The 137,829-nt window shown below is 41.4% G+C and overlaps 2 protein-coding genes and 62 non-coding genes across 65 annotated transcripts in view; all 64 read left to right on the top strand.

Moving 5' to 3' along the window:
- LOC142971987 (cryptochrome-2-like) overlaps nt 1-2,077 on the top strand; it is an 18,381-nt gene extending 16,304 nt beyond the window's left edge. The window contains exons 9-11 of the mRNA XM_076112742.1: nt 872-1,074; nt 1,307-1,387; nt 1,515-2,077. Of these exons, the coding sequence (XP_075968857.1) occupies nt 872-1,074; nt 1,307-1,387; nt 1,515-2,077 (847 nt within the window). The remainder of the gene's footprint in view (nt 1-871; nt 1,075-1,306; nt 1,388-1,514) is intronic.
- Nucleotides 2,078-20,127: 18,050 nt separating this feature from the next.
- LOC142972130 (uncharacterized) lies at nt 20,128-37,195 on the top strand. 2 transcript variants are annotated; one of them, XM_076112961.1, is made up of 2 exons: nt 20,128-20,574; nt 29,374-37,195. In XM_076112961.1, the coding sequence occupies exons 1-2, from the start codon at nt 20,382-20,384 to the stop codon at nt 30,561-30,563; spliced, it is 1,383 nt and encodes a 460-aa protein (XP_075969076.1). In that variant the 5' UTR covers nt 20,128-20,381; the 3' UTR covers nt 30,564-37,195. The 2 variants fall into 2 exon arrangements, with proteins under 2 accessions (XP_075969076.1, XP_075969082.1); XM_076112967.1 differs by having other exon boundaries at nt 20,436-20,570.
- Nucleotides 37,196-41,082: 3,887 nt separating this feature from the next.
- Nucleotides 41,083-41,154, top strand: trnag-ucc (transfer RNA glycine (anticodon UCC)). The gene has a single exon. It is a non-coding gene; the product is annotated as a tRNA-Gly (tRNA).
- A 517-nt stretch (nt 41,155-41,671) lies between these two features.
- trnag-ucc (transfer RNA glycine (anticodon UCC)) lies at nt 41,672-41,743 on the top strand. Its single transcript has one exon. It is a non-coding gene; the product is annotated as a tRNA-Gly (tRNA).
- Nucleotides 41,744-42,266: 523 nt separating this feature from the next.
- On the top strand, nt 42,267-42,338 carry trnag-ucc (transfer RNA glycine (anticodon UCC)). Its single transcript has one exon. It is a non-coding gene; the product is annotated as a tRNA-Gly (tRNA).
- A 523-nt stretch (nt 42,339-42,861) lies between these two features.
- On the top strand, nt 42,862-42,933 carry trnag-ucc (transfer RNA glycine (anticodon UCC)). The gene has a single exon. It is a non-coding gene; the product is annotated as a tRNA-Gly (tRNA).
- Nucleotides 42,934-43,454: 521 nt separating this feature from the next.
- On the top strand, nt 43,455-43,526 carry trnag-ucc (transfer RNA glycine (anticodon UCC)). Its single transcript has one exon. It is a non-coding gene; the product is annotated as a tRNA-Gly (tRNA).
- A 523-nt stretch (nt 43,527-44,049) lies between these two features.
- On the top strand, nt 44,050-44,121 carry trnag-ucc (transfer RNA glycine (anticodon UCC)). Its single transcript has one exon. It is a non-coding gene; the product is annotated as a tRNA-Gly (tRNA).
- Nucleotides 44,122-45,231: 1,110 nt separating this feature from the next.
- On the top strand, nt 45,232-45,303 carry trnag-ucc (transfer RNA glycine (anticodon UCC)). Its single transcript has one exon. It is a non-coding gene; the product is annotated as a tRNA-Gly (tRNA).
- A 523-nt stretch (nt 45,304-45,826) lies between these two features.
- Nucleotides 45,827-45,898, top strand: trnag-ucc (transfer RNA glycine (anticodon UCC)). The gene has a single exon. It is a non-coding gene; the product is annotated as a tRNA-Gly (tRNA).
- Nucleotides 45,899-46,421: 523 nt separating this feature from the next.
- trnag-ucc (transfer RNA glycine (anticodon UCC)) lies at nt 46,422-46,493 on the top strand. Its single transcript has one exon. It is a non-coding gene; the product is annotated as a tRNA-Gly (tRNA).
- Nucleotides 46,494-47,014: 521 nt separating this feature from the next.
- On the top strand, nt 47,015-47,086 carry trnag-ucc (transfer RNA glycine (anticodon UCC)). Its single transcript has one exon. It is a non-coding gene; the product is annotated as a tRNA-Gly (tRNA).
- Nucleotides 47,087-47,609: 523 nt separating this feature from the next.
- On the top strand, nt 47,610-47,681 carry trnag-ucc (transfer RNA glycine (anticodon UCC)). The gene has a single exon. It is a non-coding gene; the product is annotated as a tRNA-Gly (tRNA).
- Nucleotides 47,682-48,204: 523 nt separating this feature from the next.
- trnag-ucc (transfer RNA glycine (anticodon UCC)) lies at nt 48,205-48,276 on the top strand. Its single transcript has one exon. It is a non-coding gene; the product is annotated as a tRNA-Gly (tRNA).
- A 1,110-nt stretch (nt 48,277-49,386) lies between these two features.
- On the top strand, nt 49,387-49,458 carry trnag-ucc (transfer RNA glycine (anticodon UCC)). Its single transcript has one exon. It is a non-coding gene; the product is annotated as a tRNA-Gly (tRNA).
- Nucleotides 49,459-49,981: 523 nt separating this feature from the next.
- trnag-ucc (transfer RNA glycine (anticodon UCC)) lies at nt 49,982-50,053 on the top strand. Its single transcript has one exon. It is a non-coding gene; the product is annotated as a tRNA-Gly (tRNA).
- Nucleotides 50,054-51,166: 1,113 nt separating this feature from the next.
- On the top strand, nt 51,167-51,238 carry trnag-ucc (transfer RNA glycine (anticodon UCC)). The gene has a single exon. It is a non-coding gene; the product is annotated as a tRNA-Gly (tRNA).
- Nucleotides 51,239-51,761: 523 nt separating this feature from the next.
- Nucleotides 51,762-51,833, top strand: trnag-ucc (transfer RNA glycine (anticodon UCC)). Its single transcript has one exon. It is a non-coding gene; the product is annotated as a tRNA-Gly (tRNA).
- A 1,112-nt stretch (nt 51,834-52,945) lies between these two features.
- On the top strand, nt 52,946-53,017 carry trnag-ucc (transfer RNA glycine (anticodon UCC)). Its single transcript has one exon. It is a non-coding gene; the product is annotated as a tRNA-Gly (tRNA).
- A 517-nt stretch (nt 53,018-53,534) lies between these two features.
- On the top strand, nt 53,535-53,606 carry trnag-ucc (transfer RNA glycine (anticodon UCC)). Its single transcript has one exon. It is a non-coding gene; the product is annotated as a tRNA-Gly (tRNA).
- Nucleotides 53,607-54,129: 523 nt separating this feature from the next.
- On the top strand, nt 54,130-54,201 carry trnag-ucc (transfer RNA glycine (anticodon UCC)). Its single transcript has one exon. It is a non-coding gene; the product is annotated as a tRNA-Gly (tRNA).
- Nucleotides 54,202-55,311: 1,110 nt separating this feature from the next.
- On the top strand, nt 55,312-55,383 carry trnag-ucc (transfer RNA glycine (anticodon UCC)). The gene has a single exon. It is a non-coding gene; the product is annotated as a tRNA-Gly (tRNA).
- Nucleotides 55,384-55,906: 523 nt separating this feature from the next.
- Nucleotides 55,907-55,978, top strand: trnag-ucc (transfer RNA glycine (anticodon UCC)). The gene has a single exon. It is a non-coding gene; the product is annotated as a tRNA-Gly (tRNA).
- A 523-nt stretch (nt 55,979-56,501) lies between these two features.
- Nucleotides 56,502-56,573, top strand: trnag-ucc (transfer RNA glycine (anticodon UCC)). Its single transcript has one exon. It is a non-coding gene; the product is annotated as a tRNA-Gly (tRNA).
- A 1,110-nt stretch (nt 56,574-57,683) lies between these two features.
- Nucleotides 57,684-57,755, top strand: trnag-ucc (transfer RNA glycine (anticodon UCC)). Its single transcript has one exon. It is a non-coding gene; the product is annotated as a tRNA-Gly (tRNA).
- A 1,707-nt stretch (nt 57,756-59,462) lies between these two features.
- Nucleotides 59,463-59,534, top strand: trnag-ucc (transfer RNA glycine (anticodon UCC)). The gene has a single exon. It is a non-coding gene; the product is annotated as a tRNA-Gly (tRNA).
- Nucleotides 59,535-60,057: 523 nt separating this feature from the next.
- On the top strand, nt 60,058-60,129 carry trnag-ucc (transfer RNA glycine (anticodon UCC)). The gene has a single exon. It is a non-coding gene; the product is annotated as a tRNA-Gly (tRNA).
- A 1,126-nt stretch (nt 60,130-61,255) lies between these two features.
- trnag-ucc (transfer RNA glycine (anticodon UCC)) lies at nt 61,256-61,327 on the top strand. The gene has a single exon. It is a non-coding gene; the product is annotated as a tRNA-Gly (tRNA).
- A 1,118-nt stretch (nt 61,328-62,445) lies between these two features.
- trnag-ucc (transfer RNA glycine (anticodon UCC)) lies at nt 62,446-62,517 on the top strand. Its single transcript has one exon. It is a non-coding gene; the product is annotated as a tRNA-Gly (tRNA).
- A 515-nt stretch (nt 62,518-63,032) lies between these two features.
- trnag-ucc (transfer RNA glycine (anticodon UCC)) lies at nt 63,033-63,104 on the top strand. The gene has a single exon. It is a non-coding gene; the product is annotated as a tRNA-Gly (tRNA).
- Nucleotides 63,105-64,222: 1,118 nt separating this feature from the next.
- On the top strand, nt 64,223-64,294 carry trnag-ucc (transfer RNA glycine (anticodon UCC)). Its single transcript has one exon. It is a non-coding gene; the product is annotated as a tRNA-Gly (tRNA).
- A 517-nt stretch (nt 64,295-64,811) lies between these two features.
- Nucleotides 64,812-64,883, top strand: trnag-ucc (transfer RNA glycine (anticodon UCC)). The gene has a single exon. It is a non-coding gene; the product is annotated as a tRNA-Gly (tRNA).
- Nucleotides 64,884-65,414: 531 nt separating this feature from the next.
- On the top strand, nt 65,415-65,486 carry trnag-ucc (transfer RNA glycine (anticodon UCC)). Its single transcript has one exon. It is a non-coding gene; the product is annotated as a tRNA-Gly (tRNA).
- A 522-nt stretch (nt 65,487-66,008) lies between these two features.
- On the top strand, nt 66,009-66,080 carry trnag-ucc (transfer RNA glycine (anticodon UCC)). Its single transcript has one exon. It is a non-coding gene; the product is annotated as a tRNA-Gly (tRNA).
- A 523-nt stretch (nt 66,081-66,603) lies between these two features.
- On the top strand, nt 66,604-66,675 carry trnag-ucc (transfer RNA glycine (anticodon UCC)). The gene has a single exon. It is a non-coding gene; the product is annotated as a tRNA-Gly (tRNA).
- Nucleotides 66,676-67,206: 531 nt separating this feature from the next.
- On the top strand, nt 67,207-67,278 carry trnag-ucc (transfer RNA glycine (anticodon UCC)). The gene has a single exon. It is a non-coding gene; the product is annotated as a tRNA-Gly (tRNA).
- Nucleotides 67,279-67,801: 523 nt separating this feature from the next.
- Nucleotides 67,802-67,873, top strand: trnag-ucc (transfer RNA glycine (anticodon UCC)). The gene has a single exon. It is a non-coding gene; the product is annotated as a tRNA-Gly (tRNA).
- Nucleotides 67,874-68,390: 517 nt separating this feature from the next.
- On the top strand, nt 68,391-68,462 carry trnag-ucc (transfer RNA glycine (anticodon UCC)). Its single transcript has one exon. It is a non-coding gene; the product is annotated as a tRNA-Gly (tRNA).
- A 531-nt stretch (nt 68,463-68,993) lies between these two features.
- On the top strand, nt 68,994-69,065 carry trnag-ucc (transfer RNA glycine (anticodon UCC)). Its single transcript has one exon. It is a non-coding gene; the product is annotated as a tRNA-Gly (tRNA).
- A 517-nt stretch (nt 69,066-69,582) lies between these two features.
- trnag-ucc (transfer RNA glycine (anticodon UCC)) lies at nt 69,583-69,654 on the top strand. The gene has a single exon. It is a non-coding gene; the product is annotated as a tRNA-Gly (tRNA).
- Nucleotides 69,655-70,177: 523 nt separating this feature from the next.
- trnag-ucc (transfer RNA glycine (anticodon UCC)) lies at nt 70,178-70,249 on the top strand. Its single transcript has one exon. It is a non-coding gene; the product is annotated as a tRNA-Gly (tRNA).
- Nucleotides 70,250-70,766: 517 nt separating this feature from the next.
- On the top strand, nt 70,767-70,838 carry trnag-ucc (transfer RNA glycine (anticodon UCC)). The gene has a single exon. It is a non-coding gene; the product is annotated as a tRNA-Gly (tRNA).
- Nucleotides 70,839-71,369: 531 nt separating this feature from the next.
- Nucleotides 71,370-71,441, top strand: trnag-ucc (transfer RNA glycine (anticodon UCC)). Its single transcript has one exon. It is a non-coding gene; the product is annotated as a tRNA-Gly (tRNA).
- A 527-nt stretch (nt 71,442-71,968) lies between these two features.
- On the top strand, nt 71,969-72,040 carry trnag-ucc (transfer RNA glycine (anticodon UCC)). Its single transcript has one exon. It is a non-coding gene; the product is annotated as a tRNA-Gly (tRNA).
- A 525-nt stretch (nt 72,041-72,565) lies between these two features.
- Nucleotides 72,566-72,637, top strand: trnag-ucc (transfer RNA glycine (anticodon UCC)). The gene has a single exon. It is a non-coding gene; the product is annotated as a tRNA-Gly (tRNA).
- A 531-nt stretch (nt 72,638-73,168) lies between these two features.
- Nucleotides 73,169-73,240, top strand: trnag-ucc (transfer RNA glycine (anticodon UCC)). Its single transcript has one exon. It is a non-coding gene; the product is annotated as a tRNA-Gly (tRNA).
- Nucleotides 73,241-73,757: 517 nt separating this feature from the next.
- Nucleotides 73,758-73,829, top strand: trnag-ucc (transfer RNA glycine (anticodon UCC)). The gene has a single exon. It is a non-coding gene; the product is annotated as a tRNA-Gly (tRNA).
- A 525-nt stretch (nt 73,830-74,354) lies between these two features.
- trnag-ucc (transfer RNA glycine (anticodon UCC)) lies at nt 74,355-74,426 on the top strand. The gene has a single exon. It is a non-coding gene; the product is annotated as a tRNA-Gly (tRNA).
- A 523-nt stretch (nt 74,427-74,949) lies between these two features.
- trnag-ucc (transfer RNA glycine (anticodon UCC)) lies at nt 74,950-75,021 on the top strand. The gene has a single exon. It is a non-coding gene; the product is annotated as a tRNA-Gly (tRNA).
- Nucleotides 75,022-75,546: 525 nt separating this feature from the next.
- On the top strand, nt 75,547-75,618 carry trnag-ucc (transfer RNA glycine (anticodon UCC)). Its single transcript has one exon. It is a non-coding gene; the product is annotated as a tRNA-Gly (tRNA).
- A 529-nt stretch (nt 75,619-76,147) lies between these two features.
- trnag-ucc (transfer RNA glycine (anticodon UCC)) lies at nt 76,148-76,219 on the top strand. The gene has a single exon. It is a non-coding gene; the product is annotated as a tRNA-Gly (tRNA).
- Nucleotides 76,220-77,331: 1,112 nt separating this feature from the next.
- trnag-ucc (transfer RNA glycine (anticodon UCC)) lies at nt 77,332-77,403 on the top strand. Its single transcript has one exon. It is a non-coding gene; the product is annotated as a tRNA-Gly (tRNA).
- Nucleotides 77,404-77,932: 529 nt separating this feature from the next.
- Nucleotides 77,933-78,004, top strand: trnag-ucc (transfer RNA glycine (anticodon UCC)). The gene has a single exon. It is a non-coding gene; the product is annotated as a tRNA-Gly (tRNA).
- A 521-nt stretch (nt 78,005-78,525) lies between these two features.
- Nucleotides 78,526-78,597, top strand: trnag-ucc (transfer RNA glycine (anticodon UCC)). The gene has a single exon. It is a non-coding gene; the product is annotated as a tRNA-Gly (tRNA).
- Nucleotides 78,598-79,122: 525 nt separating this feature from the next.
- Nucleotides 79,123-79,194, top strand: trnag-ucc (transfer RNA glycine (anticodon UCC)). The gene has a single exon. It is a non-coding gene; the product is annotated as a tRNA-Gly (tRNA).
- A 517-nt stretch (nt 79,195-79,711) lies between these two features.
- On the top strand, nt 79,712-79,783 carry trnag-ucc (transfer RNA glycine (anticodon UCC)). Its single transcript has one exon. It is a non-coding gene; the product is annotated as a tRNA-Gly (tRNA).
- Nucleotides 79,784-80,308: 525 nt separating this feature from the next.
- On the top strand, nt 80,309-80,380 carry trnag-ucc (transfer RNA glycine (anticodon UCC)). The gene has a single exon. It is a non-coding gene; the product is annotated as a tRNA-Gly (tRNA).
- A 525-nt stretch (nt 80,381-80,905) lies between these two features.
- Nucleotides 80,906-80,977, top strand: trnag-ucc (transfer RNA glycine (anticodon UCC)). The gene has a single exon. It is a non-coding gene; the product is annotated as a tRNA-Gly (tRNA).
- A 529-nt stretch (nt 80,978-81,506) lies between these two features.
- Nucleotides 81,507-81,578, top strand: trnag-ucc (transfer RNA glycine (anticodon UCC)). Its single transcript has one exon. It is a non-coding gene; the product is annotated as a tRNA-Gly (tRNA).
- Nucleotides 81,579-82,694: 1,116 nt separating this feature from the next.
- Nucleotides 82,695-82,766, top strand: trnag-ucc (transfer RNA glycine (anticodon UCC)). Its single transcript has one exon. It is a non-coding gene; the product is annotated as a tRNA-Gly (tRNA).
- A 529-nt stretch (nt 82,767-83,295) lies between these two features.
- trnag-ucc (transfer RNA glycine (anticodon UCC)) lies at nt 83,296-83,367 on the top strand. Its single transcript has one exon. It is a non-coding gene; the product is annotated as a tRNA-Gly (tRNA).
- A 1,116-nt stretch (nt 83,368-84,483) lies between these two features.
- trnag-ucc (transfer RNA glycine (anticodon UCC)) lies at nt 84,484-84,555 on the top strand. Its single transcript has one exon. It is a non-coding gene; the product is annotated as a tRNA-Gly (tRNA).
- Nucleotides 84,556-85,072: 517 nt separating this feature from the next.
- Nucleotides 85,073-85,144, top strand: trnag-ucc (transfer RNA glycine (anticodon UCC)). Its single transcript has one exon. It is a non-coding gene; the product is annotated as a tRNA-Gly (tRNA).
- Nucleotides 85,145-85,667: 523 nt separating this feature from the next.
- trnag-ucc (transfer RNA glycine (anticodon UCC)) lies at nt 85,668-85,739 on the top strand. Its single transcript has one exon. It is a non-coding gene; the product is annotated as a tRNA-Gly (tRNA).
- Nucleotides 85,740-137,829: the final 52,090 nt, after the last annotated feature.

Here is a 137,829-nt window from a genome sequence, read left to right as displayed (position 1 = left end):
GTTTGTTTTGTTCCGGGTACGGGTCACGTGATAGCGAGTGTGACGAATCAAGGAAGGAGACGTCATGGCTGCTAAGAACCAATCAAGTAGCAAACACGGGTGTGGGCGTAATTTTTTCTAAACACATCCGTTTCCGACCATCCACACGCAAACGCAACCCCGGAGTTTTCAAACTCCTCCAACCTCGGGGGTGTTTTCAAACTCCTTCGCTTAGGGTGCTCCAAAACTCCGGCGTAGTGTGGCCGCTCAGTGTAAACGTAGCAAAACATATGTGTTTCCAAACATAAGCAGAGTAGTGTGTTTCACCCCCAAATCTCTGCCATTCCATGCGATTCAATTCGCAAGTAAGGAGGCAAGGACACAACATTGCTGTTTTTAAAAGAAAAGCCTAGGTAACAGTTTTAGATTTACTGGACCAAACAAGACTGTTTGTTTTGTTCTTGTTTCGTATCCTGGAAAAGGAAGCGGACAATTTGCCTGCAGAAGTGAAGAAAACAGATTCTTCAGTGAAAGAGAAGGACACTTCTCTTTCCAATCAAGTCGACAATGCCGGCCAAAGGCCTACTGAATATAAAATTCAGTTTATGAACTTACACTTATATTTTATTGAATATTCATTAAATAACTATTTTTGAAGGATTTTTGAATGGATGCTAATTTTAAATATATATTTTTTAAATCTCACATACCCTCTGGAGTGCCTTCACGTACCCCCATTTGAGAACCACTGTGGTAGCCCATGCCATCAGTGTATGAATGGGTGTGAATGGGTGAATGACATGTAGTGTTGAAGCGCTTTGAGTGGTCGGAAGACTAGAAAAGCGCTATACAAATACAGTCCATTTACCATTTACCATGAAATTTCCTGCAGGCGTTACATCCCCATCTTGAAGGACTATCCCAACCGGTACATCTATGAGCCGTGGAATGCCCCGGAGTCGGTTCAGAAGGCAGCCAACTGTGTGGTGGGAGTTGATTACCCAAAACCAATGATCAACCATGCAGAGGGCAGCAGGCTCAACATTGAGAGGATGAAACAAGTTTACCAGCAACTCTCACATTACAGAGGACTTAGTATGTCAACTAACCTAAGATTTATATATATATTATATATATATACACGGAGATATTTATTCTTTGGTCCATTTTGTGTGTGTGTGTGAGACACTCTCACTCACACACTCTCTCTCTCTCTCACAATCTCTCTCTCACACTCACACTCTCTCACACAATCTCACTCTCACACACTTTCACTCTCACACTGTCTCACACTGTCTCACACTCTCACTCTCACTCTCACACTCAGGTCTTCTAGCATCAGTACCAACGATCCAAGAGGAGGCGGAGCCACCAATGACCAATGAATCCCAGACCAGCAGTGGCCCTGGTAGGAGTAAACACAAAAGCAATATTCTCATTTTCTTTGGAGGATATATACAAATGTTATTATAACTATTACTCAGGTACATATTTCACTGTCAAACTGTGTTAATTATTATCTCTTGTTATCTTAGACTCTCCTCCCAAAGGTCCTGCTGATTATGAAGCAGTTGGCTGCTCTATAGCTCCTGATTTGTCCACAGTCTATGCATCCTCCACCTTTGCCCCATACCCAGACCTGGAGGGTGCAGCAAACAGTCACCCATCCCAGACACCCTGTGGCTCCTCAGGATCACACATACCGCCCTCTGTAGCCGCCGCAACGTCTACATGTGCCTGCCATCCACTGTCCACAGTGGCTGCTCCCTCCTCAACATCAACTCTGAGCAGTCTTTCATTGTCCAAATCCTCTTCCCCTTCATGTCCCATCATGTCCCCATCCCCCAGTCCAGCCATGACAACGACTCAGCCCTCCTCTCTAGGGCAGAGGAGTAAAGGCCTTGCTCGCAAGTTGCGGCGCAACCAGAGGCAGCAAGGGCCACACAGCTGCACTCCAGCAGCCAGGGAGGGAGAGAGGAGAGCAGAGGAGGAGAGAGAGGAAGCAGGAGGGGAGGAGAGGATGGAGGAGGACGTTGAACAGGAGGATGAGAGAATGGAGGAAGGTACTCCTGAAGAGATTGCTGAACATCAGCAGTGATTCTAGGTGAGCATCTAGAAAAATACGTTAAAGAGTAAAAAAGTTGAAGAGAATGAATGTAATATATAAAACATTTTCTTTCATTGTTGACAATGGCAACATTGCCTTGGTGTTTGGATTTTACTGCTAATATAAATAGCATAGCCTCAGCCGTCCGCTCACTAATTAACACCTAATTAGGTACATTTGGTACATTTCCTACAGAAAAGGAAATGTACTGCTGTTGGGATCTGACCCTGCTCTCCTGGCTGGCTGAGACCTTCACACGTGCTTTTCAAACAAAGGAGCAGCCATGTTCCTTCCTTTCACCAAAACGCCTGACCTGGAGTCTGCAAGAAACCTCATGCCGGATGACCACACCCCCCAGCTCCAGCAGAAACCTGATGCTGGTCCCTCATTGGCCAAGAAAGGGCCCCCCACTGGTTGTGCCACCTGGTTTATAAGCCTGAGCACAGCTAGAATTATTCCTCTTCCGTCCAGACACCGCTGGTGTAAGGAGATCCACAAGGCTCTCTTCACTCCGGACATGCGCTGGTGTCAGGAGGTCCACAAGGCCTCTTCACTCCGGACTCGTCCAGGCAACAAGAACATTCACGAGGAACCGCGGCCTCATCAAATCCTATCAGGTCACATGTAACATTTGCTGGTCGAACAGACTGTGTTTTATTTTGAGTTTTGGATCCTGTAGTGCGAGAACGGATAACTCCTATGCCCCGTTCTCCCACCCTTTTTGTGTACACCCCGCCGGCAGAAGGTAACAATCTTTCCTCGCCGAAGATTTCCGGGAAGGACGACCCAAACCTCGTCCCTCAGCCGAAGTTAAAAAGCCCCTCTCTGCAGCGAGGAGGCCGAGTCTGCGCCAGCCAGCCCCGAGGCCGCGCCATCGAGAGCCAGCGGCTACTCGAGGACCGAGTGATCCCTACCACTGGAAACAGACCCTACCGAACGAAGCTTCTCAAAGTAAGAGTTACTGGTATCTGGGCCTAGCTTAGTTTAGCATTAGCTTAATTTAGCCTATTCGTTATGTCGTTGTTATTCCTGTATCTTGTTACGTTAAGTTACTGTCGTGTTATAACGTGTTATTGCGCAAGCATCGCGGACCACGGAGTCCCGTTATATTGTGTATTTCCTGCTGTAACTGTTTGCATTAGATCCTTCGCTGCGAGTGGATGTGGAGGTTGTGATTTTATCACTTCAAAGACCTAAACCACGGTGGCGGAGCCTCGTCTCGCCGACCGAGTTTTGGGGTGATAAGAGAGCAATACTCGCATCTCACCGCAGTGATAAAGATCTGTTTTGTTTTGGGGATTATTTTATTTTGTTTGGTTTTATTATCTCTTCTTTAAATCGGCTCTGTGAGTGAGATTGAGAACCGCAACTATCACCGTACAAGCGTGACCGGTCGGTTCAGAATCCGACCACAGAGTTTACGAGTGTTCAGCTGTTTCTCACATTCTCGCTGCAGCGCCGAGCACCGCGCTCAGAGCTCTCGCTCTCTCTCTCTCTCTTTCCCTCTCTTCCTACTAACCCGCACACACATAGTTAGATTCACTGATTTTGGGTGAACCTCTCAGACACGTGGTCGCGTAATCTATTGTCCCAACCCACATTGTGCGCCGTCCCACGTGGTTACACGTAGCCACCTCTCAGCTATCTTGTCGCGGGTCCCTAGACTCCGCCATCTTTGCTTGTAGGCTCACACGCCCCTTTTTAGGTTACGTACCATCACTGTTTGATTAGCCCCCCCCCCTCGTTTCCACACACACACACACACACACACACACGTGTATATATGTCTATATACATATCCGTACCCCACTTTATTCATTTGACTTTAGGTATTAGACATATAATTGTATGATAGTGTTTGTTGATTTTGATATTACTTGAGTTGATCATTTATTATTTTATTTAATAAACTCTGTTATATTTTAAAGAGCAGTTGTCTGTGATTACTCGTGCATATGTGTGTAATAATAACTGGATGTAGTGGCCTGTGCTCGAACTCAAACCTTCACTCTCACTCCAAACGTGTAATAGAATTCAGACTGTTAATATCGTGAGTGAACACTAATTATGAGACTTAGTTTATAGTTTGGTTATTGGTCCCTGTCCGCAGGGTGGTGCCCCGTTATTATTAATAATCATTAATAATTGTTACTGACATTAATAATTCTATTGATGTCGAGAATTTAGTTTCTTAGATGCTGATAACCCAAACACGCTCCTTTACGTTCCCAATACTGCTAAGTTAACAATTTGCATTAAGCAATTTCACAACAGAACAAACTTGAGGACTAACTCAGAGAAACAAAGATACTGTCGGCTAATCAAGAAGTTATAGCTTATGGGTTGACATACAACTTACCACATAAACACTAGTGATGCTTTCACACCCAACAGGTTTGGTTTAGTTGAAACAAACTCAGGTCCGTTTTCCTGGTTAGTACGTCATTTGGGCTGTTGTTTTCAAATTGAGACAGTTTGAAAAGGTGGGTCTCAGTACGTTTCCAGGTGGATTCTGGTGCGTTTTCTTTTTTTTTAGTGTGGAAGCAAACGAATGAACCAGGATTGTGATGACAGGATTGTGATGACGAACAGCGATAGAGAAATATTGAGAAAGGAAAAATGCAGACTCTGAACTGGGCCCTAGACAAAATTCTAACCCAGATGAAAAGCCTGGATCAAGTAAGGATCAACAAATTGAGAGACTTGTCAATAAATTGTCAGCATATATCAGATATGTCAAACTCGAGGCCAAATCCGGCCCTCGGTACAATTATATCCGAGCCGCGAGAAAATATCATATGTCTCATAACTAGCCTGCCACACCACAGAGCTCCGGGACGAAAAGTGGCGATGTGAGCTGGCCATTTTGTGCGACATAACGAAGCATCTCACTGCGCTAAACCTCCAGCTTCTGGGATGGGCACGTGTGATCACAGACATGTATGATCACAGACATGTATGATGCAGCAAGAGCTTTCCAAGCCAAGCTGCGCCTGTGGGAGACTCGGATGCAGCAAGGAAACTTGGGTCACTTTCCGTGTTGCCAAACCGTGTCTCCACCCCTGTGTGCCCGACTGCACATTTTGCTGATAAACTGGGTGCACTTGGCACAGAGTTCACTCTGCGATTTGCCGACTTTGCGGCTCAGAAATTTTAATTTTAACTGCTCAGCAATCCGTTTGCAGTTGACGTGGAAAGAGTACCTGTGCACATCCAAATGGAGCTGATAGACCTCCAGTGTAATGACACACTCAAGGCAAAATATGACTCTTACTGTCTCTACCTGTTACCTGTAGTAATGAGTACTAGACAGTAATGTCAATCACATGAATTGATTTCCCCATGTGAGTTCTCATGATGCAGGATGACAATCAGAAAAACTGTCCAATCAGCGAGTTTCTTGTCTGTGTGAACTCCTCTAAAACATAATGCAACAAAGTTTATGTTTTTTCCCTCGGACCGGACCAGACGGCAACCTCCTGTTCTGCCGAGTGAAGCCAATGCGGAAGTGTCTTAAAACTTGCATTCTCTCTACTGACCAGCAGGGGTTGACTCCTCTGGTTGCAAAAAGAAGTCTGACTGTATGGAAGTCTATATGAGAAAATTACTCTTCTTCTAATTTTATTCATTCCCTCAGTAAACATTGTAAACTTTTTTCTGGTTTCTCTTTCAGGTGGAGATCAAAAGAACAATCTTCAAACATCTTTCCCAGACAACTGGACTCAAGAAGACACACAAGGAAAAGTGTTGTGGATATGCGGACAGCATTAATATATACAAGCATGCATACAACACAAGTGTAAGCAGTACAAAAGCATTTTAGTCATATTTTCTACATCGGGGAAATTTTATTAAATTACCCATTTTAACATTTTTTAACAGAACCAGTCCAGAATGACTGTAATGATTCAAAAATACTGTTTATTTTCAGGAATGGAGGTCATAAACCCAAACAGTATTTAAGATTAATAGTAATTAATCTTCTCTTGTACAGTTACATCTCTTGACACGCACCGTTAATAAGGAGCAACATAATGTACTGCAACTCTTCCACAACATATCCACATTGAAACCCCAGTCTTCTTGTCCTCTAAATGTCCTTACCTTAGAAACAAGGTAGTGCAGGAGCATGAATGTCACCTGCCTAAACACACTGTCCCGTCCTGCTTACACTACACTTTCTATGCTCTGTTGTTCTGGGGGGGAAAAAAGCAACTCAAAGTCATTCAATGAAGGAGTGCATTTTTACATTGTACAGTAGTGAATTTACATTACTGATGAGAGATTAGTACAGGGGACAACAGAGTCCCAGAGTGAGGGTATAAACCAGTGTTTTCGGGGTCCTGGCCAGGCCAAAAACTGACTGTTCTTAATTAGAGGCATGCAGGAACACTGCTAGAGGTTCAGAGAGATTTACTAACCTGCAGTGAAATGCATTTAAGTTAATGTGATTGCTCTCTTCAATGTACAGGAGTGTGCTCATTTTTTTTTTCAAGCCACTTCTCGCCCCAGGAAGGTCTTTCTGTTTATTGGCCCTGATGGCTTTGTTAATTACGTTCTCCTGATTTTACAACGTAAATACAAAAAGAAACACTTCGGAACACGATTGAAACTCTACATGTGAATATGTAAATGCCAGAATATTTTGGAAATTACCTGATATTTTTGCTAGCAACAGTGACTGTTAATTAGTGAAGGGTATCATAATATTTTAATGTCCTTCCTAAGCCATGAATTCCCTTTCTGTTTTGGAGGTAGACCAAATTAAGAAAGCCAAGTGAAAACCTTCTATACGACCAGCCTTTATCTCTATGGCAATTGAAAAAATGCTGCTGGTATGGAATGAATGTAGAGAAAGAACTGGTGTGTTGTTCTCCTTATACATTTTTCAGAGATTGTATATAGAATATGTAAAAGCACAACCTGTCTGCTTTACTAATGGTTTGATAAAGGGGGTTTCACAAAGGCTTGTACCTTGTTTTGCCTGGATGTTTCTTACCAGATTCCTCTAGACCCGGGGTGGGCAATTATTTTTCCCAAGGGGCCACATGAGAAACAAGGACTGTTGTGGAGGGCCGGACCAATAGACTGAACTCAATCCTGCTCAATATTATTCCCTCTTTATAAAAAGCAGTACATTGTATGGTTTTGATAAGCTGTGAGTGGTAAGAGTAAATGTTATGACCAGTGGTGGAATATAACTAGTATATTTGCTTAAGTACTGTACTTATGTACAAATTCAAGGTACTTTACTTGGGTATTTCCATGTTATTTAACTTTGTACTTCCACTCCACTACATCGCAGAGGGAAATATTGTACTTTTTACTCCACTACATTTGCAGCTTTAGTTACTTTGCACATTATAATTTTTCAAACCCTTCCTAACTACCCAAACTGAACAACAGAGTATAAAGTTGTTAAAATGAGTTCCACCTTAAACATCTGCAGCAGGAATATGTAATATCCATATATATTAGTAAAACACTGACAGGGATCGTGTTTCTGCAAAATTTGTACTTGTATTACTATCGTTTGTAGTCCAATTATATAATTTTCAGTTTTTTCAGTTCAGTGAGAGAACTCTAGTCTGTGTTTGGCTTCAACAAGTGCACTGAAGTCAGGTTGAATGTCTGAGGGGGATCGTCAGTGAGAGAGGATCTGGATTCGTTAAACTTCATCACGGAGAATGTTTGTTCACATATGAAGGTAGATCCAAAGAGAACCAACATCTTCTGAGCATGTTGCTTTAGCAGCTTAACTAGCAAAGCCTCAGATGTCCGTGCCGCTTTGCATCAACTCATTGCAGTGATGCTGCTGCTCGCACATATTCACAAACATACTAACAAATGTAAATTGACAAGAAAAAAAAACAGCAAAAAGTCGGCTTCAAAATATAAGCAATGCAGATGTATTCCGTGCATGATGTACACTTATTTACGTTTTATTCCTAATTTCCCATTGTAGTCCCGTGGGCCAGTCGGCGAAAGCCAAAAGGCCGGGTATGGCCCGGGGGTCGTACAATGCCCAGGTCTAGAGGGTAGTTGATGCACATGGTCAGTGAACTGTTGTAAATTTCCGTTGTAAATTTAATAGGGCAGCCACTTAAGATTATTTTCGGAAATTAAATCTGTTTATTATCGTTTCAAAATGTCTTTAAATGCCCTGTTTAGTTTCAAAAAATAGATTCAGTTTACTGTCATATAAGACAGAAGTAGTAAATCCTTCCATCTTAAAAGCTAGAACCAACAACTTTTTTGGCATTTTTGTTTGATGAATTGATTATCGATATCAAAATAGTTGCAGATTAGTTTTTATGACAATCAACTAGTTGAATAATTGACAAATGTTTCAGCAATAATATGTTATATGCCAGTGTTTTTCAACCTTTACTGAGCCTCGGCACATTTTTTACATTAAAAAGATCCCGCGGCACACCAACAACCAAAAACGTTACAAAATGACACCTTTTAGCATAATACAGCATATATGCCAGGGGGGGGCAAACTCAGTGGCGGGCCGTGCATTTTATACCTGGGCCTTCACTGCTGTCCTGCAGCTGAAATACCACCTTATATAACCACTTTGTGGCGCCACAGCTATTATTCATTTTTAATGCTGTAACGATGTACATTAGTGATGTGTGGGTCGCGAACGAAACCGGCCGGCTCTTTGACGTGAACGACGGGAGTCTCTCTCTCTCTCTCTCTCTCTCTCTCTCTCTCTCAAGCCGCATTTGATTGGTCAATATGTGTGGCTTCGTGTCTGTGCTTGCGCTGAGCAGAGGGGGGAGGGGCGGGAGTTACACACACAGCACAGCACACAGCAAGCACACGAACAGGAGGGAGGGAAACGAGTCACGAGAGAGAAAGAGAGCAACGGACTGGAAAGGTAAAAAAAAAAAAGTTGAGAAAATGAGTGTCAACAGGAAACGCAGCAAAATCTGGACACATTTCAATTACATTGACCTACATGAGACTAAAATCTCATATCGAGCTGGCTCCACAAACAACCTGCACAGGCACATGACATAATTTATATTTTGTTGTGTGATTCTGTAAGCTTCTGCATGTTGTTTCACTTAAAATTTGTTAAGTATTAAAAAGCTAAAAGTTTAAAATAGTTAAAAGTTAGTTAAGTTCATTTGTAAATAGTTAAACGTTTGTTTTGCACGTTCTAATTTTTTTTTTTTATCACTCTGTAGAGTGTATAAATAAAAGTGTATTTATATAATAAACATTTGATATAGTGCATGTTTTTTTCACATTAGTAATTCATATTGCGCATAATTTTACATTATTGTTGGTAATAAATTAATTTAAGCACCAAAAAATCTGAAGAGCCATTCGGGAGCCGAAAGAGCCGGCTCTTTTTAGTGAGCCGAGCCAAAAGAGCCGGTTCTCTAAAAAGAGCCGGAATTCCCATCACTAATGTACATCTTCGTATTAAACCGTTCGGTACAAGTCATTTGAATAATGCTAGAGCATTTAGAAAATGCAAAAGCCTAAATTCAGGAAAATATAATGTTCTCAGCTGGTCTGGCTGTGGTATCCACCATCATTCCTTAATGACAAGCCACGACCCAAAGAGATTATCAGAGGATTTTACTTTCACAACTTGAATGCTGAACGTACTGCTCTGCAATGTCTTTCCTCGTCTCAGCACCCTGTGTCATGGTGCATCTCACTCAGTCAGAATGCCCATATTTGATTGGCTGAGCTGCATCACGTGATGTAATTCACTACCCATCAGCCTCTGCTGGCTGTTAAGTTTCGTTTCACGATAGTCACGTGCTCACCCACTGACCAATCACAGCACACTCTGCACCTCGCGGGAAAGCTACACATGGACACTGAGCGGCATGTAATGCTGACGTCATTATAGGCCGGCACGCAGGCTCTGATAGTCAAAGAATACGCCCAACATGTCAAACTAAAGATCTGATTGGTTGACTATGACAATCAACAATATCGTCCCCATTTTCTTTAATCTGCACTGGCTGCAGGTGAGAGTCTGCAGGCCTCTGGCCTCTCTTCTAGAGACACAGAGGTGAAATCTGATTGGATAAAAGCTCTACTTAAAACAAGCTGCACTGGAAGCAGAGCAACAGAAGAAGACAGTAGCTGTGCAATGAGAAAATAAGATAATGGGAAAAATATTTTTATAAATTATAATACATGTAGTGTATTTAAGAAAAATTATTAAATTATAAAATAGATATAACTTTGTGATTCTGTTTAGGCCAGCAGAGAAGGCCTTGCAGGCCCTGACGGCCCACCACTGGTCAAACTCGATCTCAGGGAGGGACACAATTAAAAATTGGGACTATGTTGAGGGCCAAATAGAGTCACCATTTAATAAACAGGATAGAAGGGATATTGGACAAAGTGCAAAAAGAATACATGTTTAGGTAGGCTACATTATTTTATGCATATGTACCAGAGCCAGATGTTTGGCATCTTTTCTTGGCTGCCAGTTCATTAATATCTGGGCTTAGGTTCTGTGGAAACCCTCAAGATGGAGTAAAGGTGTGCATCAGTGAGACGATTCCTGTGTGGGTTTTTGTTCATCTTCATCACAGAGAAAAGCTGCTCACACAGTATGTGCTTCCAAACATGCAGAGCGTTTGAGCAGCATGTAGTTAAGGCATCATTTCGGGAGTGAAGCTTGGAAACTGTGCAGCGCCCTCAGAGTCATACTTTGCCTTGAGTGTCATTACACCAGCCATGCATTTTATATCTGGGCTCACTGCTGTCCTGCAGCTGAAATACCACCTTATAACCTCATGATGGCGCCACAGCTATTATCCGTTTCTAGGACTGTAACTATATACGTATTCGTATTAAACCGTTCAGTACGAGTCTTACTAACCGAACAATACGTTTGGATAATACTAGTGCATTACGAAGATGCAGAAGCATAAATAGACGGAAATATAATGTTTTCAGCGCTCAGGTAGGACAGTGTTTCTCAACATGTCAAACTAAATATCTGATTGGTTGAAGACTATGACAATCAACAATATCGTCCCCATTCACTTAAACTGCAAAGGGATTCACTTGTGAGTCTGCAGGCCTCGGGCCTCTCTTCTTACCTAGAGACACAGAGGTGAAATCTGATTGGATAAAAGCTCTACTTAAAACAAGCTGCACTGGATGCAGAGCACCTGAGGAAGACAGTAGCTGTGTAAGATAATGGGAAAAATATTTTTATAAATTACAATACATGTAGTGTATTTAAGAAAAAATATTAAATTGTAGGAGCGTGGAAAGAAACAAGGAGGCGAGTATTCCCTTTGGCTGCACCTTGTGGCCGTTTATTTCCATCCATACAAACATGTCTTCACATTCACTTCCTGCCACCCTTTAACCCCCCCTGTCACCAGGGTTACGCCCCTTTCCTTAAAGGGGCCCCGTGAATTCGGTCGTCCCCTACATGCCTCCCCCCAGAATTCACCAACTCCTGAGATTAGTCCCAACCATTAAGTGTCTCGGGGCCCGGATCAACCGACCAGCCCGACTCCGTGTCTCTGGGGCCGGAAGCAGGACCACCGTTGAAGGCCCCCTCCGGGTCCTGTCGTGCTGAGGTGGGAGGGTACGAGGCCGCCCCCGCCGTGGGGGTTCCGCCAACCGTACCGGTTGGTCCAGGTCTAGATGTGCTGGTTTAAGGCGGTCAACCGCTACGTACTCCAGCTTGCCGCCCATGTCGACCTTGCAGGTTTTGTCTCCGATCTCCAGCACCCGAAACGGCCCAACGTAGGGGGGTTGAAAGGGTCCACGGTGGCCGTCCTGGCGAATGAACACATACTCCGCTGACCTGAGGCTGGACGGGACGTATGATTGCGGAAGGCCGTGCTGCGACGTGGGCACTGGTTTGAACAGCCTGGCTTTTTCCAGGAGCGTTTCCCGCTGCTGGGTTGCAGACCAAGGGTCTGTGACTTTGGGGATAAACTCCCCCGCAGTGGCTGTCCATAAACCAGCTCTGCCGATGAAGCTTGCAGATCGTCTTTGGGGGCTGTCCTAAGCCCCAACATGACCCACGGAAGCCTGTCCACCCAAGCCTTTGAGGCTGGCCCGGAGAGCAGCTTTCATCGACCGGTGGAACCGCTTGCATAACCCATTAGCCTGCGGGTGGTAGGCGGTAGTGCGGTGGAGCTTCACCCCTAGGCTTTCTGGAACTGCATTCCAAAGCTCTGATGTAAACTGTGGGCCTCGGTCCGAGGAAACGTCAGCTGGGGCTCCGAACCTGGTGACCCAAGCCTGAATAAACGCCCGAGCCACCTCATCCGCCGTTGTTGATGACAACGGGACAGCTTCTGGCCAACGAGTGGTTCGGTCTACCATCGTGAGGAGATGTGTGAAACCACGGGATGGGGGCAAAGGTCCTACCATATATACTACGTATATACTTTTTCAGCCCGTGCCAGATGAACTTTGCTGAGACCAACTTCTGAGACGCCCTCTTGCCAGGGTGTGACAGTCCATGAATAGCATTGAAAACCTGTTGTCTCCATTCGTCGTGAACAACCGGCCGTGGCTGGCCTGTGGAGATGTTACACAGGAGCGTAACACCAGTTTCGCCAAACGGGACCTCCTCCAACTGCAGTCCCGTAACTGCCGTCCTCAACTCCTGGACGCCCGGGTCTGTAACTTGATCCTCTGCCATCTTGTTATAGTCCAATCCTAACTGGACAGCCCCGGTGACAGCCCTGGAGAGACAGTCTGCGACCAGGTTTTCCTTGTCCGCTACATGCTGTAGATCCGTGGTAAACTCTGATATGAAGGAGAGCTGGCGCTGCTGGCGTGCAGTCCATGGTTCGGCGCTCTTACTCATGGCAAACGTCAGTGGTTTGTGATCCACAAACGCAGTGAACGGCCGAGCCTCCAGCAGGAACCGGAAATGCCGAATGGCCAGAAAGAGGCAGAGGAGCTCCCGATCGAAAGTGATGTATTTCCGCTCATTAGGCCGCAACTGTCGACTGAAGAAAGCAAGCGGTTGCCACGCCCCTTTCACCCACTGCTCGTGCACCGCGCCCACCGCGTAGTCCGAAGCGTCCATGGTGATGGCAATCGGAGCCTTAGGTGACGGGTGTGCCAGCATTGTTGCGTTTGCCAGAGCCGTTTTCACATCAACAAACGCAAGTTCCCTCTCTTCAGTCCAGTCCACAGCCTGCTTGATGGCCTTGCCTTTCAGGGCTTCGTACAGGGGCCGCATCACTTGCGCTGCTCAGGGAATAAAGCGATGGTAAAAGTTCACCATGCCTAAAAACTCCTGCAGGGCCCTCACCGTGAGTGGGCATGTAAAGTTAGTCACTGCCTCCACCTTTGCCGGAAGGGGAACCGCCCCGTCCTTTGTGATGCGGTGACCCAGAAAGTCAATGGTGGTCAACCCAAACTGGCACTTAGCACGGGTTGATGATCAACCCGTGCTGGCTGAGTTGCATTTTTTAGGCCAAACGGCATCCTCAAGAACTCAAACAGGCCGAACGGAGTGATCAGCGCAGTCTTGGGAATGTCCAGCGGGTGAACGGGCACTTGATGGTAACCTCGTACCAGGTCCACTTTCGAAAACACCACGCTATCCGACAAGTGGGTAGAAAAGTCTTGAATATGTGGAACCGGATAGCGGTCTGGGATTGTTGCCTCGTTGAGCCGGCGATAATCTCCACACGGGCGCCACCCGCCCCCAGGCGTCGGGGCCATGTGCAGGGGTGAAGCCCACGGACTGTCGGAGCGGCGAATAATGCCCAGGCGCTCCATGTTTTCAAACTCTGTCTTGGCGATGGTGAGCTTTGCTGGATCTAGGCGCCGGGCCCCGGCATGTACCGGTGGGCCGGTGGTAGAGATGTGATGCTCCACCCCATGCTTGACCGTGGAGGAGGAGAATGTGGGCTGCAAGAGGTCTGGGAACTCGGCCAGCAGACGCAGAAACTCATCAGCCGCTGCAAGCATGCTAGTCAACCTGGTAGAGCCCGCTCCACTTAATGTACATGGGTAAGAACAAAAAGTCACAGCATTTATCAGGCGGCGGCCCTTGACGTCCACCAATAGTCCATAAGCGCATAGGAAATCCGCGCCAAGCAGGGGAATGGCAATTTTGGCAGTAACAAAGTCCCAGCTGAAACGCTGCCCCATAAAACACAGCTCCAGGCACCGTGTCCCAAAAGTGCGTATGGGGGTACCGTTCGCGGCTTCCAGAGGGGGGCCCTGCCCGTTTGTCAGCATGTCCACCCGCGTTATTTTGCCCAGGGCCCAGTTCAGAGTCTGCATTTTTCCTTTTCAAATATTTCGCCATCGCTGTTCGTCTTGTCACCGCAACCTCTCCCGCGCGTCATTTCATTCTACTGTCCAAAATTAACAAGGTCATTATTGCGCTACCTACTGCCACCCACTGGCATGGAAGAGTATTTATTACTTAGCCAGCCACTATATTGCAGCTCAGACGCTCAACAATGGCAAAGTATTTGCAACAACTCAATAATATTTTTTGGGACTCATTAAGTGAAATTGGACATTTTCCAACGGCACACCTGATGATCGCTCACGTCACACTGGTGTGCCGCGACACAGCGGTTGAAAATCACTTATATCATCATCCATCCTCCCTATGGCATTTGCCACTTGATTGACATACAGGGCAGCGAGTCTGAGATCACGTCTTTTCTAACCACACATGCGCGGTCAACCGCACAAGCTACTGCAAAACTCCGGCGAGCTAATTAGTTAGCCTTCCAATTTATTTCTACTGAAGAAAGGGTATAAAAATTAGTGGGGTAGCTGGCCCAAGTAAGAAACCAAAAACTTACCACTTCCATGCGGAATGGGAGGAGGACACCGACTTCCCGCCGAAAAGCGAGCTGAGAAATAGGTGAAGGAACTAAAATCACAGTTGTCCGGACAGCAGTCATTTTTCTCACAGCTGACTTCAAAATCGAAGGCTGCCACCGAAGCATCGTTCCGGGTGAGTCACTCCATCGTTAAGCACAAGAGGTCCTTCCAAGATGGAGAGATGATAAAAGAGGCATTCGTTGAAGCAGCTGACCCGTTGTTTCGGGACTTTAAAAACAAACCGGAAATATTATCATCAATCAAAGCTCTCCAGCTATCAAGAAGTACAGTTACACGGCGCTGTGAAGTCCGAGGATTTGACACCGCAGCTTTGGAAGGACACCGCGGACTGCGAGTGTTTCTCCCTGCAATTGGACGAGTCTACGGACGTAAGTGATACAGCCCAGTTGTGCATTTTTATTCGGATGGTGTTTACAGATATGACTGCAAAATAAGTCAAACATCTTGTTAAACATGCAGAATACAACCAACTAAATGACAATCAGTGGCTGCTAGACTGCATTTTAACCGATCTGACCAACATGTTGAATTAGCTTAATTTAGAGCTGCAAGGAAAAGACATAACCGTGGTCAATATGATCAGCTCAGTTAATGCTTTCAAACGAAAAATGCAACATCAGCAGTGTTGCCAACTTGGCGACTTTCTCGCTAAATCTGGTGACTTTCCAAACCCTCATGGCGACTTTTTTTGTCAAAAGCTACTAGCGACAAATCTAGCTACTTTTTCTGGTGTTGTTGGAGACTTTTCTGGTGTTTTGACTCCAACGTGAAAGCATGTACCGTTCGGCACGCGGGAGCTGCCGTGAACGAGCAGCGGGAGCTGCCGTGAGCCCCTCCGCCGTCTCAAAGCACTCAAAGGCGGTTAGTCTCACAGTAGCCCCACACACAGAGAGTAGACCCACACTCTCTGTGTCCAGACTGCAAATGAATCGCGCATGTGCAAAGCCGCCACTGTTCCCGCCTCTCTCCTACAGCGCTCATTACAATTATGCAAATTAGGCGATGACGTAATTTAGCGTAGTTATAAAGTAGTTCAAGTACTTACAGAGTATGTCGTTAGCGTGAAGCCTCGTTTATTCCGTCAGCTCGTTCACTTCGCTCATCAACTCAGTAAACAATGTAAACAATGTTCTTCATATAAAACCATAATCTCCTTTTCCTTCTTTAAATGTCGTTTTCAAAGCCACACAGGAGCCAGTTTCATGAGATCTGCCATATTTTCAACGTGGAGATCTGTAAATAAAGTATCAGAAAAACATATTCACTTTTAGACCAGTTTTGAACCTCTTTTCACCGGAGACCATACTGTAGAAGTCTTCTAAACGTGTTTTCAATGGAACGATGCTGACCTGGATATTACACAGTATATTGTTTATATTGTCTGTATATTGCCATAAGCCAAACAATATTTTGACCATGTTCTTACATTACTTTGTTTTACTCACGTCCTCCCACATTTAAACTGTGTACAGCCCCACTCGCTGTCCGCCGTGTATTTTACATGTGAAATGTTCTAAATACTCTATTTTATAACGTTGGGCTACAGGGACAGTCCACAAAGAAAGTGTCTCCAACATTAACTAACACACATGTCTATGTTTAGCTCCTGTTCGTAAAATGCTAACGCTACATGCTAACACTACAAGCTAGCAGCCTCGCCCGCATGGTGAGCATAACATGATATGATAGTGGTATGGTAATGATATTTCGGTTTGCAATATTGGAATAAAGTAGTTCAAGTACTTATAGAGTATGTCGTTAGCGTAAAGCCTCATTTATTCCGTCAGCTCGTTCACTTCGCTCATCAACTCAGTAAGAGCTAACTAGCTCAAACCGTGCCGTCTTTCCAGCCGTATCGTCTCTAACTTAGAAAAATGCACAGAGTCCGTGCGCATGCGTGTTCCAGCAGTAAACACAGAGTTGTATTTTATGTGAACATACAGACAGAATGTGCTCTACTCTCATTATGATGTCCTGGGAGCTTCTTGTTGACAGCACAGAGTCTATAGTTCCATATTTACGACGTTTTATATGAAACATTAAATGCGTTGAAATCACGTCTTCGTGTAGACCACATATCAACGGCCAACGTAATATGATTTGAGAAATACGTTTAAAGTAACCAAAATCGTGTCTCTTTCAACCTACAACTGAACAAACCATCAATATTTTAAAACAAATTGGTGTTTTGTGACACGTTGATATTGTAACCGTAATTTAGCCGGTTGAAAATACGATGAAAATACATCTAAGACGTTCAGACCCCATTTCAACGCGTTTTCAACCAGAAATCAACGTTGAAATCCGGGATAGTGCTCACTGGGAAGTGTCTGTCAGAGTTTGACAAACGCTTTCAAGACTTTGCTTTACTCGAGCCAGTTGCTACATTTATGTGCTACCCATTTCAGGAAGATATTGAGGTTGATTCACTCGCATCAAAAATTGCAACGCTGTTTCACCTGAACTCGTCTGGAGTGGAGGATGAGATTCTGACACTACGGGCTCATGGACAGTTTTGGAACTTACTCACAGAGGAAAAGTACCCAAACATGAGGAAATGTGCTACCTTCCTGACTGGATTATTCGGCTCTACATATTTATGTGAGTCAGCCTTTTCCCACATGAAGAACATGAAAGAACACACAGTATATATGATTTTTCGGCAGGAGATATACTCAAATATGGACAGTCAAGATATTCAAGAACTGACTATATCAAGATATATATATCACAACATAATTTTAAAAGGGGTGTTGTGAGGAATTTAAGTTTTAAAGCGCTCCTAGCGATGGATATTATGTGTTACAATATGTTTACTTGTAGAAGGTTTAAACTAAAGGGAGAGTTACTGAATTTGTTGTGCACTGTGAGAGAACCAGAGAATTTATGACACTGCCATAAAGTCAGAGAGGGGGATGTTGCTGAAGAGTTTCTGAGCACAGCCTTCAAGAAGGGGGGGGGTGAATTGGTCAAGGAAGTGGCTGACTGAAGTCCGAAGGGTTCAGCCAATCACTGAGCTGATCGATGGGCTAAGGAATGTGTAATATGAGGGGGGGGGGGGGGGGGCTGCCTCTTCTCTTCTGCATGCTTCTGCATGCTTCTTCTCCTCTGAACAAGGAGGGGGGCTTTTTCCTTTACCTTTTGTTTGAGAAATTTTGAACATAACAGTGTCACGATTCTCCAAATCCATGATTCGATTTGACTTTAGATTTTAACATTTTTCTTTCAAGTCGTGATTTGCAAACCTCAACAGATCATTAATTTTGTGCCTTGACAACAGTCATTTAAATTTTCTAATTCTTAAGCTATATGATATTAAGTGTGATATGACTGCCTTATTTTTTTATAATAATGCCTAATATATTTAAACTGTAATAACAAGAACTTATTTCACCAGACAAGTGTGAACAAACTGTTAAACAACAAGAAGAAGAGCCACTATGGCAGAAGGTTACTTAATTTAACTGCTTGTTTTCAGAATTGATGAGGTGCATCTGAATGCACCATGAAGTCCCACTCGGCACTGGGGATCACACACCTTACCACAAAATGTGATGTACAAGCGCTATCAATAAGTGGAAATAGAGCGACCAAATTCAAAGTGTAGATGGTGTGACTGCAGTTGCCAAAAAGTTTCTAAATCTTGTGCAGCCAACAAACTGCAGTTTTTCTGCCAACGATGTATTTGTTATTCACATAACGCGCGGGGAAAGGCAAAATGTTGCCACTCAGGTGACTTCAGGGAAGCAGGAGGATTGTTGCTGTTTCTCTGCCATTATGGTGTTTAAAAAGGGCAGCTGTAGGTTACGGACAGGTAAGCTCCACTGTGTCGTCTTCGGAAGAGCCTAAGTAGGCCTGGGTGGAGAAAACAAAACCTACCGGGAGAAATTAGAATCACCGATCCTGCTAATTATTTATTTGGTATTAAAGTGACACCCCTAATATCATTACATTATCATTACATTTGTTCTGTTCATAGAGAGGATGCTCTTAAGCTCAAATTCATCTTGAACATTGACATTTCTGTTCAGGGGCGGAATGACCATCAGGAAGTTAGGAAAGACTCCCAAATGGCCGATCCATTCAGAGCGGAACACTGCCTGTCAGACTGGGCCAACCTAATACTGTCAATATTGAGGGGGGATATGAGCGTGTTTCAGATCACCCACGCTTGTTTGGCCGGTGTTATTATGATTCAGTGCAGTAGTGACTTGCTAATACCAACTCAGGAGGCAGGTGTCATTAAGACATCCTTCAGAATCATCACATTCTCTCCATACCACAAAAAACTGTGCTAGTGTTCAACACAAGGCAGGCAAAATGCGTCCTTGTTTCTGTTAATGGGCTGGGTAATAAATCAGTGGTAAATGTGAAGCAGTTTGACAAAATTATCTCGGCTCAAGGATCCTTTTACTAGCATTTTCCCTTATATCTAACATTTTACTCTGTCTCACAAAGCAAACTGCACCTGCCGATGAAGATGTCCAGTGTGGTTTAGAGCTCCAGAAAAAGCTAGCATTTAACACAGATTTAAGATTATTATTTTTTTTACTATATATTATGTTGATCTGAGATAAATTGGCATTGATACATTTGAAATATTTATTTCGGTAATTTCTATAAGAATGTTTTTATTCATAAGATGACTGTCAGTTGTTGATGCGCTTTAAAATGGTCTAGTTTTTTTTGTAATCTGGAAAGCATCTGAAAGAGTTGTTGACACATATGGTGTCAGAATCTGCTTTATTGGCCGAGTATGTGCACATACAAGGAATTTTTTGTACTTGCTAGAAAAATGTCTACTATGTCTGCTACTGTTGCTATTATAAGTAGTCATAATTTTTCCATCATTATACATCTCAGCTACTTTAAATCAAGATTGAAGACTTTTCTGTTTGCTGCTGCCTTTAATTGAACCAGATTAAAGGATATTAATCAATTTCCTGCATTTCACTACTGTATTTTATTTCTTACACTACTTTTTAGTGTTTTAATGCCTGTTTTTAATGTTTCAATGAATGTTCTTCATATTTTTTTAATTTCCTTTTCTTTTAGCTTATGTTTTGATGCTTTTAATGGTTTTATGTGAAGCACTTAGAATTACCTTGTTGTTGAAATGTGCTATACAAATAAACTTGCCTTGAAACAGGTCAGGAGACAAATAATTAGTCATATATTATTTATAATTACAAATGGTTTTGAAATAACTTCAGTATTCAGCGTTTACGTTAAAAGTTACATCTTAAATGAATGATTCAAAAATATTTGAAAAACAATGTTCACTTGTGCAGACTTAAACGTTTCGAGCCAGGTAATGTTAACGGGGATGTGGATTTATTCTGAAAGACTTGGGCCGGAAGTCGCCCCGTCGCTACTGCTCAAAAAACACGGAAGTGGTTTAAACTTCTAAGTTCTAACTGTACAGCGCTGTCCAGTCGACAGTTTAAATATGTCTAAAGTTGAAATGTTGAGAGTAGTGGTGACTGAGCGTCTCACCGCGGCTGCCGAGGAGATATTTGGACTTTTTGAAAGAACCTTAGCGGAGTACGAAGAGGAACTTTGTCGTTCGAAGCGAGATAACGAGTGTCAACGCAAACTACTGGACGCTGTTTTGAAGCCTGAAGTTCGGTTACACAGAGTAGGTTAGTAGCATATAAACGTCATTTAGCTACACGTTATTTCAGTCCTGCCACTCATTTTATGCTCAGAACGGGCCGAATGCCCTGTGGCGTAGCTGCTTTTATCTTAAGAGCCGCTCAAACAAACTCAGTAGGAGCTGGCTCAAATCGTGGCAACGGTCGGAAGCTAGTCGAGGCACTTCCTGTTGCAAACTTACCTGCTGTCCTTGAAGGTATGACTGTTGGTAGTTGTAATTAGTTTAGTAAAAAAAAATGCTGAATTGTAATAGTATGGCTACTCGTTTTTATTAAACTAAGCTAATATAGGCTAACATCAGTTGGCACTTGTTGCCATGGCAACGATAAACACTTTCATGCAGCGGACTGAATGAATGCAAATTGTAAATATGGATGAGATGCATTGTACTGTTTAGAATGATGACAACCCATATAATCTATTGACTTGGATATACGTATATAGTATGTGCCAATGTTTGTGGCAGCTGCCACAACTTCTCGCGGCATTTTTTTACTAAACCAATTACAACTACCAACAGTCATACCTTCAAGGACCTTAATGCATTGTCACATATTGTCAAATAATCTCAACAAATGACTTCACACTCAACACACTGCACTTCCTCGTGACCTTTCCTTGTGGTATGGAAAACACTAGGGACAGACTTTACCGGTGTTAATCCCCAACTAGTTTTCAAATGTATCGTTGTGGTCTTTTAAACAGTGACCGTGGGACTAAATATTTGCTAACACTGAGCCACCGGAAGAAAGAAAACAAGCAATGTTCTAGCCGATACTGAAGACATGGACTTAATAATAGTCATGATGTTTGGCTTTACAGTGACATAGTGGAGGAGGGAGTCTCCTTCCACGGGTTCTACTGGTTTGAATAAGAACACTTTCCTCAAAGAGACCAGGGCTCTCATTTATAACCGTTGCGGTCTGAAAGAGGCGCCACTTCCCACGCAAACGTTGTGATCTATAAAAACAAACTTGACCTGTGCTCACCTGTACAGCAAGGCCGAGATCCTCCTTGTGGCACTGGCACCGCAGTGGCTAGTCTGTGGCAAGCGTCAGTCAGGTGTTACAACAGTGGCAAGCGAGCGGCACCCGTCAAGAGGCTGCCGAGCTGAATGGGCGGAGCCACATTTTCTGAGAACACCCATTGTTATATTATACGATAGGTCAGCTGCCGTAAATCTGTTTTATTATCATAGCATGGATTTTAGTTGAGTCACCTGAGCCACCCATCCATCCATCCATTTTCCACCGCTTATCCGGGGTCGGGTCGCGGTGGCAGCAGGCCAAGCAGGCCGACCCAGACCTCCCTCTCACCGGCAACATGTTCCAGCTCATTCTGGGGGATCCCGAGGCGTTCCCAGGCCAGCTGGGAGATGTAATCTGTCCAGCGTGTTCTGGGTCTTCCCCGGGGTCTCTTCCCAGTTGGACGTGCCTGGAAAACCTCCAGTGGGAGGCGTCCAGGAGGCATCCTAATTAGATGCCCGAACCACCTCAGCTGACTCCTTTCGACGCGAAGGAGTAGCGGCTCGACTCCAAGCTCCCTCCTGATGACCGAGCTCCTTACCCTATCTCTAAGGCTGAGCCCGGCCACCCTACGGAGGAAACTCATTTCGGCCGCTTGTAGCCGCGACCTTGTCCTTTCGGTCACGACCCAGAGTTCGTGACCATAGGTGAGGGTAGGAACGTAGACCGAGTGGTAAATTGAGAGCTTTGCCTTCCGGCTCAGCTCCCTCTTCACCAAGACGGTCCGGTGCAGCGCCTGCTTTACTGCTGCAGCTGCACCGATCCGTCTGTCGATCTCCCGCTCCATCTTACCCTCACTCGTGAACAAGACCCCGAGATACTTGAACTCCTTCGCTTGAGGTAGGCACTCCGTCCCCACCTGGAGGGAGCAATCCACCGGTTTCCGGCACCTGAGCCACCCGTTCTCTGTATACATCCTTAGAGTAACCACGTTGTGCTTTTTTGTTTCTCATTCCTTTTATTTAAGTATGGTTTTGCTGGTTTTGAAACAAAAGGGAACATAATACACTCTTTCCAAATTATTACTTTTACAGTCACTTTTATAGTCATTTACAACAATCGGCTAAAACAATGAAAATAAATCATCCGTTTTATTATCATTTATAAGTGTATATAAAAAGGTTTTAAAAATAAAACTCATAAAAAGTCCAATCCAAAAATACATGTCTGAAAATATCTTCACTCTTCCTCTGCTTATATGTAGTAGGTGCCCCCCGGTCCGTGTCTGTTTCATGGTTTATTCGTTTTTTCTTTTGAAGAGCGACGCAAAGCAAGACAGGTAGTCCGGAAGTAAGAAAATGTCAATATCATTTTAGTCTATGATGCAACCAGTGGTGGGCCGTCAGGGCCAGCAAGGCCTTCTCTGCTGGCCTAAACAGAATCACAAAGTTATAGCTATTTTATAATTTAATAATTTTTCTTAAATACACTACATGTATCATAATTTATAAAAATCTGATTTCACCTCTGTGTCTCTAGGTAAGAAGAGAGGCCCCAGGCCTTCAGACTCACAAGTGAATCCCTTTGCAGTTTAAGTGAATGGGGACAATATTGTTGATTGTCATGGTGTTCAACCAATCAGATCTTTAGTTTGACATGTTGGGTGTATTCTTTGACATGCCAGAGCCTTCTAGCTGGCCTACAACTACGTCAGCATTAACGTGCAGCTGGCTCAGCATTAACGTGCGCTGTGATTGGTCAGTGGGCTAGCGTGACTGTTTTGAAGCTGAAGCAGCTTGCAGAAGTTAGTATTAGCAGTAACAGTTCAAGTTGAAAGATATGTAAGAAGTTATGACATTGACATGACATTTTTAGCGTTTTGCTTAGTGTAGATTCTTTTTTTTTTTTTACCTAGCTTTGTTTTTTAAAGGATTTGTACGAACGGTATTTCAGCATCGGAGAAGCTTCGTACATTTTATGGCTGGGAATGCGTTTTATTTGCAACTGAGCATCTTGGTGTTTGGAGCTACGCTACGCTAACCAAGGCAGCACAACGACACCATAGCACGACAGGACACTCACAAACTACGGTCAGGGTTCGTACTGTCATGGAAAACCTGGAAAAGTCATGGAATCTTAAAATGGTTATTTCCAGGCCTGGAAAAGTCATGGAAAAAATAAAATCCCAAAAGTTTTGGAAAAGTCATGGAAATTTGTGTTATTCATATTTTTATATCGTTCATTTACGCTGAGTTGCCAGCCAGCGTTTCTCAGATTGGAGTGAGACGAGGAGAAAATGTGATGTGATCTTCGCAATAGAACATCTTTGATGTGTCGAGTCTTGGCCAATCAGCGTTCAGATGTCTACAGCGTCTTCATTTCCCTCCGTTAAAGTTTGAGTTAGGTTATGTACCGTTACCATTCAGACTTGCTAAAGTCAGCACGGTGAACAGCATGCGGAACTTTGTCGACTGTTAACGTTCGTCATTATCGCGATTTAGAAGGAAAAAACGTAGCGTGACGAAACATGCACCCCCCCGTGTTCCGGTTCAGTTCACGCGGTCACTCATTAACGTTAAACCGGAACACTGGCGCATCTGGTTGCAGGTTGTTTTGTTTAAGGAGATGAACTACAGCAACAAGGGCTCACATGTCCTCTCATCACACTGCCAGACACTGTTCACTGTAATGACCACAGCCAGTGTACCAACAGTCCCACGTGCAGTTGCTCTCAAGAACCCTGAAGTAATGAGAGGGTTAAGGTGCCTGTACCTTCATTTCAGCGGGTTGCTAATGCAGAGGTGTGTATAGATCACAGCTATTATTTTACTCTTGATAAGTTACCTTAGCCAGAGTAGATTATCATTTTCATTTAAATAATTGAACTGGATTGAATGCATATTAATTTCAAATAGAAGATAGGCCACAATTCTAACGGCTGTACTGTAACTGTGGAAGTTAATATTAAGCCATACAGTAACAGGGTTCAATGAAAAATTTGCACTACAAAAGGGAAAGCAATATGTGCACTAGCTGGATGCTGCTACCTACTAAAGCTCTTATTGATGTGTCAGTGTCAACCAGAGTATATTTATAAATGTTTATTCTTTTAATCAAACTATTGTCTCTCATTCGTTTGTGTCATTTAACGTATACTGTATGCTTTGGAATTCTCATTGTTAGTTTAAATGCTACATTTTCTCACTTTTTCATGTATACACTGAGATTTCACAAAATGTTTGGTCATGGAAATTTGGTTTAAAGTCATGGAAATCAATTGGTCAAAATGTGTATGAACCCTGTACGGTGCTTTTGAAAACTTTTGGAGTGATCCGAGTGGATCTACAGCTCAACGAACACGTTCGCAGGAGGACCTCTGACTGGAACGGAACTGAACCGATGTTCTGTACAACCGCGGTATTAAACTCTCCATTAACAAAGAAAGGAGGATATACTTTGTCTTTAAGTGAACAGCATCTGTGGTAAGTGAAGTGCTTTTGTGTTTTTACATCTGCAGTAGCGGATGTACTGTGTTAATTTGTCTATCGGGTCGATTTTATTGTACGATTGATGTTGTTCCCTCTGATGTGAATAATATTTGAATGGCTCGTGTTCTTTAGTGTGTGGTGGAATACTGTTTTAGCGCTGCAGTGTTGCTGGATTGATGTGTCATGCTTTGTTGTCATATAAATATATGTGACTGGTTCTTGTGCGTTTGTTCTTGTCATTGTTAATTACATTGATTCTGACTTGTCCGTTAATGACGGTCAAGTCATTAACGGATTTCAGACATTTGATTCTATATTTGGGGTTTTGTTTTGTTTTACAAAGCAAGAATGATGGTCTGGAGAAATGGGGACTATGTGGCGATTGCTTTAGCCCTGTTTGAATCAGTAGAGAACAGCTAAACGCTGTGGGGAGAGTGTAGCGTGTTTGCTGCTATTCTTTTCCTCTAAACTAGTTAAGCGTCGCGTGTAGAATGTTTTTCTTCCGGGGTCGGAGTGTCAGACAACCCAGTGAGCACTAACCCGGATTTCAACGTTGATTTCTGGTTGAAAAAGCGTTGATTTGGGGTCTGAACGTCTTAGACGTATTTGAACCGTCTTTTGAACCGGCTAAATTACGGTTACAATATCAACGTGTCACAAAACACCAATTTGTTTTAAAATATTGATGGTTTAAGTTGTAGGTTGAAAGAGACGCGATTTTGGTTACTTTAAACGTGTTTCTCCAAAATCATATTACGCTGGCCGTTGATATCTGGTCTACACGAAGACGTTATTTCAACGCATTCAATGTCTCATATAAAACGTCGTAAATATGGCTTATAGACTGTGCTGTCAACAAGAAGGTCCCAGGACATCATAATGAGAGCAGAGCACATTCTGTCTGTATGTTCACGTAAAATACAACTCTTGGGTTTACTGCTGGAACATGCATGCGCACGGACTCTGTGCATTTTTCTAAGTTAGAGACGGTAGAAACACGGCAGGATTTGAGCTAGCTAGCTCTTACTGAGTGATGAGTGAAGTGAACGAGCTGACGGAATAAACGAGGCTTCACGCTAACGACATACTTTGTAAGTACTTGAACTACTTTATTCCAATATTGCAAACCGAAATATCATTACCATACCACTGATATCATGTTATGCTCACCATGCGGGCGAGGCTGCTAGCTTGTAGTGTTAGCATGTTACGAACAGTAAACATAGACATGTGTGTTAGTTAATATTGGAGACACTTTCTTTGTGGACTGTCCCAGTTGCCCAACATAATAAAATAGAGTATTTAGGACATTTCACATGTAAAATACACGGCGGACAGCGAGTGGGGCTGTACACAGTTTAAATGAGGAGGACGTGACTAACGTACTGTACTGTACTAATACGATCATGGTCAAAACATTGTTGTTTGGGTTATGGCAATATACAAACAATATAAACAATATACTGTGTAATATCCAGGTCAGCATCGTTCCGTTGAAGACACGTTTAAAATACGTCTATGGTCTCCGGTGAAGAGACCTTCAAAACTGGTCTAAAAGTCAATATGTTTTTCTAATACTTGTTTTATTTACAGATGTCCAGCTTGAAAATATGGCAGATCTCCTGAAACCGGCTCCTGTGTGGCTTTGAAAACGACAGAAGGAAAAGGAGATTATGGTTTTATATAAAGAACATTGTTTATATTCATATTGTGCTTTAATAAATACAAATGAACTGTTGCCTGTGTCACTTGGTCTTTTGTCCTGTAAGTGGAAACTGTTGATGTGTTACTAACATTAAGTATTTAGTTGCTACATATTGATCTGACAGCATTTTGACGGTTAAAACACGGTGACGTTGAATCTGGTCTAAGCGTGAACGTTGAATCAACGTCTACAAATAGTCGGCGAAAAAACTTTCACTTTTCAACCAATTCTGAACGTCTTTTCAACGTTGGGCGTAGACGTCTTGGGTCTATTCAACGGAAAAATGCTCACTGGGAACTGTCTGTTACGTCATGTGGATTGCCAGTTTGAGCAAACTCCACCGAAAACATTATATTTCCCACAATTTTAAGCTTCTGCATTTTCCAAATGCACTAGTATTATTCAAACGTATTGTTCGGTTCGTAAGCCTCGTACCGAACGGTTTAATACAAATACGTTTATTATTACACCCCTAGAAACAAATAATAACCGTAGCTGGGGCGTAATAATAAGATTATTAGGAGATGGAACTGTAGTCGGACAGCACTGAAGGCCCAGGTATAAAATGTACGGCCCAGCACAGGATGCAACCACATACCAGGGTAACATTAGAAGAAAAATAAATAAACGTAGGCCGATGGGAGTATGTTAGCAACAATATTTGACTACATGCGATTTAATATTCATTTATCCATGTACACAGCAAGAATCAAGTTTTCGATTAATCTGTGGATTGTTTGATTCAATATAGTTCGTAATATAGTTTAATCAGTCATTTTTGTGTGTGCAGAAAATCCTATCGTAACAACAATGGGTGTTCTCAGGAAATGTGGCTTCGCCCGTTCAGCTCGGCAGCTTCGTGACCGGTGCCGAACGAGTGCCGCTCGCTTGCCGCTGTTGTGACACCTGACTGACGCTTGGCATAAACTTGCCACACGCTTGCCACTGTCAGTAGTCTCACTAGCTGTCTCTCCACCTGTATGGAAACTCTGACCTATGTGAAGCCAGACCGTAGAAATTAAATAAAATTTAATTTAATTTCACTTCATATGACACGTTACTTTGCACTTGTATATTCTCTTTGTCATTAACAGTCAAACCACCAGTGTTATTTGTGCTTGAAATTTGATTTGAGGTTTGAGTTGGTTTATATCTTTAGCAACTAATTCTATGCATCAACATTCCTAAGGTGCTTTGCATTGACCGTTTATGGTTGAATGTGGAAGTGTAGAGGGCAGAATGCACATTGTATTCTCACTGTCACTGAACACTCTTTTACTAAAATGCACTTGCCACAACTTCATTTGAAATTAAAATACATACTGTATTTAGGGTTAGGGTTTTAAACATAGATTTCTCACACCACTCTTAACTTACATGTAGATGCCATAGATGTCATATGAAATAAAGTGCATTAAATACAGTTATCTGGCACGATACCTGGGTCCTTTCCATTTATGCCCCATTCCTCCAGGTTCAGTGGTGATGTTACTGCCTGTACAGCTCTCGTGATGTGGTGTGACGTAATCATAATATTCACCTCGGTGTTCTAATCGTCTAACATCGTCTACAAAAATGTATCGATAGTAGTCAAGGACATAGCGATGCACTATTGATAAAAAATATATCGTGAAAGTAAGCTATATCGATATTTTTGCACAGCCTTAATGCAGTGAAGAACTTTACTGGCCTCCCTGATCACACACGTTCCTTTATGTCAGCCACAATAACAAGATTTTGGACGAGAGAGCATGTAGGAAACCCCTCCAATAACAAATGTTCTACGCAGTGACAAATTGGTAATGTGGAAACAGGCCAGCCCTTTTCACCTATTATTTCATTCTATTTTTTGTAATAATATCTGTATATAGAATGTCTCTTCCCTCCCTGACTGAAGCCGTCCAGAGTTCTGGCCTGATCATCTCCAGAACAACATAGATTAAGTTGACGTTTTAACTTCAATGCCACTTGTGCTTTTTAATCCGACCCGTCATTGCACAAAAACAGACCCCAAAAGCCAATGTAGTGAGAACACTGAATCCATCCAAAGTCTAACTAAAACTGAGAGTGTCTGTTCTCTCTGTCAGCCCACCAACACACACACACACATGCTGTAAGAAGTGTAAGTGGTATTTTAATTTGTTTAAAATAGTTTGTGTGTCACTGTCTCGATGTCACATTTCATAAGAGCCATATTTTGGAATTCCACAATTATTGTGTACAAATCAATACATTTAAGAATACATCAAGAATCTGAATCTCAGGCCTAATAATAATATCTGATTCTCTTTCACTTGGTTTTGTATTTTGTTGTCAATAAGAAAGCAAGATAAAACAATGTCATTTCTCACATTATTTTACTAGCCTTTTCTCTCTGTCTCTCTTAAGGTTAGATAATGACTGGTCATGGTCAATTATAAATATACTGTAAATGCAAATTTCCAGTCTGAGATGACGTCTCCATACTGGATGTCAGGCTGGTGGTACTGTGATGCCCAGTAGTGTCCCCTCTTCTCACACACACTTCGCTTCTGTAATGCTGTGTTTAAACTCCACAGTGGAAACTGTGTTGAACGTATAATCAAATTTTTCCTAACTTGTCTGCATTCATTTGTTTTGTTATTTCAGTGTTATCTGCAGATGTTCAGCAGGACCCAGAGCCCCCACATATTAAAGAGCAACAGGAGCAATGCTGGAGCAGTCAGGAGGAAGAGCAGCTTCAAGGACCATTTCCTGTAAAGAGTGAAGATGATGAAGCTCAGTCCTCACAGCTTCATCAAATGCAAGAAGAGAACAGTGAGGCAGAGCCTCCAGCTAGCAGCTCAGCTCAACAGAGGGATATGGAGAGTGATAGAGAGGACCATGGAGCATCAGAACCAACCAGGAGCTTAGATCCAGATAGTTATTCACAACCAGCTAATGATGAGACTCTAGAGTCTTCTGAACAAGTGGACACTGTGAAATCAAAGCGGACCCACATGGGTGTTTCTGTCAGTCAACCAGCTAGGGACGACGGGACTTCAGACTCTTGTGAGCCTGAGACTGAAGACAGTGATGGGCACTGGGAGGAGACAAAGAAACTTCAGTCAAATTTAAAAACACTGACAAACAATGGCGTTGCTGAAGGTGATAAAGACCATAACACCAGCAAGAAGTCTCTGAGCTGCTCCAAGTGTGGTAAAACATTTAAACCCAACGGAAAAAGTGCCCCGGGAATGGAACCATCAGCTTGCTCAGTTTGTGTTCAAAGATCCACACAAAGTCCACGATTAATCACAAATAAGAGAACTCATTCAGGGGAAAACATCTTCAGATGTTCAGTTTGTAAGAGACAATTTAGCTACAAAGGAGATGCTGTGAGACACATACGAATTCACACCGGAGAGAAACCCTTTAGCTGCTCAGTGTGCAGTAAACGATTCACGCAGAGCACAGGCTTGAGCTCCCACATGAGAACCCACACAGGAGAGAAACCATTCAGCTGCTCGCTCTGTCCTAAACGGTTCATCCGGAGTGGAGTTCTGGACCGACACATGAGAGTTCACACAGGAGAAAAGCCTTACAGCTGCTCAGAGTGCAATGCAAGTTTTAGTCTAAGTCAGTCACTGTTAAAACACATGAGGATCCATACAGGAGAGAAACCATTCAGCTGCTCAGTTTGCGATAAAAATTTCACTCAGAAAGGACATCTGACACAACACATGACGCTCCACACAGGGGAGAAGTCATTCAGTTGCCGTGTCTGTGGTAGAAAATTCACCAGACAGTCTCGTGTGAAAAATCATAAGTGTCTTTCTGAGAGCAGCAGCAGTAAATGAAACTCTGATGAATTTCACACTTTGAATGTCTTACTATCCGCCCAATATGGATTAAGTGGTTATGGTAGGAACAGCATGAATGTATTTGAAATATGTACGCAATTGGGCTAATTCTTTTGTAAAAGATCTAATTTGAATTAGAACTAGAACTAACGCATCATTTTTTAATTACGATTCTGCAAACCAATGATCGACTAATTATTAGCTGCAATATTCAGCATATTTAAGATAATAGGAATCTTTATTATTTTATCCAATTGCAGATATAATAGATACATTTAAGAAATGTGCCACTTAGCCTCTGATGCAGCTGCTCCAGTATGTGAGCGGTAGCCGAAATTCATGTTGTTGGACGATATATTGTCCCAGAAATAATTGCAATAAACATCATTGTAATTTTTACTGATAAATTCCTAATATATTAGTTTAACAATGCAAGTACACCGTTTTAAAAGAGCAATGAACGTTTTATTACGAAAGCACTTCAGTTAATGCAAATTGAATGTGACTACAGATGAAAAATAGCGTTATGGCTAACTCTGGCACATTTGCAGAAATGTTTTTATTAATGTGCACTGTCCCGTTCAAATAAACCAATAAATAAAATAAAAATATATATATATATCTTAGATAAATAGGACATTAATAGAATAAAACAACGCAACCAAAACAATAAATATAATGATCTCTCAGGCTCTGTTAATAAAAATGTGCAATGTCTGCACAATGCCCAAGTCCTCTTGGTAGGGACAACTCTGAAATTTGTTCTGGCATCATGTCGGCAAGTGTTCGTGACATTCTTATGTTAACATACACGCATGTAAACAACAACACAGAGGTAGGCGAAAACGCTAGATGTCATGTCCATATATTGTACGATAAGTCAATAATGTAATTATTATTGAGATCTATCCAAATATTGTTCAATAAAACAATAATGTAAAAATGATTAGGGTCATGTCCATATATCATACGGACTCCTTCAACTCCTTCACTTCACACACACATTCGTTTATTTTGTTTTCTTTTTGTGTCTGAGCTTGTCTACTATGTGAAAACGATTAAGGTCATGTCCATATATGGAATGATAAGTTGATAACTTAAAAATTTGTGAGATCATACCATATATCATGCAAGCAGATATAGTTGAACGTACAACCGCAGATATGAATCATAACCAGATTATCATTGTGAATAAGATTGCAGCGCAGTGATTATAAAGACAATATTCATACACTATACGTATATTACGCGGACCTACCGATGCACATTCGACCTACGTTGGACGTTATGAGTCAACCATCAATTTTTGTCTCACTCAGTAGAAACTTCAGTCTGCAGTGTAGTTCATATGCCTCACTGTTACACCTTAGAAGTGTACAATAAAATGATCAAAGAAAGCTTTCTCTCTCCCTGGATGCACAAAGAAGGTCTAAAAATGCAGTGTGGGAGTGTTTCACTTAACCAACACCACGGAATGCAAAGAAGGTATCTTCCCAAGGCATGGGAAGAGCAGTGACTTTTTAAATTAAGTTAATGTTGAAAAGTTATCTTTTACAGCATTTAATTAAACATATGCTTTAAAGGCATTTAAACAAAGTTTTGTGATGGAGTTTGTGTTATTCCTGAGTTTTATACAAAGGTTTTCTTTTTACTGCAAACATTCTTTTCAAATATTGGTATTGGCCTCTTTGATCAGTAATAATAGATATCTGCCCTGGAAGAAATATAATGGTGGACCCACCTGCACAGAGTAAGAAGTTAACCTAGATTTAAGAAGATTTATAATATGAAATACATTTCTCTTCATCAGACGGACAGACAGACAGACAGTAGATGATGGAGAGGTTAGCAGTGCACAGGACCACACTGCATGAACTGTATCGGAAAAGTGTGCTTGTGCGTGTGAGAAAGGAAACCCTTTCGATATAAGTTTCAGGCTGGGAACAGGCCAAAAGTGGATTTTGTGAAAGTAAACATAGTTTCAAAGAATCTGTGTGTAAGCATCAGATTCTAATGAAAACATCATGAAACTGTGAGATCAACTGTCCCGAGCCACTTTCATGAAGAAAATCTTTGAAACTATGTTTACTTTCACAAAATCCACTTTTGGCCTCTTCCAGGCCTTGTAGGAAATTTAGGTTTAGAAGTGTGTTTTAGGATTTGTAATTAGAAGTGTTTCTAGTAGGATTTATAGCACCCTTAGAGGTGGTTAGTAAAATGTTAGCAAGTATTAGGGTTATACCAAATATGCTTGTAAAGCTTGTCAAGGTCTTTGCCAAAGTTGCAAATTCTTATCGAATGTATAGTATGTTTACCATAGAAGTGTTAAGCCACTCAATATGTTTATATTGAATGTATAGAACTGTGAAGAATAGTCAAGGGACAGACAGGGATTTTAGACAGGCATTCCAGGGACGCGCAGAAGGATCATCACAACCGTGCCAAGGGTCCTCCAGCTGGCTGATGCGAGAAGGAGGAGCTAGCTGGATTTAACCAATTGTAGCAAAGACGGACATTTTGAGAACTTTTACGAACTATATAAGGAAATTCAGATAGAGAATTCGGCCTGTTCATCTCATTTCATCCAGGCAGGTAACCAGCTTCCTGGCTGTGGTGTGTATGGCTGCTTTTCCGCGTGGATCATATTTCTATATCGATACTGTAAATATTTCTATACATTCTGTAAATAGTGTACTTCACTTTGCAATTGTTTTAGCTTCTGTAGTATTAAATACTTTTGATTATAATTTGAGCCGACTGACTTTTTGGCACGGTTCCACAACTTGCGGTTCTCCCACAGTTTAGAGAGGTTATCGAACCTAACAGCCTGAAACGTCTTTTAAGAGCATAAAAGGCTGAGAATGTACCTTAAACCTGTAAAGGTGTGTAAGCATCAGATTCTAATGAAAACATCATGAAACAGTGAAATCAACTGTCCTGAGCCACTTTTTTGAAGAAAACCTTTGAAACTGTTTACTTTCACAAAATCAACTTTTTTCAAGAAAATCTTTGAAACTATGTTTACTGTCACAAAATCCACTTTTTTGAAGAAAATCTTTGAAACTATGTTTACTTTCACAAAATCCACTTTTGGCCTCTTCCAGGCCTGAAATGTCTGTTAAGAGCATAAAAAGTGAAAATGCATCTCTAGGCAGTAAAGTGCTGAAAGCTTCAGATATTCATGAAAATGACATCAGACTGTGAAATCAACTGTCCTTTGTTGAAGAAAATCTTTGGAACTGTTTCCTTTCACAAAATCAACTTTTGGCCTCCTCTCCCTCCTCTCTGCCTGAAACGTCTTTTAAGAGCATAAAAAGTGAAAATGCATCTCTAGGCAGTAAAGTGCTGAAAGCTTCAGATATTCATGAAAATGACATCAGACTGTGAAATCAACTGTCCTTTGTTGAAGAAAATCTTTGGAACTGTTTCCTTTCACAAAATCAACTTTTGGCCTCCTCTCCCTCCTCTCTGCCTGAAACGTCTTTTAAGAGCATAAAAAGTGAAAATGCATCTCTAGCCAGTAAAGTGCTGAAAGCTGCAGATATTCATGAAAATGATATCAGACTGTGAAATCAACTGTCCTGAGGCACTTCTTTGAAGAAAATCTTTGAAACTATGTTTACTTTCACAAAATCCACTTTTTTGAAGAAAACATTTGAAATTATGTTTTTCACAAAATCCACTTTTTGAAGGAAATCTTTGAAACTGTTTATTTTCACAAAATCCACTTTTTTGAAGAAAATCCTTGAAACTATGTTTACCGTCATAAAATCAACTTCTGGCCTCCTCTCTGCCTGAAACGTCTTTTAAGAGCATAAAAAGTGAAAATGCATCTTTAGCCAGTAAAGTGCTGAAAGCTGCAGATATTCATGAAAGTGACATCAAACTGTGAAATCAACTGTCCTGAGGCACTTCTTTGAAGAAAATCTTTGAAACTATGTTTACTGTCACAAAATCAACTTCTGGCCTCCTCTCTGCCTGAAACGTCTTTTAAGAGCATAAAAAGTGAAAATGCATCTCTAGCCAGTAAAGTGCTGAAAGCTGCAGATATGCATGAAAATGACATCAAACTGTGAAATCAACTGTCCTGAGGCACTTCTTTGAAGAAAATCCTTGAAACTATGTTTACTTTCACAAAATCAACTTCTGGCCTCCTCTCTGCCTGAAACGTCTTTTAAGAGCATAAAAAGTGAAAATGCATCTCTAGCCAGTAAAGTGCTGAAAGCTGCAGATATTCATGAAAATGACATCAAACTGTGAAATCAACTGTCCTGAAGCACTTCTTTGAAGAAAATCTTTGAAACTATGTTTACTGTCACAAAATCAACTTCTGGCCTCCTCTCTGCCTGAAACGTCTTTTAAGAGCATAAAAAGTGAAAATGCATCTCTAGCCAGTAAAGTGCTGAAAGCTGCAGATATGCATGAAAATGACATCAAACTGTGAAATCAACTGTCCTGAGGCACTTCTTTGAAGAAAATCCTTGAAACTATGTTTACCGTCATAAAATCAACTTCTGGCCTCCTCTCTGCCTGAAACGTCTTTTAAGAGCATAAAAAGTGAAAATGCATCTCTAGCCAGTAAAGTGCTGAAAGCTGCAGATATTCATGAAAGTGACATCAAACTGTGAAATCAACTGTCCTGAGGCACTTCTTTGAAGAAAATCTTTGAAACTATGTTTACTGTCACAAAATCAACTCCTGGCCTCCTCTCTGCCTGAAACGTCTTTTAAGAGCATAAAAAGTGAAAATGCATCTCTAGCCAGTAAAGTGCTGAAAGCTGCAGATATTCATGAAAGTGACATCAAACTGTGAAATCAACTGTCCTGAGGCACTTCTTTGAAGAAAATCTTTGAAACTATGTTTACTGTCACAAAATCAACTTCTGGCCTCCTCTCTGCCTGAAACGTCTTGTTGGGATCTGACCCTGCTGTCCTGGCTGGCTGAGACCTTCACACGTGCTTTTCAAATAAAGGAGCAGCCATGTTCCTTCCTTTCACCAAAACGCCTGATCTGGGATCTGCAAGAAACCTCATGCCGGAGGACCACACCCCCCAGCTCCAGCAGAAACCTGATGCTGGTCCCTCATTGGCCAAGAAAGGGCCCCCCACTGGTTGTGCCACCTGGTTTATAAGCCTGAGCACAGCTAGAATTATTTCTCTTCCGTCCAGACACCGCTGGTGTAAGGAGATCCACAAGGCTCTCTTCACCCCGGACACGCGCTGGTGTCAGGAGGTCCACAAGGCCTCTTCACTCCGGACTCGTCCAGCGGACAAGAAGATCCACGAGGAACCGCGGCCTCATCAAATCCTATCAGGTCACATGTAACATTCGCTGGTCGAACAGACTGTGTTTTATCTTGAGTTTTGGATCCTGTAGTGCGAGAACGGATAACTCCTATGCCCCGTTCTCCCACCCTTTTTGTGTACACACCGCCGGCAGAAGGTAACAATCTTTCCTCGCCGAAGATTTCCGGGAAGGACGACCCAAACCTCGTCCCTCAGCCGAAGTTAAAAAGCCCCTCTCTGCAGCGAGGAGGCCGAGTCTGCGCCAGCCAGCCCCGAGGCCGCGCCACCGAGAGCCAGCGGCTACTCGAGGACCGACTGATCCCCACCACGGGAAACGTACCCCACCGAACAAAGCTTCTACAAGTAAGAGTTACTGGTATCTGGGCCTAGCTTAGCTTAGCATAGCATTAGCTTAATTTAGCCTATTCGTTATATCGTTGTTATTCCTGTATCTTGTTACATTAAGTTACTGTCGTGTTATAACGTGTTATTGTGCAAGCATCGCGGACCACGGAGTCCCGTTATATTGTGTATTTCCTGCTGTAACTGTTTGCATTAGATCCGTCGCTGCTAGTGGATGTGGAGGTTGTGATTTTATCACTTCAAAGACCAAAACCACAGTGGCGTAGCCTCGTCTCGCCACCAGATCGACCGAGTTTCGGGGTGATACGAGAGCAATACTCGCATCTCACCGCAGTGATAAACATGTGTTTTGTTTTGGGGATTATTTTATTTTGTTTGGTTTTATTCTCTCTTTAAATCGGCTCTGTGAGTGAGATCTAGAACCGCAACTATCACCGTACAAGCGTGACCGGTCGGTTCAGAATCCGACCGCAGAGTTTACGAGTGATCAGCTGTTCCTCACATTCTCACTGCAGCGACGAGCACCGCGCTCAGAGCTCCTCTCTCCCTCTCTCTCTCTCTCTTTCTACTAACCCGCACACACATAGTTAGATTCACTGATTTTGGGTGAACCTCTCAGACACGTGGTCGCGTAATCTATTGTCTCAACCCACATTGTGCGCCGTCCCACGTGGTTACACGTAGCCACCTCTCAGCTATCTTGTCGCGGGTCAATAGACTCCGCCATCTTTGCTTGTAGGCTCACACGCCCCTTTTTAGGTTACGTACCATCACTGTTTGAGTAGGCCCCCCCCCCCCCCCTTTTGTTTCCACACACTCACACTCACACATGTACATATATCTATATACATATCCTTACCCCACTTTATTCATTTGACTTTAGGTATTAGACATATAATTGTATGATAGTGTTTGTTGATTTTGATATTACTTGATTTGATCATTTATTATTTTATTTAATAAACTCTGTTATATTTTAAAGAGCAGTCGTCTGTGATTACTTGTGCATATGTGTGTAATAATAACTGGATGTAGTGGCCTGTGCTCGAACTTAAACCTTCACTTTCACTCTGAATGTGTAATAGTACTCAGACTATTGACATTATGAGTGAACGCTAATTATGAGACTTAGTTTTATTGTTTGGTTATTGGTCCCTGTTCACAGGGTGGTGCCCCGTTATTATTAATAATCATTAATAATTGTTACTGACATTAATAATTCTATTGATGTCAAGAATTTAGTTTCTTAGATGCTGATAACCAAACACGCTCCTCTACGTTCCCAACAGTCTTTTAAGAGCATAAAAAGTGAAAATGCATCTCTAGCCAGTAAAGTGCTGAAAGCTGCAGATATTCATGAAAGCGACATCAAACTGTGAAATCAACTGTCCTGAGGCACTTCTTTGAAGAAAATCCTTGAAACTATGTTTACTGTCACAAAATCAACTCCTGGCCTCCTCTCTGCCTGAAACGTCTTTTAAGAGCATAAAAAGTGAAAATGCATCTCTAAAGTGCTGAAAGCTGCAGATATTCATGACATAAAAAAAAAGACATAACACTGTGAAATCAACTCTCCTGAGGCACACACTGCACATCCAGCAGTGCCCGGCCAAACTCTTCGCCCCGTGCTGCAGCGCTCGGAGCTCCCCGCCCACTTGCTGGCTGATGGGCGGGGAGCTCCGGGCGCTGCGGTAAGGAGCGAACGTCTGCACACACTGTGGATGACACAGAGCTGGTTGGATATTGGCAAAGATTAATTTAACCCTCCTGTTGTGTTCGGATCAAATCTGACTGATTTACAACTTTAATCAATCATAAATATTGTGTTTTACATCTGATTGCCTCAAGGCCTCATATCCTCCACACTAGGCATTTGAACATAGGCCTATCATTGAATTTTTAGTGGTTTAGTCAACTTTGCAACACCCATGGTGTTCCCGGTTTCCATAGGAAATGAATGGGGAGCACTAGATTATGTCCATTCATCAAATGGAAAACAGCCCCATACACACCCACAACCACCCCCCCTCCCATACAAACACACACACCCACACCTGTTCAAAGCCCCATATATAAAGTTGTACACTTTTCAAACTTCAAACAAAAAATCTGGTGTTTGTTATGGGAACCCATCTCTATACCGCGTGTATGTGCCCATCCCCCCACGTGAACCACACCTTCCAGACTAAACAATGTTTCATATCTTCTCACTTTCCCCCATATAAACCTATATACTATATACGATATATACGATATACGATATGCAACATCTCGTGTGGAAGACATCAAGTCCAGCTTCCAACTCTTTTTACCAGAGTCCATACCAGGGTATTATACTGGACATGACAAACCTGGAGGGGAGGCGTGTGTTTGTGGACACGTGGAGAGCATTGGACCAGACCTCCAAGCCTACATGGGTCTGTTGATTCTAGCAGGAGTATATCGGTCAAACAATGAGGCTAGAAAAAGTCTGTGGAATGCGGAGTCCGGGAGGCCTATATTCCTGTCAACAATGTCCTTGCAACAGTTTCATTTAATTTAGCGATACATTTTCAGTGTCTATTCTTTGTATATACAGTTGTTCATATAAACCACTTGTCTGAGACATTGTTTACAGCTTAAAAAGGTGTTAAATAAAATGTGGGGATGATTAATGGTTTTTGTGTAAGAGCAGTTAAAACAGACCGGTCTAATTAGACCGGGAACACTAAAGTAAGGGCCCAGTGAGCACTAACCCGGATTTCAACGTTGATTTCTGGTTGAAAAAGCGTTGATTTGGTGTCTGAACATCTTAGACGTATTTTAACCGTCTTTTGAACCGGCTAAATTACGGTTACAATATCAACGTGTCACAAAACACCAATTTGTTTTAAAATATTGATGGTTTGTTAAGTTGTAGGTTGAAAGAGACGCGATTTTGGTTACTTTAAACGTATCTCTCCAAAATCATATTACGCTGGCCGGTGAAATGTGGTCTACACGAAGACGTTATTTCAATGCATTCAATGTCTCATATTAAATGTCGTAAATATGGAACTATAGACTGTGTGCTGTTAACAAGAAGGTCCCAGGACATCATAATGAGAGCAGAGCACATTATGTCTGTATGTTGACGTAAAATACAACCTCTGTGTTTACTGCTGGAATACGCATGGCCACAGACTCTGTGCATTTTTCTAAGGTAGAGGCGATGGCTGGAAAGACGGCACTATTTGAGCTAGCTAGCTAGCGCTTACTGAGTTGATGAGCGAATTGAACGAGCTGACGGAATAAACGAGGCTTCACGCTAACGACACACTCTGTAAGTACTTGAACTACTTTATTCCAATATTGCAAACCGAAATATCATTACCAAACCATTAATATCATGTTATGCTCACCATGGTGGCGAGGCTGCTAGCAATTGTAGCGTTAGCATGTCAGCTTGTAGTGTTAGCATGTTAGGAAAGTAAACAGATTAATGTTAGTTAATATTGGAGACACTTTCTTTGCGGACTGTCCCTGTAGCCCAACGTTATAAAATAGAGTATTTAGGACATTTCATATGTAAAATACATGTGTATTTTCCGTATTTTTCTTACTGTCCGTAGTACGGACAGCGAGTGGGGCTGTACACAGTTTAAATACTTGTTTTATTTACAGATGTCCAGCTTGAAAATATGGCAGATCTCCTGAAACCGGCTCCTGTGTGGCTTTGCAAACGACATTTAAAGAAGGAGAAGGAGATTATGGTTTTATATAAAGAACATTGTTTATATTTATATTGTGCTTTAATAAATACAAATGAACTGTTGCCTGTCACTTGGTCTTTTGTACTGTAAGTGGAAACTGTTGATGTGTTTAATGACTAACATTAAGTATTTAGTTGCTACATATTGATCTGAGAGCATTTTGACGGTTAAAACACGGTGACGTTGAAATCACGGTTAAATCACGTTGAAAAGTGACAGTTTTAGTTGTTCAGTTGTAGGTTGAAAGAGACGCGATTTTGGTTACTTTAAACGTATTTCTCCAAAATCATATTACGCTGGCCGGATAAGTGACGAAGACGTGATTTCAACGCATTTAATGTTTCATATAAAATGTCGTAAATATGGATAGACTGTGTGCTGTCAACAAGAAGCTCCCAGGACATGGGAATGAGAGCAGAGCACATTCTGTCTGTATATTCACGTAAAATACGACTGTGTTTACTGCTGGAACACGCATGCGCACGGACTCTGTGCATTTTTCTAAGTTAGAGACGGCTGGAAACACGGCACGATTTGAGCTAGCTAGCTCTTACTGAGTGATGAGTGAAGTGAACGAGCTGACGGAATAAACGAGGCTTCACGCTCTGTAAGTACTTGAACTACTTGATTCCAATATTGCAAACCAAAATATCATTACCATACCACTAATATCATGTTATGCTCAGTCACCATGCGGGCAAGGCTGCTAGCTTGTAGTCTTCGCATGTTAGCTTTAGCTCTTTACGAACATTACGAACTTGTTTTATTTACAGATGTCTGTTAAGTAGACTTGGTGACTTCTATGGACGTCAAAGTTTTTGGACGACAGGAGTTGCATTGTCTGACTTTTCTCCTTATCACATTTGATTTCTATTCAAGCTTGGGAACAATGTGGCGGGTATTTTAATTCTTAATTTAAGAATTTTGAAGCGTGCACCCCTTAATTGACAAGGTTCCACCGAGACTTGGACTTGGAACGCTGGTTTCAGAGTCCAGAGTGCTGACCATTACACCATGGAACCCAAAGACCAGGCCTGTTGGTTAAGGTCGAAAGTAAATGTGTCATTACTCAATCGCATCTGCCAAATCACGTTTCGGTTTGCTCGACTTTGTGTCATTATGAACAGACCTACTTGTGCATTGGTGGTATAGTGGCTAGCATAGCTGCCTTCCAAGCAGTTGACTTGGGTTCGATTCCCAGCCAATGCAGTCGTTGAAGCTAGTTGTCATGTGTCAATTGATGGGATAGACAAGGTGGCTGATCTTTTTCAACATTTTGGGGTTAATGTCTTTAATAACAAAGTGGTTGGAGATTGGCATGTGGCTGTGCTTGCGCGGCCAAAAATGTCTGGTGGATGATTGAATTTGTGTCTTGTTAAGTAGACTTGGTGACTTCTATGGACGTCAAAGTTTGTGGACGACAGGAGTTGCATTGTCTGACTTTTCTCCTTATCACATTTGATTTCTATTCAAGCTTGGGAACAATGTGGTGTGTATTTTAATTCTTAATTAAAGAATTTTGAAGCGTGCACCTCTTAGTTGACAAGGTTCCACCGAGACTTGGAACACTGGTTTCAGAGTCCAGAGTGCTGACCATTACACCATGGAACCCAGAGACCAGGCCTGTTGGTTAAGGTCGAAAGTAAATGTGTCATCACTCAATCGCATCTGCCAAATCACGTTTCGGTTTGCTCGACTTTGTGTCATTATGAACAGACCTATTTGTGCATTGGTGGTATAGTGGCTAGCATAGCCGCCTTCCAAGCAGTTGACCTGGGTTCGATTCCCAGCCAATGCAGTCATTGAAGCTAGTTGGCATGTGTCAATTGATGGGATAGACAAGGTGGCTGATCTATTTCAACATTTTGGGGTTAATGTCTTTAATAATAAAGTGGTTGGAGATTGGCATGTGGCTGTGCTTGCGCGGCCAAAAATGTCTGGTGGATGATTGAATTTGTGTCTTGTTAAGTAGACTTGGTGACTTCTATGGACGTCAAAGTTTGTGGACGACAGGAGTTGCATTGTCTGACTTTTCTCCTTATCACATTTGATTTCTATTCAAGCTTGGGAACAATGTGGCAGGTATTTTAATTCTTAATTTAACAATTTTGAAGCGTGCACCCCTTAATTGACAAGGTTCCACCGAGACTTAGACTTGTAACGCTGGTTTCAGAGTCCAGAGTGCTGACCATTACACCATGGAACCCAGAGACCAGGCCTGTTGGTTAAGGTCGAAAGTAAATGTGTCATCACTCAATCGCATCTGCCAAATCATGTTTCGGTTTGCTCGACTTTGTGTCATTATGAACAGACCTATTTGTGCATTGGTGGTATAGTGGCTAGCATAGCTGCCTTCCAAGCAGTTGACCTGGGTTCGATTCCCAGCCAATGCAGTCGTTGAAGCTAGTTGTCATGTGTCAATTGATGGGATAGACAAGGTGGCTGATCTTTTTCAACATTTTGGGGTTAATGTCTTTAATAATAAAGTGGTTGGAGATTGGCATGTGGCTGTGCTTGTGCGGCCAAAAATGTCTGGTGGATGATTGAATTTGTGTCTTGTTAAGTAGACTTGGTGACTTCTATGGACGTCAAAGTTTGTGGACGACAGGAGTTGCATTGTCTGACTTTTCTCCTTATCACATTTGATTTCTATTCAAGCTTGGGAACAATGTGGCAGGTATTTTAATTCTTAATTTAACAATTTTGAAGCGTGCACCCCTTAATTGACAAGGTTCCACCGAGACTTAGACTTGTAACGCTGGTTTCAGAGTCCAGAGTGCTGACCATTACACCATGGAACCCAGAGACCAGGCCTGTTGGTTAAGGTCGAAAGTAAATGTGTCATCACTCAATCGCATCTGCCAAATCATGTTTCGGTTTGCTCGACTTTGTGTCATTATGAACAGACCTATTTGTGCATTGGTGGTATAGTGGCTAGCATAGCTGCCTTCCAAGCAGTTGACCTGGGTTCGATTCCCAGCCAATGCAGTCATTGAAGCTAGTTGTCATGTGTCAATTGATGGGATAGACAAGGTGGCTGATCTATTTCAACATTTTGGGGTTAATGTCTTTAATAATAAAGTGGTTGGAGATTGGCATGTGGCTGTGCTTGCTCATCCAAAAATGTCTTGTGGATGATTGAATTTGTGTCTTGTTAAGTAGACACTTCTGGTGACTTCTATGGACGTCAAAGTTTGTGGATGACAGGAGTTGCATTGTCTGACTTTTCTCCTTATCACATTTGATTTCTATTCAATCTTGGGAACAATGTGGCGGGTATTTTAATTCTTAATTTAAGAATTTTGAAGCGTGCACCTCTTAGTTGACAAGGTTCCACCGAGACTTGGAACACTGGTTTCAGAGTCCAGAGTGCTGACCATTACACCATGGAACCCAGAGACCAGGCCTGTTGGTTAAGGTCGAAAGTAAATGTGTCATCACTCAATCGCATCTGCCAAATCATGTTTCGGTTTGCTCGACTTTGTGTCATTATGAACAGACCTATTTGTGCATTGGTGGTATAGTGGCTAGCATAGCTGCCTTCCAAGCAGTTGACCTGGGTTCGATTCCCAGCCAATGCAGTCGTTGAAGCTAGTTGTCATGTGTCAATTGATGGGATAGACAAGGTGGCTGATCTTTTTCAACATTTTGGGGTTAATGTCTTTAATAATAAAGTGGTTGGAGATTGGCATGTGGCTGTGCTTGTGCGGCCAAAAATGTCTGGTGGATGATTGAATTTGTGTCTTGTTAAGTAGACTTGGTGACTTCTATGGACGTCAAAGTTTGTGGACGACAGGAGTTGCATTGTCTGACTTTTCTCCTTATCACATTTGATTTCTATTCAAGCTTGGGAACAATGTGGCAGGTATTTTAATTCTTAATTTAACAATTTTGAAGCGTGCACCCCTTAATTGACAAGGTTCCACCGAGACTTAGACTTGTAACGCTGGTTTCAGAGTCCAGAGTGCTGACCATTACACCATGGAACCCAGAGACCAGGCCTGTTGGTTAAGGTCGAAAGTAAATGTGTCATCACTCAATCGCATCTGCCAAATCATGTTTCGGTTTGCTCGACTTTGTGTCATTATGAACAGACCTATTTGTGCATTGGTGGTATAGTGGCTAGCATAGCTGCCTTCCAAGCAGTTGACCTGGGTTCGATTCCCAGCCAATGCAGTCATTGAAGCTAGTTGTCATGTGTCAATTGATGGGATAGACAAGGTGGCTGATCTATTTCAACATTTTGGGGTTAATGTCTTTAATAATAAAGTGGTTGGAGATTGGCATGTGGCTGTGCTTGCTCATCCAAAAATGTCTTGTGGATGATTGAATTTGTGTCTTGTTAAGTAGACACTTCTGGTGACTTCTATGGACGTCAAAGTTTGTGGACGACAGGAGTTGCATTGTCTGACTTTTCTCCTTATCACATTTGATTTCTATTCAATCTTGGGAACAATGTGGCGGGTATTTTAATTCTTAATTTAAGAATTTTGAAGCGTGCACCTCTTAGTTGACAAGGTTCCACCGAGACTTGGAACACTGGTTTCAGAGTCCAGAGTGCTGACCATTACACCATGGAACCCAGAGACCAGGCCTGTTGGTTAAGGTCGAAAGTAAATGTGTCATCACTCAATCGCATCTGCCAAATCACGTTTCGGTTTGCTCGACTTTGTGTCATTATGAACAGACCTATTTGTGCATTGGTGGTATAGTGGCTAGCATAGCTTCCTTCCAAGCAGTTGACCTGGGTTCGATTCCCAGCCAATGAATTCGTTGAAGCTAGTTGTCATGTGTCAATTGATGGGATAGACATGGTGGCTGATCTTTTTCAACATTTTGGGGTTAATGTCTTTAATAACAAAGTGGTTGGAGATTGGCATGTGGCTGTGCTTGCGCGGCCAAAAATGTCTGGTGGATGATTGAATTTGTGTCTTGTTAAGTAGACTTGGTGACTTCTATGGACGTCAAAGTTTGTGGACGACAGGAGTTGCATTGTCTGACTTTTCTCCTTATCACATTTGATTTCTATTCAAGCTTGGGAACAATGTGGTGTGTATTTTAATTCTTAATTTAAGAATTTTGAAGCGTGCACCTCTTAGTTGACAAGGTTCCACCGAGACTTTGAACACTGGTTTCAGAGTCCAGAGTGCTGACCATTACACCATGGAACCCAGAGACCAGGCCTGTTGGTTAAGGTCGAAAGTAAATGTGTCATCACTCAATCGCATCTGCCAAATCACGTTTCGGTTTGCTCGACTTTGTGTCATTATGAATAGACCTATTTGTGCATTGGTGGTATAGTGGCTAGCATAGCTGCCTTCCAAGCAGTTGACCTGGGTTCGATTCCCAGCCAATGCAGTCGTTGAAGCTAGTTGTCATGTGTCAATTGATGGGATAGAGAAGGTGGCTGACCTTTTTCAACATTTTGGGGTTAATGTCTTTAATAACAAAGTGGTTGGAGATTGGCATGTGGCTGTGCTTGCGCGGCCAAAAATGTCTGGTGGATGATTGAATTTGTGTCTTGTTAAGTAGACTTGGTGACTTCTATGGACGTCAAAGTTTGTGGACGACAGGAGTTGCATTGTCTGACTTTTCTCCTTATCACATTTGATTTCTATTCAATCTTGGGAACAATGTGGAGGGTATTTTAATTCTTAATTTAAGAATTTTGAAGCGTGCACCCCTTAATTGACAAGGTTCCACTGAGACTTGGACTTGGAACGCTGGTTTCAGAGTCCTGAGTGCTGACCATTACACCATGGAACCCAGAGACCAGGCCTGTTGGTTAAGGTCGAAAGTAAATGTGTCATCACTCAATTGCATCTGCCAAATCACGTTTCGGTTTGCTCGACTTTGTGTCATTATGAACAGACCTATTTGTGCATTTGTGGTATAGTGGCTAGCATAGCTGCCTTCCAAGCAGTTGACCTGGGTTCGATTCCCAGCCAATGCAGTCATTGAAGCTAGTTGTCATGTGTCAATTGATGGGATAGACAAGGTGGCTGATCTTTTTCAACATTTTGGGGTTAATGTCTTTAATAACAAAGTGGTTGGAGATTGGCATGTGGCTGTGCTTGTGCGGCCAAAAATGTCTGGTGGATGATTGAATTTGTGTCTTGTTAAGTAGACTTAGTGACTTCTATGGACGTCAAAGTTTTTGGACGACAGGAGTTGCATTGTCTGACTTTTCTCCTTATCACATTTGATTTCTATTCAAGCTTGGGAACAATGTGGCGGGTCTTTTAATTCTTAATTTAAGAATTTTGAAGCGTGCACCCCTTAATTGACAAGGTTCCACCGAGACTTAGACTTGTAACGCTGGTTTCAGAGTCCAGAGTGCTGACCATTACACCATGGAACCCAGAGACCAGGCCTGTTGGTTAAGGTCGAAAGTAAATGTGTCATCACTCAATCGCATCTGCCAAATCATGTTTCGGTTTGCTCGACTTTGTGTCATTATGAACAGACCTATTTGTGCATTGGTGGTATAGTGGCTAGCATAGCTGCCTTCCAAGCAGTTGACCTGGGTTCGATTCCCAGCCAATGCAGTCATTGAAGCTAGTTGTCATGTGTCAATTGATGGGATAGGCAAGGTGGCTGATCTATTTCAACATTTTGGGGTTAATGTCTTTAATAATAAAGTGGTTGGAGATTGGCATGTGGCTGTGCTTGCTCATCCAAAAATGTCTTGTGGATGATTGAATTTGTGTCTTGTTAAGTAGACACTTCTGGTGACTTCTATGGACGTCAAAGTTTGTGGACGACAGGAGTTGCATTGTCTGACTTTTCTCCTTATCACATTTGATTTCTATTCAAGCTTGGGAACAATGTGGTGTGTATTTTAATTCTTAATTTAAGAATTTTGAAGCGTGCACCTCTTAGTTGACAAGGTTCCACCGAGACTTTGAACACTGGTTTCAGAGTCCAGAGTGCTGACCATTACACCATGGAACCCAGAGACCAGGCCTGTTGGTTAAGGTCGAAAGTAAATGTGTCATCACTCAATCGCATCTGCCAAATCACGTTTCGGTTTGCTCGACTTTGTGTCATTATGAATAGACCTATTTGTGCATTGGTGGTATAGTGGCTAGCATAGCTGCCTTCCAAGCAGTTGACCTGGGTTCGATTCCCAGCCAATGCAGTCGTTGAAGCTAGTTGTCATGTGTCAATTGATGGGATAGAGAAGGTGGCTGACCTTTTTCAACATTTTGGGGTTAATGTCTTTAATAACAAAGTGGTTGGAGATTGGCATGTGGCTGTGCTTGCGCGGCCAAAAATGTCTGGTGGATGATTGAATTTGTGTCTTGTTAAGTAGACTTGGTGACTTCTATGGACGTCAAAGTTTGTGGACGACAGGAGTTGCATTGTCTGACTTTTCTCCTTATCACATTTGATTTCTATTCAATCTTGGGAACAATGTGGAGGGTATTTTAATTCTTAATTTAAGAATTTTGAAGCGTGCACCCCTTAATTGACAAGGTTCCACTGAGACTTGGACTTGGAACGCTGGTTTCAGAGTCCTGAGTGCTGACCATTACACCATGGAACCCAGAGACCAGGCCTGTTGGTTAAGGTCGAAAGTAAATGTGTCATCACTCAATTGCATCTGCCAAATCACGTTTCGGTTTGCTCGACTTTGTGTCATTATGAACAGACCTATTTGTGCATTTGTGGTATAGTGGCTAGCATAGCTGCCTTCCAAGCAGTTGACCTGGGTTCGATTCCCAGCCAATGCAGTCATTGAAGCTAGTTGTCATGTGTCAATTGATGGGATAGACAAGGTGGCTGATCTTTTTCAACATTTTGGGGTTAATGTCTTTAATAACAAAGTGGTTGGAGATTGGCATGTGGCTGTGCTTGTGCGGCCAAAAATGTCTGGTGGATGATTGAATTTGTGTCTTGTTAAGTAGACTTAGTGACTTCTATGGACGTCAAAGTTTTTGGACGACAGGAGTTGCATTGTCTGACTTTTCTCCTTATCACATTTGATTTCTATTCAAGCTTGGGAACAATGTGGCGGGTCTTTTAATTCTTAATTTAAGAATTTTGAAGCGTGCACCCCTTAATTGACAAGGTTCCACCGAGACTTAGACTTGTAACGCTGGTTTCAGAGTCCAGAGTGCTGACCATTACACCATGGAACCCAGAGACCAGGCCTGTTGGTTAAGGTCGAAAGTAAATGTGTCATCACTCAATCGCATCTGCCAAATCATGTTTCGGTTTGCTCGACTTTGTGTCATTATGAACAGACCTATTTGTGCATTGGTGGTATAGTGGCTAGCATAGCTGCCTTCCAAGCAGTTGACCTGGGTTCGATTCCCAGCCAATGCAGTCATTGAAGCTAGTTGTCATGTGTCAATTGATGGGATAGGCAAGGTGGCTGATCTATTTCAACATTTTGGGGTTAATGTCTTTAATAATAAAGTGGTTGGAGATTGGCATGTGGCTGTGCTTGCTCATCCAAAAATGTCTTGTGGATGATTGAATTTGTGTCTTGTTAAGTAGACACTTCTGGTGACTTCTATGGACGTCAAAGTTTGTGGACGACAGGAGTTGCATTGTCTGACTTTTCTCCTTATCACATTTGATTTCTATTCAATCTTGGGAACAATGTGGCGGGTATTTTAATTCTTAATTTAAGAATTTTGAAGCGTGCACCTCTTAGTTGACAAGGTTCCACCGAGACTTGGAACACTGGTTTCAGAGTCCAGAGTGCTGACCATTACACCATGGAACCCAGAGACCAGGCCTGTTGGTTAAGGTCGAAAGTAAATGTGTCATCACTCAATCGCATCTGCCAAATCACGTTTCGGTTTGCTCGACTTTGTGTCATTATGAACAGACCTATTTGTGCATTGGTGGTATAGTGGCTAGCATAGCTTCCTTCCAAGCAGTTGACCTGGGTTCGATTCCCAGCCAATGAATTCATTGAAGCTAGTTGTCATGTGTCAATTGATGGGATAGACATGGTGGCTGATCTTTTTCAACATTTTGGGGTTAATGTCTTTAATAACAAAGTGGTTGGAGATTGGCATGTGGCTGTGCTTGCGCGGCCAAAAATGTCTGGTGGATGATTGAATTTGTGTCTTGTTAAGTAGACTTGGTGACTTCTATGGACGTCAAAGTTTGTGGACGACAGGAGTTGCATTGTCTGACTTTTCTCCTTATCACATTTGATTTCTATTCAAGCTTGGGAACAATGTGGTGTGTATTTTAATTCTTAATTTAAGAATTTTGAAGCGTGCACCTCTTAGTTGACAAGGTTCCACCGAGACTTTGAACACTGGTTTCAGAGTCCAGAGTGCTGACCATTACACCATGGAACCCAGAGACCAGGCCTGTTGGTTAAGGTCGAAAGTAAATGTGTCATCACTCAATCGCATCTGCCAAATCACGTTTCGGTTTGCTCGACTTTGTGTCATTATGAACAGACCTATTTGTGCATTGGTGGTATAGTGGCTAGCATAGCTGCCTTCCAAGCAGTTGACCTGGGTTCGATTCCCAGCCAATGCAGTCGTTGAAGCTAGTTGTCATGTGTCAATTGATGGGATAGAGAAGGTGGCTGATCTTTTTCAACATTTTGGGGTTAATGTCTTTAATAACAAAGTGGTTGGAGATTGGCATGTGGCTGTGCTTGCGCGGCCAAAAATGTCTGGTGGATGATTGAATTTGTGTCTTGTTAAGTAGACTTGGTGACTTCTATGGACGTCAAAGTTTGTGGACGACAGGAGTTGCATTGTCTGACTTTTCTCCTTATCACATTTGATTTCTATTCAATCTTGGGAACAATGTGGAGGGTATTTTAATTCTTAATTTAAGAATTTTGAAGCGTGCACCCCTTAATTGACAAGGTTCCACTGAGACTTGGACTTGGAACGCTGGTTTCAGAGTCCTGAGTGCTGACCATTACACCATGGAACCCAGAGACCAGGCCTGTTGGTTAAGGTCGAAAGTAAATGTGTCATCACTCAATTGCATCTGCCAAATCACGTTTCGGTTTGCTCGACTTTGTGTCATTATGAACAGACCTATTTGTGCATTTGTGGTATAGTGGCTAGCATAGCTGCCTTCCAAGCAGTTGACCTGGGTTCGATTCCCAGCCAATGCAGTCATTGAAGCTAGTTGTCATGTGTCAATTGATGGGATAGACAAGGTGGGTTGATCTTTTTCAACATTTTGGGGTTAATGTCTTTAATAACAAAGTGGTTGGAGATTGGCATGTGGCTGTGCTTGTGCGGCCAAAAATGTCTGGTGGATGATTGAATTTGTGTCTTGTTAAGTAGACTTAGTGACTTCTATGGACGTCAAAGTTTTTGGACGACAGGAGTTGCATTGTCTGACTTTTCTCCTTATCACATTTGATTTCTATTCAAGCTTGGGAACAATGTGGCGGGTCTTTTAATTCTTAATTTAAGAATTTTGAAGCGTGCACCCCTTAATTGACAAGGTTCCACCGAGACTTGGACTTGGAACGCTGGTTTCAGAGTCCAGAGTGCTGACCATTACACCATGGAACCCAGAGACCAGGCCTGTTGGTTAAGGTCGAAAGTAAATGTGTCATCACTCAATCGCATCTGCCAAATCACGTTTCGGTTTGCTCGACTTTGTGTCATTATGAACAGACCTATTTGTGCATTGGTGGTATAGTGGCTAGCATAGCTTCCTTCCAAGCAGTTGACCTGGGTTCGATTCCCAGCCAATGAATTCGTTGAAGCTAGTTGTCATGTGTCAATTGATGGGATAGACATGGTGGCTGATCTTTTTCAACATTTTGGGGTTAATGTCTTTAATAACAAAGTGGTTGGAGATTGGCATGTGGCTGTGCTTGCGCGGCCAAAAATGTCTGGTGGATGATTGAATTTGTGTCTTGTTAAGTAGACTTGGTGACTTCTATGGACGTCAAAGTTTGTGGACGACAGGAGTTGCATTGTCTGACTTTTCTCCTTATCACATTTGATTTCTATTCAAGCTTGGGAACAATGTGGTGTGTATTTTAATTCTTAATTTAAGAATTTTGAAGCGTGCACCTCTTCGTTGACAAGGTTCCACCGAGACTTTGAACACTGGTTTCAGAGTCCAGAGTGCTGACCATTACACCATGGAACCCAGAGACCAGGCCTGTTGGTTAAGGTCGAAAGTAAATGTGTCATCACTCAATCGCATCTGCCAAATCACGTTTCGGTTTGCTCAACTTTGTGTCATTATGAACAGATCTATTTGTGCATTGGTGGTATAGTGGCTAGCATAGCTGCCTTCCAAGCAGTTGACCTGGGTTCGATTCCCAGCCAATGCAGTCGTTGAAGCTAGTTGTCATGTGTCAATTGATGGGATAGAGAAGGTGGCTGATCTTTTTCAACATTTTGGGGTTAATGTCTTTAATAACAAAGTGGTTGGAGATTGGCATGTGGCTGTGCTTGCGCGGCCAAAAATGTCTGGTGGATGATTGAATTTGTGTCTTGTTAAGTAGACTTGGTGACTTCTATGGACGTCAAAGTTTGTGGACGACAGGAGTTGCATTGTCTGACTTTTCTCCTTATCACATTTGATTTCTATTCAATCTTGGGAACAATGTGGAGGGTATTTTAATTCTTAATTTAAGAATTTTGAAGCGTGCACCCCTTAATTGACAAGGTTCCACTGAGACTTGGACTTGGAACGCTGGTTTCAGAGTCCTGAGTGCTGACCATTACACCATGGAACCCAGAGACCAGGCCTGTTGGTTAAGGTCGAAAGTAAATGTGTCATCACTCAATTGCATCTGCCAAATCACGTTTCGGTTTGCTCGACTTTGTGTCATTATGAACAGACCTATTTGTGCATTTGTGGTATAGTGGCTAGCATAGCTGCCTTCCAAGCAGTTGACCTGGGTTCGATTCCCAGCCAATGCAGTCATTGAAGCTAGTTGTCATGTGTCAATTGATGGGATAGACAAGGTGGCTGATCTTTTTCAACATTTTGGGGTTAATGTCTTTAATAACAAAGTGGTTGGAGATTGGCATGTGGCTGTGCTTGTGCGGCCAAAAATGTCTGGTGGATGATTGAATTTGTGTCTTGTTAAGTAGACTTAGTGACTTCTATGGACGTCAAAGTTTTTGGACGACAGGAGTTGCATTGTCTGACTTTTCTCCTTATCACATTTGATTTCTATTCAAGCTTGGGAACAATGTGGCGGGTCTTTTAATTCTTAATTTAAGAATTTTGAAGCGTGCACCCCTTAATTGACAAGGTTCCACCGAGACTTGGACTTGGAACGCTGGTTTCAGAGTCCAGAGTGCTGACCATTACACCATGGAACCCAGAGACCAGGCCTGTTGGTTAAGGTCGAAAGTAAATGTGTCATCACTCAATCGCATCTGCCAAATCACGTTTCGGTTTGCTCGACTTTGTGTCATTATGAACAGACCTATTTGTGCATTGGTGGTATAGTGGCTAGCATAGCTTCCTTCCAAGCAGTTGACCTGGGTTCGATTCCCAGCCAATGAATTCGTTGAAGCTAGTTGTCATGTGTCAATTGATGGGATAGACATGGTGGCTGATCTTTTTCAACATTTTGGGGTTAATGTCTTTAATAACAAAGTGGTTGGAGATTGGCATGTGGCTGTGCTTGCGCGGCCAAAAATGTCTGGTGGATGATTGAATTTGTGTCTTGTTAAGTAGACTTGGTGACTTCTATGGACGTCAAAGTTTGTGGACGACAGGAGTTGCATTGTCTGACTTTTCTCCTTATCACATTTGATTTCTATTCAAGCTTGGGAACAATGTGGTGTGTATTTTAATTCTTAATTTAAGAATTTTGAAGCGTGCACCTCTTCGTTGACAAGGTTCCACCGAGACTTTGAACACTGGTTTCAGAGTCCAGAGTGCTGACCATTACACCATGGAACCCAGAGACCAGGCCTGTTGGTTAAGGTCGAAAGTAAATGTGTCATCACTCAATCGCATCTGCCAAATCACGTTTCGGTTTGCTCGACTTTGTGTCATTATGAACAGACCTATTTGTGCATTGGTGGTATAGTGGCTAGCATAGCTGCCTTCCAAGCAGTTGACCTGGGTTCGATTCCCAGCCAATGCAGTCGTTGAAGCTAGTTGTCATGTGTCAATTGATGGGATAGAGAAGGTGGCTGATCTTTTTCAACATTTTGGGGTTAATGTCTTTAATAACAAAGTGGTTGGAGATTGGCATGTGGCTGTGCTTGCGCGGCCAAAAATGTCTGGTGGATGATTGAATTTGTGTCTTGTTAAGTAGACTTGGTGACTTCTATGGACGTCAAAGTTTGTGGACGACAGGAGTTGCATTGTCTGACTTTTCTCCTTATCACATTTGATTTCTATTCAATCTTGGGAACAATGTGGCGGGTATTTTAATTCTTAATTTAAGAATTTTGAAGCGTGCACCTCTTAGTTGACAAGGTTCCACCGAGACTTGGAACACTGGTTTCAGAGTCCAGAGTGCTGACCATTACACCATGGAACCCAGAGACCAGGCCTGTTGGTTAAGGTCGAAAGTAAATGTGTCATCACTCAATCGCATCTGCCAAATCATGTTTCGGTTTGCTCGACTTTGTGTCATTATGAACAGACCTATTTGTGCATTGGTGGTATAGTGGCTAGCATAGCTGCCTTCCAAGCAGTTGACCTGGGTTCGATTCCCAGCCAATGCAGTCGTTGAAGCTAGTTGTCATGTGTCAATTGATGGGATAGACAAGGTGGCTGATCTTTTTCAACATTTTGGGGTTAATGTCTTTAATAATAAAGTGGTTGGAGATTGGCATGTGGCTGTGCTTGTGCGGCCAAAAATGTCTGGTGGATGATTGAATTTGTGTCTTGTTAAGTAGACTTGGTGACTTCTATGGACGTCAAAGTTTGTGGACGACAGGAGTTGCATTGTCTGACTTTTCTCCTTATCACATTTGATTTCTATTCAAGCTTGGGAACAATGTGGCAGGTATTTTAATTCTTAATTTAACAATTTTGAAGCGTGCACCCCTTAATTGACAAGGTTCCACCGAGACTTAGACTTGTAACGCTGGTTTCAGAGTCCAGAGTGCTGACCATTACACCATGGAACCCAGAGACCAGGCCTGTTGGTTAAGGTCGAAAGTAAATGTGTCATCACTCAATCGCATCTGCCAAATCATGTTTCGGTTTGCTCGACTTTGTGTCATTATGAACAGACCTATTTGTGCATTGGTGGTATAGTGGCTAGCATAGCTGCCTTCCAAGCAGTTGACCTGGGTTCGATTCCCAGCCAATGCAGTCATTGAAGCTAGTTGTCATGTGTCAATTGATGGGATAGACAAGGTGGCTGATCTATTTCAACATTTTGGGGTTAATGTCTTTAATAATAAAGTGGTTGGAGATTGGCATGTGGCTGTGCTTGCTCATCCAAAAATGTCTTGTGGATGATTGAATTTGTGTCTTGTTAAGTAGACACTTCTGGTGACTTCTATGGACGTCAAAGTTTGTGGACGACAGGAGTTGCATTGTCTGACTTTTCTCCTTATCACATTTGATTTCTATTCAATCTTGGGAACAATGTGGCGGGTATTTTAATTCTTAATTTAAGAATTTTGAAGCGTGCACCTCTTAGTTGACAAGGTTCCACCGAGACTTGGAACACTGGTTTCAGAGTCCAGAGTGCTGACCATTACACCATGGAACCCAGAGACCAGGCCTGTTGGTTAAGGTCGAAAGTAAATGTGTCATCACTCAATCGCATCTGCCAAATCACGTTTCGGTTTGCTCGACTTTGTGTCATTATGAACAGACCTATTTGTGCATTGGTGGTATAGTGGCTAGCATAGCTTCCTTCCAAGCAGTTGACCTGGGTTCGATTCCCAGCCAATGAATTCGTTGAAGCTAGTTGTCATGTGTCAATTGATGGGATAGACATGGTGGCTGATCTTTTTCAACATTTTGGGGTTAATGTCTTTAATAACAAAGTGGTTGGAGATTGGCATGTGGCTGTGCTTGCGCGGCCAAAAATGTCTGGTGGATGATTGAATTTGTGTCTTGTTAAGTAGACTTGGTGACTTCTATGGACGTCAAAGTTTGTGGACGACAGGAGTTGCATTGTCTGACTTTTCTCCTTATCACATTTGATTTCTATTCAAGCTTGGGAACAATGTGGTGTGTATTTTAATTCTTAATTTAAGAATTTTGAAGTGTGCACCTCTTAGTTGACAAGGTTCCACCGAGACTTTGAACACTGGTTTCAGAGTCCAGAGTGCTGACCATTACACCATGGAACCCAGAGACCAGGCCTGTTGGTTAAGGTCGAAAGTAAATGTGTCATCACTCAATCGCATCTGCCAAATCACGTTTCGGTTTGCTCGACTTTGTGTCATTATGAACAGACCTATTTGTGCATTGGTGGTATAGTGGCTAGCATAGCTGCCTTCCAAGCAGTTGACCTGGGTTCGATTCCCAGCCAATGCAGTCGTTGAAGCTAGTTGTCATGTGTCAATTGATGGGATAGAGAAGGTGGCTGATCTTTTTCAACATTTTGGGGTTAATGTCTTTAATAACAAAGTGGTTGGAGATTGGCATGTGGCTGTGCTTGCGCGGCCAAAAATGTCTGGTGGATGATTGAATTTGTGTCTTGTTAAGTAGACTTGGTGACTTCTATGGACGTCAAAGTTTGTGGACGACAGGAGTTGCATTGTCTGACTTTTCTCCTTATCACATTTGATTTCTATTCAATCTTGGGAACAATGTGGAGGGTATTTTAATTCTTAATTTAAGAATTTTGAAGCGTGCACCCCTTAATTGACAAGGTTCCACTGAGACTTGGACTTGGAACGCTGGTTTCAGAGTCCTGAGTGCTGACCATTACACCATGGAACCCAGAGACCAGGCCTGTTGGTTAAGGTCGAAAGTAAATGTGTCATCACTCAATTGCATCTGCCAAATCACGTTTCGGTTTGCTCGACTTTGTGTCATTATGAACAGACCTATTTGTGCATTTGTGGTATAGTGGCTAGCATAGCTGCCTTCCAAGCAGTTGACCTGGGTTCGATTCCCAGCCAATGCAGTCATTGAAGCTAGTTGTCATGTGTCAATTGATGGGATAGACAAGGTGGCTGATCTTTTTCAACATTTTGGGGTTAATGTCTTTAATAACAAAGTGGTTGGAGATTGGCATGTGGCTGTGCTTGTGCGGCCAAAAATGTCTGGTGGATGATTGAATTTGTGTCTTGTTAAGTAGACTTAGTGACTTCTATGGACGTCAAAGTTTTTGGACGACAGGAGTTGCATTGTCTGACTTTTCTCCTTATCACATTTGATTTCTATTCAAGCTTGGGAACAATGTGGCGGGTCTTTTAATTCTTAATTTAAGAATTTTGAAGCGTGCACCCCTTAATTGACAAGGTTCCACCGAGAGTTAGACTTGTAACGCTGGTTTCAGAGTCCAGAGTGCTGACCATTACACCATGGAACCCAGAGACCAGGCCTGTTGGTTAAGGTCGAAAGTAAATGTGTCATCACTCAATCGCATCTGCCAAATCATGTTTCGGTTTGCTCGACTTTGTGTCATTATGAACAGACCTATTTGTGCATTGGTGGTATAGTGGCTAGCATAGCTGCCTTCCAAGCAGTTGACCTGGGTTCGATTCCCAGCCAATGCAGTCATTGAAGCTAGTTGTCATGTGTCAATTGATGGGATAGACAAGGTGGCTGATCTATTTCAACATTTTGGGGTTAATGTCTTTAATAATAAAGTGGTTGGAGATTGGCATGTGGCTGTGCTTGCTCATCCAAAAATGTCTTGTGGATGATTGAATTTGTGTCTTGTTAAGTAGACACTTCTGGTGACTTCTATGGACGTCAAAGTTTGTGGACGACAGGAGTTGCATTGTCTGACTTTTCTCCTTATCACATTTGATTTCTATTCAATCTTGGAAACAATGTGGCGGGTATTTTAATTCTTAATTTAAGAATTTTGAAGCGTGCACCTCTTAGTTGACAAGGTTCCACCGAGACTTGGAACACTGGTTTCAGAGTCCAGAGTGCTGACCATTACACCATGGAACCCAGAGACCAGGCCTGTTGGTTAAGGTCGAAAGTAAATGTGTCATCACTCAATCGCATCTGCCAAATCACGTTTCGGTTTGCTCGACTTTGTGTCATTATGAACAGACCTATTTGTGCATTGGTGGTATAGTGGCTAGCATAGCTTCCTTCCAAGCAGTTGACCTGGGTTCGATTCCCAGCCAATGAATTCGTTGAAGCTAGTTGTCATGTGTCAATTGATGGGATAGACATGGTGGCTGATCTTTTTCAACATTTTGGGGTTAATGTCTTTAATAACAAAGTGGTTGGAGATTGGCATGTGGCTGTGCTTGCGCGGCCAAAAATGTCTGGTGGATGATTGAATTTGTGTCTTGTTAAGTAGACTTGGTGACTTCTATGGACGTCAAAGTTTGTGGACGACAGGAGTTGCATTGTCTGACTTTTCTCCTTATCACATTTGATTTCTATTCAAGCTTGGGAACAATGTGGTGTGTATTTTAATTCTTAATTTAAGAATTTTGAAGCGTGCACCTCTTAGTTGACAAGGTTCCACCGAGACTTTGAACACTGGTTTCAGAGTCCAGAGTGCTGACCATTACACCATGGAACCCAGAGACCAGGCCTGTTGGTTAAGGTCGAAAGTAAATGTGTCATCACTCAATCGCATCTGCCAAATCACGTTTCGGTTTGCTCGACTTTGTGTCATTATGAACAGACCTATTTGTGCATTGGTGGTATAGTGGCTAGCATAGCTGCCTTCCAAGCAGTTGACCTGGGTTCGATTCCCAGCCAATGCAGTCGTTGAAGCTAGTTGTCATGTGTCAATTGATGGGATAGAGAAGGTGGCTGATCTTTTTCAACATTTTGGGGTTAATGTCTTTAATAACAAAGTGGTTGGAGATTGGCATGTGGCTGTGCTTGCGCGGCCAAAAATGTCTGGTGGATGATTGAATTTGTGTCTTGTTAAGTAGACTTGGTGACTTCTATGGACGTCAAAGTTTGTGGACGACAGGAGTTGCATTGTCTGACTTTTCTCCTTATCACATTTGATTTCTATTCAATCTTGGGAACAATGTGGAGGGTATTTTAATTCTTAATTTAAGAATTTTGAAGCGTGCACCCCTTAATTGACAAGGTTCCACTGAGACTTGGACTTGGAACGCTGGTTTCAGAGTCCTGAGTGCTGACCATTACACCATGGAACCCAGAGACCAGGCCTGTTGGTTAAGGTCGAAAGTAAATGTGTCATCACTCAATTGCATCTGCCAAATCACGTTTCGGTTTGCTCGACTTTGTGTCATTATGAACAGACCTATTTGTGTATTTGTGGTATAGTGGCTAGCATAGCTGCCTTCCAAGCAGTTGACCTGGGTTCGATTCCCAGCCAATGCAGTCATTGAAGCTAGTTGTCATGTGTCAATTGATGGGATAGACAAGGTGGCTGATCTTTTTCAACATTTTGGGGTTAATGTCTTTAATAACAAAGTGGTTGGAGATTGGCATGTGGCTGTGCTTGTGCGGCCAAAAATGTCTGGTGGATGATTGAATTTGTGTCTTGTTAAGTAGACTTAGTGACTTCTATGGACGTCAAAGTTTTTGGACGACAGGAGTTGCATTGTCTGACTTTTCTCCTTATCACATTTGATTTCTATTCAAGCTTGGGAACAATGTGGCGGGTCTTTTAATTCTTAATTTAAGAATTTTGAAGCGTGCACCCCTTAATTGACAAGGTTCCACCGAGACTTGGACTTGGAACGCTGGTTTCAGAGTCCAGAGTGCTGACCATTACACCATGGAACCCAGAGACCAGGCCTGTTGGTTAAGGTCGAAAGTAAATGTGTCATCACTCAATCGCATCTGCCAAATCACGTTTCGGTTTGCTCGACTTTGTGTCATTATGAACAGACCTATTTGTGCATTGGTGGTATAGTGGCTAGCATAGCTTCCTTCCAAGCAGTTGACCTGGGTTCGATTCCCAGCCAATGAATTCGTTGAAGCTAGTTGTCATGTGTCAATTGATGGGATAGACATGGTGGCTGATCTTTTTCAACATTTTGGGGTTAATGTCTTTAATAACAAAGTGGTTGGAGATTGGCATGTGGCTGTGCTTGCGCGGCCAAAAATGTCTGGTGGATGATTGAATTTGTGTCTTGTTAAGTAGACTTGGTGACTTCTATGGACGTCAAAGTTTGTGGACGACAGGAGTTGCATTGTCTGACTTTTCTCCTTATCACATTTGATTTCTATTCAAGCTTGGGAACAATGTGGTGTGTATTTTAATTCTTAATTTAAGAATTTTGAAGCGTGCACCTCTTCGTTGACAAGGTTCCACCGAGACTTTGAACACTGGTTTCAGAGTCCAGAGTGCTGACCATTACACCATGGAACCCAGAGACCAGGCCTGTTGGTTAAGGTCGAAAGTAAATGTGTCATCACTCAATCGCATCTGCCAAATCACGTTTCGGTTTGCTCGACTTTGTGTCATTATGAACAGACCTATTTGTGCATTGGTGGTATAGTGGCTAGCATAGCTGCCTTCCAAGCAGTTGACCTGGGTTCGATTCCCAGCCAATGCAGTCGTTGAAGCTAGTTGTCATGTGTCAATTGATGGGATAGAGAAGGTGGCTGATCTTTTTCAACATTTTGGGGTTAATGTCTTTAATAACAAAGTGGTTGGAGATTGGCATGTGGCTGTGCTTGCGCGGCCAAAAATGTCTGGTGGATGATTGAATTTGTGTCTTGTTAAGTAGACTTGGTGACTTCTATGGACGTCAAAGTTTGTGGACGACAGGAGTTGCATTGTCTGACTTTTCTCCTTATCACATTTGATTTCTATTCAATCTTGGGAACAATGTGGAGGGTATTTTAATTCTTAATTTAAGAATTTTGAAGCGTGCACCCCTTAATTGACAAGGTTCCACTGAGACTTGGACTTGGAACGCTGGTTTCAGAGTCCTGAGTGCTGACCATTACACCATGGAACCCAGAGACCAGGCCTGTTGGTTAAGGTCGAAAGTAAATGTGTCATCACTCAATTGCATCTGCCAAATCACGTTTCGGTTTGCTCGACTTTGTGTCATTATGAACAGACCTATTTGTGCATTTGTGGTATAGTGGCTAGCATAGCTGCCTTCCAAGCAGTTGACCTGGGTTCGATTCCCAGCCAATGCAGTCATTGAAGCTAGTTGTCATGTGTCAATTGATGGGATAGACAAGGTGGCTGATCTTTTTCAACATTTTGGGGTTAATGTCTTTAATAACAAAGTGGTTGGAGATTGGCATGTGGCTGTGCTTGTGCGGCCAAAAATGTCTGGTGGATGATTGAATTTGTGTCTTGTTAAGTAGACTTGGTGACTTCTATGGACGTCAAAGTTTTTGGACGACAGGAGTTGCATTGTCTGACTTTTCTCCTTATCACATTTGATTTCTATTCAAGCTTGGGAACAATGTGGCGGGTCTTTTAATTCTTAATTTAAGAATTTTGAAGCGTGCACCCCTTAATTGACAAGGTTCCACCGAGACTTGGACTTGGAACGCTGGTTTCAGAGTCCAGAGTGCTGACCATTACACCATGGAACCCAGAGACCAGGCCTGTTGGTTAAGGTCGAAAGTAAATGTGTCATCACTCAATCGCATCTGCCAAATCACGTTTCGGTTTGCTCGACTTTGTGTCATTATGAACAGACCTATTTGTGCATTGGTGGTATAGTGGCTAGCATAGCTACCTTCCAAGCAGTAGACCTCGGTTCGATTCCCAGCCAATGCAGTCGTTGAAGCTAGTTGTCATGTGTCAATTGATGGGATAGACAAGGTGGCTGATCTTTTTCAACATTTTGGGGTTAATGTCTTTAATAACAAAGTGGTTGGAGATTGGCATGTGGCTGTGCTTGCGCGGCCAAAAATGTCTGGTGGATGATTGAATTTGTGTCTTGTTAAGTAGACTTGGTGACTTCTATGGACGTCAAAGTTTGTGGACGACAGGAGTTGCATTGTCTGACTTTTCTCCTTATCACATTTGATTTCTATTCAATCTTGGGAACAATGTGGCGGGTATTTTAATTCTTAATTTAAGAATTTTGAAGCGTGCACCCCTTAATTGACAAGGTTCCACTGAGACTTGGACTTGGAACGCTGGTTTCAGAGTCCTGAGTGCTGACCATTACACCATGGAACCCAGAGACCAGGCCTGTTGGTTAAGGTCGAAAGTAAATGTGTCATCACTCAATTGCATCTGCCAAATCACGTTTCGGTTTGCTCGACTTTGTGTCATTATGAACAGACCTATTTGTGCATTTGTGCATTGGTGGTATAGTGGCTAGCATAGCTGCCTTCCAAGCAGTTGACCTGGGTTCGATTCCCAGCCAATGCAGTCATTGAAGCTAGTTGTCATGTGTCAATTGATGGGATAGACAAGGTGGCTGATCTTTTTCAACATTTTGGGGTTAATGTCTTTAATAACAAAGTGGTTGGAGATTGGCATGTGGCTGTGCTTGTGCGGCCAAAAATGTCTGGTGGATGATTGAATTTGTGTCTTGTTAAGTAGACTTGGTGACTTCTATGGACGTCAAAGTTTTTGGACGACAGGAGTTGCATTGTCTGACTTTTCTCCTTATCACATTTGATTTCTATTCAAGCTTGGGAACAATGTGGCGGGTCTTTTAATTCTTAATTTAAGAATTTTGAAGCGTGCACCCCTTAATTGACAAGGTTCCACCGAGACTTGGACTTGGAACGCTGGTTTCAGAGTCCAGAGTGCTGACCATTACACCATGGAACCCAGAGACCAGGCCTGTTGGTTAAGGTCGAAAGTAAATGTGTCATCACTCAATCGCATCTGCCAAATCACGTTTCGGTTTGCTCGACTTTGTGTCATTATGAACAGACCTATTTGTGCATTGGTGGTATAGTGGCTAGCATAGCTGCCTTCCAAGCAGTAGACTTCGGTTCGATTCCCAGCCAATGCAGTCGTTGAAGCTAGTTGTCATGTGTCAATTGATGGGATAGACAAGGTGGCTGATCATTTTCAACATTTTGGGGTTAATGTCTTTAATAACAAAGTGGTTGGAGATTGGCATGTGGCTGTGCTTGCGCGGCCAAAAATGTCTGGTGGATGATTGAATTTGTGTCTTGTTAAGGAGACTTGGTGACTTCTATGGACGTCAAAGTTTGTGGACGACAGGAGTTGCATTGTCTGACTTTTCTCCTTATCACATTTGATTTCTATTCAAGCTTGGGAACAATGTGGCGGGTCTTTTAATTCTTAATTTAAGAATTTTGAAGCGTGCACCCCTTAATTGACAAGGTTCCACCGAGACTTGGACTTGGAACGCTGGTTTCAGAGTCCAGAGTGCTGACCATTACACCATGGAACCCAGAGACCAGGCCTGTTGGTTAAGGTCGAAAGTAAATGTGTCATCACTCAATCGCATCTGCCAAATCACGTTTCGGTTTGCTCGACTTTGTGTCATTATGAACAGACCTATTTGTGCATTGGTGGTATAGTGGCTAGCATAGTTGCCTTCCAAGCAGTAGACCTCGGTTCGATTCCCAGCCAATGCAGTCGTTGAAGCTAGTTGTCATGTGTCAATTGATGGGATAGACAAGGTGGCTGATCATTTTCAACATTTTGGGGTTAATGTCTTTAATAACAAAGTGGTTGGAGATTGGCATGTGGCTGTGCTTGCGCGGCCAAAAATGTCTGGTGGATGATTGAATTTGTGTCTTGTTAAGGAGACTTGGTGACTTCTAAGTTTGTGGACGACAGGAGTTGCATTGTCTGACTTTTCTCCTTATCACATTTGATTTCTATTCAAGCTTGGGAACAATGTGGTGTGTATTTTAATTCTTAATTTAAGAATTTTGAAGCGTGCACCTCTTAGTTGACAAGGTTCCACCGAGACTTGGAACACTGGTTTCAGAGTCCAGAGTGCTGACCATTACACCATGGAACCCAGAGACCAGGCCTGTTGGTTAAGGTCGAAAGTAAATGTGTCATCACTCAATCGCATCTGCCAAATCACGTTTCGGTTTGCTCGACTTTGTGTCATTATGAACAGACCTATTTGTGCATTTGTGCATTGGTGGTATAGTGGCTAGCATAGCTGACTTCCAAGCAGTTGACCTGGGTTCGATTCCCAGCCAATGCAGTCATTGAAGCTAGTTGTCATGTGTCAATTGATGGGATAGACAAGGTGGCTGATCTTTTTCAACATTTTGGGGTTAATGTCTTTAATAACAAAGTGGTTGGAGATTGGCATGTGGCTGTGCTTGTGCGGCCAAAAATGTCTGGTGGATGATTGAATTTGTGTCTTGTTAAGTAGACTTGGTGACTTCTATGGACGTCAAAGTTTTTGGACGACAGGAGTTGCATTGTCTGACTTTTCTCCTTATCACATTTGATTTCTATTCAAGCTTGGGAACAATGTGGCGGGTCTTTTAATTCTTAATTTAAGAATTTTGAAGCGTGCACCCCTTAATTGACAAGGTTCCACCGAGACTTGTACTTGGAACGCTGGTTTCAGAGTCCAGAGTGCTGACCATTACACCATGGAACCCAGAGACCAGGCCTGTTGGTTAAGGTCGAAAGTAAATGTGTCATCACTCAATCGCATCTGCCAAATCACGTTTCGGTTTGCTCGACTTTGTGTCATTATGAACAGACCTATTTGTGCATTGGTGGTATAGTGGCTAGCATAGCTGCCTTCCAAGCAGTAGACTTCGGTTCGATTCCCAGCCAATGCAGTCGTTGAAGCTAGTTGTCATGTGTCAATTGATGGGATAGACAAGGTGGCTGATCATTTTCAACATTTTGGGGTTAATGTCTTTAATAACAAAGTGGTTGGAGATTGGCATGTGGCTGTGCTTGCGCGGCCAAAAATGTCTGGTGGATGATTGAATTTGTGTCTTGTTAAGGAGACTTGGTGACTTCTATGGACGTCAAAGTTTGTGGACGACAGGAGTTGCATTGTCTGACTTTTCTCCTTATCACATTTGATTTCTATTCAAGCTTGGGAACAATGTGGCGGGTCTTTTAATTCTTAATTTAAGAATTTTGAAGCGTGCACCCCTTAATTGACAAGGTTCCACCGAGACTTGGACTTGGAACGCTGGTTTCAGAGTCCAGAGTGCTGACCATTACACCATGGAACCCAGAGACCAGGCCTGTTGGTTAAGGTCGAAAGTAAATGTGTCATCACTCAATCGCATCTGCCAAATCACGTTTCGGTTTGCTCGACTTTGTGTCATTATGAACAGACCTATTTGTGCATTGGTGGTATAGTGGCTAGCATAGTTGCCTTCCAAGCAATAGACCTCGGTTCGATTCCCAGCCAATGCAGTCGTTGAAGCTAGTTGTCATGTGTCAATTGATGGGATAGACAAGGTGGCTGATCATTTTCAACATTTTGGGGTTAATGTCTTTAATAACAAAGTGGTTGGAGATTGGCATGTGGCTGTGCTTGCGCGGCCAAAAATGTCTGGTGGATGATTGAATTTGTGTCTTGTTAAGGAGACTTGGTGACTTCTATGGACGTCAAAGTTTGTGGACGACAGGAGTTGCATTGTCTGACTTTTCTCCTTATCACATTTGATTTCTATTCAAGCTTGGGAACAATGTGGTGTGTATTTTAATTCTTAATTTAAGAATTTTGAAGCGTGCACCTCTTAGTTGACAAGGTTCCACCGAGACTTGGAACACTGGTTTCAGAGTCCAGAGTGCTGACCATTACACCATGGAACCCAGAGACCAGGCCTGTTGGTTAAGGTCGAAAGTAAATGTGTCATCACTCAATCGCATCTGCCAAATCACGTTTCGGTTTGCTCGACTTTGTGTCATTATGAACAGACCTATTTGTGCATTGGTGGTATAGTGGCTAGCATAGCTGCCTTCCAAGCAGTTGACCTGGGTTCGATTCCCAGCCAATGCAGTCGTTGAAGCTAGTTGTCATGTGTCAATTGATGGGATAGAGAAGGTGGCTGATCTTTTTCAACATTTTGGGGTTAATGTCTTTAATAACAAAGTGGTTGGAGATTGGCATGTGGCTGTGCTTGCGCGGCCAAAAATGTCTGGTGGATGATTGAATTTGTGTCTTGTTAAGTAGACTTGGTGACTTCTATGGACGTCAAAGTTTGTGGACGACAGGAGTTGCATTGTCTGACTTTTCTCCTTATCACATTTGATTTCTATTCAATCTTGGGAACAATGTGGCGGGTATTTTAATTCTTAATTTAAGAATTTTGAAGCGTGCACCCCTTAATTGACAAGGTTCCACTGAGACTTGGACTTGGAACGCTGGTTTCAGAGTCCTGAGTGCTGACCATTACACCATGGAACCCAGAGACCAGGCCTGTTGGTTAAGGTCGAAAGTAAATGTGTCATCACTCAATTGCATCTGCCAAATCACGTTTCGGTTTGCTCGACTTTGTGTCATTATGAACAGACCTATTTGTGCATTTGTGCATTGGTGGTATAGTGGCTAGCATAGCTGCCTTCCAAGCAGTTGACCTGGGTTCGATTCCCAGCCAATGCAGTCATTGAAGCTAGTTGTCATGTGTCAATTGATGGGATAGACAAGGTGGCTGATCTTTTTCAACATTTTGGGGTTAATGTCTTTAATAACAAAGTGGTTGGAGATTGGCATGTGGCTGTGCTTGTGCGGCCAAAAATGTCTGGTGGATGATTGAATTTGTGTCTTGTTAAGTAGACTTGGTGACTTCTATGGACGTCAAAGTTTTTGGACGACAGGAGTTGCATTGTCTGACTTTTCTCCTTATCACATTTGATTTCTATTCAAGCTTGGGAACAATGTGGGGGTCTTTTAATTCTTAATTTAAGAATTTTGAAGCGTGCACCCCTTAATTGACAAGGTTCCACCGAGACTTGGACTTGGAACGCTGGTTTCAGAGTCCAGAGTGCTGACCATTACACCATGGAACCCAGAGACCAGGCCTGTTGGTTAAGGTCGAAAGTAAATGTGTCATCACTCAATCGCATCTGCCAAATCACGTTTCGGTTTGCTCGACTTTGTGTCATTATGAACAGACCTATTTGTGCATTGGTGGTATAGTGGCTAGCATAGCTGCCTTCCAAGCAGTAGACCTCGGTTCGATTCCCAGCCAATGCAGTCGTTGAAGCTAGTTGTCATGTGTCAATTGATGGGATAGACAAGGTGGCTGATCATTTTCAACATTTTGGGGTTAATGTCTTTAATAACAAAGTGGTTGGAGATTGGCATGTGGCTGTGCTTGCGCGGCCAAAAATGTCTGGTGGATGATTGAATTTGTGTCTTGTTAAGGAGACTTGGTGACTTCTATGGACGTCAAAGTTTGTGGACGACAGGAGTTGCATTGTCTGACTTTTCTCCTTATCACATTTGATTTCTATTCAAGCTTGGGAACAATGTGGCGGGTCTTTTAATTCTTAATTTAAGAATTTTGAAGCGTGCACCCCTTAATTGACAAGGTTCCACCGAGACTTGGACTTGGAACGCTGGTTTCAGAGTCCAGAGTGCTGACCATTACACCATGGAACCCAGAGACCAGGCCTGTTGGTTAAGGTCGAAAGTAAATGTGTCATCACTCAATCGCATCTGCCAAATCACGTTTCGGTTTGCTCGACTTTGTGTCATTATGAACAGACCTATTTGTGCATTGGTGGTATAGAGGCTAGCATAGCTGCCTTCCAAGCAGTTGACCTGGGTTCGATTCCCAGCCAATGCAGTCGTTGAAGCTAGTTGTCATGTGTCAATTGATGGGATAGAGAAGGTGGCTGATCTTTTTCAACATTTTGGGGTTAATGTCTTTAATAACAAAGTGGTTGGAGATTGGCATGTGGCTGTGCTTGCGCGGCCAAAAATGTCTGGTGGATGATTGAATTTGTGTCTTGTTAAGTAGACTTGGTGACTTCTATGGACGTCAAAGTTTGTGGACGACAGGAGTTGCATTGTCTGACTTTTCTCCTTATCACATTTGATTTCTATTCAATCTTGGGAACAATGTGGCGGGTATTTTAATTCTTAATTTAAGAATTTTGAAGCGTGCACCCCTTAATTGACAAGGTTCCACTGAGACTTGGACTTGGAACGCTGGTTTCAGAGTCCTGAGTGCTGACCATTACACCATGGAACCCAGAGACCAGGCCTGTTGGTTAAGGTCGAAAGTAAATGTGTCATCACTCAATTGCATCTGCCAAATCACGTTTCGGTTTGCTCGACTTTGTGTCATTATGAACAGACCTATTTGTGCATTTGTGCATTGGTGGTATAGTGGCTAGCATAGCTGCCTTCCAAGCAGTTGACCTGGGTTCGATTCCCAGCCAATGCAGTCATTGAAGCTAGTTGTCATGTGTCAATTGATGGGATAGACAAGGTGGCTGATCTTTTTCAACATTTTGGGGTTAATGTCTTTAATAACAAAGTGGTTGGAGATTGGCATGTGGCTGTGCTTGTGCGGCCAAAAATGTCTGGTGGATGATTGAATTTGTGTCTTGTTAAGTAGACTTGGTGACTTCTATGGACGTCAAAGTTTTTGGACGACAGGAGTTGCATTGTCTGACTTTTCTCCTTATCACATTTGATTTCTATTCAAGCTTGGGAACAATGTGGCGGGTCTTTTAATTCTTAATTTAAGAATTTTGAAGCGTGCACCCCTTAATTGACAAGGTTCCACCGAGACTTGGACTTGGAACGCTGGTTTCAGAGTCCAGAGTGCTGACCATTACACCATGGAACCCAGAGACCAGGCCTGTTGGTTAAGGTCGAAAGTAAATGTGTCATCACTCAATCGCATCTGCCAAATCACGTTTCGGTTTGCTCGACTTTGTGTCATTATGAACAGACCTATTTGTGCATTGGTGGTATAGTGGCTAGCATAGCTGCCTTCCAAGCAGTTGACCTGGGTTCGATTCCCAGCCAATGCAGTCGTTGAAGCTAGTTGTCATGTGTCAATTGATGGGATAGACAAGGTGGCTGATCTTTTTCAACATTTTGGGGTTAATGTCTTTAATAACAAAGTGGTTGGAGATTGTCATGTGGCTGTGCTTGTGCGGCCAAAAATGTCTGGTGGATGATTCAATTTGTGTCTTGTTAAGGAGACTTGGTGACTTCTATGGACGTCAAAGTTTGTGGACGACAGGAGTTGCATTGTCTGACTTTTCTCCTTATCACATTTGATTTCTATTCAAGCTTGGGAACAATGTGGTGTGTATTTTAATTCATAGTTTAAGAATTTTGAAGCTTGCACCTCTTAGTTGACAAGGTTCCACCGAGACTTGGAACACTGGTTTCAGAGTCCAGAGTGCTGACCATTACACCATGGAACCCAGAGACCAGGCCTGTTGGTTAAGGTCGAAAGTAAATGTGTCATCACTCAATCGCATCTGCCAAATCACGTTTCGGTTTGCTCGACTTTGTGTCATTATGAACAGACCTATTTGTGCATTGGTGGTATAGTGGCTAGCATAGCTGCCTTCCAAGCAGTTGACCTGGGTTCGATTCCCAGCCAATGCAGTCGTTGAAGCTAGTTGTCATGTGTCAATTGATGGGATAGAGAAGGTGGCTGATCTTTTTCAACATTTTGGGGTTAATGTCTTTAATAACAAAGTGGTTGGAGATTGGCATGTGGCTGTGCTTGCGCGGCCAAAAATGTCTGGTGGATGATTGAATTTGTGTCTTGTTAAGTAGACTTGGTGACTTCTATGGACGTCAAAGTTTGTGGACGACAGGAGTTGCATTGTCTGACTTTTCTCCTTATCACATTTGATTTCTATTCAAGCTTGGGAACAATGTGGCGGGTATTTTAATTCTTAATTTAAGAATTTTGAAGCGTGCACCCCTTAATTGACAAGGTTCCACCGAGACTTGGACTTGGAACGCTGGTTTCAGAGTCCAGAGTGCTGACCATTACACCATGGAACCCAGAGACCAGGCCTGTTGGTTAAGGTCGAAAGTAAATGTGTCATCACTCAATCGCATCTGCCAAATCACGTTTCGGTTTGCTCGACTTTGTGTCATTATGAACAGACCTATTTGTGCATTTGTGCATTGGTGGTATAGTGGCTAGCATAGCTGCCTTCCAAGCAGTTGACCTGGGTTCGATTCCCAGCCAATGCATTCGTTGAAGCTAGTTGTCATGTGTCAATTGATGGGACAGACAAGGTGGCTGATCTTTTTCAACATTTTGGGGTTAATGTCTTTAATAACAAAGTGGTTGGAGATTGGCATGTGGCTGTGCTTGCGCGGCCAAAAATGTCTGGTGGATGATTGAATTTGTGTCTTGTTAAGTAGACTTGGTGACTTCTATGGACGTCAAAGTTTGTGGACGACAGGAGTTGCATTGTCTGACTTTTCTCCTTATCACATTTGATTTCTATTCAATCTTGGGAACAATGTGGCGGGTATTTTAATTCTTAATTTAAGAATTTTGAAGCGTGCACCTCTTAGTTGACAAGGTTCCACCGAGACTTGGAACACTGGTTTCAGAGTCCAGAGTGCTGACCATTACACCATGGAACCCAGAGACCAGGCCTGTTGGTTAAGGTCGAAAGTAAATGTGTCATCACTCAATCGCATCTGCCAAATCACGTTTCGGTTTGCTCGACTTTGTGTCATTATGAACAGACCTATTTGTGCATTGGTGGTATAGTGGCTAGCATAGCTGCCTTCCAAGCAGTTGACCTGGGTTCGATTCCCAGCCAATGCATTCGTTGAAGCTAGTTGTCATGTGTCAATTGATGGGATAGACAAGGTGGCTGATCTTTTTCAACATTTTGGGGTTAATGTCTTTAATAACAAAGTGGTTGGAGATTGGCATGTGGCTGTGCTTGCGCGGCCAAAAATGTCTGGTGGATGATTGAATTTGTGTCTTGTTAAGTAGACTTGGTGACTTCTATGGATGTCAAAGTTTGTGGACGACAGGAGTTGCATTGTCTGACTTTTCTCCTTATCACATTTGATTTCTATTCAAGCTTGGGAACAATGTGGCGGGTATTTTAATTCTTAATTTAAGAATTTTGAAGCGTGCACCCCTTAATTGACAAGGTTCCACCGAGACTTGGACTTGGAACGCTGGTTTCAGAGTCCAGAGTGCTGACCATTACACCATGGAACCCAGAGACCAGGCCTGTTGGTTAAGGTCGAAAGTAAATGTGTCATCACTCAATCGCATCTGCCAAATCACGTTTCGGTTTGCTCGACTTTGTGTCATTATGAACAGACCTATTTGTGCATTGGTGGTATAGTGGCTAGCATAGCTGCCTTCCAAGCAGTTGACCTGGGTTCGATTCCCAGCCAATGCATTCGTTGAAGCTAGTTGTCATGTGTCAATTGATGGGATAGACAAGGTGGCTGATCTTTTTCAACATTTTGGGGTTAATGTCTTTAATAACAAAGTGGTTGGAGATTGGCATGTGGCTGTGCTTGCGCGGCCAAAAATGTCTGGTGGATGATTGAATTTGTGTCTTGTTAAGTAGACTTGGTGACTTCTATGGACGTCAAAGTTTGTGGACGACAGGAGTTGCATTGTCTGACTTTTCTCCTTATCACATTTGATTTCTATTCAATCTTGGGAACAATGTGGCGGGTATTTTAATTCTTAATTTAAGAATTTTGAAGCGTGCACCTCTTAGTTGACAAGGTTCCACCGAGACTTGGAACACTGGTTTCAGAGTCCAGAGTGCTGACCATTACACCATGGAACCCAGAGACCAGGCCTGTTGGTTAAGGTCGAAAGTAAATGTGTCATCACTCAATCGCATCTGCCAAATCACGTTTCGGTTTGCTCGACTTTGTGTCATTATGAACAGACCTATTTGTGCATTGGTGGTATAGTGGCTAGCATAGCTGCCTTCCAAGCAGTTGACCTGGGTTGGATTCCCAGCCAATGCATTCGTTGAAGCTAGTTGTCATGTGTCAATTGATGGGATAGACAAGGTGGCTGATCTTTTTCAACATTTTGGGGTTAATGTCTTTAATAACAAAGTGGTTGGAGATTGGCATGTGGCTGTGCTTGCGCGGCCAAAAATGTCTTGTGGATGATTGAATTTGTGTCTTGTTAAATAGACTTGGTGACTTCTATGGACGTCAAAGTTTGTGGACGACAGGAGTTGCATTGTCTGACTTTTCTCCTTATCACATTTGATTTCTATTCAAGCTTGGGAACAATGTGGCGGGTATTTTAATTCTTAATTTAAGAATTTTGAAGCGTGCACCCCTTAATTGACAAGGTTCCACCGAGACTTGGACTTGGAACGCTGGTTTCAGAGTCCAGAGTGCTGACCATTACACCATGGAACCCAGAGACCAGGCCTGTTGGTTAAGGTCGAAAGTAAATGTGTCATCACTCAATCGCATCTGCCAAATCACGTTTCGGTTTGCTCGACTTTGTGTCATTATGAACAGACCTATTTGTGCATTTGTGCATTGGTGGTATAGTGGCTAGCATAGCTGCCTTCCAAGCAGTTGACCTGGGTTCGATTCCCAGCCAATGCAGTCGTTGAAGCTAGTTGTCATGTGTCAATTGATGGGATAGACAAGGTGGCTGATCTTTTTCAACATTTTGGGGTTAATGTCTTTAATAACAAAGTGATTGGAGATTGGCATGTGGCTGTGCTTGCGCGGCCAAAAATGTCTTGTGGATGATTGAATTTGTGTCTTGTTAAGTAGACACTTTTGGTGACTTCTATGGACGTCAAAGCTTGTGTACAACTGGAGTTGCATTGTCTGACTTTTCTCCTTATCACATTTGATTTCTATTCAAGCTTGGGAACAATGTGGCGGGTATTTTAATTCTTAATTTAAGAATTTTGAAGCGTGCACCCCTTAATTGACAAGGTTCCACTGAGACTTGGACTTGGAACGCTGGTTTCAGAGTCCAGAGTGCTGACCATTACACCATGGAACCCAGAGACCAGGCCTGTTGGTTAAGGTCGAAAGTAAATGTGTCATCACTCAATCGCATCTGCCAAATCACGTTTCGGTTTGCTCGACTTTGTGTCATTATGAACAGACCTATTTGTGCATTGGTGGTATAGTGGCTAGCATAGCTGCCTTCCAAGCAGTTGACCTGGGTTCGATTCCAAGCCAATGCATTTGTTGAAGCTAGTTGTCATGTGTCAATTGATGGGATAGACAAGGTGGCTGATCTTTTTCAACATTTTGGGGTTAATGTCTTTAATAACAAAGTGGTTGGAGATTGACATGTGGCTGTGCTTGCGCGGCCAAAAATGTCTGGTGGATGATTGAATTTGTGTCTTGTTAAGTAGACTTGGTGACTTCTATGGACGTCAAAGTTTGTGGACGACAGGAGTTGCATTGTCTGACTTTTCTCCTTATCACATTTGATTTCTATTCAATCTTGGGAACAATGTGGCGGGTATTTTAATTCTTAATTTAAGAATTTTGAAGCGTGCACCTCTTAGTTGACAAGGTTCCACCGAGACTTGGAACACTGGTTTCAGAGTCCAGAGTGCTGACCATTACACCATGGAACCCAGAGACCAGGCCTGTTGGTTAAGGTCGAAAGTAAATGTGTCATCACTCAATCGCATCTGCCAAATCACGTTTCGGTTTGCTCGACTTTGTGTCATTATGAACAGACCTATTTGTGCATTTGTGCATTGGTGGTATAGTGGCTACCATAGCTGCCTTCCAAGCAGTTGACCTGGGTTTGATTCCCAGCCAATGCAGTCGTTGAAGCTAGTTGTCATGTGTCAATTGATGGGATAGACAAGGTGGCTGATCTTTTTCAACATTTTGGGGTTAATGTCTTTAATAACAAAGTGGTTGGAGATTGGCATGTGGCTGTGCTTGCGCGGCCAAAAATGTCTGGTGGATGATTGAATTTGTGTCTTGTTAAGTAGACTTGGTGACTTCTATGGACGTCAAAGTTTGTGGACGACAGGAGTTGCATTGTCTGACTTTTCTCCTTATCACATTTGATTTCTATTCAAGCTTGGGAACAATGTGGCGGGTATTTTAATTCTTAATTTAAGAATTTTGAAGCGTGCACCCCTTAATTGACAAGGTTCCACCGAGACTTGGACTTGGAACGCTGGTTTCAGAGTCCAGAGTGCTGACCATTACACCATGGAACCCAGAGACCAGGCCTGTTGGTTAAGGTCGAAAGTAAATGTGTCATCACTCAATCGCATCTGCCAAATCACGTTTCGGTTTGCTCGACTTTGTGTCATTATGAACAGACCTATTTGTGCATTTGTGCATTGGTGGTATAGTGGCTAGCATAGCTGCCTTCCAAGCAGTTGACCTGGGTTCGATTCCCAGCCAATGCAGTCGTTGAAGCTAGTTGTCATGTGTCAATTGATGGGATAGAGAAGGTGGCTGATCTTTTTCAACATTTTGGGGTTAATGTCTTTAATAACAAAGTGGTTGGAGATTGGCATGTGGCTGTGCTTGCGCGGCCAAAAATGTCTGGTGGATGATTGAATTTGTGTCTTGTTAAGTAGACTTGGTGACTTCTATGGACGTCAAAGTTTGTGGACGACAGGAGTTGCATTGTCTGACTTTTCTCCTTATCACATTTGATTTCTATTCAATCTTGGGAACAATGTGGCGGGTATTTTAATTCTTAATTTAAGAATTTTGAAGCGTGCACCTCTTAGTTGACAAGGTTCCACCGAGACTTGGAACACTGGTTTCAGAGTCCAGAGTGCTGACCATTACACCATGGAACCCAGAGACCAGGCCTGTTGGTTAAGGTCGAAAGTAAATGTGTCATCACTCAATCGCATCTGCCAAATCACGTTTCGGTTTGCTCGACTTTGTGTCATTATGAACAGACCTATTTGTGCATTGGTGGTATAGTGGCTAGCATAGCTGCCTTCCAAGCAGTTGACCTGGGTTCGATTCCCAGCCAATGCATTCGTTGAAGCTAGTTGTCATGTGTCAATTGATGGGATAGACAAGGTGGCTGATCTTTTTCAACATTTTGGGGTTAATGTCTTTAATAACAAAGTGGTTGGAGATTGGCATGTGGCTGTGCTTGCGCGGCCAAAAATGTCTTGTGGATGATTGAATTTGTGTCTTGTTAAGTAGACTTGGTGACTTCTATGGACGTCAAAGTTTGTGGACGACAGGAGTTGCATTGTCTGACTTTTCTCCTTATCACATTTGATTTCTATTCAATCTTGGGAACAATGTGGCGGGTATTTTAATTCTTAATTTAAGAATTTTGAAGCGTGCACCTCTTAGTTGACAAGGTTCCACCGAGACTTGGAACACTGGTTTCAGAGTCCAGAGTGCTGACCATTACACCATGGAACCCAGAGACCAGGCCTGTTGGTTAAGGTCGAAAGTAAATGTGTCATCACTCAATCGCATCTGCCAAATCACGTTTCGGTTTGCTCGACTTTGTGTCATTATGAACAGACCTATTTGTGCATTTGTGCATTGGTGGTATAGTGGCTACCATAGCTGCCTTCCAAGCAGTTGACCTGGGTTTGATTCCCAGCCAATGCAGTCGTTGAAGCTAGTTGTCATGTGTCAATTGATGGGATAGACAAGGTGGCTGATCTTTTTCAACATTTTGGGGTTAATGTCTTTAATAACAAAGTGGTTGGAGATTGGCATGTGGCTGTGCTTGCGCGGCCAAAAATGTCTGGTGGATGATTGAATTTGTGTCTTGTTAAGTAGACTTGGTGACTTCTATGGACGTCAAAGTTTGTGGACGACAGGAGTTGCATTGTCTGACTTTTCTCCTTATCACATTTGATTTCTATTCAATCTTGGGAACAATGTGGCGGGTATTTTAATTCTTAATTTAAGAATTTTGAAGCGTGCACCCCTTAATTGACAAGGTTCCACTGAGACTTGGACTTGGAACGCTGGTTTCAGAGTCCAGAGTGCTGACCATTACACCATGGAACCCAGAGACCAGGCCTGTTGGTTAAGGTCGAAAGTAAATGTGTCATCACTCAATCGCATCTGCCAAATCACGTTTCGGTTTGCACGACTTTGTGTCATTATGAACAGACCTATTTGTGCATTGGTGGTATAGTGGCTAGCATAGCTGCCTTCCAAGCAGTTGACCTGGGTTCGATTCCCAGCCAATGCAGTCGTTGAAGCTAGTTGTCATGTGTCAATTGATGGGATAGACAAGGTGGCTGATCTTTTTCAACATTTTGGGGTTAATGTCTTTAATAACAAAGTGGTTGGAGATTGGCATGTGGCTGTGCTTGCGCGGCCAAAAATGTCTGGTGGATGATTGAATTTGTGTCTTGTTAAGGAGACTTGGTGACTTCTATGGACGTCAAAGTTTGTGGACGACAGGAGTTGCATTGTCTGACTTTTCTCCTTATCACATTTGATTTCTATTCAAGCTTGGGAACAATGTGGTGTGTATTTTAATTCTTAATTTAAGAATTTTGAAGCGTGCACCTCTTAGTTGACAAGGTTCCACCGAGACTTGGAACACTGGTTTCAGAGTCCAGAGTGCTGACCATTACACCATGGAACCCAGAGACCAGGCCTGTTGGTTAAGGTCGAAAGTAAATGTGTCATCACTCAATCGCATCTGCCAAATCACGTTTCGGTTTGCTCGACTTTGTGTCATTATGAACAGACCTATTTGTGCATTTGTGCATTGGTGGTATAGTGGCTAGCATAGCTGCCTTCCAAGCAGTTGACCTGGGTTCGATTCCCAGCCAATGCAGTCGTTGAAGCTAGTTGTCATGTGTCAATTGATGGGATAGACAAGGTGGCTGATCTTTTTCAACATGTTGGGGTTAATGTCTTTAATAACAAAGTGGTTGGAGATTGGCATGTGGCTGTGCTTGCGCGGTCAAAAATGTCTTGTGGATGATTGAATTTGTGTCTTGTTAAGTAGACACTTTTGGTGACTTCTATGGACGTCAAAGCTTGTGTACAACTGGAGTTGCATTGTCTGACTTTTCTCCTTATCACATTTGATTTCTATTCAAGCTTGGGAACAATGTGGTGTGTATTTTAATTCTTAATTTAAGAATTTTGAAGCTTGCACCTCTTAGTTGACAAGGTTCCACCGAGACTTGGAACACTGGTTTCAGAGTCCAGAGTGCTGACCATTACACCATGGAACCCAGAGACCAGGCCTGTTGGTTAAGGTCGAAAGTAAATGTGTCATCACTCAATCGCATCTGCCAAATCACGTTTCGGTTTGCTCGACTTTGTGTCATTATGAACAGACCTATTTGTGCATTTGTGCATTGGTGGTATAGTGGCTAGCATAGCTGCCTTCCAAGCAGTTGACCTGGGTTCGATTCCCAGCCAATGCAGTCGTTGAAGCTAGTTGTCATGTGTCAATTGATGGGATAGACAAGGTGGCTGATCTTTTTCAACATTTTGGGGTTAATGTCTTTAATAACAAAGTGGATGGAGATTGGCATGTGGCTGTGCTTGCGAGGCCAAAAATGTCTGGTGGATGATTGAATTTGTGTCTTGTTAAGGAGACTTGGTGACTTCTATGGACGTCAAAGTTTGTGGACGACAGGAGTTGCATTGTCTGACTTTTCTCCTTATCACATTTGATTTCTATTCAAGCTTGGGAACAATGTGGTGTGTATTTTAATTCTTAATTTAAGAATTTTGAAGCATCCACCTCTTAGTTGACAAGGTTCCACCGAGACTTGGAACACTGGTTTCAGAGTCCAGAGTGCTGACCATTACACCATGGAACCCAGAGACCAGGCCTGTTGGTTAAGGTCGAAAGTAAATGTGTCATCACTCAATCGCATCTGCCAAATCACGTTTCGGTTTGCTCGACTTTGTGTCATTATGAACAGACCTATTTGTGCATTGGTGGTATAGTGGCTAGCATAGCTGCCTTCCAAGCAGTTGACCTGCGTGCGATTCCCAGCCAATGCAGTCGTTGAAGCTAGTTGTCATGTGTCAATTGATGGGATAGACAAGGTGGCTGATCTTTTTCAACATTTTGGGGTTAATGTCTTTAATAACAAAGTGGATGGAGATTGGCATGTGGCTGTGCTTGCGCGGCCAAAAATGTCTGGTGGATGATTGAATTTGTGTCTTGTTAAGGAGACTTGGTGACTTCTATGGACGTCAAAGTTTGTGGACGACAGGAGTTGCATTGTCTGACTTTTCTCCTTATCACATTTGATTTCTATTCAAGCTTGGGAACAATGTGGTGTATTTTAATTCTTAATTTAAGAATTTTGAAGCGTCCACCTCTTAGTTGACAAGGTTCCACCGAGACTTGGAACACTGGTTTCAGAGTCCAGAGTGCTGACCATTACACCATGGAACCCAGAGACCAGGCCTGTTGGTTAAGGTCGAAAGTAAATGTGTCATCACTCAATCGCATCTGCCAAATCACGTTTCGGTTTGCTCGACTTTGTGTCATTATGAACAGACCTATTTGTGCATTTGTGCATTGGTGGTATAGTGGCTAGCATAGCTGCCTTCCAAGCAGTTGACCTGGGTTCGATTCCCAGCCAATGCAGTCGTTGAAGCTAGTTGTCATGTGTCAATTGATGGGATAGACAAGGTGGCTGATCTTTTTCAACATTTTGGGGTTAATGTCTTTAATAACAAAGTGGTTGGAGATTGGCATGTGGCTGTGCTTGCGCGGCCAAAAATGTCTTGTGGATGATTGAATTTGTGTCTTGTTAAGTAGACACTTTTGGTGACTTCTATGGACGTCAAAGCTTGTGTACAACTGGAGTTGCATTGTCTGACTTTTCTCCTTATCACATTTGATTTCTATTCAAGCTTGGGAACAATGTGGTGTGTATTTTAATTCTTAATTTAAGAATTTTGAAGCTTGCACCTCTTAGTTGACAAGGTTCCACCGAGACTTGGAACACTGGTTTCAGAGTCCAGAGTGCTGACCATTACACCATGGAACCCAGAGACCAGGCCTGTTGGTTAAGGTCGAAAGTAAATGTGTCATCACTCAATCGCATCTGCCAAATCACGTTTTGGTTTGCTCGACTTTGTGTCATTATGAACAGACCTATTTGTGCATTTGTGCATTGGTGGTATAGTGGCTAGCATAGCTGCCTTCCAAGCAGTTGACCTGGGTTCGATTCCCAGCCAATGCAGTCGTTGAAGCTAGTTGTCATGTGTCAATTGATGGGATAGACAAGGTGGCTGATCTTTTTCAACATTTTGGGGTTAATGTCTTTAATAACAAAGTGGTTGGAGATTGGCATGTGGCTGTGCTTGCGTGGCCAAAAATGTCTTGTGGATGATTGAATTTGTGTCTTGTTAAGTAGACACTTTTGGTGACTTCTATGGACGTCAAAGCTTGTGTACAACTGGAGTTGCATTGTCTGACTTTTCTCCTTATCACATTTGATTTCTATTCAAGCTTGGGAACAATGTGGTGTGTATTTTAATTCTTAATTTAAGAATTTTGAAGCGTCCACCTCTTAGTTGACAAGGTTCCACCGAGACTTGGAACACTGGTTTCAGAGTCCAGAGTGCTGACCATTACACCATGGAACCCAGAGACCAGGCCTGTTGGTTAAGGTCGAAAGTAAATGTGTCATCACTCAATCGCATCTGCCAAATCACGTTTCGGTTTGCACAACTTTGTGTCATTATGAACAGACCTATTTGTGCATTGGTGGTATAGTGGCTAGCATAGCTGCCTTCCAAGCAGTTGACCTGGGTTCGATTCCCAGCCAATGCAGTCGTTGAAGCTAGTTGTCATGTGTCAATTGATGGGATAGACAAGGTGGCTGATCTTTTTCAACATTTTGGGGTTAATGTCTTTAATAACAAAGTGGATGGAGATTGGCATGTGGCTGTGCTTGCGCGGCCAAAAATGTCTGGTGGATGATTGAATTTGTGTCTTGTTAAGGAGACTTGGTGACTTCTATGGACGTCAAAGTTTGTGGACGACAGGAGTTGCATTGTCTGACTTTTCTCCTTATCACATTTGATTTCTATTCAAGCTTGGGAACAATGTGGTGTGTATTTTAATTCATAGTTTAAGAATTTTGAAGCGTGCACCTCTTAGTTGACAAGGTTCCACCGAGACTTGGAACACTGGTTTCAGAGTCCAGAGTGCTGACCATTACACCATGGAACCCAGAGACCAGGCCTGTTGCTTAAGGTCGAAAGTAAATGTGTCATCACTCAATCGCATCTGCCAAATCACGTTTCGGTTTGCTCGACTTTGTGTCATTATGAACAGACCTATTTGTGCATTTGTGCATTGGTGGTATAGTGGCTAGCATAGCTGCCTTCCAAGCATTTGACCTGGGTTCGATTCCCAGCCAATGCAGTCGTTGAAGCTAGTTGTCATGTGTCAATTGATGGGATAGACAAGGTGGCTGATCTTTTTCAACATTTTGGGGTTAATGTCTTTAATAACAAAGTGGTTGGAGATTGGCATGTGGCTGTGCTTGCGCGGCCAAAAATGTCTGGTGGATGATTGAATTTGTGTCTTGTTAAGTAGACTTGGTGACTTCTATGGACGTCAAAGTTTGTGGACGACAGGAGTTGCATTGTCTGACTTTTCTCCTTATCACATTTGATTTCTATTCAAGCTTGGGAACAATGTGGTGTGTATTTTAATTCTTAATTTAAGAATTTTGAAGCGTCCACCTCTTAGTTGACAAGGTTCCACCGAGACTTGGAACACTGGTTTCAGAGTCCAGAGTGCTGACCATTACACCATGGAACCCAGAGACCAGGCCTGTTGGTTAAGGTCGAAAGTAAATGTGTCATCACTCAATCGCATCTGCCAAATCACGTTTCGGTTTGCACAACTTTGTGTCATTATGAACAGACCTATTTGTGCATTGGTGGTATAGTGGCTAGCATAGCTGCCTTCCAAGCAGTTGACCTGGGTTCGATTCCCAGCCAATGCAGTCGTTGAAGCTAGTTGTCATGTGTCAATTGATGGGATAGACAAGGTGGCTGATCTTTTTCAACATTTTGGGGTTAATGTCTTTAATAACAAAGTGGATGGAGATTGGCATGTGGCTGTGCTTGCGCGGCCAAAAATGTCTGGTGGATGATTGAATTTGTGTCTTGTTAAGGAGACTTGGTGACTTCTATGGACGTCAAAGTTTGTGGACGACAGGAGTTGCATTGTCTGACTTTTCTCCTTATCACATTTGATTTCTATTCAAGCTTGGGAACAATGTGGTGTGTATTTTAATTCATAGTTTAAGAATTTTGAAGCGTGCACCTCTTAGTTGACAAGGTTCCACCGAGACTTGGAACACTGGTTTCAGAGTCCAGAGTGCTGACCATTACACCATGGAACCCAGAGACCAGGCCTGTTGCTTAAGGTCGAAAGTAAATGTGTCATCACTCAATCGCATCTGCCAAATCACGTTTCGGTTTGCTCGACTTTGTGTCATTATGAACAGACCTATTTGTGCATTTGTGCATTGGTGGTATAGTGGCTAGCATAGCTGCCTTCCAAGCATTTGACCTGGGTTCGATTCCCAGCCAATGCAGTCGTTGAAGCTAGTTGTCATGTGTCAATTGATGGGATAGACAAGGTGGCTGATCTTTTTCAACATTTTGGGGTTAATGTCTTTAATAACAAAGTGGTTGGAGATTGGCATGTGGCTGTGCTTGCGCGGCCAAAAATGTCTGGTGGATGATTGAATTTGTGTCTTGTTAAGTAGACTTGGTGACTTCTATGGACGTCAAAGTTTGTGGACGACAGGAGTTGCATTGTCTGACTTTTCTCCTTATCACATTTGATTTCTATTCAAGCTTGGGAACAATGTGGTGTGTATTTTAATTCATAGTTTAAGAATTTTGAAGCGTGCACCTCTTAGTTGACAAGGTTCCACCGAGACTTGGAACACTGGTTTCAGAGTCCAGAGTGCTGACCATTACACCATGGAACCCAGAGACCAGGCCTGTTGGTTAAGGTCGAAAGTAAATGTGTCATCACTCAATCGCATCTGCCAAATCACGTTTCGGTTTGCTCGACTTTGTGTCATTATGAACAGACCTATTTGTGCATTTGTGCATTGGTGGTATAGTGGCTAGCATAGCTGCCTTCCAAGCAGTTGACCTGGCTTCGATTCCCAGCCAATGCAGTCGTTGAAGCTAGTTGTCATGTGTCATTTGATGGGATAGACAAGGTGGCTGATCTTTTTCAACATTTTGGGGTTAATGTCTTTAATAACAAAGTGGTTGGAGATTGGCATGTGGCTGTGCTTGCGCGGCCAAAAATGTCTTGTGGATGATTGAATTTGTGTCTTGTTAAGTAGACACTTTTGGTGACTTCTATGGACGTCAAAGCTTGTGTACAACTGGAGTTGCATTGTCTGACTTTTCTCCTTATCACATTTGATTTCTATTCAAGCTTGGGAACAATGTGGTGTGTATTTTAATTCTTAATTTAAGAATTTTGAAGCGTCCACCTCTTAGTTGACAAGGTTCCACCGAGACTTGGAACACTGGTTTCAGAGTCCAGAGTGCTGACCATTACACCATGGAACCCAGAGACCAGGCCTGTTGGTTAAGGTCGAAAGTAAATGTGTCATCACTCAATCGCATCTGCCAAATCACGTTTCGGTTTGCTCGACTTTGTGTCATTATGAACAGACCTATTTGTGCATTTGTGCATTGGTGGTATAGTGGCTAGCATAGCTGCCTTCCAAGCAGTTGACCTGGGTTCGATTCCCAGCCAATGCAGTCGTTGAAGCTAGTTGTCATGTGTCAATTGATGGGATAGACAAGGTGGCTGATCTTTTTCAACATTTTGGGGTTAATGTCTTTAATAACAAAGTGGTTGGAGATTGGCATGTGGCTGTGCTTGCGCGGCCAAAAATGTCTTGTGGATGATTGAATTTGTGTCTTGTTAAGTAGACACTTTTGGTGACTTCTATGGACGTCAAAGCTTGTGTACAACTGGAGTTGCATTGTCTGACTTTTCTCCTTATCACATTTGATTTCTATTCAAGCTTGGGAACAATGTGGTGTGTATTTTAATTCTTAATTTAAGAATTTTGAAGCGTCCACCTCTTAGTTGACAAGGTTCCACCGAGACTTGGAACACTGGTTTCAGAGTCCAGAGTGCTGACCATTACACCATGGAACCCAGAGACCAGGCCTGTTGGTTAAGGTCGAAAGTAAATGTGTCATCACTCAATCGCATCTGCCAAATCACGTTTCGGTTTGCTCAACTTTGTGTCATTATGAACAGACCTATTTGTGCATTGGTGGTATAGTGGCTAGCATAGCTGCCTTCCAAGCAGTTGACCTGCGTGCGATTCCCAGCCAATGCAGTCGTTGAAGCTAGTTGTCATGTGTCAATTGATGGGATAGACAAGGTGGCTGATCTTTTTCAACATTTTGGGGTTAATGTCTTTAATAACAAAGTGGATGGAGATTGGCATGTGGCTGTGCTTGCGCGGCCAAAAATGTCTGGTGGATGATTGAATTTGTCTTGTTAAGGAGACTTGGTGACTTCTATGGACGTCAAAGTTTGTGGACGACAGGAGTTGCATTGTCTGACTTTTCTCCTTATCACATTTGATTTCTATTCAAGCTTGGGAACAATGTGGTGTGTATTTTAATTCATAGTTTAAGAATTTTGAAGCGTGCACCTCTTAGTTGACAAGGTTCCACCGAGACTTGGAACACTGGTTTCAGAGTCCAGAGTGCTGACCATTACACCATGGAACCCAGAGACCAGGCCTGTTGCTTAAGGTCGAAAGTAAATGTGTCATCACTCAATCGCATCTGCCAAATCACGTTTCGGTTTGCTCGACTTTGTGTCATTATGAACAGACCTATTTGTGCATTTGTGCATTGGTGGTATAGTGGCTAGCATAGCTGCCTTCCAAGCAGTTGACCTGGGTTCGATTCCCAGCCAATGCAGTCGTTGAAGCTAGTTGTCATGTGTCAATTGATGGGATAGACAAGGTGGCTGATCTTTTTCAACATTTTGGGGTTAATGTCTTTAATAACAAAGTGGTTGGAGATTGGCATGTGGCTGTGCTTGCGCGGCCAAAAATGTCTGGTGGATGATTGAATTTGTGTCTTGTTAAGTAGACACTTTTGGTGACTTCTATGGACGTCAAAGCTTGTGTACAACTGGAGTTGCATTGTCTGACTTTTCTCCTTATCACATTTGATTTCTATTCAAGCTTGGGAACAATGTGGTGTGTATTTTAATTCTTAATTTAAGAATTTTGAAGCGTCCACCTCTTAGTTGACAAGGTTCCACCGAGACTTGGAACACTGGTTTCAGAGTCCAGAGTGCTGACCATTACACCATGGAACCCAGAGACCAGGCCTGTTGGTTAAGGTCGAAAGTAAATGTGTCATCACTCAATCGCATCTGCCAAATCACGTTTCGGTTTGCTCGACTTTGTGTCATTATGAACAGACCTATTTGTGCATTTGTGCATTGGTGGTATAGTGGCTAGCATAGCTGCCTTCCAAGCAGTTGACCTGGGTTCGATTCCCAGCCAATGCAGTCGTTGAAGCTAGTTGTCATGTGTCAATTGATGGGATAGACAAGGTGGCTGATCTTTTTCAACATTTTGGGGTTAATGTCTTTAATAACAAAGTGGTTGGAGATTGGCATGTGGCTGTGCTTGCGCGGCCAAAAATGTCTTGTGGATGATTGAATTTGTGTCTTGTTAAGTAGACACTTTTGGTGACTTCTATGGACGTCAAAGCTTGTGTACAACTGGAGTTGCATTGTCTGACTTTTCTCCTTATCACATTTGATTTCTATTCAAGCTTGGGAACAATGTGGTGTGTATTTTAATTCTTAATTTAAGAATTTTGAAGCGTCCACCTCTTAGTTGACAAGGTTCCACCGAGACTTGGAACACTGGTTTCAGAGTCCAGAGTGCTGACCATTACACCATGGAACCCAGAGACCAGGCCTGTTGGTTAAGGTCGAAAGTAAATGTGTCATCACTCAATCGCATCTGCCAAATCACGTTTCGGTTTGCTCAACTTTGTGTCATTATGAACAGACCTATTTGTGCATTGGTGGTATAGTGGCTAGCATAGCTGCCTTCCAAGCAGTTGACCTGCGTGCGATTCCCAGCCAATGCAGTCGTTGAAGCTAGTTGTCATGTGTCAATTGATGGGATAGACAAGGTGGCTGATCTTTTTCAACATTTTGGGGTTAATGTCTTTAATAACAAAGTGGATGGAGATTGGCATGTGGCTGTGCTTGCGCGGCCAAAAATGTCTGGTGGATGATTGAATTTGTCTTGTTAAGGAGACTTGGTGACTTCTATGGACGTCAAAGTTTGTGGACGACAGGAGTTGCATTGTCTGACTTTTCTCCTTATCACATTTGATTTCTATTCAAGCTTGGGAACAATGTGGTGTGTATTTTAATTCATAGTTTAAGAATTTTGAAGCGTGCACCTCTTAGTTGACAAGGTTCCACCGAGACTTGGAACACTGGTTTCAGAGTCCAGAGTGCTGACCATTACACCATGGAACCCAGAGACCAGGCCTGTTGCTTAAGGTCGAAAGTAAATGTGTCATCACTCAATCGCATCTGCCAAATCACGTTTCGGTTTGCTCGACTTTGTGTCATTATGAACAGACCTATTTGTGCATTTGTGCATTGGTGGTATAGTGGCTAGCATAGCTGCCTTCCAAGCAGTTGACCTGGGTTCGATTCCCAGCCAATGCAGTCGTTGAAGCTAGTTGTCATGTGTCAATTGATGGGATAGACAAGGTGGCTGATCTTTTTCAACATTTTGGGGTTAATGTCTTTAATAACAAAGTGGTTGGAGATTGGCATGTGGCTGTGCTTGCGCGGCCAAAAATGTCTGGTGGATGATTGAATTTGTGTCTTGTTAAGTAGACTTGGTGACTTCTATGGACGTCAAAGCTTGTGTACAACTGGAGTTGCATTGTCTGACTTTTCTCCTTATCACATTTGATTTCTATTCAAGCTTGGGAACAATGTGGCGGGTATTTTAATTCTTAATTTAAGAATTTTGAAGTGTGCACCCCTCAATTGACAAGGTTCCACCGAGACTTGGAACACTGGTTTCAGAGTCCAGGGTGCTGACCATTACACCATGGAACCCAGAGACCAGGCCTGTTGGTTAAGGTCGAAAGTAAATGTGTCATTACTCAATCGCATCTGCCAAATCACGTTTCGGTTTGCTCGACTTTGTGTCATTATGAACAGACCTATTTGTGCATTGGTGGTATAGTGGCTAGCATAGCTGCCTTCCAAGCAGTTGACCTGGGTTTGATTCCCAGCCAATACAGTTGTTGAAGCTAGTTGTCATGTGTCAATTGATGGGATAGACAAGGTGGCTGATCTTTTTCAACATTTTGGGGTTAATGTCTTTAATAACAAAGTGGTTGGAGATTGGCATGTGGCTGTGCTTGCACGGCCAAAAATGTCTGGTGGATGATTGAATTTGTGTCTTGTTAAGTAGACTTGGTGACTTCTATGGACGTCAAAGTTTGTGGACGACAGGAGTTGCATTGTCTGACTTTTCTCCTTATCACATTTGATTTCTATTCAAGCTTGGGAACAATGTGGCGGGTATTTTAATTCTTAATTTAAGAATTTTGAAGCGTGCACCCCTCAATTGACAAGGTTCCACCGAGACTTGGACTTGGAACACTGGTTTCAGAGTCAAGGGTGCTGACCATTACACCATGGAACCTAGAGACCAGGCCTGTTGGTTAAGGTCGAAAGTAAATGTGTCGTCACTCAATCGCATCTGCCAAATCATGTTTTGGTTTGCTCGACTTTGTGTCATTATGAACAGACCTATTTTTGCATTGGTGGTATAGTGGCTAGCATAGCTGCCTTCCAAGCAGTTGACCTGGGTTTGATTCCCAGCCAATGCAGTTGTTGAAGCTAGTTGTCATGTGTCAATTGATGGGATAGACAAGGTGGCTGATCTTTTTCAACATTTTGGGGTTAATGTCTTTAATAACAAAGTGGTTAGAGATTGGTATGTGGCTGTGCTTGCGCGGCCAAAAATGTCTGGTGGATGATTGAATTTGTGTCTTGTTAAGTAGACTTGGTGACTTCTATGGACGTCAAAGTTTGTGGACTCCTTCCACACCCGCTGCAGCACGCCTTGACTCAGGCGCAGAGATACAAACTGAGACCAACCTACGGCACATGGGCGGAGTGAGAGTGCGTCTGCATTAGTGTGGCGTATCCTGCCTGGTGCTCCACGTTGAAGTCGAAAGCCTGGAGCTCCTCCAACCACCTGGCCACCTGCCCCTCCGGCTCCTTGAATGTCATGAGCCACTGCAGAGCAGAGTGGTCCGTCCTCACAGTGAATGGCAGGCCACACAAATAGTACTTGAAATGCCTGATTGACAGAACCACTGCCAAGAGCTCCCTGCAGGTGACGCAGTAGCGCCGCTCAGCTTTGTTGAACGCCCGGCTGAAGTACGCCACCACTCGCTCCCCCTCGGGTCCCGCCTGGGAAAGCACTCCTCCGACACCTGCCCCGCTAGCGTCCGTGTCCGGTGTGAATGGTAAGCTGGGGTCGGCTGGGGAAAGCACCGGAGCCTCACTCAGGGCGCACCGAAGACTGCTGAATGCCGTCTGGCATTGCTCCGTCCACGAAAAGTCTCTGTCCTTCTGCAGCAGCTGAAACAGGGGCGCAGCAGTGCAAGCAAACCCTCGTACAACCCTCCTGTAGTACGAGGCCAGGCCCAAAAAACTCTTCAGCTGTTTTTGGTTGGTGGGAATGGGCCAGTCGGTGACTGCCTCCACCTTATCCTGCATGGTGCCGATGCCTTCACCCCCTACCCGGTGTCCCAAGAAGGATACCTCTCTCTGCATGAAGTGGCACTTATCCGGGTGCAGCTTCAGGCCTGCTGCTCTGATCTTTCCCAGCACCACCCGTAGTGAAGCCAGGGCTTGCTCGAATGAGTTACCATGAACCAGGATGTCGTCCAGGTAAACCAGGCACTGCTGACGGGGGACCCCTTCCTTTGTGGGCGGCACTTGATAGGTCGCGCGTCCCCTGTGTCAATCTCGTGCTGTACTAGATGAGTTTGCCCTACCTCGTCCTCACTCCTGGCGAAACTGCCTCGAAACTTTAGCAGAAGCTGCCACAGCTGTTCCTGCTGCTGAGGATGTAAGCCGCCACAGTTCTTGCTCCACACCTCCCTTACCGCAACCAGAGTCCCCTCCTCCTCCTCCAACCCAGGCGGGGTTGGGGTTGCGTAGGCCATGGTGGGGTCAGATGGGGAAGAGCCACCCTGGGTGGGTTCCTCAGGGAGGCAGGCGATGGGTGGCAGGTTGCCAGATACAGTCTCTGGGGTAGAGGCACCCTGGGTGGGTTCCTCAGGGAGGCAGGCGATGGGTGGCAGGTTGCCAGATACAGTCTCTGGGGTAGAGGCACCCCTTGTGGGTTCCTCGGGGAGGCAGGCGATGGGTGGAAGGTTGCCGGATACAGTCTCTACCGCACTTGCGGATGGTGTGAGAGGTCTTGGAGGAGGCACAGTAGGGGTGTGGATGGTGGTCATCGTGATAGCAGGCCCCCCCTTTGAACCTCACTGTGCCTCGTTGCAAGTCCAGCTGGCAGCCTGTGGCCTTCAAAAAGTCCAAACCCAGAATACATGGATCCTGCACTGAAGCTATCCACACCCGGTACAGTACAGTCATCCCCCCACAGATATAGTCAACAGACATATGCCTTTCATGGGTGCCAGCTCTCCGGTGACTGTGTGCAATCGCACAGCAGTGGGGTCGAACAGAGTCCCGTCCGGGACCATATCCGGCCTCACCAATGTTACTGTTGATCCTGTGTCCACTAATGCAAAACAGGGCACTCCTTCCACAGTGACAGGGACGAAACAAGAATCGCCCTTACCGGTACGTCCCACTGCAACGACAGGCACCAAGCATGCGCTGTCATCTGCTTCTGGGGGAAGTGGAACCTGGCTCCCCCGGCTGTGATGTTGGGCTCCTCCATCTGATGTTGAGGCTTGTGAAGACAGGGTTGGAGTTAGGGCCGGGGTCCGCATATCCTCCTCTATATGCGGGCCCTGAGCCGTTTCCCTGAGACTTGCTTGACTTGGGGCACTCCCTGGCAAAGTGCCCTGGTTTACCACACCCCCAGCAGACACTGGGCCCGGGGCGTGGCCGGTGTGTTTGCTGTACTGACACAGCCCTAATCAATTCAGTCACTTCAGTCAACCATGCCGGTCTCTCTTCTTCTGAGGGGCTCTGCATTGCAGCCCTCACGGCAGGTAGCCCCTCTCTTTGACAGTTTCCAGCCACTACACCCCACACATTCTCTCTCTCCACAGCCATCTCCAAGGCCGCCTGCAAAGACTGTGGGTGTTGCAGCTGTACCTGGACATGCAGTTCAGTGGGGAAGATTGCTCTGATGAACTGGTCCCGTGCCAGCTTGCTCTGTACTTTGGGGGGCATGTGTACATAAGCCCGTCGTGACAGGCTTGCAATGTCGTTAGCTAAAGCCCGCAGCGGCTCTCCAGGTTTTCTGCAACGATTATTGAGTTCATTACGCAGGAGCTCAGGCTGCAAACACTGTCCAAAACGCCTCTGAAGAGCCCCCACCAGCGCTTGATAACTATGTCTGTCCTCCGGACTCAGCAGCAGAAGACATGACAGCGCATCGTCTGTGAGGCACAAAGCCAGCTGCAGTGCTTTAGTCTCGATGGACCAGCGTGGGATAATAGCTCAAATTGGGCCAGGAAAGCTTCCCAGTCAGACCTACTGGAGGATTTGGGTGTTTTCACCCTTGAGACTGCTACTGGGTGCGGGGCGCCGCCATCGTTATTTCCATTGTCCGGAGAAATGGTGGGAAACGTTGATGAGGGAGCCATACCAGCGTCTCTAGCCATCTTCACCGCAGACTCTCTCAGGCGATCCCTCGCCACACTTGAAGCTCTCGTAAACTCTCTGGCTATGTCCTCTGTAACGGTAAAATATGTTTTAACATGTTCTCTGCATAGACTCTGTAAGAGGAAAGTGCCCGCTGTGACATAAAACATTCCATATAGGGCAATAGCATAAGACGAGAAACATGCAAGCCATATAGGGCAGCGACAGAGAATGAGGCGCCTTCCTGTAATGAAGAGGACATGTACCAGACACTGATGCACACGTATGACTTGTCCCCCACATGTCCCCCCCTTCTTCTCACTGTCTCCTTTGTTTGTAAAGGTATAAATAAGAATGTACGGAGATGATTCTTGGGGGCACTCTCACAGGTTACTGCAATACGTATCTGTGAAACTGCTCTCCTTGCTTGCAACGCAATAAATTGACTTTACACACTTTGATCATTCATCAAGAATCTGTTCATTTGATATTGACTAAAAAACCTTTATACTCTTCTCCCGACTAGTCATAGAAATATTCCACAACACCTCCGACCACCCGCACGCTCCCTCCTCCTCCATGTCTCTCCTTTCCTTCTTCACCTCTGTCCTGTCGACACCATCCATGACCAACAGCAAGCTAACTGCCTAGCTCACGAACGAAGCTAGGTTAGCTCACGAACGAATTTGGCGTTATGTCTACGTCTGTCACAAAGTCACTTCTGACACCAGTCACCACTTACGAGTCAGAGACAGAGTGAAGTCCTTGCAAGAGGTTTATTAACACCAACCGTCAACAATAGTGCCAAGCAACTCCAGCGAACATTATCGGTCTTGTTTACAGTGTGTTTCAACAACAACAATAACTCTTCTTCGTTGGTTCCGGTCTAAGAACCTTGACTAGCTCCCGACACAGAACAGGTAACCCCCTCCTCCCCTCTGCTCTACCAATCACAGGCACGCACCTTGACTAACGTTTACAGTGCGTCCCGTGATTGGCCAGAGAGAGGGATGTGACAGCCTGACCCCTCTACTACCAGCTGTTACTGTACAGGGTCACTACAATAGTTTCAAAGATTTTCTTCAAAAAACTGGCTCAGGACAGTTGATTTCACTGTTTTATGATGTTTTCATTAGAACCTGATGCTTACACACCTTTACTGGTTTAAGGAACATTCTCAGCCTTTTATGCTCTTAAAAGACGTTTCAGACTGGGAAGAGGCCAAAAGGTGATTTTGTGAAAGTAAACATAGTTATAGTGGCAGCTTATTTTACCGTCCTTCTTGGCCACTTATTGCAGGATGTAAAGGGTTCTGACTCACGTAGACTACCATGTCCAACTTACATGCTCTTGCAGGCTAAACTTTTCTTGCTAGCTGTCCAATGATGAGACTCGTAGCTCGTAGTTAAAAGTAGTTTTATTCCATGTAAACGAAAAATAAACAATTTCCTTATAACTGGAGTACTAAAACATTGACCTTATGCTGGCTGTAACTAAAAAGTCTCTCATCTGCGGTCAGAAAAATTGTTGCTCCACATCCTGCTCCATCAAAGCCTAACTTGGACTGAAAAATCACTTATAGGAGTCAACTAAAAAGTATCCAATATCAGGACAGAATAGAGGAGCCTTTATCTTCAAAGGGCAAAAACACACATTTGAAGCATATTTTACAACATGACCAATCTTTTAACTCTATTATATGGTAAACATTCTAAATGGCATAACACACATACCTTTGCAATAAACATAAAATACAAAAACTGTTAAGAATACAAAATGGCTCTTACACTCTGGCCCCTAATTGTCTTTGTGGCTAACAAAACAATTATTCTCATACACATTAATAAAGAGCACAATACAAAAGTAAGACCAATGTCAGCAATACCTTAACTAATAAACCAGGAACTCTATTAACGTCCAGTAATCATTGTCATTTTTTATGAACACTTTTATTTCCATTTTGGATGCTACAGCTGCAGCAGTGAGTTCAAGTTGTGGTATTGTGACAGGTTTTAGGGGCGTGACCCTTGCCTTTCCCAGGATGAAAGCGCAGTGTAACTGCTCTTGGCGGTTTCTAGGAAGCAGGTATGTGACTGTGCCATAACCCTTTTCGCTGGCATCAGCGAAATCGTGAAGTTGAGCCGAAACTATTTCCCCAAAGTTAGATGGCTTCACACATCTTTCCACCTTGAAGTTAGCTAACTGGTGCAGGCTCATCATTCTCGCTGTTGAGCAAGAACCTCTGTCATCCCATCCATGTTTTGTTCGGCATAGTTCCTGCAGAATGTACTTTACTGGAAGGAGGAGAGGGGCCAATATCCCCAATGGGTCAAAGACAGAACTCGTCATAGAGAGGACCCCTCTTCTTGTCAATGGCTTGTTCTGAATGACGACTCTGAACTCAAGGGTGTCTGATTCCACACACCACTGAACTCCCAGAGCTCTCTCAAGTGGGAGTGTGTCTTTTTCCAAATCAAGATCTTTGACCTCTTTTATCCTGTCATCCTCAGGCACAGAAGCAAGCACAGCCCGGCTATTGGAGATCCATTTATCAGCTTCACCGATTGTGACACAGAATCCATGAATTGTCTATACTCACCAGACATTTCCAACTTTTCAGCCTCTCGAGACTCTGGAAAGTCATGCTTCATCTGCTGCTTTGTGAGTTTCTCTAGTTTTTCCACAGAAATCCTATTTGCATTCACCTGTGGCCACTGAGTATTTCCTTTGCCAGTGTCTGCTCTGCTCAAAGGTCCATTGATAGTCCAGCCTAGAATGGACTTCACCGCATAAGGACCTTCTCCTTGACTATTGATGACCTTCCACGGCTCCAATGCCAATCCTATTAACAATCCAATGCCTGCGTTGATTTGTTTGAGACAAATTTCCTTCAAATATGGCCATCTATCCACATCGGTTTGCTGTGGAATATTTTCCAGTTTGACCGGTATCTCTTTTTGTGAGAAAACTTGAGGGAGTTCCAAGAAATTGTTCCCATCCAAATTGCTGACTTTCAGTCCCATGACATGTGAACTGGCCCTTTTTGTCCCATAGTACTGAGAAAGATGTTGGCTTTTCTTCCTGTTACTTTCAGGTCTTGCATCAGGTTTTCTGTACAGAATGTTGCCGTACTGCCAGGATCCAAGAACGCATATGTCTCAACTGTTCGGTTCCCTTTCACAGACTTTACTTTGACTGGAACAATTGAAAGCACACACCTCCGCCTTGCCGGCTCCAGTACAACGACATGTTTCTGTGTCTATAGTGAAAGACGAGTTTGCATCAGATAGCTTGCTGTTCTCACTTTCATCAGTTAAGTGAGCAAATTTCTTGTTGGTTATGTGCAGAATAGTGGGATGCTTTAGCGAGCATATTTGACAGGTAAGCTTCTGTTGACAGCCTTTACTCATGTGTCCTTGTGACAAAAATCCAAAGCACAAGCCCTTAGACTTCAAAAAGTCCAGCTTTTTTCTTTGTGAGACTTTGGTTTCATACGCTTGCAGAACTCCAGTTCATGACATTTGTGCTTTCCACTTATGGGAGATTCCTTTTTTTCCTTGTCCCTTTTGATTTGATATTTCACTGATTCAACACCTGTGGCAAAGATGTTCTTCTGCTCCTTGAATCTTGGACTACTTGATGTGTTCCTTCTAAACTTGCCAACGTCCTTGAACTGGGCTCTTGAATGTTTCTGAACAATGGGTAAGAAGTGATTTTGGCCTGTTTGAGTTTGATCTCTCCTAGCGTCTTCCTCACACATTTGAGCTTTGACTTCCTTATTCAGTTCACAAAACTCCAACTTCAATTTTGTGAAATCAGTGGATATTTTTGCAGAGACCACTTGAATATTTCCATTATCATCCATTAAAGCATCAATCTCTCTGAGCATTCTGCCAAGTCCATACGTTGCTTTCCTAGTCCCTATTTACTTTACTGCCTAGAGATGCATTTTCACTTTTTATGCTCTTAAAAGACGTTTCAGGCAGAGAGGAGGCCAAAAGTTGATTTTGTGAAAGTAAACATAGTTTCAAAGATTTTCTTCAAAGAAGTGCCTCAGGACAGTTGTTTTCACAGTTTGATGTAATTTTCATGCATATCTGCAGCTTTCAGCACTTTACTGGCTAGAGATGCATTTTCACTTTTTATTCATTTAAAAGACGTTTCAGGCAGAGAGGAGGCCAAAAGTTGATTTTGTGAAAGTAAACATAGTTTCAAAGATTTTCTTCAAAGAAGTGCCTCAGGACAGTTGATTTCACATCTGATGTCATTTTCATGAATATCTGCAGCTTTCAGCACTTTACTGCCTAGAGATGCATTTTCACTTTTTATGCTGTTAAAATACGTTTCAGGCAGAGAGGAGGCCAAAAGTTGATTTTGTGAAAGTAAACATAGTTTCAAAGATTTTCTTCAAAGAAGTGCCTCAGGACAGTTGATTTCACAGTCTGATGTAATTTTCATGAATATCTGCAGCTTTCAGCACTTTACTGCCTAGAGATGCATTTTCACTTTGTATGCTCTTAAAAGACGTTTCAGGCAGAGAGGAGGCCAAAAGTTGATTTTGTGAAAGTAAACATAGTTTCAAAGATTTTCTTCAAAGAAGTCCCTCAGGACAGTTGATTTCACAGTTTGATGTCATTTTCATGAATATCTGCAGCTTTCAGCACTTTACTGCCTAGAGATGCATTTTCACTTTTTATGCTCTTAAAAGACGTTTCAGGCAGAGAGGAGGCCAAAAGTTGATTTTGTGAAAGTAAACATAGTTTCAAAGATTTTCTTCAAAGAAGTGCATCAGGACAGTTGATTTTACAGTTTGATGTCATTTTCATGAATATGCAGCTTTCAGCACTTTACTGCCTGGAGATGCATTTTCACTTTGTATGCTCTTAAAAGACGTTTCAGGCAGAGAGGAGGCCAAAAGTTGATTTTGTGAAAGTAAACATAGTTTCAAAGATTTTCTTCAAAGAAGTCCCTCAGGACAGTTGATTTCACAGTTTGATGTCATTTTCATGAATATCTGCAGCTTTCAGCACTTTACTGCCTAGAGATGCATTTTCACTTTTTATGCTCTTAAAAGACGTTTCAGGCAGAGAGGAGGCCAAAAGTTGATTTTGTGAAAGTAAACATAGTTTCAAAGATTTTCTTCAAAGAAGTGCCTCAGGACAGTTGATTTTACAGTTTGATGTCATTTTCATGAATATGCAGCTTTCAGCACTTTACTGCCTAGAGATGCATTTTCACTTTTTATGCTCTTAAAAGACGTTTCAGGCAGAGAGGAGGCCAAAAGTTGATTTTGTGAAAGTAAACATAGTTTCAAAGATTTTCTTCAAAGAAGTGCATCAGGACAGTTGATTTCACAGTTTGATGTCATTTTCAAGAATATCTGCAGCTTTCAGCACTTTACTGCCTAGAGATGCATTTTCACTTTTTATTCTCTTAAAATACGTTTCAGGCAGAGAGGAGGCCAAAAGTTGATTTTGTGAAAGTAAACATAGTTTCAAAGATTTTCTTCAAAGAAGTGCATCAGGACAGTTGATTTCACAGTTTGATGTCATTTTCAAGAATATCTGCAGCTTTCAGCACTTTACTGCCTAGAGATGCATTTTCACTTTTTATGCTCTTAAAAGACGTTTCAGGCAGAGAGGAGGCCAAAAGTTGATTTTGTGAAAGTAAACATAGTTTCAAAGATTTTCTTCAAAGAAGTGCCTCAGGACAGTTGATTTCACAGTCTGATGTCATTTTCAAGAATATCTGCAGCTTTCAGCACTTTACTGCCTAGAGATGCATTTTCACTTTTTATTCTCTTAAAATACGTTTCAGGCAGAGAGGAGGCCAAAAGTTGATTTTGTGAAAGTAAACATAGTTTCAAAGATTTTCTTCAAAGAAGTGCATCAGGACAGTTGATTTCACAGTTTGATGTCATTTTCAAGAATATCTGCAGCTTTCAGCACTTTACTGCCTAGAGATGCATTTTCACTTTTTATTCTCTTAAAATACGTTTCAGGCAGAGAGGAGGCCAAAAGTTGATTTTGTGAAAGTAAACATAGTTTCAAAGATTTTCTTCAAAGAAGTGCATCAGGACAGTTGATTTCACAGTCTGATGTCATTTTCATGCATATCTGTAGCTTTCAGCCCTTTACTAACTAGAGATGCATTTTCACTTTTTATGCTCTTAAAATACGTTTCAGGCAGAGAGGAGGCCAAAAATTGATTTTGTGAAAGTAAACATAGTTTCAAAGATTTTCTTCAAAGAAGTGCCTCAGGACAGTTGATTTCACAGTCTGATGTCATTTTCATGCATATCTGTAGCTTTCAGCACTTTACTAACTAGAGATGCATTTTCACTTTTTATTCTCTTAAAATACGTTTCAGGCAGAGAGGAGGCCAAAAATTGATTTTGTGAAAGTAAACATAGTTTCAAAGATTTTCTTCAAAGAAGTGCCTCAGAACAGTTGATTTCACAGTTTGATGTAATTTTCATGCATATCTGCAGCTTTCAGCACTTTAGTGGCGAGAGATGTATTTTCACTTTTTATGCTCAAAAGACGTTTCAGGCAGAGAGGAGGCCAAAAGTTGATTTTGTGACAGTAAACATAGTTTCAAAGATTTTCTTCAAAGAAGTGCCTCAGAACAGTTGATTTCACAGTTTGATGTAATTTTCATGCATATCTGCAGCTTTCAGCACTTTACTGGCTAGATATGCATTTTCACTTTTTATGCTCTTAAAAGACGTTTCAGGCAGAGAGGAGGCCAAAAGTTGATTTTGTGAAAGTAAACATAGTTTCAAAGATTTTCTTCAAAGAAGTGCCTCAGGACAGTTGATTTCACAGTCTGATGTCATTTTCATGAATATCTGCAGCTTTCAGCACTTTACTGCCTAGAGATGCATTTTCACTTTTTATGCTCTTAAAAGACGTTTCAGGCAGAGAGGAGGCCAAAAGTTGATTTTGTGAAAGTAAACATAGTTTCAAAGATTTTCTTCAAAGAAGTGCATCAGGACAGTTGATTTCACAGTCTGATGTCATTTTCATGCATATCTGTAGCTTTCAGCCCTTTACTAACTAGAGATGCATTTTCACTTTTTATGCTCTTAAAATACGTTTCAGGCAGAGAGGAGGCCAAAAATTGATTTTGTGAAAGTAAACATAGTTTCAAAGATTTTCTTCAAAGAAGTGCCTCAGGACAGTTGATTTCACAGTTTGATGTCATTTTCAAGAATATCTGCAGCTTTCAGCACTTTACTGCCGAGAGATGCATTTTCACTTTTTATGCTCTTAAAAGACGTTTCAGGCAGAGAGGAGGCCAAAAGTTGATTTTGTGAAAGTAAACATAGTTTCAAAGATTTTCTTCAAAGAAGTGCCTCAGGACAGTTGATTTCACAGTTTGATGTCATTTTCATGAATATGCAGCTTTCAGCACTTTACTGCCTAGAGATGCATTTTCACTTTTTATGCTCTTAAAAGACGTTTCAGGCAGAGAGGAGGCCAAAAGTTGATTTTGTGAAAGTAAACATAGTTTCAAAGATTTTCTTCAAAGAAGTGCATCAGGACACTTGATTTCACAGTCTGATGTCATTTTCATGCATATCTGTAGCTTTCAGCCCTTTACTAACTAGAGATGCATTTTCACTTTTTATGCTCTTAAAATACGTTTCAGGCAGAGAGGAGGCCAAAAATTGATTTTGTGAAAGTAAACATAGTTTCAAAGATTTTCTTCAAAGAAGTGCCTCAGGACAGTTGATTTCACAGTCTGATGTCATTTTCATGCATATCTGTAGCTTTCAGCACTTTACTAACTAGAGATGCATTTTCACTTTTTATTCTCTTAAAATACGTTTCAGGCAGAGAGGAGGCCAAAAATTGATTTTGTGAAAGTAAACATAGTTTCAAAGATTTTCTTCAAAGAAGTGCCTCAGGACAGTTGATTTCACAGTTTGATGTCATTTTCATGAATATCTGCAGCTTTCAGCACTTTACTGGCTAGATATGCATTTTCACTTTTTATGCTCTTAAAAGACGTTTCAGGCAGAGAGGAGGCCAAAAGTTGATTTTGTGAAAGTAAACATAGTTTCAAAGATTTTCTTCAAAGAAGTGCCTCAGGACAGTTGATTTCACAGTCTGATGTCATTTTCATGCATATCTGTAGCTTTCAGCCCTTTACTAACTAGAGATGCATTTTCACTTTTTATGCTCTTAAAATACGTTTCAGGCAGAGAGGAGGCCAAAAATTGATTTTGTGAAAGTAAACATAGTTTCAAAGATTTTCTTCAAAGAAGTGCCTCAGGACAGTTGATTTCACAGTTTGATGTCATTTTCATGAATATCTGCAGCTTTCAGCACTTTACTGGCTAGATATGCATTTTCACTTTTTATGCTCTTAAAAGACGTTTCAGGCAGAGAGGAGGCCAAAAGTTGATTTTGTGAAAGTAAACATAGTTTCAAAGATTTTCTTCAAAGAAGTGCCTCAGGACAGTTGATTTCACAGTCTGATGTCATTTTCATGAATATCTGCAGCTTTCAGCACTTTACTGCCTAGAGATGCATTTTCACTTTTTATGCTCTTAAAAGACGTTTCAGGCAGAGAGGAGGCCAAAAGTTGATTTTGTGAAAGTAAACATAGTTTCAAAGATTTTCTTCAAAGAAGTGCATCAGGACAGTTGATTTTACAGTTTGATGTCATTTTCATGAATATGCAGCTTTCAGCACTTTACTGCCTAGAGATGCATTTTCACTTTTTATGCTCTTAAAAGACGTTTCAGGCAGAGAGGAGGCCAAAAGTTGATTTTGTGAAAGTAAACATAGTTTCAAAGATTTTCTTCAAAGAAGTGCATCAGGACAGTTGATTTCACAGTCTGATGTCATTTTCATGCATATCTGTAGCTTTCAGCCCTTTACTAACTAGAGATGCATTTTCACTTTTTATGCTCTTAAAATACGTTTCAGGCAGAGAGGAGGCCAAAAATTGATTTTGTGAAAGTAAACATAGTTTCAAAGATTTTCTTCAAAGAAGTGCCTCAGGACAGTTGATTTCACAGTTTGATGTCATTTTCAAGAATATCTGCAGCTTTCAGCACTTTACTGCCGAGAGATGCATTTTCACTTTTTATTCTCTTAAAATACGTTTCAGGCAGAGAGGAGGCCAAAAGTTGATTTTGTGAAAGTAAACATAGTTTCAAAGATTTTCTTCAAAGAAGTGCCTCAGGACAGTTGATTTCACAGTTTGATGTCATTTTCAAGAATATCTGCAGCTTTCAGCACTTTACTGCCGAGAGATGCATTTTCACTTTTTATTCTCTTAAAAGACGTTTCAGGCAGAGAGGAGGCCAAAAGTTGATTTTGTGAAAGTAAACATAGTTTCAAAGATTTTCTTCAAAGAAGTGCCTCAGGACAGTTGATTTCACAGTCTGATGTCATTTTCATGAATATCTGCAGCTTTCAGCACTTTACTGCCTAGAGATGCATTTTCACTTTTTATGCTCTTAAAAGACGTTTCAGGCAGAGAGGAGGCCAAAAGTTGATTTTGTGAAAGTAAACATAGTTTCAAAGATTTTCTTCAAAGAAGTGCCTCAGGACAGTTGATTTCACAGTCTGATGTCATTTTCATGAATATCTGCAGCTTTCAGCACTTTACTGCCTAGAGATGCATTTTCACTTTTTATGCTCTTAAAAGACGTTTCAGGCAGAGAGGAGGCCAAAAGTTGATTTTGTGAAAGTAAACATAGTTTCAAAGATTTTCTTCAAAGAAGTGCATCAGGACAGTTGATTTTACAGTTTGATGTCATTTTCATGAATATGCAGCTTTCAGCACTTTACTGCCTAGAGATGCATTTTCACTTTTTATGCTCTTAAAAGACGTTTCAGGCAGAGAGGAGGCCAAAAGTTGATTTTGTGAAAGTAAACATAGTTTCAAAGATTTTCTTCAAAGAAGTGCCTCAGGACAGTTGATTTCACAGTCTGATGTCATTTTCATGCATATCTGTAGCTTTCAGCACTTTACTAACTAGAGATGCATTTTCACTTTTTATTCTCTTAAAATACGTGTCAGGCAGAGAGGAGGCCAAAAATTGATTTTGTGAAAGTAAACATAGTTTCAAAGATTTTCTTCAAAGAAGTGCCTCAGGACAGTTGATTTCACAGTTTGATGTCATTTTCATGAATATCTGCAGCTTTCAGCACTTTACTGCCTAGAGATGCATTTTCACTTTTTATGCTCTTAAAAGACGTTTCAGGCAGAGAGGAGGCCAAAAGTTGATTTTGTGAAAGTAAACATAGTTTCAAAGATTTTCTTCAAAGAAGTGCCTCAGGACAGTTGATTTCACAGTCTGATGTCATTTTCATGAATATCTGCAGCTTTCAGCACTTTACTGGCTAGATATGCATTTTCACTTTTTATGCTCTTAAAAGACGTTTCAGGCAGAGAGGAGGCCAAAAGTTGATTTTGTGAAAGTAAACATAGTTTCAAAGATTTTCTTCAAAGAAGTGCCTCAGGACAGTTGATTTTACAGTTTGATGTCATTTTCATGAAGATGCAGCTTTCAGCACTTTACTGCCTAGAGATGCATTTTCACTTTTTATGCTCTTAAAAGACGTTTCAGGCAGAGAGGAGGCCAAAAGTTGATTTTGTGAAAGTAAACATAGTTTCAAAGATTTTCTTCAAAGAAGTGCCTCAGGACAGTTGATTTCACAGTCTGATGTCATTTTCATGAATATCTGCAGCTTTCAGCACTTTACTGGCTAGATATGCATTTTCACTTTTTATGCTCTTAAAAGACGTTTCAGGCAGAGAGGAGGCCAAAAGTTGATTTTGTGAAAGTAAACATAGTTTCAAAGATTTTCTTCAAAGAAGTCCCTCAGGACAGTTGATTTCACAGTTTGATGTCATTTTCATGAATATCTGCAGCTTTCAGCACTTTATTGCCTAGAGATGCATTTTCACTTTTTATGCTCTTATAAAAGACGTTTCAGGCAGAGAGGAGGCCAAAAGTTGATTTTGTGAAAGTAAACATAGTTTCAAAGATTTTCTTCAAAGAAGTGCCTCAGGACAGTTGATTTTACAGTTTGATGTCATTTTCATGAAGATGCAGCTTTCAGCACTTTACTGCCTAGAGATGCATTTTCACTTTTTATGCTCTTAAAAGACGTTTCAGGCAGAGAGGAGGCCAAAAGTTAATTTTGTGAAAGTAAACATAGTTTCAAAGATTTTCTTCAAAGAAGTGCCTCAGGACAGTTGATTTCACAGTCTGATGTCATTTTCATGAATATCTGCAGCTTTCAGCACTTTACTGCCTAGAGATGCATTTTCACTTTTTATGCTCTTAAAAGACGTTTCAGGCAGAGAGGAGGCCAAAAGTTGATTTTGTGAAAGTAAACATAGTTTCAAAGATTTTCTTCAAAGAAGTGCCTCAGGACAGTTGATTTCACAGTCTGATGTCATTTTCATGAATATCTGCAGCTTTCAGCACTTTACTGCCTAGAGATGCATTTTCACTTTTTATGCTCTTAAAAGACGTTTCAGGCAGAGAGGAGGCCAAAAGTTGATTTTGTGAAAGTAAACATAGTTTCAAAGATTTTCTTCAAAGAAGCCCCTCAGGACAGTTATTTTCACAGTTTGATGTCATTTTCATGAATATCTGCAGCTTTCAGCACTTTACTAACTAGAGATGCATTTTCACTTTTTATGCTCTTTAAAAGACGTTTCAGGCAGAGAGGAGGCCAAAAGTGGATTTTGTGAAAGTAAACATAGTTTCAAAGATTTTCTTCAAAGAAGTCCCTCAGGACAGTTGATTTCACAGTTTGATGTCATTTTCATGAATATCTGCAGCTTTCAGCACTTTACTGCCTAGAGATGCATTTTCACTTTTTATGCTCTTAAAAGACGTTTCAGCCAGAGAGGATGCCAAAAATTAATTTTGTGAAAGTAAACATAGTTTCAAAGATTTTCTTCAAAGAAGTGCCTCAGGACAGTTGTTTTCACAGTTTGATGTCATTTTCATGAATATCTGCAGCTTTCAGCACTTTACTGCCTAGAGATGCATTTTCACTTTTTATGCTCTTAAAAGACGTTTCAGGCAGAGAGGAGGCCAAAAGTTGATTTTGTGAAAGTAAACATAGTTTCAAAGATTTTCTTCAAAGAAGTCCCTCAGAACAGTTGTTTTCACAGTTTGATGTCATTTTCATGAATATCTGCAGCTTTCAGCACTTTACTGCCTAGAGATGCATTTTCACTTTTTATGCTCTTAAAAGACGTTTCAGGCAGAGAGGAGGCCAAAAGTTGATTTTGTGAAAGTAAACATAGTTTCAAAGATTTTCTTCAAAGAACTGCCTCAGGACAGTTGATTTCACAGTTTGTCATTTTCATGAATATCTCCAGCTTCCAGCACTTTACTGCCTAGAGATGCATTTTCACTTTTTATGCTCTTAAAAGACGTTTCAGGCAGAGAGGAGGCCAAAAGTTGATTTTGTGAAAGGAAACATAGTTTCAAAGATTTTCTTCAAAGAAGTGCCTCAGGACAGTTGTTTTCACAGTTTGATGTCATTTTCATGAATATCTGCAGCTTTCAGCACTTTACTGCCTAGAGATGCATTTTCACTTTTTATGCTCTTAAAAGACGTTTCAGGCAGAGAGGAGGCCAAAAGTTGATTTTGTGAAAGTAAACATAGTTTCAAAGATTTTCTTCAAAGAAGTCCCTCAGAACAGTTGTTTTCACAGTTTGATGTCATTTTCATGAATATCTGCAGCTTTCAGCACTTTACTGCCTAGAGATGCATTTTCACTTTTTATGCTCTTAAAAGACGTTTCAGGCAGAGAGGAGGCCAAAAGTTGATTTTGTGAAAGTAAACATAGTTTCAAAGATTTTCTTCAAAGAACTGCCTCAGGACAGTTGATTTCACAGTTTGTCATTTTCATGAATATCTCCAGCTTCCAGCACTTTACTGCCTAGAGATGCATTTTCACTTTTTATGCTCTTAAAAGACGTTTCAGGCAGAGAGGAGGCCAAAAGTTGATTTTGTGAAAGGAAACATAGTTTCAAAGATTTTCTTCAAAGAAGTGCCTCAGGACAGTTGATTTCACAGTTTGATGTCATTTTCATGAATATCTGCAGCTTTCAGCACTTTACTGCCTAGAGATGCATTTTCACTTTTTATGCTCTTAAAAGACGTTTCAGGCAGAGAGGAGGCCAAAAGTTGATTTTGTGAAAGTAAACATAGTTTCAAAGATTTTCTTCAAAGAAGTGCCTCAGGACAGTTGATTTCACAGTTTGTCATTTTCATGAATATCTGCAGCTTTCAGCACTTTACTGGCTGGAGATGCATTTTCACTTTTTATGCTCTTAAAAGACGTTTCAGGCAGAGAGGAGGCCAAAAGTTGATTTCGTGAAAGTAAACATAGTTTCAAAGATTTCCTTTAAAGAAGTCCCTCAGGACAGTTGATTTCACAGTCTGATGTCATTTTCATGAATATCTGCAGCTTTCAGCAGATATTCATGCAGATAACCTTAATGCTAACTGCAAAAACAGCGCACTATACACATTAGTATACAGTACAGTTCATTCTTAACAATTGGTATATTTTATGGAAATTGAAAGTTTGGAAGTTTTTGGTTTTTTTAACGTACACTTAGGTTAAAGTCTGCCCTTTCCAGCAAACTGATGTCTGAAGTGGAATATAAATAAGGTTTTGCTACCAGGTGAGCAAATGTAAATAACACGGGGAAAAAATGATTCAATGCAAACATTGATCTCTTGTTGTTGCTCTGTTGTTGAATGAGGAGGGGGAAATTATACAATTCGCCGTAATTAACTATTGCTAATATCAATGTCCGTTCCAACCACATCTACTGGCATAAAAACAGGAAGTCAGTGGTAAAGTAGTAAAGCCTGCATCTTGCTTGACTGCCTCAGCGACAACTGAGAGTAAGTCAGAGAGAAAGAAATGCTTCTACAAGGTTAAGGTTTTCATGGAGATGTAATATGTAACTTTTTGTGTGATATTTGTGTATTATATCTACCCAGAAGTAAATGCACAAAAGACTCAAAAGCTTGACTGCCTGTGCTGTCCTACTACAGTTGAACAGCTACGGTGCAGATACATGAATCCGTGCATTCATCACTTTAGAGGCTGGTTTGAAGCTGTCAAAAGACAAATGCCAGTTCTGTCGGTCAGAAGTAACCTACGTGGGACACATTGTGTCAGAGAATGGAATCGCCACAGATCCTGCCAAAACTGAAGCAATAGCCCACTGGGAACAGCCAATTGATCTGCCATCATTGCAGTCATTCTTAGGATTCTGTGGTTACTACCGTCGCTTCATAAAGAACTTCTCCATCATCGTCAGACCTCTTACCGAACTCTGCAAGGGTTATCCACCTACTCAAAAGAATAGGAAAGTGGCCAAGGTACCAGATGAGACATACTACAAAGCGAGGGAACCCTTTGGGGACAGGTGGGATCAGTCATGCACAGAGGCCCTCAAGAAGATCATTTACTGCCTCACCAACGCACCTGTCCTAGCTTTCGCTGACCCAGCAAAGCCCTATGCTATGCCCTATACACATAGATGCCAATTTTAAAGGTTTAGGGGCTGTGCTAAACCAAGAACACCCAGCAGGATTGAGACCAGTCGCTTTTGCTAGCAGAAAACTGAGTTCCTTGGAGAACTATCCAGTGCATCAGCTTGAATTCCTGGCACTTAAATGGGCTGTGGTAGATAAATGTCATGTCTATCTCTATGGAGCAAGTTTTACTGTGAGGACAGATAACAACCCCTTAACGTATGTCCTCACGACAGGCAAACTAAATGCAATCGGTCATCGTTGGCTTGCTGCGCTCTCTCGACATCAACTTCACCCTCCAGTACCGACCAGGAAGTAGCAACATTGACGCTGACGCATTGTCGCGCAATCCCTTTCCAAACAATGATGTTGAGTGGCAAAACATCCTACCTAAAAGTGTCAAAGCTCTCTGTACACAGATCAGATGTGGGAAACCAGCTGGAGAGTCCCTCAACTGTGCAGAGCCATTAGGGGTTTCCCCTGATGCCATCCCTGAGTATTATGTGTTTCCTACACGTTTGGATGTTGGTTGCCTGACTCGGATAAGTCTTAAGACTTCAGACTTTCACAGCCCTGAAGATCTCCACATTGATTTTATATTCATGTGCAGAAAGGTCCTTCGCCCTGTATAACGGCAGGGAAAGCTCTGCTACAAAGTCAATTGTGATTAAAGAACCTGTTCTAGTCCCTGTTCAAGCCAATTATAAACAGCTAGCTAATATTAGTTCCATGTAGGTTAATGGCACACTTAGTTTTCTTTAACAAATCAAACACAGTTAACCCAAACTTTACATTTAATAACGTTACCGCTTAACCACTTAAATATACTTACTTTTCCTCTGTCCCATCGCTAACAACTGTCTGCTCGAAGTGCATCTAATTCTCTCTATCGTACACCTCAACTGACATTAACGTTACGCACTTTCGTGCCACCACTGACGGAACAATGAATTAAATATAACAACGATAGGTAGCTAGACTTGACCAACCGAGTGTTTGCTACATCACAAATGATACCCAGTGAGCATTTTTCTGTTGAAAAGACGTTCAGAATTGGTTGAAAAGTGAAAGTTTTTTCGCCGACGATTAAACGTTCACGCTTAGACCAGATTTCAACGTGATTTGCAATACTATAATTTTTCGTCCTCTACATTATGCTAATAGTAATATATCATCATTTTAGAGGCTTACTAACAAACCACATCCACATTTATCAGTAGAAAATCACGTTGAAATCTGGTCTAAACGTGAACGTTGAATCAACGTGTTTTCAACGTCACTGTGTTTTCAACGTCAAAATGCTCTCAGATCGATATGTAGCAACTAAATACTTAATCATAGTAACACATCATCAGTTTCCACTTACAGGACAAAAGACCAAGTGACACAGGCAACAGTTCATTTGTATTTATTAATATATTGTTTATATTTATATTGCTTAATAAATACAAATGAACTGTTGCCTGTGTCACTTGGTCTTTTGTCCTGTAAGTGGAAACTGATGATGTATGGTTGTATTTTATATACAACCATAATCTCCTTTTCCTGCTTTAAAAGTAGTTTTCAAAGCCACACAGGAGCCGGTTTCAGGAGATCTGCCATATTTTCAAGCTGGACATCTGTAAATAAAACAAGTTCGTAATGTTCGTAAAGAGCTAAAGCTAACATGCGAAGACTACAAGCTAGCAGCCTCGCCCGCATGGTGACTGAGCATAACATGATATTAGTGGTATGGTAATGATATTTTGGTTTGCAATATTGGAATAAAGTAGTTCAAGTATTTACAGAGTGTGTCGTTAGCGTGAAGCCTCGTTTATTCCGTCAGCTCTTTCACTTCACTCATCACTCAGTAAGAGCTAGCTAGCTCAAATCGTGCCGTGTTTCCAGCCGTCTCTAACTTAGAAAAATGCACAGAGTCATGCGTGTTCCAGCAGTAAACACAGAGTCGTATTTTACGTGAATATACAGACAGAATGTGCTCTGCTCTCATTACCATGTTGTTTATATATAACCATAATCTCCTTCTCCTCCTTTAAATGTCATTTGCAAAGCCACACAGGAGCCGGTTTCAGGAGATCTGCCATATTTTCAAGCTGGACATCTGTAAATAAAACAAGTATTTAAACTGTGTACAGCCCCACTCGCTGTCCGTACTACGGACAGTAAGAAAAATACGGAAAATACACGTGTATTTTACATGTGAAATGTCCTAAATACTCTATTTTATAACGTTGGGCTACAGGGACAGTCCACAAAGAAAGTGTCTCCAATATTAACTAACACACATGTCTGTTTACTTTCGTAACATGCTAACACTACAAGCTAACATGCTAACGCTACAATTGCTAGCAGCCTCGCCACCATGGTGAGCATAACATGATATTAATGGTTTGGTAATGATATTTCGGTTTGCAATATTGGAATAAAGTAGTTCAAGTACTTACAGAGAGAGTGTCGTTAGCGTGAAGCTTCGTTTATTCCGTCAGCTCGTTCAATTCGCTCATCAACTCAGTAAGCGCTAGCTAGCTAGCTCAAATAGTGCCGTCTTTCCAGCCATCGCCTCTACCTTAGAAAAATGCACAGAGTCTGTGGCCATGCGTATTCCAGCAGTAAACACAGAGGTTGTATTTTACGTGAACATACAGACATAATGTGCTCTGCTCTCATTATGATGTCCTGGGACCTTCTTGTTGACAGCACACAGTCTATAGTTCCATATTTACGACGTTTTATATGAGACATTGAATGCGTTGAAATAACGTCTTCGTGTAGACCACATTTCACCGGCCAGCGTAATATGATTTTGGAGAGATACGTTTAAAGTAACCAAAATCGCATCTCTTTCAACCTACAACTTAACAAACCATCAATATTTTAAAACAAATTGGTGTTTTGTGACACGTTGATATTGTAACCGTAATTTAGCCGGTTCAAAAGACGGTTAAAATACGTCTAAGACGTTCAGACCCCAAATCAACGCTTTTTCAACCAGAAATCAACGTTGAAATCCGGGTTAGTGCTCACTGGGCCCTTACTTTAGTGTTCCCGGTCTAATTAGACCGGTCTGTTTTAACTGCTCTTACATTAACACAAAAACCATTAATCATCCCCACATTTTATTTAACACCTTTTTAAGCTGTAAACAATGTCTCAGACAAGTGGTTTATATGAACAACTGTATATACAAAGAATAGACACTGAAAATGTATCGCTAAATTAAATGAAACTGTTGCAAGGACATTGTTGACAGGAATATAAGCCTTCCGGACTCCGCATTCCACAGACTTTTTCTAGTCTCATTGTTTGACCGATATACTCCTGCTAGAATCAACAGACCCATGTAGGCTTGGAGGTCTGGTCCAATGCTCTCCACGTGTCCACAAACACACGCCTCCCCTCCAGGTTTGTCATGTCCAGTATAATACCCTCAATGCACTCTGGTAAAAAGAGTTGGAAGCTGGACTTGATGTCTTCCACACGAGATGTTGCATATCGTATATCGTATATATCGTATATCGTATAAAGGTTTATATGGGGGAAAGTGAGAAGATATGAAACATTGTTTAGTCTGGAAGGTGTGGTTCACGTGGGGGGATGGGCACATAAACGTGGTATAGAGATGGGTTCCCATAACAAACACCAGATTTTTTGTTTGAAGTTTGAAAAGTGTACAACTTTATATATGGGGCTGTGAACAGGTGTGTGTGTGTGTGTGTGTGTGTGTGTGTGTGTGTGTGTGTGTGTGTGTGTGTGTGTTTGTATGGGAGGGGTTGTGGGTGTGTATGGGGCTGTTTTCCATTTGATGAATGGACATAATCTAGTGCTCCCCATTCATTTCCTATGGCGGTCACTTTTGACCGGGAACACCATGGGTGTTGCAAAGTTGACTAAACCACTAAAAATTCAATGATAGGCCTATGTTCAAATGCCTAGTGTGCAGGATATGAGGCCTTGAGGCAATCAGATGTAAAACACAATATTTATGATTGATTAAAGTTGTAAATCAGTCAGATTTGACCCGAACACAACAGGAGGGTTAAATTTATCTTTGCCAATATCCAACCAGCTCTGTGTCATCCACAGTGTGTGCAGACGTTCGCTCTTTACCGCAGCGCCCGGAGCTCCCCGCCCATCAGCCGGCAAGTGGGCGGGGAGCTCCGAGCGCTGCAGCACGGGCCGAAGAGTTTGGCCGGGCACTGCTGGACGTGCAGTGTGTGCAACACTACGTGTGCCTCAGGAGAGTTGATTTCACAGTGTTATGTCTTTTTCATGAATATCTGCAGCTTTCAGCACTTTAGAGATGCATTTTCACTTTTTATGCTCTTAAAATAAGTTTCAGGCTGGGAAGAGGCCGAAAGTGGATTTTGTGAAAGTAAACATAGTTTCAAAGATTTTCTTCATAAAAGTGGATTTTGTGAAAATAAACAGTTTCAAAGATTTCCTTCAAAAATTGGATTTTGTGAAAGTAAAGATAGTTTCAAAGATTATCACTTTTTATGCTCTTAAAAGACGTTTCAGGCAGAGAGGAGGCCAAAAGTTGATTTTGTGAAAGTCAACATAGTTTCAAAGATTTTCTTCAAAGAAGTGCCTCAGGACAGTTGTTTTCACAGTTTGATGTCATTTTCATGAATATCTGCAGCTTTCAGCACTTTACTGGCTAGAGATGCATTTTCACTTTTTATGCTCTTAAAAGACGTTTCAGGCAGAGAGGAGGCCAAAAGTTAATTTTGTGAAAGTAAACATAGTTTCAAAGATTTTCTTCAAAGAAGTGCCTCAGGACAGTTGATTTCACAGTCTGATGTCATTTTCATGAATATCTGCAGCTTTCAGCACTTTACTGCCTAGAGATGCATTTTCACTTTTTATGCTCTTAAAAGACGTTTCAGGCAGAGAGGAGGCCAAAAGTTGATTTTGTGAAAGTAAACATAGTTTCAAAGATTTTCTTCACAGAAGCCCCTCAGGACAGTTGTTTTCACAGTTTGATGTCATTTTCATGAATATCTGCAGCTTTCAGCACTTTACTGCCTAGAGATGCATTTTCACTTTTTATGCTCTTAAAAGACGTTTCAGGCAGAGAGGAGGCCAAAAGTTGATTTTGTGAAAGTAAACATAGTTTCAAAGATTTTCTTCAAAGAACTGCCTCAGGACAGTTGATTTCACAGTTTGTCATTTTCATGAATATCTCCAGCTTCCAGCACTTTACTGCCTAGAGATGCATTTTCACTTTTTATGCTCTTAAAAGACGTTTCAGGCAGAGAGGAGGCCAAAAGTTGATTTTGTGAAAGGAAACATAGTTTCAAAGATTTTCTTCAAAGAAGTGCCTCAGGACAGTTGATTTCACAGTTTGATGTCATTTTCATGAATATCTGCAGCTTTCAGCACTTTACTGCCTAGAGATGCATTTTCACTTTTTATGCTCTTAAAAGACGTTTCAGGCAGAGAGGAGGCCAAAAGTTGATTTTGTGAAAGTAAACATAGTTTCAAAGATTTTCTTCAAAGAAGTGCCTCAGGACAGTTGATTTCACAGTTTGTCATTTTCATGAATATCTGCAGCTTTCAGCACTTTACTGGCTAGAGATGCATTTTCACTTTTTATGCTCTTAAAAGACGTTTCAGGCAGAGAGGAGGCCAAAAGTTGATTTCGTGAAAGTAAACATAGTTTCAAAGATTTCCTTTAAAGAAGTCCCTCAGGACAGTTGATTTCACAGTCTGATGTCATTTTCATGAATATCTGCAGCTTTCAGCAGATATTCATGCAGATAACCTTAATGCTAACTGCAAAAACAGCGTACTATACACATTAGTATACAGTACAGTTTATTCTTAACAATTGGTATATTTTATGGAAATTGAAAGTTTGGAAGTTTTTGGTTTTTTTAACGTACACTTAGGTTAAAGTCTGCCCTTTCCAGCAAACTGATGTCTGAAGTGGAATATAAATAAGGTTTTGCTACCAGGTGAGCAAATGTAAATAACACGGGGAAAAAATGATTCAATGCAAACATTGATCTCTTGTTGTTGCTCTGTTGTTGAATGAGGAGGGGGAAATTATACAATTCGCCGTAATTAACTATTGCTAATATCAATGTCCGTTCCAACCACATCTACTGGCATAAAAACAGGAAGTCAGTGGTAAAGTAGTAAAGCCTGCATCTTGCTTGACTGCCTCAGCGACAACTGAGAGTAAGTCAGAGAGAAAGAAATGCTTCTACAAGGTTAAGGTTTTCATGGAGATGTAATATGTAACTTTTTGTGTGATATTTGTGTATTATATCTACCCAGAAGTAAATGCACAAAAGACTCAAAAGCTTGACTGCCTGTGCTGTCCTACTACAGTTGAACAGCTACGGTGCAGATACATGAATCCGTGCATTCATCACTTTAGAGGCTGGTTTGAAGCTGTCAAAAGACAAATGCCAGTTCTGTCGGTCAGAAGTAACCTACGTGGGACACATTGTGTCAGAGAATGGAATCGCCACAGATCCTGCCAAAACTGAAGCAATAGCCCACTGGGAACAGCCAATTGATCTGCCATCATTGCAGTCATTCTTAGGATTCTGTGGTTACTACCGTCGCTTCATAAAGAACTTCTCCATCATCGTCAGACCTCTTACCGAACTCTGCAAGGGTTATCCACCTACTCAAAAGAATAGGAAAGTGGCCAAGGTACCAGATGAGACATACTACAAAGCGAGGGAACCCTTTGGGGACAGGTGGGATCAGTCATGCACAGAGGCCCTCAAGAAGATCATTTACTGCCTCACCAACGCACCTGTCCTAGCTTTCGCTGACCCAGCAAAGCCCTATGCTATGCCCTATACACATAGATGCCAATTTTAAAGGTTTAGGGGCTGTGCTAAACCAAGAACACCCAGCAGGATTGAGACCAGTCGCTTTTGCTAGCAGAAAACTGAGTTCCTTGGAGAACTATCCAGTGCATCAGCTTGAATTCCTGGCACTTAAATGGGCTGTGGTAGATAAATGTCATGTCTATCTCTATGGAGCAAGTTTTACTGTGAGGACAGATAACAACCCCTTAACGTATGTCCTCACGACAGGCAAACTAAATGCAATCGGTCATCGTTGGCTTGCTGCGCTCTCTCGACATCAACTTCACCCTCCAGTACCGACCAGGAAGTAGCAACATTGACGCTGACGCATTGTCGCGCAATCCCTTTCCAAACAATGATGTTGAGTGGCAAAACATCCTACCTAAAAGTGTCAAAGCTCTCTGTACACAGATCAGATGTGGGAAACCAGCTGGAGAGTCCCTCAACTGTGCAGAGCCATTAGGGGTTTCCCCTGATGCCATCCCTGAGTATTATGTGTTTCCTACACGTTTGGATGTTGGTTGCCTGACTCGGATAAGTCTTAAGACTTAAGACTTTCACAGCCCTGAAGATCTCCACATTGATTTTATATTCATGTGCAGAAAGGTCCTTCGCCCTGTATAACGGCAGGGAAAGCTCTGCTACAAAGTCAATTGTGATTAAAGAACCTGTTCTAGTCCCTGTTCAAGCCAATTATAAACAGCTAGCTAATATTAGTTCCATGTAGGTTAATGGCACACTTAGTTTTCTTTAACAAATCAAACACAGTTAACCCAAACTTTACATTTAATAACGTTACCGCTTAACCACTTAAATATACTTACTTTTCCTCTGTCCCATCGCTAACAACTGTCTGCTCGAAGTGCATCTAATTCTCTCTATCGTACACCTCAACTGACATTAACGTTACGCACTTTCGTGCCACCACTGACGGAACAATGAATTAAATATAACAACGATAGGTAGCTAGACTTGACCAACCGAGTGTTTGCTACATCACAAATGATACCCAGTGAGCATTTTTCTGTTGAAAAGACGTTCAGAATTGGTTGAAAAGTGAAAGTTTTTTCGCCGACTATTTGTAGACGATTAAACGTTCACGCTTAGACCAGATTTCAACGTGATTTGCAATACTATAATTTTTCGTCCTCTACATTATGCTAATAGTAATATATCATCATTTTAGAGGCTTACTAAGAAACCACATCCACATTTATCAGTAGAAAATCACGTTGAAATCTGGTCTAAACGTGAACGTTGAATCAACGTCTTCAAATAGTCGGCTAAAAAACTTTCACTTTTCAACGTGTTTTCAACGTCACTGTGTTTTCAACGTGAAAATGCTCTCAGATCAATATGTAGCAACTAAATACTTAATCATAGTAACACATCATCAGTTTCCACTTACAGGACAAAAGACCAAGTGACACAGGCAACAGTTCATTTGTATTTATTAATATATTGTTTATATTTATATTGCTTAATAAATACAAATGAACTGTTGCCTGTGTCACTTGGTCTTTTGTCCTGTAAGTGGAAACTGATGATGTATGGTTGTATTTTATATACAACCATAATCTCCTTTTCCTGCTTTAAAAGTAGTTTTCAAAGCCACACAGGAGCCGGTTTCAGGAGATCTGCCATATTTTCAAGCTGGACATCTGTAAATAAAACAAGTTCGTAATGTTCGTAAAGAGCTAAAGCTAACATGCGAAGACTACAAGCTAGCAGCCTCGCCCGCATGGTGACTGAGCATAACATGATATTAGTGGTATGGTAATGATATTTTGGTTTGCAATATTGGAATAAAGTAGTTCAAGTATTTACAGAGTGTGTCGTTAGCGTGAAGCCTCGTTTATTCCGTCAGCTCTTTCACTTCACTCATCACTCAGTAAGAGCTAGCTAGCTCAAATCGTGCCGTGTTTCCAGCCGTCTCTAACTTAGAAAAATGCACAGAGTCATGCGTGTTCCAGCAGTAAACACAGAGTCGTATTTTACGTGAATATACAGACAGAATGTGCTCTGCTCTCATTACCATGTCCTGGGAGCTTCTTGTTGACAGCACACAGTCTATCCATATTTACGACATTTTATATGAAATATTAAATGCGTTGAAATCACGTCTTCGTCACTTATCCGGCCAGCGTAATATGATTTTGGAGAAATACGTTTAAAGTAACCAAAATCGCGTCTCTTTCAACCTACAACTGAACAACTAAAACTGTCACTTTTCAACGTGATTTAACCGTGATTTCAACGTCACCGTGTTTTAACCGTCAAAATGCTCTCAGATCAATATGTAGCAACTAAATACTTAATGTTAGTAACACATCAACAGTTTCCACTTACAGGACAAAAGACCAAGTGACAGGCAACAGTTCATTTGTATTTATTATAGCACAATATAAATATAAACAATGTTCTTTATATATAACCATAATCTCCTTCTCCTCCTTTAAATGTCATTTGCAAAGCCACACAGGAGCCGGTTTCAGGAGATCTGCCATATTTTCAAGCTGGACATCTGTAAATAAAACAAGTATTTAAACTGTGTACAGCCCCACTCGCTGTCCGTACTACGGACAGTAAGAAAAATACGGAAAATACACGTGTATTTTACATGTGAAATGTCCTAAATACTCTATTTTATAACGTTGGGCTACAGGGACAGTCCACAAAGAAAGTGTCTCCAATATTAACTAACACACATGTCTGTTTACTTTCGTAACATGCTAACACTACAAGCTAACATGCTAACGCTACAATTGCTAGCAGCCTCGCCACCATGGTGAGCATAACATGATATTAATGGTTTGGTAATGATATTTCGGTTTGCAATATTGGAATAAAGTAGTTCAAGTACTTACAGAGTGTGTCGTTAGCGTGAAGCCTCGTTTATTCCGTCAGCTCGTTCAATTCGCTCATCAACTCAGTAAGCGCTAGCTAGCTACCTCAAATAGTGCCGTCTTTCCAGCCATCGCCTCTACCTTAGAAAAATGCACAGTCTGTGGCCATGCGTATTCCAGCAGTAAACACAGAGGTTGTATTTTACGTGAACATACAGACATAATGTGCTCTGCTCTCATTATGATGTCCTGGGACCTTCTTGTTGACAGCACACAGTCTATAGTTCCATATTTACGGCGTTTTATATGAGACATTGAATGCGTTGAAATAACGTCTTCGTGTAGACCACATTTCACCGGCCAGCGTAATATGATTTTGGAGAGATATGTTTAAAGTAACCAAAATCGCATCTCTTTCAACCTACAACTTAACAAACCATCAATATTTTAAAACAAATTGGTGTTTTGTGACACGTTGATATTGTAACCGTAATTTAGCCGGTTCAAAAGACGGTTACAATACGTCTAAGACGTTCAGACCCCAAATCAACGCTTTTTCAACCAGAAATCAACGTTGAAATCCGGGTTAGTGCTCACTGGGCCCTTACTTTAGTGTTCCCGGTCTAATTAGACCGGTCTGTTTTAACTGCTCTTACATTAACACAAAAACCATTAATCATCCCCACATTTTATTTAACACCTTTTTAAGCTGTAAACAATGTCTCAGACAAGTGGTTTATATGAACAACTGTATATACAAAGAATAGACACTGAAAATGTATCGCTAAATTAAATGAAACTGTTGCAAGGACATTGTTGACAGGAATATAAGCCTTCCGGACTCCGCATTCCACAGACTTTTTCTAGTCTCATTGTTTGACCGATATACTCCTGCTAGAATCAACAGACCCATGTAGGCTTGGAGGTCTGGTCCAATGCTCTCCACGTGTCCACAAACACACGCCTCCCCTCCAGGTTTGTCATGTCCAGTATAATACCCTCAATGCACTCTGGTAAAAAGAGTTGGAAGCTGGACTTGATGTCTTCCACACGAGATGTTGCATATCGTATATCGTATATATCGTATATCGTATAAAGGTTTATATGGGGGAAAGTGAGAAGATATGAAACATTGTTTAGTCTGGAAGGTGTGGTTCACGTGGGGGGATGGGCACATAAACGTGGTATAGAGATGGGTTCCCATAACAAACACCAGATTTTTTGTTTGAAGTTTGAAAAGTGTACAACTTTATATATGGGGCTGTGAACAGGTGTGTGTGTGTGTGTGTGTGTGTGTGTGTGTGTGTGTGTGTGTGTGTGTGTGTGTTTGTATGGGAGGGGTTGTGGGTGTGTATGGGGCTGTTTTCCATTTGATGAATGGACATAATCTAGTGCTCCCCATTCATTTCCTATGGCGGTCACTTTTGACCGGGAACACCATGGGTGTTGCAAAGTTGACTAAACCACTAAAAATTCAATGATAGGCCTATGTTCAAATGCCTAGTGTGCAGGATATGAGGCCTTGAGGCAATCAGATGTAAAACACAATATTTATGATTGATTAAAGTTGTAAATCAGTCAGATTTGACCCGAACACAACAGGAGGGTTAAATTTATCTTTGCCAATATCCAACCAGCTCTGTGTCATCCACAGTGTGTGCAGACGTTCGCTCTTTACCGCAGCGCCCGGAGCTCCCCGCCCATCAGCCGGCAAGTGGGCGGGGAGCTCCGAGCGCTGCAGCACGGGCCGAAGAGTTTGGCCGGGCACTGCTGGACGTGCAGTGTGTGCAACACTACGTGTGCCTCAGGAGAGTTGATTTCACAGTGTTATGTCTTTTTCATGAATATCTGCAGCTTTCAGCACTTTAGAGATGCATTTTCACTTTTTATGCTCTTAAAATAAGTTTCAGGCTGGGAAGAGGCCGAAAGTGGATTTTGTGAAAGTAAACATAGTTTCAAAGATTTTCTTCAAAAAAGTGGATTTTGTGAAAATAAACAGTTTCAAAGATTTCCTTCAAAAATTGGATTTTGTGAAAGTAAAGATAGTTTCAAAGATTATCACTTTTTATGCTCTTAAAAGACGTTTCAGGCAGAGAGGAGGCCAAAAGTTGATTTTGTGAAAGTCAACATAGTTTCAAAGATTTTCTTCAAAGAAGTGCCTCAGGACAGTTGTTTTCACAGTTTGATGTCATTTTCATGAATATCTGCAGCTTTCAGCACTTTACTGGCTAGAGATGCATTTTCACTTTTTATGCTCTTAAAAGACGTTTCAGGCAGAGAGGAGGCCAAAAGTTAATTTTGTGAAAGTAAACATAGTTTCAAAGATTTTCTTCAAAGAAGTGCCTCAGGACAGTTGATTTCACAGTCTGATGTCATTTTCATGAATATCTGCAGCTTTCAGCACTTTACTGCCTAGAGATGCATTTTCACTTTTTATGCTCTTAAAAGACGTTTCAGGCAGAGAGGAGGCCAAAAGTTGATTTTGTGAAAGTAAACATAGTTTCAAAGATTTTCTTCACAGAAGCCCCTCAGGACAGTTATTTTCACAGTTTGATGTCATTTTCATGAATATCTGCAGCTTTCAGCACTTTACTGCCTAGAGATGCATTTTCACTTTTTATGCTCAAAAGACGTTTCAGGCAGAGAGGAGGCCAAAAGTTGATTTTGTGAAAGTAAACATAGTTTCAAAGATTTTCTTCAAAGAAGTGCCTCAGGACAGTTGATTTCACAGTTTGATGTCATTTTCATGAATATCTGCAGCTTTCAGCACTTTACTAACTAGAGATGCATTTTCACTTTTTATGCTCTTTAAAAGACGTTTCAGGCAGAGAGGAGGCCAAAAGTTGATTTTGTGAAAGTAAACATAGTTTCAAAGATTTTCTTCAAAGAACTGCCTCAGGACAGTTGATTTCACAGTTTGTCATTTTCATGAATATCTCCAGCTTCCAGCACTTTACTGCCTAGAGATGCATTTTCACTTTTTATGCTCTTAAAAGACGTTTCAGGCAGAGAGGAGGCCAAAAGTTGATTTTGTGAAAGGAAACATAGTTTCAAAGATTTTCTTCAAAGAAGTGCCTCAGGACAGTTGATTTCACAGTTTGATGTCATTTTCATGAATATCTGCAGCTTTCAGCACTTTACTGCCTAGAGATGCATTTTCACTTTTTATGCTCTTAAAAGACGTTTCAGGCAGAGAGGAGGCCAAAAGTTGATTTTGTGAAAGTAAACATAGTTTCAAAGATTTTCTTCAAAGAAGTGCCTCAGGACAGTTGATTTCACAGTTTGTCATTTTCATGAATATCTGCAGCTTTCAGCACTTTACAGGCTAGAGATGCATTTTCACTTTTTATGCTCTTAAAAGACGTTTCAGGCAGAGAGGAGGCCAAAAGTTGATTTCGTGAAAGTAAACATAGTTTCAAAGATTTCCTTTAAAGAAGTCCCTCAGGACAGTTGATTTCACAGTCTGATGTCATTTTCATGAATATCTGCAGCTTTCAGCAGATATTCATGCAGATAACCTTAATGCTAACTGCAAAAACAGCGTACTATACACATTAGTATACAGTACAGTTTATTCTTAACAATTGGTATATTTTATGGAAATTGAAAGTTTGGAAGTTTTTGGTTTTTTTAACGTACACTTAGGTTAAAGTCTGCCCTTTCCAGCAAACTGATGTCTGAAGTGGAATATAAATAAGGTTTTGCTACCAGGTGAGCAAATGTAAATAACACGGGGAAAAAATGATTCAATGCAAACATTGATCTCTTGTTGTTGCTCTGTTGTTGAATGAGGAGGGGGAAATTATACAATTCGCCGTAATTAACTATTGCTAATATCAATGTCCGTTCCAACCACATCTACTGGCATAAAAACAGGAAGTCAGTGGTAAAGTAGTAAAGCCTGCATCTTGCTTGACTGCCTCAGCGACAACTGAGAGTAAGTCAGAGAGAAAGAAATGCTTCTACAAGGTTAAGGTTTTCATGGAGATGTAATATGTAACTTTTTGTGTGATATTTGTGTATTATATCTACCCAGAAGTAAATGCACAAAAGACTCAAAAGCTTGACTGCCTGTGCTGTCCTACTACAGTTGAACAGCTACGGTGCAGATACATGAATCCGTGCATTCATCACTTTAGAGGCTGGTTTGAAGCTGTCAAAAGACAAATGCCAGTTCTGTCGGTCAGAAGTAACCTACGTGGGACACATTGTGTCAGAGAATGGAATCGCCACAGATCCTGCCAAAACTGAAGCAATAGCCCACTGGGAACAGCCAATTGATCTGCCATCATTGCAGTCATTCTTAGGATTCTGTGGTTACTACCGTCGCTTCATAAAGAACTTCTCCATCATCGTCAGACCTCTTACCGAACTCTGCAAGGGTTATCCACCTACTCAAAAGAATAGGAAAGTGGCCAAGGTACCAGATGAGACATACTACAAAGCGAGGGAACCCTTTGGGGACAGGTGGGATCAGTCATGCACAGAGGCCCTCAAGAAGATCATTTACTGCCTCACCAACGCACCTGTCCTAGCTTTCGCTGACCCAGCAAAGCCCTATGCTATGCCCTATACACATAGATGCCAATTTTAAAGGTTTAGGGGCTGTGCTAAACCAAGAACACCCAGCAGGATTGAGACCAGTCGCTTTTGCTAGCAGAAAACTGAGTTCCTTGGAGAACTATCCAGTGCATCAGCTTGAATTCCTGGCACTTAAATGGGCTGTGGTAGATAAATGTCATGTCTATCTCTATGGAGCAAGTTTTACTGTGAGGACAGATAACAACCCCTTAACGTATGTCCTCACGACAGGCAAACTAAATGCAATCGGTCATCGTTGGCTTGCTGCGCTCTCTCGACATCAACTTCACCCTCCAGTACCGACCAGGAAGTAGCAACATTGACGCTGACGCATTGTCGCGCAATCCCTTTCCAAACAATGATGTTGAGTGGCAAAACATCCTACCTAAAAGTGTCAAAGCTCTCTGTACACAGATCAGATGTGGGAAACCAGCTGGAGAGTCCCTCAACTGTGCAGAGCCATTAGGGGTTTCCCCTGATGCCATCCCTGAGTATTATGTGTTTCCTACACGTTTGGATGTTGGTTGCCTGACTCGGATAAGTCTTAAGACTTAAGACTTTCACAGCCCTGAAGATCTCCACATTGATTTTATATTCATGTGCAGAAAGGTCCTTCGCCCTGTATAACGGCAGGGAAAGCTCTGCTACAAAGTCAATTGTGATTAAAGAACCTGTTCTAGTCCCTGTTCAAGCCAATTATAAACAGCTAGCTAATATTAGTTCCATGTAGGTTAATGGCACACTTAGTTTTCTTTAACAAATCAAACACAGTTAACCCAAACTTTACATTTAATAACGTTACCGCTTAACCACTTAAATATACTTACTTTTCCTCTGTCCCATCGCTAACAACTGTCTGCTCGAAGTGCATCTAATTCTCTCTATCGTACACCTCAACTGACATTAACGTTACGCACTTTCGTGCCACCACTGACGGAACAATGAATTAAATATAACAACGATAGGTAGCTAGACTTGACCAACCGAGTGTTTGCTACATCACAAATGATACCCAGTGAGCATTTTTCTGTTGAAAAGACGTTCAGAATTGGTTGAAAAGTGAAAGTTTTTTCGCCGACGATTAAACGTTCACGCTTAGACCAGATTTCAACGTGATTTGCAATACTATAATTTTTCGTCCTCTACATTATGCTAATAGTAATATATCATCATTTTAGAGGCTTACTAACAAACCACATCCACATTTATCAGTAGAAAATCACGTTGAAATCTGGTCTAAACGTGAACGTTGAATCAACGTGTTTTCAACGTCACTGTGTTTTCAACGTCAAAATGCTCTCAGATCGATATGTAGCAACTAAATACTTAATCATAGTAACACATCATCAGTTTCCACTTACAGGACAAAAGACCAAGTGACACAGGCAACAGTTCATTTGTATTTATTAATATATTGTTTATATTTATATTGCTTAATAAATACAAATGAACTGTTGCCTGTGTCACTTGGTCTTTTGTCCTGTAAGTGGAAACTGATGATGTATGGTTGTATTTTATATACAACCATAATCTCCTTTTCCTGCTTTAAAAGTAGTTTTCAAAGCCACACAGGAGCCGGTTTCAGGAGATCTGCCATATTTTCAAGCTGGACATCTGTAAATAAAACAAGTTCGTAATGTTCGTAAAGAGCTAAAGCTAACATGCGAAGACTACAAGCTAGCAGCCTCGCCCGCATGGTGACTGAGCATAACATGATATTAGTGGTATGGTAATGATATTTTGGTTTGCAATATTGGAATAAAGTAGTTCAAGTATTTACAGAGTGTGTCGTTAGCGTGAAGCCTCGTTTATTCCGTCAGCTCTTTCACTTCACTCATCACTCAGTAAGAGCTAGCTAGCTCAAATCGTGCCGTGTTTCCAGCCGTCTCTAACTTAGAAAAATGCACAGAGTCATGCGTGTTCCAGCAGTAAACACAGAGTCGTATTTTACGTGAATATACAGACAGAATGTGCTCTGCTCTCATTACCATGTTGTTTATATATAACCATAATCTCCTTCTCCTCCTTTAAATGTCATTTGCAAAGCCACACAGGAGCCGGTTTCAGGAGATCTGCCATATTTTCAAGCTGGACATCTGTAAATAAAACAAGTATTTAAACTGTGTACAGCCCCACTCGCTGTCCGTACTACGGACAGTAAGAAAAATACGGAAAATACACGTGTATTTTACATGTGAAATGTCCTAAATACTCTATTTTATAACGTTGGGCTACAGGGACAGTCCACAAAGAAAGTGTCTCCAATATTAACTAACACACTTGTCTGTTTACTTTCGTAACATGCTAACACTACAAGCTAACATGCTAACGCTACAATTGCTAGCAGCCTCGCCACCATGGTGAGCATAACATGATATTAATGGTTTGGTAATGATATTTCGGTTTGCAATATTGGAATAAAGTAGTTCAAGTACTTACAGAGAGAGTGTGTCGTTAGCGTGAAGCTTCGTTTATTCCGTCAGCTCGTTCAATTCGCTCATCAACTCAGTAAGCGCTAGCTAGCTAGCTCAAATAGTGCCGTCTTTCCAGCCATCGCCTCTACCTTAGAAAAATGCACAGAGTCTGTGGCCATGCGTATTCCAGCAGTAAACACAGAGGTTGTATTTTACGTGAACATACAGACATAATGTGCTCTGCTCTCATTATGATGTCCTGGGACCTTCTTGTTGACAGCACACAGTCTATAGTTCCATATTTACGACGTTTTATATGAGACATTGAATGCGTTGAAATAACGTCTTCGTGTAGACCACATTTCACCGGCCAGCGTAATATGATTTTGGAGAGATACGTTTAAAGTAACCAAAATCGCATCTCTTTCAACCTACAACTTAACAAACCATCAATATTTTAAAACAAATTGGTGTTTTGTGACACGTTGATATTGTAACCGTAATTTAGCCGGTTCAAAAGACGGTTAAAATACGTCTAAGACGTTCAGACCCCAAATCAACGCTTTTTCAACCAGAAATCAACGTTGAAATCCGGGTTAGTGCTCACTGGGCCCTTACTTTAGTGTTCCCGGTCTAATTAGACCGGTCTGTTTTAACTGCTCTTACATTAACACAAAAACCATTAATCATCCCCACATTTTATTTAACACCTTTTTAAGCTGTAAACAATGTCTCAGACAAGTGGTTTATATGAACAACTGTATATACAAAGAATAGACACTGAAAATGTATCGCTAAATTAAATGAAACTGTTGCAAGGACATTGTTGACAGGAATATAAGCCTTCCGGACTCCGCATTCCACAGACTTTTTCTAGTCTCATTGTTTGACCGATATACTCCTGCTAGAATCAACAGACCCATGTAGGCTTGGAGGTCTGGTCCAATGCTCTCCACGTGTCCACAAACACACGCCTCCCCTCCAGGTTTGTCATGTCCAGTATAATACCCTCAATGCACTCTGGTAAAAAGAGTTGGAAGCTGGACTTGATGTCTTCCACACGAGATGTTGCATATCGTATATCGTATATATCGTATATCGTATAAAGGTTTATATGGGGGAAAGTGAGAAGATATGAAACATTGTTTAGTCTGGAAGGTGTGGTTCACGTGGGGGGATGGGCACATAAACGTGGTATAGAGATGGGTTCCCATAACAAACACCAGATTTTTTGTTTGAAGTTTGAAAAGTGTACAACTTTATATATGGGGCTGTGAACAGGTGTGTGTGTGTGTGTGTGTGTGTGTGTGTGTGTGTGTGTGTTTGTATGGGAGGGGTTGTGGGTGTGTATGGGGCTGTTTTCCATTTGATGAATGGACATAATCTAGTGCTCCCCATTCATTTCCTATGGCGGTCACTTTTGACCGGGAACACCATGGGTGTTGCAAAGTTGACTAAACCACTAAAAATTCAATGATAGGCCTATGTTCAAATGCCTAGTGTGGAGGATATGAGGCCTTGAGGCAATCAGATGTAAAACACAATATTTATGATTGATTAAAGTTGTAAATCAGTCAGATTTGACCCGAACACAACAGGAGGGTTAAATTTATCTTTGCCAATATCCAACCAGCTCTGTGTCATCCACAGTGTGTGCAGACGTTCGCTCTTTACCGCAGCGCCCGGAGCTCCCCGCCCATCAGCCGGCAAGTGGGCGGGGAGCTCCGAGCGCTGCAGCACGGGCCGAAGAGTTTGGCCGGGCACTGCTGGACGTGCAGTGTGTGCAACACTACGTGTGCCTCAGGAGAGTTGATTTCACAGTGTTATGTCTTTTTCATGAATATCTGCAGCTTTCAGCACTTTAGAGATGCATTTTCACTTTTTATGCTCTTAAAATAAGTTTCAGGCTGGGAAGAGGCCGAAAGTGGATTTTGTGAAAGTAAACATAGTTTCAAAGATTTTCTTCAAAAAAGTGGATTTTGTGAAAATAAACAGTTTCAAAGATTTCCTTCAAAAATTGGATTTTGTGAAAGTAAAGATAGTTTCAAAGATTATCACTTTTTATGCTCTTAAAAGACGTTTCAGGCAGAGAGGAGGCCAAAAGTTGATTTTGTGAAAGTCAACATAGATTCAAAGATTTTCTTCAAAGAAGTGCCTCAGGACAGTTGATTTCACAGTTTGATGTCATTTTCATGAATATCTGCAGCTTTCAGCACTTTACTGCCTAGAGATGCATTTTCACTTTTTATGCTCTTAAAAGACGTTTCAGGCAGAGAGGAGGGCAAAAGTTGATTTTGTGAAAGTAAACATAGTTTCAAAGATTTTCTTCAAAGAAGTGCCTCAGGACAGTTGATTTCACAGTTTGATGTCATTTTCATGAATATCTGCAGCTTTCAGCACTTTACTGCCTAGAGATGCATTTTCACTTTTTATGCTCTTAAAAGACGTTTCAGGCAGAGAGGAGGGCAAAAGTTGATTTTGTGAAAGTAAACATAGTTTCAAAGATTTTCTTCAAAGAAGTGCCTCAGGACAGTTGTTTTCACAGTTTGATGTCATTTTCATGAATATCTGCAGCTTTCAGCACTTTACTAACTAGAGATGCATTTTCACTTTTTATGCTCTTAAAAGACGTTTCAGGCAGAGAGGAGGGCAAAAGTTGATTTTGTGAAAGTAAACATAGTTTCAAAGATTTTCTTCAAAGAAGTGCCTCAGGACAGTTGATTTCACAGTTTGATGTCATTTTCATGAATATCTGCAGCTTTCAGCACTTTACTGGCTAGAGATGCATTTTCACTTTTTATGCTCTTAAAAGACGTTTCAGGCAGAGAGGAGGGCAAAAGTTGATTTTGTGAAAGTAAACATAGTTTCAAAGATTTTCTTCAAAGAAGTGCCTCAGGACAGTTGATTTCACAGTTTGATGTCATTTTCATGAATATCTGCAGCTTTCAGCACTTTACTGGCTAGAGATGCATTTTCACTTTTTATGCTCTTAAAAGACGTTTCAGGCAGAGAGGAGGGCACAAGTTGATTTTGTGAAAGTAAACATAGTTTCAAAGATTTTCTTCAAAGAAGTGCCTCAGGACAGTTGATTTCACAGTTTGATGTCATTTTCATGAATATCTGCAGCTTTCAGCACTTTACTGGCTAGAGATGCATTTTCACTTTTTATGCTCTTAAAAGACGTTTCAGGCAGAGAGGAGGCCAAAAGTTGATTTTGTGAAAGTAAACATAGTTTCAAAGATTTTCTTCAAAGAAGTGCCTCAGGACAGTTGATTTCACAGTTTGATGTCATTTTCATGAATATCTGCAGCTTTCAGCACTTTACTGGCTAGAGATGCATTTTCACTTTTTATGCTCTTAAAAGACGTTTCAGGCAGAGAGGAGGGCACAAGTTGATTTTGTGAAAGTAAACATAGTTTCAAAGATTTTCTTCAAAGAAGTGCCTCAGGACAGTTGATTTCACAGTTTGATGTCATTTTCATGAATATCTGCAGCTTTCAGCACTTTACTGGCTAGAGATGCATTTTCACTTTTTATGCTCTTAAAAGACGTTTCAGGCAGAGAGGAGGGCAAAAGTTGATTTTGTGAAAGTAAACAGTTTCAAAGATGTTCTTCAAAGAAGTGCCTCAGGACAGTTGATTTCACAGTTTGATGTCATTTTCATGAATATCTGCAGCTTTCAGCACTTTACTGGCTAGAGATGCATTTTCACTTTTTATGCTCTTAAAAGACGTTTCAGGCAGAGAGGAGGGCACAAGTTGATTTTGTGAAAGTAAACATAGTTTCAAAGATTTTCTTCAAAGAAGTGCCTCAGGACAGTTGATTTCACAGTTTGATCTCATTTTCATGAATATCTGCAGCTTTCAGCACTTTACTAACTAGAGATGCATTTTCACTTTTTATGCTCTTAAAAGACGTTTCAGGCAGAGAGGAGGCCAAAAGTTGATTTTGTGAAAGTAAACATAGTTTCAAAGATTTTCTTCAAAGAAGTGCCTCAGGACAGTTGTTTTCACAGTTTGATGTCATTTTCATGAATATCTGCAGCTTTCAGCACTTTACTAACTAGAGATGCATTTTCACTTTTTATGCTCTTAAAAGACGTTTCAGGCAGAGAGGAGGGCAAAAGTTGATTTTGTGAAAGTAAACATAGTTTCAAAGATTTTCTTCAAAGAAGTGCCTCAGGACAGTTGATTTCACAGTTTGATGTCATTTTCATGAATATCTGCAGCTTTCAGCACTTTACTGGCTAGAGATGCATTTTCACTTTTTATGCTCTTAAAAGACGTTTCAGGCAGAGAGGAGGGCAAAAGTTGATTTTGTGAAAGTAAACATAGTTTCAAAGATTTTCTTCAAAGAAGTGCCTCAGGACAGTTGATTTCACAGTTTGATGTCATTTTCATGAATATCTGCAGCTTTCAGCACTTTACTGGCTAGAGATGCATTTTCACTTTTTATGCTCTTAAAAGACGTTTCAGGCAGAGAGGAGGGCACAAGTTGATTTTGTGAAAGTAAACATAGTTTCAAAGATTTTCTTCAAAGAAGTGCCTCAGGACAGTTGATTTCACAGTTTGATGTCATTTTCATGAATATCTGCAGCTTTCAGCACTTTACTGGCTAGAGATGCATTTTCACTTTTTATGCTCTTAAAAGACGTTTCAGGCAGAGAGGAGGGCACAAGTTGATTTTGTGAAAGTAAACATAGTTTCAAAGATTTTCTTCAAAGAAGTGCCTCAGGACAGTTGATTTCACAGTTTGATGTCATTTTCATGAATATCTGCAGCTTTCAGCACTTTACTGGCTAGAGATGCATTTTCACTTTTTATGCTCTTAAAAGACGTTTCAGGCAGAGAGGAGGGCAAAAGTTGATTTTGTGAAAGTAAACATAGTTTCAAAGATGTTCTTCAAAGAAGTGCCTCAGGACAGTTGATTTCACAGTTTGATGTCATTTTCATGAATATCTGCAGCTTTCAGCACTTTACTGGCTAGAGATGCATTTTCACTTTTTATGCTCTTAAAAGACGTTTCAGGCAGAGAGGAGGGCACAAGTTGATTTTGTGAAAGTAAACATAGTTTCAAAGATTTTCTTCAAAGAAGTGCCTCAGGACAGTTGATTTCACAGTTTGATGTCATTTTCATGAATATCTGCAGCTTTCAGCACTTTACTGGCTAGAGATGCATTTTCACTTTTTATGCTCTTAAAAGACGTTTCAGGCAGAGAGGAGGGCAAAAGTTGATTTTGTGAAAGTAAACATAGTTTCAAAGATGTTCTTCAAAGAAGTGCCTCAGGACAGTTGATTTCACAGTTTGATGTCATTTTCATGAATATCTGCAGCTTTCAGCACTTTACTGGCTAGAGATGCATTTTCACTTTTTATGCTCTTAAAAGACGTTTCAGGCAGAGAGGAGGGCACAAGTTGATTTTGTGAAAGTAAACATAGTTTCAAAGATTTTCTTCAAAGAAGTGCCTCAGGACAGTTGATTTCACAGTTTGATCTCATTTTCATGAATATCTGCAGCTTTCAGCACTTTACTAACTAGAGATGCATTTTCACTTTTTATGCTCTTAAAAGACGTTTCAGGCAGAGAGGAGGCCAAAAGTTGATTTTGTGAAAGTAAACATAGTTTCAAAGATTTTCTTCAAAGAAGTGCCTCAGGACAGTTGTTTTCACAGTTTGATGTCATTTTCATGAATATCTGCAGCTTTCAGCACTTTACTAACTAGAGATGCATTTTCACTTTTTATGCTCTTAAAAGACGTTTCAGGCAGAGAGGAGGGCAAAAGTTGATTTTGTGAAAGTAAACATAGTTTCAAAGATTTTCTTCAAAGAAGTGCCTCAGGACAGTTGATTTCACAGTTTGATGTCATTTTCATGAATATCTGCAGCTTTCAGCACTTTACTGGCTAGAGATGCATTTTCACTTTTTATGCTCTTAAAAGACGTTTCAGGCAGAGAGGAGGGCAAAAGTTGATTTTGTGAAAGTAAACATAGTTTCAAAGATTTTCTTCAAAGAAGTGCCTCAGGACAGTTGATTTCACAGTTTGATGTCATTTTCATGAATATCTGCAGCTTTCAGCACTTTACTGGCTAGAGATGCATTTTCACTTTTTATGCTCTTAAAAGACGTTTCAGGCAGAGAGGAGGGCAAAAGTTGATTTTGTGAAAGTAAACATAGTTTCAAAGATTTTCTTCAAAGAAGTGCCTCAGGACAGTTGTTTTCACAGTTTGATGTCATTTTCATGAATATCTGCAGCTTTCAGCACTTTACTGCCTAGAGATGCATTTTCACTTTTTATGCTCTTAAAAGACGTTTCAGGCAGAGAGGAGGGCAAAAGTTGATTTTGTGAAAGTAAACATAGTTTCAAAGATTTTCTTCAAAGAAGTGCCTCAGGACAGTTGTTTTCACAGTTTGATGTCATTTTCATGAATATCTGCAGCTTTCAGCACTTTACTAACTAGAGATGCATTTTCACTTTTTATGCTCTTAAAAGACGTTTCAGGCAGAGAGGAGGGCAAAAGTTGATTTTGTGAAAGTAAACATAGTTTCAAAGATTTTCTTCAAAGAAGTGCCTCAGGACAGTTGATTTCACAGTTTGATGTCATTTTCATGAATATCTGCAGCTTTCAGCACTTTACTGGCTAGAGATGCATTTTCACTTTTTATGCTCTTAAAAGACGTTTCAGGCAGAGAGGAGGGCACAAGTTGATTTTGTGAAAGTAAACATAGTTTCAAAGATTTTCTTCAAAGAAGTGCCTCAGGACAGTTGATTTCACAGTTTGATGTCATTTTCATGAATATCTGCAGCTTTCAGCACTTTACTGGCTAGAGATGCATTTTCACTTTTTATGCTCTTAAAAGACGTTTCAGGCAGAGAGGAGGGCAAAAGTTGATTTTGTGAAAGTAAACATAGTTTCAAAGATGTTCTTCAAAGAAGTGCCTCAGGACAGTTGATTTCACAGTTTGATGTCATTTTCATGAATATCTGCAGCTTTCAGCACTTTACTGGCTAGAGATGCATTTTCACTTTTTATGCTCTTAAAAGACGTTTCAGGCAGAGAGGAGGGCACAAGTTGATTTTGTGAAAGTAAACATAGTTTCAAAGATTTTCTTCAAAGAAGTGCCTCAGGACAGTTGATTTCACAGTTTGATCTCATTTTCATGAATATCTGCAGCTTTCAGCACTTTACTAACTAGAGATGCATTTTCACTTTTTATGCTCTTAAAAGACGTTTCAGGCAGAGAGGAGGCCAAAAGTTGATTTTGTGAAAGTAAACATAGTTTCAAAGATTTTCTTCAAAGAAGTGCCTCAGGACAGTTGTTTTCACAGTTTGATGTCATTTTCATGAATATCTGCAGCTTTCAGCACTTTACTAACTAGAGATGCATTTTCACTTTTTATGCTCTTAAAAGACGTTTCAGGCAGAGAGGAGGGCAAAAGTTGATTTTGTGAAAGTAAACATAGTTTCAAAGATTTTCTTCAAAGAAGTGCCTCAGGACAGTTGATTTCACAGTTTGATGTCATTTTCATGAATATCTGCAGCTTTCAGCACTTTACTGGCTAGAGATGCATTTTCACTTTTTATGCTCTTAAAAGACGTTTCAGGCAGAGAGGAGGGCAAAAGTTGATTTTGTGAAAGTAAACATAGTTTCAAAGATTTTCTTCAAAGAAGTGCCTCAGGACAGTTGATTTCACAGTTTGATGTCATTTTCATGAATATCTGCAGCTTTCAGCACTTTACTGGCTAGAGATGCATTTTCACTTTTTATGCTCTTAAAAGACGTTTCAGGCAGAGAGGAGGGCACAAGTTGATTTTGTGAAAGTAAACATAGTTTCAAAGATTTTCTTCAAAGAAGTGCCTCAGGACAGTTGATTTCACAGTTTGATGTCATTTTCATGAATATCTGCAGCTTTCAGCACTTTACTGGCTAGAGATGCATTTTCACTTTTTATGCTCTTAAAAGACGTTTCAGGCAGAGAGGAGGCCAAAAGTTGATTTTGTGAAAGTAAACATAGTTTCAAAGATTTTCTTCAAAGAAGTGCCTCAGGACAGTTGATTTCACAGTTTGATGTCATTTTCATGAATATCTGCAGCTTTCAGCACTTTACTGGCTAGAGATGCATTTTCACATTTTATGCTCTTAAAAGACGTTTCAGGCAGAGAGGAGGCCAAAAGTTGATTTTGTGAAAGTAAACATAGTTTCAAAGATTTTCTTCAAAGAAGTGCCTCAGGACAGTTGATTTCACAGTTTGATGTCATTTTCATGAATATCTGCAGCTTTCAGCACTTTACTGGCTAGAGATGCATTTTCACTTTTTATGCTCTTAAAAGACGTTTCAGGCAGAGAGGAGGGCACAAGTTGATTTTGTGAAAGTAAACATAGTTTCAAAGATTTTCTTCAAAGAAGTGCCTCAGGACAGTTGATTTCACAGTTTGATGTCATTTTCATGAATATCTGCAGCTTTCAGCACTTTACTGGCTAGAGATGCATTTTCACTTTTTATGCTCTTAAAAGACGTTTCAGGCAGAGAGGAGGGCACAAGTTGATTTTGTGAAAGTAAACATAGTTTCAAAGATTTTCTTCAAAGAAGTGCCTCAGGACAGTTGATTTCACAGTTTGATGTCATTTTCATGAATATCTGCAGCTTTCAGCACTTTACTGGCTAGAGATGCATTTTCACTTTTTATGCTCTTAAAAGACGTTTCAGGCAGAGAGGAGGCCAAAAGTTGATTTTGTGAAAGTAAACATAGTTTCAAAGATTTTCTTCAAAGAAGTGCCTCAGGACAGTTGATTTCACAGTTTGATGTCATTTTCATGAATATCTGCAGCTTTCAGCACTTTACTGGCTAGAGATGCATTTTCACATTTTATGCTCTTAAAAGACGTTTCAGGCAGAGAGGAGGCCAAAAGTTGATTTTGTGAAAGTAAACATAGTTTCAAAGATTTTCTTCAAAGAAGTGCCTCAGGACAGTTGATTTCACAGTTTGATGTCATTTTCATGAATATCTGCAGCTTTCAGCACTTTACTGGCTAGAGATGCATTTTCACTTTTTATGCTCTTAAAAGACGTTTCAGGCAGAGAGGAGGGCACAAGTTGATTTTGTGAAAGTAAACATAGTTTCAAAGATTTTCTTCAAAGAAGTGCCTCAGGACAGTTGATTTCACAGTTTGATGTCATTTTCATGAATATCTGCAGCTTTCAGCACTTTACTGGCTAGAGATGCATTTTCACTTTTTATGCTCTTAAAAGACGTTTCAGGCAGAGAGGAGGGCAAAAGTTGATTTTGTGAAAGTAAACATAGTTTCAAAGATGTTCTTCAAAGAAGTGCCTCAGGACAGTTGATTTCACAGTTTGATGTCATTTTCATGAATATCTGCAGCTTTCAGCACTTTACTGGCTAGAGATGCATTTTCACTTTTTATGCTCTTAAAAGACGTTTCAGGCAGAGAGGAGGGCAAAAGTTGATTTTGTGAAAGTAAACATAGTTTCAAAGATGTTCTTCAAAGAAGTGCCTCAGGACAGTTGATTTCACAGTTTGATGTCATTTTCATGAATATCTGCAGCTTTCAGCACTTTACTGGCTAGAGATGCATTTTCACTTTTTATGCTCTTAAAAGACGTTTCAGGCAGAGAGGAGGGCACAAGTTGATTTTGTGAAAGTAAACATAGTTTCAAAGATTTTCTTCAAAGAAGTGCCTCAGGACAGTTGATTTCACAGTTTGATCTCATTTTCATGAATATCTGCAGCTTTCAGCACTTTACTAACTAGAGATGCATTTTCACTTTTTATGCTCTTAAAAGACGTTTCAGGCAGAGAGGAGGCCAAAAGTTGATTTTGTGAAAGTAAACATAGTTTCAAAGATTTTCTTCAAAGAAGTGCCTCAGGACAGTAGTTTTCACAGTTTGATGTCATTTTCATGAATATCTGCAGCTTTCAGCACTTTACTAACTAGAGATGCATTTTCACTTTTTATGCTCTTAAAAGACGTTTCAGGCAGAGAGGAGGGCAAAAGTTGATTTTGTGAAAGTAAACATAGTTTCAAAGATTTTCTTCAAAGAAGTGCCTCAGGACAGTTGATTTCACAGTTTGATGTCATTTTCATGAATATCTGCAGCTTTCAGCACTTTACTGGCTAGAGATGCATTTTCACTTTTTATGCTCTTAAAAGACGTTTCAGGCAGAGAGGAGGGCAAAAGTTGATTTTGTGAAAGTAAACATAGTTTCAAAGATTTTCTTCAAAGAAGTGCCTCAGGACAGTTGATTTCACAGTTTGATGTCATTTTCATGAATATCTGCAGCTTTCAGCACTTTACTGGCTAGAGATGCATTTTCACTTTTTATGCTCTTAAAAGACGTTTCAGGCAGAGAGGAGGGCACAAGTTGATTTTGTGAAAGTAAACATAGTTTCAAAGATTTTCTTCAAAGAAGTGCCTCAGGACAGTTGATTTCACAGTTTGATGTCATTTTCATGAATATCTGCAGCTTTCAGCACTTTACTGGCTAGAGATGCATTTTCACTTTTTATGCTCTTAAAAGACGTTTCAGGCAGAGAGGAGGCCAAAAGTTGATTTTGTGAAAGTAAACATAGTTTCAAAGATTTTCTTCAAATAAGTGCCTCAGGACAGTTGATTTCACAGTTTGATGTCATTTTCATGAATATCTGCAGCTTTCAGCACTTTACTGGCTAGAGATGCATTTTCACTTTTTATGCTCTTAAAAGACGTTTCAGGCAGAGAGGAGGGCAAAAGTTGATTTTGTGAAAGTAAACATAGTTTCAAAGATGTTCTTCAAAGAAGTGCCTCAGGACAGTTGATTTTACAGTTTGATGTCATTTTCATGAATATCTGCAGCTTTCAGCACTTTACTGGCTAGAGATGCATTTTCACTTTTTATGCTCTTAAAAGACGTTTCAGGCAGAGAGGAGGGCACAAGTTGATTTTGTGAAAGTAAACATAGTTTCAAAGATTTTCTTCAAAGAAGTGCCTCAGGACAGTTGATTTCACAGTTTGATCTCATTTTCATGAATATCTGCAGCTTTCAGCACTTTACTAACTAGAGATGCATTTTCACTTTTTATGCTCTTAAAAGACGTTTCAGGCAGAGAGGAGGCCAAAAGTTGATTTTGTGAAAGTAAACATAGTTTCAAAGATTTTCTTCAAAGAAGTGCCTCAGGACAGTAGTTTTCACAGTTTGATGTCATTTTCATGAATATCTGCAGCTTTCAGCACTTTACTAACTAGAGATGCATTTTCACTTTTTATGCTCTTAAAAGACGTTTCAGGCAGAGAGGAGGGCAAAAGTTGATTTTGTGAAAGTAAACATAGTTTCAAAGATTTTCTTCAAAGAAGTGCCTCAGGACAGTTGATTTCACAGTTTGATGTCATTTTCATGAATATCTGCAGCTTTCAGCACTTTACTGGCTAGAGATGCATTTTCACTTTTTATGCTCTTAAAAGACGTTTCAGGCAGAGAGGAGGGCAAAAGTTGATTTTGTGAAAGTAAACATAGTTTCAAAGATTTTCTTCAAAGAAGTGCCTCAGGACAGTTGATTTCACAGTTTGATGTCATTTTCATGAATATCTGCAGCTTTCAGCACTTTACTGGCTAGAGATGCATTTTCACTTTTTATGCTCTTAAAAGACGTTTCAGGCAGAGAGGAGGGCACAAGTTGATTTTGTGAAAGTAAACATAGTTTCAAAGATTTTCTTCAAAGAAGTGCCTCAGGACAGTTGATTTCACAGTTTGATGTCATTTTCATGAATATCTGCAGCTTTCAGCACTTTACTGGCTAGAGATGCATTTTCACTTTTTATGCTCTTAAAAGACGTTTCAGGCAGAGAGGAGGCCAAAAGTTGATTTTGTGAAAGTAAACATAGTTTCAAAGATTTTCTTCAAAGAAGTGCCTCAGGACAGTTGATTTCACAGTTTGATGTCATTTTCATGAATATCTGCAGCTTTCAGCACTTTACTGGCTAGAGATGCATTTTCACTTTTTATGCTCTTAAAAGACGTTTCAGGCAGAGAGGAGGGCACAAGTTGATTTTGTGAAAGTAAACATAGTTTCAAAGATTTTCTTCAAAGAAGTGCCTCAGGACAGTTGATTTCACAGTTTGATGTCATTTTCATGAATATCTGCAGCTTTCAGCACTTTACTGGCTAGAGATGCATTTTCACTTTTTATGCTCTTAAAAGACGTTTCAGGCAGAGAGGAGGGCAAAAGTTGATTTTGTGAAAGTAAACATAGTTTCAAAGATGTTCTTCAAAGAAGTGCCTCAGGACAGTTGATTTCACAGTTTGATGTCATTTTCATGAATATCTGCAGCTTTCAGCACTTTACTGGCTAGAGATGCATTTTCACTTTTTATGCTCTTAAAAGACGTTTCAGGCAGAGAGGAGGGCACAAGTTGATTTTGTGAAAGTAAACATAGTTTCAAAGATTTTCTTCAAAGAAGTGCCTCAGGACAGTTGATTTCACAGTTTGATGTCATTTTCATGAATATCTGCAGCTTTCAGCACTTTACTGGCTAGAGATGCATTTTCACTTTTTATGCTCTTAAAAGACGTTTCAGGCAGAGAGGAGGGCAAAAGTTGATTTTGTGAAAGTAAACATAGTTTCAAAGATTTTCTTCAAAGAAGTGCCTCAGGACAGTTGATTTCACAGTTTGATGTCATTTTCATGAATATCTGCAGCTTTCAGCACTTTACTGGCTAGAGATGCATTTTCACTTTTTATGCTCTTAAAAGACGTTTCAGGCAGAGAGGAGGGCACAAGTTGATTTTGTGAAAGTAAACATAGTTTCAAAGATTTTCTTCAAAGAAGTGCCTCAGGACAGTTGATTTCACAGTTTGATGTCATTTTCATGAATATCTGCAGCTTTCAGCACTTTACTGGCTAGAGATGCATTTTCACTTTTTATGCTCTTAAAAGACGTTTCAGGCAGAGAGGAGGCCAAAAGTTGATTTTGTGAAAGTAAACATAGTTTCAAAGATTTTCTTCAAAGAAGTGCCTCAGGACAGTTGATTTCACAGTTTGATGTCATTTTCATGAATATCTGCAGCTTTCAGCACTTTACTGGCTAGAGATGCATTTTCACTTTTTATGCTCTTAAAAGACGTTTCAGGCAGAGAGGAGGGCACAAGTTGATTTTGTGAAAGTAAACATAGTTTCAAAGATTTTCTTCAAAGAAGTGCCTCAGGACAGTTGATTTCACAGTTTGATGTCATTTTCATGAATATCTGCAGCTTTCAGCACTTTACTGGCTAGAGATGCATTTTCACTTTTTATGCTCTTAAAAGACGTTTCAGGCAGAGAGGAGGGCAAAAGTTGATTTTGTGAAAGTAAACATAGTTTCAAAGATGTTCTTCAAAGAAGTGCCTCAGGACAGTTGATTTCACAGTTTGATGTCATTTTCATGAATATCTGCAGCTTTCAGCACTTTACTGGCTAGAGATGCATTTTCACATTTTATGCTCTTAAAAGACGTTTCAGGCAGAGAGGAGGCCAAAAGTTGATTTTGTGAAAGTAAACATAGTTTCAAAGATTTTCTTCAAAGAAGTGCCTCAGGACAGTTGATTTCACAGTTTGATGTCATTTTCATGAATATCTGCAGCTTTCAGCACTTTACTGGCTAGAGATGCATTTTCACTTTTTATGCTCTTAAAAGACGTTTCAGGCAGAGAGGAGGGCACAAGTTGATTTTGTGAAAGTAAACATAGTTTCAAAGATTTTCTTCAAAGAAGTGCCTCAGGACAGTTGATTTCACAGTTTGATGTCATTTTCATGAATATCTGCAGCTTTCAGCACTTTACTGGCTAGAGATGCATTTTCACTTTTTATGCTCTTAAAAGACGTTTCAGGCAGAGAGGAGGGCACAAGTTGATTTTGTGAAAGTAAACATAGTTTCAAAGATTTTCTTCAAAGAAGTGCCTCAGGACAGTTGATTTCACAGTTTGATGTCATTTTCATGAATATCTGCAGCTTTCAGCACTTTACTGGCTAGAGATGCATTTTCACTTTTTATGCTCTTAAAAGACGTTTCAGGCAGAGAGGAGGCCAAAAGTTGATTTTGTGAAAGTAAACATAGTTTCAAAGATTTTCTTCAAAGAAGTGCCTCAGGACAGTTGATTTCACAGTTTGATGTCATTTTCATGAATATCTGCAGCTTTCAGCACTTTACTGGCTAGAGATGCATTTTCACATTTTATGCTCTTAAAAGACGTTTCAGGCAGAGAGGAGGCCAAAAGTTGATTTTGTGAAAGTAAACATAGTTTCAAAGATTTTCTTCAAAGAAGTGCCTCAGGACAGTTGATTTCACAGTTTGATGTCATTTTCATGAATATCTGCAGCTTTCAGCACTTTACTGGCTAGAGATGCATTTTCACTTTTTATGCTCTTAAAAGACGTTTCAGGCAGAGAGGAGGGCACAAGTTGATTTTGTGAAAGTAAACATAGTTTCAAAGATTTTCTTCAAAGAAGTGCCTCAGGACAGTTGATTTCACAGTTTGATGTCATTTTCATGAATATCTGCAGCTTTCAGCACTTTACTGGCTAGAGATGCATTTTCACTTTTTATGCTCTTAAAAGACGTTTCAGGCAGAGAGGAGGGCAAAAGTTGATTTTGTGAAAGTAAACATAGTTTCAAAGATGTTCTTCAAAGAAGTGCCTCAGGACAGTTGATTTCACAGTTTGATGTCATTTTCATGAATATCTGCAGCTTTCAGCACTTTACTGGCTAGAGATGCATTTTCACTTTTTATGCTCTTAAAAGACGTTTCAGGCAGAGAGGAGGGCAAAAGTTGATTTTGTGAAAGTAAACATAGTTTCAAAGATGTTCTTCAAAGAAGTGCCTCAGGACAGTTGATTTCACAGTTTGATGTCATTTTCATGAATATCTGCAGCTTTCAGCACTTTACTGGCTAGAGATGCATTTTCACTTTTTATGCTCTTAAAAGACGTTTCAGGCAGAGAGGAGGGCACAAGTTGATTTTGTGAAAGTAAACATAGTTTCAAAGATTTTCTTCAAAGAAGTGCCTCAGGACAGTTGATTTCACAGTTTGATCTCATTTTCATGAATATCTGCAGCTTTCAGCACTTTACTAACTAGAGATGCATTTTCACTTTTTATGCTCTTAAAAGACGTTTCAGGCAGAGAGGAGGCCAAAAGTTGATTTTGTGAAAGTAAACATAGTTTCAAAGATTTTCTTCAAAGAAGTGCCTCAGGACAGTAGTTTTCACAGTTTGATGTCATTTTCATGAATATCTGCAGCTTTCAGCACTTTACTAACTAGAGATGCATTTTCACTTTTTATGCTCTTAAAAGACGTTTCAGGCAGAGAGGAGGGCAAAAGTTGATTTTGTGAAAGTAAACATAGTTTCAAAGATTTTCTTCAAAGAAGTGCCTCAGGACAGTTGATTTCACAGTTTGATGTCATTTTCATGAATATCTGCAGCTTTCAGCACTTTACTGGCTAGAGATGCATTTTCACTTTTTATGCTCTTAAAAGACGTTTCAGGCAGAGAGGAGGGCAAAAGTTGATTTTGTGAAAGTAAACATAGTTTCAAAGATTTTCTTCAAAGAAGTGCCTCAGGACAGTTGATTTCACAGTTTGATGTCATTTTCATGAATATCTGCAGCTTTCAGCACTTTACTGGCTAGAGATGCATTTTCACTTTTTATGCTCTTAAAAGACGTTTCAGGCAGAGAGGAGGGCACAAGTTGATTTTGTGAAAGTAAACATAGTTTCAAAGATTTTCTTCAAAGAAGTGCCTCAGGACAGTTGATTTCACAGTTTGATGTCATTTTCATGAATATCTGCAGCTTTCAGCACTTTACTGGCTAGAGATGCATTTTCACTTTTTATGCTCTTAAAAGACGTTTCAGGCAGAGAGGAGGCCAAAAGTTGATTTTGTGAAAGTAAACATAGTTTCAAAGATTTTCTTCAAAGAAGTGCCTCAGGACAGTTGATTTCACAGTTTGATGTCATTTTCATGAATATCTGCAGCTTTCAGCACTTTACTGGCTAGAGATGCATTTTCACTTTTTATGCTCTTAAAAGACGTTTCAGGCAGAGAGGAGGGCAAAAGTTGATTTTGTGAAAGTAAACATAGTTTCAAAGATGTTCTTCAAAGAAGTGCCTCAGGACAGTTGATTTTACAGTTTGATGTCATTTTCATGAATATCTGCAGCTTTCAGCACTTTACTGGCTAGAGATGCATTTTCACTTTTTATGCTCTTAAAAGACGTTTCAGGCAGAGAGGAGGGCACAAGTTGATTTTGTGAAAGTAAACATAGTTTCAAAGATTTTCTTCAAAGAAGTGCCTCAGGACAGTTGATTTCACAGTTTGATCTCATTTTCATGAATATCTGCAGCTTTCAGCACTTTACTAACTAGAGATGCATTTTCACTTTTTATGCTCTTAAAAGACGTTTCAGGCAGAGAGGAGGCCAAAAGTTGATTTTGTGAAAGTAAACATAGTTTCAAAGATTTTCTTCAAAGAAGTGCCTCAGGACAGTAGTTTTCACAGTTTGATGTCATTTTCATGAATATCTGCAGCTTTCAGCACTTTACTAACTAGAGATGCATTTTCACTTTTTATGCTCTTAAAAGACGTTTCAGGCAGAGAGGAGGGCAAAAGTTGATTTTGTGAAAGTAAACATAGTTTCAAAGATTTTCTTCAAAGAAGTGCCTCAGGACAGTTGATTTCACAGTTTGATGTCATTTTCATGAATATCTGCAGCTTTCAGCACTTTACTGGCTAGAGATGCATTTTCACTTTTTATGCTCTTAAAAGACGTTTCAGGCAGAGAGGAGGGCAAAAGTTGATTTTGTGAAAGTAAACATAGTTTCAAAGATTTTCTTCAAAGAAGTGCCTCAGGACAGTTGATTTCACAGTTTGATGTCATTTTCATGAATATCTGCAGCTTTCAGCACTTTACTGGCTAGAGATGCATTTTCACTTTTTATGCTCTTAAAAGACGTTTCAGGCAGAGAGGAGGGCACAAGTTGATTTTGTGAAAGTAAACATAGTTTCAAAGATTTTCTTCAAAGAAGTGCCTCAGGACAGTTGATTTCACAGTTTGATGTCATTTTCATGAATATCTGCAGCTTTCAGCACTTTACTGGCTAGAGATGCATTTTCACTTTTTATGCTCTTAAAAGACGTTTCAGGCAGAGAGGAGGCCAAAAGTTGATTTTGTGAAAGTAAACATAGTTTCAAAGATTTTCTTCAAAGAAGTGCCTCAGGACAGTTGATTTCACAGTTTGATGTCATTTTCATGAATATCTGCAGCTTTCAGCACTTTACTGGCTAGAGATGCATTTTCACTTTTTATGCTCTTAAAAGACGTTTCAGGCAGAGAGGAGGGCACAAGTTGATTTTGTGAAAGTAAACATAGTTTCAAAGATTTTCTTCAAAGAAGTGCCTCAGGACAGTTGATTTCACAGTTTGATGTCATTTTCATGAATATCTGCAGCTTTCAGCACTTTACTGGCTAGAGATGCATTTTCACTTTTTATGCTCTTAAAAGACGTTTCAGGCAGAGAGGAGGGCAAAAGTTGATTTTGTGAAAGTAAACATAGTTTCAAAGATGTTCTTCAAAGAAGTGCCTCAGGACAGTTGATTTCACAGTTTGATGTCATTTTCATGAATATCTGCAGCTTTCAGCACTTTACTGGCTAGAGATGCATTTTCACTTTTTATGCTCTTAAAAGACGTTTCAGGCAGAGAGGAGGGCACAAGTTGATTTTGTGAAAGTAAACATAGTTTCAAAGATTTTCTTCAAAGAAGTGCCTCAGGACAGTTGATTTCACAGTTTGATGTCATTTTCATGAATATCTGCAGCTTTCAGCACTTTACTGGCTAGAGATGCATTTTCACTTTTTATGCTCTTAAAAGACGT

This window comes from Anarhichas minor, unplaced genomic scaffold (genome assembly GCF_050575085.1).
Source record: "Anarhichas minor isolate MPS153535 unplaced genomic scaffold, ASM5057508v1 ptg000005l, whole genome shotgun sequence".
In the NCBI taxonomy this organism is placed as follows: Eukaryota; Metazoa; Chordata; class Actinopteri; order Perciformes; family Anarhichadidae; genus Anarhichas; species Anarhichas minor.
This window is presented reverse-complemented; position numbering and strand designations above follow the sequence as displayed.

Excerpts from the sequence above, each read along its gene's own strand:
- LOC142972130 (XM_076112961.1), top strand. The coding sequence starts at position 20,382 with ATGTCTAAAGTTGAAATGTTGAGAGTAGTGGTGACTGAGCGTCTCACC. Across the intron at positions 20,575-29,373 it reads AGTTCGGTTACACAGAGTAG|TGTTATCTGCAGATGTTCAG; the intron begins GTTAGTAGCATA and ends TTGTTATTTCAG.